Source organism: Petaurus breviceps, unplaced genomic scaffold (assembly GCF_028583685.1).
Source record: "Petaurus breviceps papuanus isolate PSGF00001 unplaced genomic scaffold, PetGlider_PUasm1.0 186, whole genome shotgun sequence".
Classification (NCBI taxonomy): Eukaryota; Metazoa; Chordata; class Mammalia; order Diprotodontia; family Petauridae; genus Petaurus; species Petaurus breviceps.
The window spans coordinates 59,080,807-59,212,588 of record NW_027185798.1 but is presented as its reverse complement, the minus strand read 5'-3'; the positions used below and the strand labels follow the sequence as shown (position 1 = coordinate 59,212,588).

General features: G+C 37.0%; 2 protein-coding genes across 2 annotated transcripts; both read left to right on the top strand.

Annotated features, from left to right (window-relative positions):
- Nucleotides 1-2,592: 2,592 nt before the first annotated feature.
- LOC138162957 (glycogen debranching enzyme) lies at nucleotides 2,593-37,470 on the top strand. Its single transcript, XM_069090540.1, has 17 exons — nucleotides 2,593-2,740; nucleotides 2,832-2,944; nucleotides 3,053-3,187; nucleotides 7,636-7,766; nucleotides 9,580-9,716; nucleotides 9,970-10,103; nucleotides 11,389-11,564; nucleotides 15,371-15,473; nucleotides 17,491-17,716; nucleotides 19,329-19,440; nucleotides 20,023-20,158; nucleotides 21,692-21,804; nucleotides 28,997-29,208; nucleotides 30,767-30,864; nucleotides 32,059-32,146; nucleotides 32,248-32,381; nucleotides 34,150-37,470. Exons 1-17 carry the CDS (start codon nucleotides 2,663-2,665, stop codon nucleotides 34,265-34,267), a joined length of 2,244 nt encoding a protein of 747 aa, XP_068946641.1. The 5' UTR covers nucleotides 2,593-2,662; the 3' UTR covers nucleotides 34,268-37,470.
- Nucleotides 37,471-49,271: 11,801 nt separating this feature from the next.
- On the top strand, nucleotides 49,272-109,092 carry LOC138162216 (putative ferric-chelate reductase 1). Its single transcript, XM_069089252.1, has 16 exons — nucleotides 49,272-49,419; nucleotides 60,085-60,283; nucleotides 61,778-61,914; nucleotides 64,962-65,053; nucleotides 73,490-73,571; nucleotides 81,624-81,818; nucleotides 85,209-85,310; nucleotides 90,868-91,009; nucleotides 92,775-92,891; nucleotides 94,683-94,795; nucleotides 96,667-96,750; nucleotides 100,514-100,611; nucleotides 102,950-103,008; nucleotides 105,211-105,348; nucleotides 105,448-105,473; nucleotides 108,950-109,092. The coding sequence occupies exons 2-16, from the start codon at nucleotides 60,085-60,087 to the stop codon at nucleotides 109,037-109,039; spliced, it is 1,674 nt and encodes a 557-aa protein (XP_068945353.1). The 5' UTR covers nucleotides 49,272-49,419; the 3' UTR covers nucleotides 109,040-109,092.
- The last annotated feature ends 22,690 nt before the right edge of the window (nucleotides 109,093-131,782 follow it).

The following is a 131,782-nucleotide window of genomic DNA, read 5'->3' as shown; positions in this document are numbered from 1 at the left end:
CCCCCCCCCATAGCAATGCTATCTATCTATTCCTTGGATCTCATATTTCTGATAATATAGTTTTAAAAATTAAAAAGCCTTTTTGTTGCATTTAGCTTTTTTCACCACCCTCAACTTATTCTGAGATGTACCACTCTTGACACAAGTCTTACAGATTATACATTATATTTGTGTTCCTGTTTCCTCCTCTTTCTTTCATTCTTCATACTTTTTTAAATCTTTAATTAGTTGCTATAGTCTCTGTGTATCCACATTAGTATCCTTAGACAACTCCAGCTTTTCTTTCTTATCAGAATTGTTTCCTTCTGTGTGCTCAATACTTCATTCTTGAGGATTTCCCATCCCTCATGGACTCACTTTCTCTAAAAATTTTAGTCTATAGGATCTTCCCTATTCATCTGAACTCCTTAAAAGCTATTTTCCAAAAATCTAGGGTACATATCAGACTCCCTGGTTTTCCTCTTCTCTATCAGAAACTGTAATAGGGAGTAATCACTTCCCCACAAGGGTCTCCTCATATCTATCCCAGCAAGTAATTCTTCCCCTGTTGTTGAGAACAAGACCCAGAATGGATTTTTTCCTTCTTCATTCCTCTACTTTTTGAAGGAAGAAATTCTCAGTTAAGCAAGTCAAGAAGTTATTAATTGCACTGCTTTTAGAAGAAAGAGATGTCCAACAAATGCCTGGATAATTGAAGTTCCCCATCACTACTATATAATGTATTGACCTATTTCCCAATCTCGTCTGTTTCCTCTTTTAAGTCTATAATATAATTTGATTAAAAAAGCATTTTTCATCTTTCTGTTGATTTTTACTCAAATTCTCTCCACATTGATTTCCTTCTTCTGGTTCCTGAATTTCCTCCCATAAGTATATCATCTTAATACTCTCTTGACTTTTCTCACATACCTCTTTTATCTGTCCTGTTTCTTTTGAATAAGACTTATCCATCCAGAGTCATTCTTTAGTCATGGATTTCACCCTATCAGTGAGACCTTTGAGGTCAATTTTACTTCTTTACATTATTATTCATATCCTTTAGGGGCAGCTTGGGTGTTTTCATAAGTATGTCATTCTACCATCTTTTTTAAAAAGTACTATTAAGGAAACAACCACAGGGAGGCAATGTAACTTTTCAAATCTCATATATCAAGTTACAATGCTAATATCAGACTTTTCAAATTATCATTTATTTCATAGGTATTTAATAAGGACTTAACTCATATCCAAAATAGTGTTAATTTGGGGATTTAGGAACATTGGAAAAGTGTTCTAATATAAAACAAAGTACCTTCTCTCAAGTAACTTCCAATATAGGTGACATAAATGAAACCATTGAGGAATAACATAAGGCAGTAAATAAAGTGATATACTTATAGTTCTTATAGTAACAATAACTAGCATTTATATAGTATTTTAAGAATTGCAAAGTATTATTAAGTGGATAATTTATGACAGATTAGAGAATTAGATCAGTAGGAATCAGATTAGGTTCACTAAAATCAGGTCTTCCTTGTTTAACAGTTATTATACTAATGAGTTAGGGAAATTCCATACCCAGTTTATCTGGATAACAAGTAGAAGTTTGATCATATATTTTGTGATATCCTTTTGGACAAATATAGAAAAATGTGGTATGGATGAAAGTAAAAATAAGCAGATTCATAGTTAGTTGAAGAATGTTGAATAATACTTTAATGTCAACCTGAAGGAAGGTCTTTAGTAGTAAACCCCTAAAGGGTCTCTCCTCAGTTCTATTCTCTTTGACATTTGTACTTGTGACTACTATTAACACTGAATGGCACTGATAAAAGCACAGTTTAGAGATAAAATGAAACAGTAATCCCCTTTGTACCTGGTACTGATAAGACCCTTTTGAAGTCTTTTAAGATGATGGGGGGGGGGGGGGCAGCTAGGTGGCTCAGTGAATAGAGCACAGGCCTTGGAGTCAGGAAGACCTGAGTGCAAATCCAGCCTGAGACACTTAACACTTACTAGTTGTGTGACCTTGGGCAAGTCACTTAACCCTGATTGCCCTGCTCTCTCCCCTCCAAAAAAAAGATAATCAGGCTATAGTTTACCAAGAGCAGTGTATTTTAAGATAATAAATGGACTCAAAACTATGTCTTGAAAAAGTTAAAGGAACTGCTAATCAATGGCCCAGAGACTCCAAATATACATGAAAAATTTTCAGATATCTCAAGCAGCTATCCTGTGGAAGAGGGATTAGTCTGTATCCCCTGAGAAAATTGGTTAAATAGTTCAGAAATTTTAACAATTGGAGCTGTCTGAAAACAGATTAGATTACTTTTTACAAACTAGTGAGTTCTCTGTTACTGGAAGTATTCAGCCCAAGACTGGATAGCACCTTAAAAGGTATAGAGGAGATCCATTTATTGCATCAGGGATTTGACTTGATTATGTCCAAGTGCTCTTCTGTCCTTACAATTCTGTGATTTTTATTGCATTTTCATCTCCAAATTCTTAGTGCTCCTATTTAACTTGTAATGGAACTAAAATACTTTATGCTTATAATTCAGAAAATTTAAAGGCATTAAAAATGGCTATTTCCAAGTTATATTATAGCTGAAAAATAATGTAATTTTTTTTTTCAGGCAAAATTGAAGAAGTTGTTCTTGAGGCTAGAACTGTTGAAAGAAATATGAGTCCATATAGAAAAGATGAGAATTCAATCAATGGAATGCCAAATATCACAGTAGAGATTAAAGAACATATCCAGGTATATATGACTTTTTTTTCTGTTATTACATGTAATATGTTAATGGCATTAGTATGGATTTACTTGACAGTTTAACTAATTTCTTTCTAAGCTTAATGAAAGTAAAATTGTGAAGCAAGCTGGAGTTGCCAAAAAAGGTCCTAATGAATATGTTCAAGAAATAGAATTTGAAAACTTAACTCCAGGAAGTGTTATTATATTCAGGTATGTGTATTGCCTTAAAATGTCATGTACATGTATATATGATTGAAACATTTTTATCAGTCTTACTGCTTTTTAACAAATTATTCCTTTCTTCACTAACATTTTCAGAGTTAGTCTTGATCCTCATGCACAAGTGGCTGTTGGCATTCTTCGAAATCATTTGACACAGTTTAATCCTCATTTTAAAACTGGAAGCCTTCCTGTGGACAACGCAGATCCTATACTAAAAATTCCTTTTGTTTCGTAAGTATGTCTTATTTGAGAAAATCTGGTCAATTTTTGATAGCTAGTAATTGTTTACCTGATTAATATAATTTTGATTCTCTACTGCTTGAATAATATTATTGCATATCTCAGTTTGTCAATGATACATCCTCGAAGTTTTAAAAAATATAGGCCTAACTGGTCCTAAAATCAGGTGCAATAATTAAGTAAATAGGCAAAAGAAGTCAGTAATTGATAAATAAGATAAATATCTTAAAATTTAAAAACTTTTCTTTAATTGACAACCTTTGTGGTTCATATAGAAAAATCTTTAGCATTAATTTAAAAAATGAGAAATAAAAGGCAAAAGATAATAGGGAATAAATTGGAATAACCAGTGGTATGAGCACTAAAAAGTATTAAATGAATTAGTTTATTCTTAGCTCACACTGCTATTAATCTTCCAAAACTTTCCCTTGAAGCACTTTAGTGAGAAACTGCTTCCCAAACAACTTATTCCGGTGTCCAAATTTTTTTGCTTATATCAGACTGAAATCTTTTTCACCCACACTACTTTATCCATTCTGCCCTCTGGAGCAAAGGAGAGCAAATCTGACCCTTCTTTTGTGTAACAGCTCTCTGCTTTGTCAGCAGTGATTCTAGCCTTATTTATAAGCGTGTCATTATGTAAAAGTGAGCTATGATCTTCAGTGATAAAAGTTCTTATTTTGATTTTAATCATAGGAAATTTGCTAATTCTTTAGAGATTGTTATTAGTTTTTAGTTGAAGATTATTCCAGTACTAGTATACTGCTTGCTGTGCATTAAGCCCCCAACTTCACTTTAAAATAATTTTGTAAGAGTTTAGGTATTATGTCTTTTGTTTAGAACCTAAAGCACATTTTCTCGTAGAAATAATGTTACCGATATTTTTGTGTGGGTTTTTTTTTAAATCATGGACAAACACACAAGTCTATTAAATCCATGCAGATAACATACATTATTGCAGTGCTAACATTGTAAACAAATAGAAATCAGATACTGATAGAAATAATTAAAAACAAAAAAAATTAGTTAAAAAATAGTGTTTATCTTGAATGCTGGCACTAAAGGGCCACTGTACTAAAGGCCAGGGCCTTATCACTTCTCACCTAGCTATTGCAATAGCCTCCTAATTGATCTCCTCAAGTCTCTCCTCTCTCCAATCTTCCACACAATAGTCAAACTGGTACTACTACAGGATCTGACCATGTCAATTAGCCCCCCTATTCAGTAAACTCCGGTGGCTCCCTATTATCTCATAGCAAGTACAGATTTGTCTCTCCATTTAAAGCCCATTATAACTTGATTCTAGTGTGTCCTTCTTACCTTACAGCTTTCTATCACTTCTGGACCTCTATGGGACATCCAAACTAACCTTGCTATTTTTCAAAGTCATTGATCTCCCTTTCTATATGTCTTTGCACAGTTTGTCCTCCATTCTTGGAATGGATTCCTTTGTCACGTATACCTCTTAGAATTTTTAGTTTCCTTCAGAGTTCAGCTCAGTTGCCCACTTTTGCACAAGATATTTTCAGAACTTACCCCCACTATCAAGAAATTACTTTGTATTTATTTGTATATATTTATATATGTACATATTTTCTCCTCTGTTTAAATATAAATTCCTAAAGATCAGGGAGTTTCATGTCTGTCTTTATGCCCCCCAGTACCTAGCCAATGCCCTGCACAGAGTATGTGCTCAGTAAATGTTTGTTGAGTGACTGATTGAGAGAAGAGGGTGAATACTTTTGCAGGGATTTCAGACATGATCATCTTTTGTACACTTTCAGTAATGTTAAGATTTGATGGCACTGGTTCTTTTGTGATATAAAAAAGTGCTATATACAGAGACCAGTCAACCTGGAGGGGTAGAAGGAAGCAATACAGCCCAGTAACTCCCACAAAGGCCTAAGAAGACTGTCAGACCAAGTAGTGATCGGGAAATCTTAGGAGAAGCCAAGTGAGCATCGATCCAGCCCATCACACAAAACCAAGCACAGCGTGCCAAAGTTTTAAGGGACACAGCCAGAGTAGTCCTTAGGGGAACATTTATATCTAAGAACTTTTATCAATAAAAGAGAGAAAGAATAGATTACTGAATTAGGAAACTTTTTTTTTTAACCCCTAAAACCAAATCAAGAAGTGCCGTGTAAATGCTAACTACCATTTTGTAGTGCTGTTCTCTCAGACTTGATTAGTTCTCAGCCTAGCTGTGCTGAGGAGCCAAGCATCCTCTTAGTGGAGAAAATGGAAAAGCAGTATGCAAATAACAATCTGCATGTCAGTTGTTAAATATATGGGACATGCCTTAATTAATTCTTCAATTAATAGCTTGAGGTAATTGGAATAAAAATAGCTGACATTTTTCTGGATATTTACAGTTTATATATTATTTTGCAAAGAATACATTTGCTTATTTGATACAGTTCTGTGAAATAAATAAGCGTTAATCCTATTTAAAGAAGAAACAGATTTATAGAGATCACATGACTTGACCAGGGTCATACAAATGCCAGGTGGCAATTATTACTAATGGCAGAGCCAAGACTCAGGTTCTTGTCTACCAGTCCAAATCCATTGTCATTTTCGCTGGAACACTGTTAGCCAGGTTCTCTGTGCAGAGAACATGGAAAAAGTTTAAAAAAACTCTTTAAAGACAAAACTGGGGGGGATTTGAAAAAAGAAAATAATTGCCCAAATTGAAGAATATGACAACCCAAAGGACTTTTACAATATTTTTGCTAAATAGTTAAATTTGGCAGTTCTTGGCAGAGTGTCAGGAAGGGAGACACAGGGTACTAATAGTCATAGAATTTTTAGACAGTCCATAAACCTTCATAATCTTGATGCTTTAAATGTGAAATCTGTAAAAACTGATGAGTGTACATATGCTGGAGCCCACCACACTTATACTGTAATTTCAAAGTGCTGCTTAAAGAAGTGGCAACAGCACTAAATAATACAAAAATGAGAAAAGCATCTAGACCAGTGCAATATTTTATTACCCAAAAAAGACCAAGAGACCATTAATAACTCCTAATCTTTTTGCCTTCTTGACCTATATGTACAAAATTTATTGGAATAATCTATACATGAATTCATGCATCAGTGCTATCCTTGATGAAAATATTTAAAGGGAACTGCCGCCAGGCTTTCATAAATGATGTTCCACATTAGTCTACATTTTTTTTCAGTCATAAAATTGACTGAAAGATGTATAGAAAATAAAATTCCCCTATGCTATTTTTTGCTAACTACAAAAAATAATTTCACCCAGTAGAGTAAAACTCCACTATAAAGGCTCGCCTCCAGAAAGGTAACTCCCAGGCATGTGTCAGAATCTTACAGGATTTCTTTTAAGAAGTAACAACACTGTTCAAGACTTATTATTTATATCAAGTGAGACCAGAAACAGGGCTATGAATATTCACCCACTGTTGTTTGTCATTGTCATGGAGGAAGTCCAGAACAAAGTACAAGTCAAAAAAAAAGATTCCTTACAGAGTTTTCAGAAGCTCATTTTTGCAGAACTTAGGTTAATTGTATCAAGCTTTGGAGCCTTATAGCAGTGAATGTATTGTGTCCTATGATAAAAAATGTTTGTATGTAATCCCATAGTGCCCTTCCAACAGTACACATATCTGGAAATGAACAGTGATAAGCTGACTTTGAATTGAACTAGAGGAAAGTGGGTTGGATTGCCTTTGGGATGTTTTATAATTCTTTCAGTTACCCTAAGCTTCCTCCCAAACCAAAGGCAGTGATGAATAGTTCCTAATCATAAAATAGTGATTTTCAAATAGTTGAAATTAAAGATTACCCAAAGAGCAGTGGAGCAGCATATGGTAAGTATAAGAAGACTGCAACACGTTACAAATGAGGAATTGTCGGGAAGACGCTCTAAAAGATAAAATTGGAAGAAAGGTATGATCAGAAGAGATATAGTCAGTCAGGTGCCAGAATGAAGGACTACTAGTGGAGTTGGCATCCATTCTCATGTCAAGAGAATACAAAGAGGTCTCCTAGCATGTTAGATGGGTGTTCTGTGGGGAATCTATGGGAGGACATGAATGAGAGTTTCAAAGGGTGCATAGGTTGTTTGAGATGGATTGGAGTCGTTATATTTGGATTTGTTCACTTCTGAACACATATGTAACTGAAATGTTGTTTTAATGGTAGCAGTTCCAGTGTTTTCTGTATTTTTGTTGACAGGTAGTCAAGTTATATTGTAGTTTGCCTTTTTGTACAATTAGTCTTACAGAGGTTTCCACAATCACTTTAAAATAGCATTTAACTTTGGGGAAATGAATTGAATCTTAATGTACTGCAGGACTTATGCTAATGGTATCACGGATCATATAAATAATGAAGCATACTGTAATATTTGAACTTGGAATTTGGTAGATGAAATACTAATTTGTCCTTACTTACTTTCTTATTCTTAGAATAGCATCCAAATTAACTTTGGCTGACCTAAACCAGTTACTCTACCGCTGTGAGTCAGAAGAACAAGAAGATGGTGGAGGATGCTATGATATACCCAACTGGTCGCCCCTTAAATATGGAGGACTTCAAGGTAAGCTAGCTCAGGAACACTTAAGCCTCCTTTTAGCTAGATTGGAAAAATAGAAGTGTCGTGGCTTCTATTTCTATGTTATGTTTCAGTTACTTTTATATGTGTTACATCCTCCTGACTGCAAATTTTAAGGAAAGTTGGAGCCATGTGTTATGTGTTGTGGTGTCTTTCCCAGCTGGCAGTGCTTTTCAGTTAGTAGGTACCTTTAATAACCCTTATTGTATTGTGCCTGTTGGTAAATGGTTTGACTCGGATTTCTTTTATAACAAGAGTCAATCCAGTCGGTAGGTGGCCCAGTGGATTGAGTGCCAGGTCTGTAGTCAGAAAGACTCATTTTTCTGAGTTCAAATCTCACCTCAGACTCTTACAAACTGGATGATTCTGAGCATGTCACTTAACCCTGTTTGCTTCGGTTTTCTCATCTGTAAAATGAGCTGGAGAAGGAAGTGACAAACCACTCCAGTATCTTTGCCAAGAAAACCCCAAATGGGGTCACAAAGAGTCAAAGACAACTGAAACAACTAAACAAGTAACTACTTTGTATATATGTATAATAAAATGTATTTCATTTCATGTATAATGGAATGAAATAATATTTGTAAAGAGTTCTGCCAGCCTTACAGTGTTATTTTAAGAGCAGGGTATCGTGGGCTAAGTAACTGTGCTAAGTGTTAGAGATCCAAAGACAAGGAAAATAACCTTCACCCTCAGACCTTGTAGGAGCTTGCCTATATATGAGTGCTGTTTGAGTGAATGTGTGACACACAGAGAATGAATACAAGGCAGTTTGTGGAAGGAGTATATTAGCATCTGAGAGAATTAGGAACGGCTTCTTGTGGAAGGCATAACTTGAGTTGAGTCTTTGAAGGAAACCAAGGGTTCCAAAAGATGAAGGTGAGGAAGGAGAACTTTCTAGGCATGAGACAGCCTGAAAAGGAAAAAGTAAATAATAAACTCTTGTCTAGGTTAATTTCTGAATCAGTGACAATATCATGTTCCATTACATGTCAGTGTATGCAAGGTAAGACTAATGCTGTTAAGTAAACCTCTCCTGCTGCATTGCTTTGATATGTCATGGAACAGGTTCCAGACACATAGGAGCGCCAAATATGTTTCATTTTGTCTAAGTCCTCCAGGCTTCATGTCACTAGACCTGAAAGTGTTCGTCACTTCACTATTTCGTTGTAACCCTACATACACAATTTACCATAGACATTAATTTTGACTACTGGAAAGATAGGTTCATTACCTTCATGTTTATCCTCCTACCCACACTTACCTCCTTTTGGGGAAGGAGATAGTTTAGTAGTTTAGTCATCTTTAATAGCTGTTGACTACAGCCTAATTTATATAGGAATTTATGGTACTGGCTGTACACACATTAATATTCCTTATCTCATGCCAGAAGCCACAATACCAGCCAGCTCTTTGAACAAGAACATCAAGTAATACAAAGCAGACCCAGTCCTTTCTTGAGGCTTCTAAGACGAACACATCTCATTGATGGGAGATTTGTCTTCCAAGTCCCAGTGATTCTCAGAATTTGCAATACATCTTTCATTTTCATGGTCCATACACAGTATCTTTCACATGTTCATCACTCACATTTTAATTTTAAATGCCAAGGGAGGTCTTACAGTTGCCATCTTCTTTTATATGCAGAAAATGCCCGTTCACTATACTTGAAGAGTATTAGAGGCTAACGACAACCCAGTCCATAACACTAAATTGTCTCTGCCCATAGTAAAATCAAAGATCATAGAATCATAGATTTAGATCTGTAATAGAATATAATGTTTCTCTCTGTTTTCAGGTTTAATGTCTGTGTTAGCAGAAATAAGACCAAAGAATGACCTGGGACATCCTTTTTGCAATAATTTAAGGTCTGGAGATTGGATGATTGACTATGTCAGTAATCGGCTGATTTCACGATCAGGAACTATTGCAGAAGTAAGTGGAACTGTTTTTTAGGGTGGGCAGTGTTATCCCCAGATAGAATACTCATCTGTGAAATTCACATATTTATATTTACATGGTTTTCTAATCTATGGCTAGTTTTCTTTTTCTTATTTTCCTTTATTATCAGTGGGTGGAAATCTTGCCATTCCAATGCTAGATTGTAGAGTTATGTGCTTGGTTTCTCCTTCTAAACTTAGCTACTAGAAACAAACTTAAATTAACTCTTAAATTATTATTCTAACAGGTTGGTAAATGGTTGCAAGCGATGTTCTTCTACTTGAAGCAGATTCCACGTTATCTTATCCCATGTTACTTTGATGCTATATTAATTGGTGCATATACCACTCTTCTGGATGTAGCATGGAATCAGATGTCAAGGTATAACCAACAAAACTAGAATAAATATTAATGTTTATAAAGAAAATGCATGTGAAGTCACTTTATTACACTCTCTTTAGCAAAGGTACCAAAATTGTAATGCCAGATTGGGGCGGGGGGGGGCAATTAGGTGACTTGCCCAAGGTCACACAGCTAGTAAGTGTTAAGTGTCTGAGGCAGGCTTTGAACTCAGGTCCTCCTGACTCCAGGGCTGGTGCTCTATTCACCTGCCCACCCCTGTAATACCAAATTTTAAATAAACAAGTAACAAATGGAAATAAGTTAATGAATGAATATTTGTCTTAAAATCATAGTCTTGGAAAAGATTTTGAGTGGCCAATTAACAGGAGCCTAAAGGCAGGAGCATACCTAAATAATCTCAAATACGAGATTGTCCTTTAAGACTCAGAAAAAGCACCATTGGGAAAATTCACCTAGTTTCAGTTTCTCTTGTTTTTCATTTTATTTTATCATAGAACTTATAAGAAATATTTGTTTTTTAGTGTCTTCATCTATTACTTCAGTTCTATTTGCAACAGTCCTCAAATTTTTTTTTTATATGATGCATTAGACTTGTAAAGATTTTGGCCTTAGAAGTAAATGATGAATTGTATTTCTGTTTTTATAAAAAGACACAAAATTAGTAGGAAAATTCAGAAAATAAAATTCCAAGCCGTAAGTTCCTATTTCAGAAGCTTCGTGTAATAATAAATTATTGCGATCTTTTCATATTAGAAATAAAATAAAGGTATTTTCTACCACTTCTAGCACCTAATCAGTTCAAAATTCTTCGCCAGATAGTTCAGTGTACTGTGTTAGATTTGGAGTCAGGCAAAATTAAGTTCAAATCCTTCCTTAAACACTTATTAGTTATGTGACCCTACAAGGAGTCACATAAATTCTCTCACCTGAAATTTTTTCATATATAAAATGGGGGTGATAATGATAGCATGTACCTTACAGAGTTTATCTTCATTTAAGAGTAAAATAAGATAACATGTAAAGCCCTTTGCAGAACTTAAAAATGATAGCACTTCATGAATGGCTCAACATTTGTAAAACATCTTTCACTGGGTTCAGTTCAAATGTGTGAAATAGGAAAGTTCCCCTTTCTTCCCCTTCAGTCTCCCTCACTTCCTGATGTTCCATACAGACTAAATAAGTTATAGTTATGATTATTCAGCAGAACTCTACCAGAACTTCACATGTGTAATAGTTACTGTGAAGATAGGATATTAGAGTGGAGGAATGCAAATTAAATAATTACTCTTTTTTTTAATTACAGCTTTGTTCAGAATGGCTCAACATTTGTAAAACATCTTTCACTGGGTTCAGTTCAAATGTGTGGAATAGGAAAGTTCCCCTCTCTTCCCCTTCTTTCTCCCTCACTTCCTGATGTTCCATACAGACTAAATGAGGTAACCAGAGAGAAGGAGCAATGTTGTGCTTCTCTAGCTGCTGGTAAGAATTATATGGTGTTAAAATGTATGACTGTACCATATTCTAAGAGAAACTGCAGATTTTTTTTAAAAGGTTATATAATGATTTGTCATTTGTGGTAATATAAAAAAGTTGTGGTTTTGAACATATTCTGTGTTTAGTGTGAAGACTTTTCACTAGTCAAATTCATCTGTGTAATTATTTCCATTTAATCTTCTTCCCCTTACTCCCCTGGTCCTATATACTTTTCTCCAACATTTAATTTTTAGACTTTTCTTGCCATTGTATTTTTAAGTCAGCTAAACTTTGACAGCTGTTTAGTTGCACTCAAGTTCTTTGAAAGATTTATGATAAATTAGCAGTCTAAGTAGCAAGTGAGAATAAAACCTGAATGAAATAATACCTGTAAACAGGAAAAACCAGTTTACTCATGTGTTTAGGCTCTTGAGTTTGTTTTTGTTTTTTTGTTTTTTTTTTCACCAAAGATTTCCCACAATATGGACAAGATGAATTTAACACACTTAGTAAGATGAATGGAAAAACATCAGAAAGTTCTCAAAGAATGTCTAAGACCTTTTTAAAATATTTTTTAATCTCTACCTTTGCCCTACTTAGAAGGAGAAAGAAAGGTTTGACAGCTGACCCCTATACTTATTCCTACAAAGAGTTGATTGGGTCATATTTTGGCTACTGAATTGGTCTCTTCCACTTCTTTCTCTGAAATTTCCTGTAATAGCAAGTTGTACATAATAGATACGCAGTTTCATGTTTCATTTTTTATGATATTATGTTGTGGAAATGCATGTTTTATTCCATAAATTAAAAATAAAATAAATTTTTAAAAAAGACATTTCCTGCCATATGAGTCTCTCAAAAGCTACTTTAAAAGAATGACTTTGTATAATGATTAAGTCCTTTACCCTACATTTCTGTGCTAAAGATTGTTGTGACTAAAAGGCAGAAAGGATATGACATCCTATTTGAAGATATTTCTCATTACCTATCATTGTACAACACTACTCTGTGGAACTTGATTTTATGGAATAAATAAATCAGAAAATAGATAGTACTATTTTAAAGTCCCCTTCACTCATTTCTTCATGTTTTGTTAACAGATCCACTTCATTTTGACCATCTTAGAAAGACTTTTCTTGCCTTTTTAAAAAGAAAAAGGCTGAGGGAGTAATAAGTGTTTTAAAAGCCCTGGGAGTAGCAATTAAGGATTTGGATTGACAACCTGTGAACAGCCCCTCTGAGGAGGGGAAAAGCCACCTTAACTTTCATATTAAACAACCAGACTATAATATGAACTGCTCTAGTTTTTATATTTATTTTATGAGAATCTATGCAGAGAAACAAATGTCAGTGTTGAAGTTGACCTGGCTTCTCTACTTTTCCTTTGTAAGGCATTGCTCTAGGAATATATTATAACTTTTTTTCCAACTCAAGTACAAAAAAAAGGTTTTTTTTTTTTTCCTTCCCAGGAATGCTTTTTTTTTCGTTGTATGGAAATTGTATCCAATTTAAATTCCGCTCTTTCAGTAATGAAATAATGACATTTTTCTACTTTTACGGAAAGTTCTAATTGATCTAATTGAGTTTTATGAAGTGTTTTAAGAGATTCTCTCATCTTTCACTTCTCAAAGCATGTTTTGGACTTAGACTTCTATTTCTGTAAATTTTTTTCTGCGATTCTTTGACATTTGTTCTGCTTTAACTCTAGCATAATTCTTTTATTGTAGTGGTCTCTAATTGAAATGCTGCTTTGTTTTTGCTGTATTGCTTCATGCTTATTCTGTTTGGCCACTATAGAAGCAAATAACATGGTGGTTCATACTCTCAGTATCTTCACATGAAAAGAGAGACACCAAACTTACCCACAGTTTTTACTTCCCTTTTTGTTCTTTAGTCATTTATGTTTCATTCCTTGTATATAGGTGCCTGGAAATGTTCAGGTCACTTGATAAAGGAACCCTTGCTTTCTTCTGTATAGATTGGGATTTCATAGACAAAAATGGCTACAAATGAAGAGGTTCTGCCAGGTGAAGAGTAGTCTTTATTTTTTCCCCCAGTTTATTAAATTATTTATTTTTAGTTTTCAACATTTACTTCCATAAGTTTTAGATTTTTCTCCCTGCCCCTCCCTCCTCCTTTCCCAAGATGACTTGCAGTCTGATATGAGCTCTACACATACATTCTTTTTTTTTTTTTGGAGGGGGGAAGGCAGAGCAATTGGGGTTAAGTGACTTGCCCAAGTAAGTGTTAAGTGTCTGAGGCCGAATTTGAACTCAGGTCCTCCTGACTCCAGGGCTGCTGCTCTATTAACTGTGCCACCTGGCCACCCCTACACATACATTCTTATTAAACACATTTTCAAATTAGTCATGTTGCATAGAAGAATTATAATGAATGGGAAAAACCATATGAAGGAAAAATAAAACAAAACAAAAAAGAAAATAGTCTGCTTCATTCTACATTTCAATGCCATAGTTCTTTCTCTGTATATAGATGGCATTTTCCATCATGTGTCCTTTGGAGTTGTTTTAGGTCCTTGCATTGATGAGAAGGGCTAAGTCTATCAATCAGCCTTCATACAATGATAGTCTTTATTTTTAGTGAGAGGAATTTAGAAAGACATCTGTATATGTTTTCATTAGTCTCTAAAATAAGCAATATAAAATATTCAAGTATGATCTTCAAATCTTTAGACCATAACAATACACATTTCTAAAGAACCATCAAGATAAAGAAAATCAGACCTTAAAATAGAGCCAGGTGGTCCTGAATGCTTTTTTTTTCTAGTAATCCATTTTGATGGATAGTAAAGGAGATGGGTGAGCCTTATTTGTTTTTTTTGCTTTGAAGCATTCTCTTTTAAGTTTATTTTTTCATTTGTTTAGCTTGGTTTTTTTTTTCCACCTTCCTTAACATAGAGAAAAATTGAACATCAAATTAATTACAGTAAGGCCAATGGGCTAATTAATATTTAGAGTTTAAATGTAGAGTATCAAGTAATGTTTGATACTGACTAGTCATAAGTTAGTAGTAGAAACACCCATAATCTCAGACTCAATTCTTCCTGTGCCCTTAAACTTATGAGTAATGCTCTATCAAAGTAATTTTTAATATTAGATTATACGTCTCTTTGGGTTTCCTAAATCTGGTTTCAAAAAATTGTAATCTATTGAAATATTATTTAAATGTACGTATTTATATACATATATTTAACTCAGATAAAAATATCCATTAGTAATAATGCTTCAATTTTGCATTCTTTTCTCTCTGTAGCAATGGTTCTCAAACTCGTTTGTCTCAGGACCCCTGTAAAAATTCTCTTAAAAATTGAGGACTTCCTTCCCAAAGAGCTTTTGTTTATGTGGGTTGTAGCTACTGATATTTATCATAGTAGAAATTAAAATGCCTTAGTAATAATATAAAATGTGTTCTTGACATTGTAGACCCTCTGTAAAGGTCTTGGGTTCCCAGACCACACTTTGAAAAATGTTGTTCTGTAATGAAAGGCAGCTACGTGGACCAGCAGATAGAATGCCAAGTCTGGAGTCAGAAAGACTCTTCTTCCTGAGTTCAAATCTATCTTCAGATTATGACCCCGGGCAAGTCACTGAACCCTGTTTGCTTCAGTTTCCTCATCTATAAAATAAGCTGCAGAAAAATGGCAAATTACTCTAGAATCTTTGCAAAGAAAAACCCAAATAGGTTCATGAAGTCAGACATGACTGAAAAATAACTGGGAAAAAAATGAAGTTATATAGTGATCCTAGATTGTGATTAAGAGAAATTGATATTTTGTTGTGATTTTCTGTTAGGCTTACCTCATTTTTCATCTGGTCTTTTCCGCTGCTGGGGAAGGGATACCTTTATCGCCCTTAGAGGTATCCTACTGATTACTGGACGCTATCTAGAGGCCAGGTAGGATGTCTACTAAGTCACAGTTCAAATATTTATACAAATATTGCTTCTTACCTGTTCATTATGATTTATTTTAATTCATCTTCTCTTGTTAATATTAGAGTGAGATTCTTTTCTAGCACCCATTGGAATATTTCATTTAGGTCCTGTATGATGAGAGTGTTTTTTTTAATGTATTATTAACTAAGACAGATGATTATAGGGTTACTTCTCTTAATATCATAGGCCAGAAAATATGATTTCTATTCTACATTTAAGTATAAAAATAGATATATGATCTACTGCTTATTGCTAAAGCACTATTTTGTGTTTTCTACAAGGAGACAGAGTGAGCATTAGAGAAAGAATTGGAAAATTTCAGATTTCTAATCCCAGTTGTTTTTTATTTGACCTTAAATATGTCTCTGACTTTATGTTGTCTCATAGGATTGATCAGTTTCAGCAATGTGTGTAACTAATCAGCTGTGGTTAAAACAAAAACCAATATGAATTAAAAGCTTATAACTTTAAAAGTTATGCTTAATTTAAAAAACTTCATGACAATTTCATTTATTCAGCATCTTCTGGGAATAAGGTTTTTCTCAGTTATTTTTCAGGTAACTAAAGTTGTCCCTTTAAGTGTCAAAACAATTTGAAAAACAGGCTAAAGGAGTATGTCACACATAATTCAACCTTTTCTTAGTGATGTGGAATTATACACAGTCAGCTACATAGTACAGTGGAGGGGACACTGGACCTGGGGCCAGGAAAACTTGAATTCAAATTCCACCTCAGGCACATTCTAACTGCTTGACCCTTAGCAAGTCACTTAACCTCTCATTGCCTCATTTTTTTCCCCTTCATAAAATGGGGACGATAATAGCACCTACCTTCCAGGATTGTTGTGAGGATAAAATGGTGTATGTAATGGGCTTTGCAGACCTTAAAGCAATACATAAGTACTAGCTATTGTTATATTATGAGCATCTGTTTTTATTTAACTGTTTATTTACTAAAGTGGCCAAAGTATGGGTGTTTAAGGGTCTAAGGCCCTTTATCATTATAGTAAAAGCTTCCCGATTGCTTTGTTGAAGAACTAAAAAATAGGCACCTCTGGGTCACGTTAGCCAGCATCCTCTCTCTACAAACAAGAAACTGTGGTCCTGTGGATTCTGTGACTTTGCCTTGTTTCTTCAGGAATGTAAAGAAAAAAAATAAATTTATATGTATGTATATGTATGCATACATATACATACATATATATACGTACATACATACATATATATATAAAATCAGAGGAACTGAGTTAGATTAAGTGGCACTGCAGCCTAATGCTTGTCTGTCCTGGGCCAGGTCATTTATCCTCTCTGGGCCTCTGCTTCCTCACCTGTGAAACAACTTTGAATGAGGTAACTAACTTCTCAAGTCCCACGTAGCTCTGAATGTATGATCCCGTAATACATTTATTTCATCAGTGTGAGTATTCTCTGTGCAAAAACTCATTACAGATGAATTGCTATGACCGGGAAAAAAAAGAAAAGATTCATCCACTGGTAGGAAGCTATTGAAGAGCTTCTTTGAACTTAGGTAGGCTGATCCTTGAACAAGAAACAGTCAACTTCTGTACCCATACTCAAAACTTTGTCAGCTTAATAGGACTTAACTAGAGCTTTATAATCTGCCCACATAACTTTATAAGAACCTAAGATCATTACCACACTGTGATTAGGTATCAGAGTAAGGCTTAAATGATAACCAAAAAATACCTTGATAATTAAGTTGGCTTTCACTGAAATTTTAGATCTATATCAAGATTCTTCATGAGCAACCTGTTCTCATTTATATAATTATGCTCTCAGATATTTATTTCATTGTCATGACTTTTTTCATATCACTACATTACTTATACACTAATTTGCTATGGGGCAAATTAAAAGAAAAGGGGAAGATAAGAGTGAGTCTAATATAATGTGCCTTTTTAGTCTTTAGTATTTAAAACTGATTTTGTTAAATTATATACTTAAATCTCTGGTTTCAGGAATATAATTTTAGCATTTGCTGGTACCCTGAGACATGGACTCATTCCCAATCTACTTGGTGAAGGAACTTATGCCAGGTTTAATTGCCGAGATGCTGTGTGGTGGTGGTTACAGTGTATTCAGGATTACTGCAAACTTGTTCCAAATGGCACAGACATTCTTAAGTGCCCAGTTTCCAGAATGTATCCTACAGATGACTCTTCCCCTTTGCCAGCAGGCACATTGGTAAATATAATTTCTAATAAACTATTCATAACTCTTAGGTATTTATTTACCCAAAAAATGATTATTCACTAGATGCAAAAGTACTATGATGAATACAGGGGTGACTGAGATAAACTTCTTGCTATCTTAAAGCTTACAATCTTTCTGCTGAAGAGAAAAAACTATTTACATACCTATAAATGTTATTTTGGAAGCTAGTGTTGTGTTAAACAGGAATGATCAGGGGAGTTAAGAGAAGAAACTGTTCTGTTGAGATGCCATAGATATCAAAGGGGGGTAGGGAGCAGTTACAGTGGCAAAATAAATAGAGTACCAGGCCTGGAGTCAGGAAGACTTATCTTCCTAAGTTCAAATCTGGCCTCAGACACTTACTAGCTCTGTGACCCTGGGCAAGTCACTTAACCCTGATCACCTCAGTTTCTTCACCTATAAAATGAGCTGGAGAAGGAAATGACAAATTTCTCTAGTGTCTTTGCCAAGAAAACCCCAAATGGAGTCATAAAGAATCAGAAACAACTGAAGAAAACAATAACAAATCCAAAAAAAGGGACAAAGTTTCAAAGGAGTTATGAAAGGGAAATTTGATTTATATTATGATATAATAAGAATTTCTAAAATTACTATCACTATAATGAGTCAGATCTAGAGTTTCTCCTTGATAGCCATATTCAGTGCCATTTTTGAGGGTAAAGTAGATGACAGAATAGTTGCATCAAGATTTTAATTCTAACTTGATCACATGCAGCTTCCTTATGTGATTTAAATTGTAATTCTAATGATGTAGTTATTGATGAAACATGAACCTTTGCTTTCTCCTGTTTATTAACTTGGTTGGGGTGTTAATATCATAGCTCATTGTTTGCCTTTAGATCATTCTAATTTTCAGAATTCCTTAAAATTTATGACGGATTTCATAACAGTGCTTTTGTCCCTTTCTAAAACAGCAGATAATTAAAATTATTTGTATTATTTTATTTTACCCAGTTTTTACTGTGTGATAAGTAGTGCTATTTAAATTTGGATTTTTATGTTAGTAAGAAACTACTAAAGAACTTAGAAAGTTTACAATATAAGATCCAATAAGGTTATATTTTATAGTAAATACTTAACAAATGATATTGAAATTTAATTTAGGGTATAAATAGATTTCTATGTTTTTGACAGATGTAAACTTTTTAGTCGTGACATAAATTATAAGCCATTGTTTTCAAGAGCCTATTACTGTACCAAACTACTTACTGACTTTACAGCCATTTTATTTAGCTATTCACAGTTAATTATGAAGAATTTTCACAATAATATTAAAAAAAACTTCAGTTTACATAATTATGTTGATTTAATTGTTGCCAAATTTCACAATTTTTGGATGATAGATTTTGTTTTATTACAGCTGTAATAGTATAACAGTATATAAGAACACTAAAAACAATTCTGTTAATTTCTTCACTTTATCTCAAACGCCATTAGATTAGATAATGCCTCATTAAAGAGTTAATATAAGTTCTTGGAAGGCATAACTTATTTTTCTCTCAGTTCAGTTGGGAATTTTTCTGGCATAAAGAAAAACTGTAATTTCTTAATAAAGACTTAATTCTGTGCTCATCTCAATCAGGATCAGCCATTATATGAAGTAATACAAGAAGCTATGCAACGCCACCTGCAGGGTATACAGTTCCGAGAAAGGAATGCTGGCCCACAGATAGATAGAAACATGAAGGATGAAGGTATAGCAGAAATAACATACATTGTTCTTTGGAAATTACAATTTAGACTTTTTGATTAGCTATTTTGGAAGTTTGTTTTGCAATTAGATTTTTTTTTCATTTCTGAGAGGTAAGTAAATTATTTCTTTGCATACTTAATTACAAACATTAAGTCTTATAGATACAGTTTTATAACCTGACAACATAATACCAGATGTTCTGACACCAGCATATGATAATCTTTTGTATTTGTTATTCCATTTACCAAAAATCATAAAACTTTTTTTTAGATATATGCATTAGAATTATCTTACTTTTTGTAATTAGGGGATTTGCCTAGGTTTGCACATTCATTAGCAAACTTGCTGTAAATTAGCAATTTCTTGTTTGTTCTTAAACATTCCATAAAGGTAATTTAATACTCAAATAATCAAATAAAAGTTCCGTAAGTTATAAATAGCATGTACCAGTTGAATTGCATGTTTTCTGTAATCTTGACTAGACCAGGAATTTCTAAAACATGTAGATATATATTTTTTTTACTCAAAGAGCAACTTATGGTAATTCTTGGAGAATTTTAAAAGGCTTTATTTCCTTTTGAAGGATTTAATATAACTGCAGGAGTAGATGATCAAACAGGTTTTGTTTTTGGAGGAAATCGCTTTAATTGTGGTACCTGGATGGATAAAATGGGGGAGAGTGACAGAGCTCGAAACAGAGGAATTCCAGCCACTCCCAGGTATAGTTTGTTTTATAATGCTTATGTAATTGACTGTTCAAAAAGTAGTTTAGCAATATCTAGTTTTTTGTCTTCTTCAAGGAGAACATTCTAATCTTTTTGTATTAGGATGTTATTCACCATCAATTTTCAGCCATAAATAAATACCTACAAAAGACTTTTTAGCGCTTGAAATGTTAATAAATTTAATTGCTTATGAAAAATATATCTCGTCAGGATATTGTCAGGTGCTATTCATAGGAAGCTCTCATTGAAGAAAACCATCATTTTTTGACCTGAAAAAACCTACCATACTTTTTCATGTATGTAAGCTTTAGATTTTATAGAACTTAAAGGAACCCCCTGAAAGATTGCCATTTATATCAGCCCAGAAAGAGTTATCTATTTTCTTAAAGATTTCTGTTATGGAATCATGACAATCTCTTTAGATATGTCAGTACAGTTTTATATTTAATCATCACATTCTTCCTTATATTCAGATCTCTTTTACCTTAACTTTTAGCCCATTAAGAGGTAGGTAGGTGGCATTGTAGATAGAGTGCTGGGCCTGAGGTCAGGAAGACCCGAGTTCAAATCCTGCCACAAACAATATGTGATCCTGGGCAAATCACTTAGCCTCCCTGTGCCTTCGTTTCCTCATCTGTAAAATGGGGATAATAACAGCATCTACCTCCCACAGTGAAGATCAGATGAATTCTTTGAAAAGTCCTTAGCACAATGCCTGAAACATTATAGGCACCTGATAAATGTTTGTTTCCTTCCTTCTTTCCCTTCCTTTCCAATAACTGATTTCCATCCCCTTAATGAAATCCTTTATTTCCTTTGAAAGATGATCGTTTTAAATCTTACTACTTGATAGGTATCTTTAAATATTGTCTCTTATATTACTTTTTAACTAAAATATTTGCCAAACTAGAAGTAGTTCTGTTTTGGATGTTCCAGAAATCTTAATGCCCATCTCAAACCAACTAAACCATTCTTCTTATTACAAATTCTCCATTTTAATTTAAAAAAATATTCTTCAAAGAAGATGTGTCATTAAATATCACAAAAGTAGTGTGTGATCCTGGGCAAGTCACTTACCTGTTCTCAGTCTGTTTCCTTTTCAGTCAAATGGGAATAATAATCACATTGATCTTGGGCTTGTGAGGAATAAATGCGATAGCCTATATAAAGCCTTTGCAAATTTTAACTTGCATACATAAATGCTGTCATCATCATCATCATTATTATCATTACCTCTGCCACTCTCTAACTGTGTGACTTTAGGCAAATCACTTAACCTCTCTGGGTCTTTTTTTTTCTTCATCTGTATAATGAGGATAATAGTATTGTTACCTACCTCGGATAGCATATAAGGATCAAAAAAGATAATACATGGAAAATATTTTCTAAGTATAAGGAACATCTTATATACCAATTATATCTTGAGTAATCAAAACATCATCATTTCTATGAGATGTCCGTTCATATCTTAGATTTTGTTTTTATAATTTTTTGTTAATACATCAAAAATTTTTCATTTAATTTTAGAGATGGTTCTGCTGTGGAAATTGTTGGCCTGAGCAAATCAGCTGTTCGTTGGTTGCTGGAATTATCAAAACGGAATTTGTTTCCTTATCGTGAGGTTACAATAAAAAGAAATGGTAAGCCACTTCTATCGAATCAGTTTGTAAAGATACAAAGGATTGGCTTACTAACTGTTCCTATTAGCATAGGAATTTTTTAAAACATTTTCTAGAATTAAAATTTACACAAACCCCATTGGTACTAGGGTCAGAGACTCATATAAAGAAGACATTTTCCACACTTTAAAATACCATATAAATAAGAAACTAACCAAGATGGTGGAGTAACTGGGAGAAGTACAGATAAGCTCTCCAACAACCTTTCCGTGGACTCTAGAAAATGAACAAACCTAACTAAAATTGTCTCGCATTACCAGGGTATACAAATAGAGGACTATACAAGCAAGAAGGGAGAGGATTGCAGTGGGTGACACTTAAAACTACATTTTCATCTGAACTAGTCAAAGGAACATTTTACTCTACAGGGAAAACAGAAAAGAAAGGTAGAGGAAGATATAAGGAGGATGGTAGATGAGAGGAAGAATTCAATCTAATAAAACAAGCTTTAATTATGGAGGGTGAATTGGGAATTGTAGTTCAGAAAGAAAGAAAGGATAAGAACCTATGATTGGGCTCTGGGTGAGGGAAAGCAAAGAGAGAAAGGGGAGAAGAAATTTGCATCAACCCTAGAACATTGGTGCGGAACATATTCCTTATCTCTTAACACCCTCTTATTTGTAAAAAGAGGGCAAGAAACAAAGAGAAGAAATTATAGAAGAATGGAGAGAAATAACAGAATTAATGATTGTAACTATGAATAGTATGAACTTTCACATAAAATGGAAGAACATAGTCAAATGAATTAGAAGACTCCAACAATGTTATTTACAAGAAACACTTGAATCAGAAAGACTCACACAGTTAAAATAAGGGCAAAAATCTATTATACTTTACCTGAAGTAAAAATGGCAGAGTTAGCAATAAATCTCAGGACAAAGCAACAACAGAAATAGACATAAAAGAAACCACTTTTGTGCTGAAAGGTACCATAGATGATAAATTAATATCAAAATGAAACAGGTATACTGAATAATACAGCATCTAAATACTAAAAAGGAAAGTTAAATTATTATAGATAATAAAACAATAATAGTGTAGGGCCTCAGTGTACCCCATCCTTTAGTTAAATCTAACCAAAAAATAAATAACAGAAGTTTGGGACCTGAATGGAATTTTAAGACGGTTACATAGGGGAGAGACCTCTGGAGAATATTGAATGGAAATTAAAAAGGGTACATTTTTCTCAACTCTATGTAGAACTTTTACAAAAATTGTTCTTTAAAAAATTCACAAAGGGGGGTGGGGTGGAGTCAAGATGGCGGAGTAGAAACAGGACCTCAACGTGGCTCCAGCTTCCACCTTCCCCAATTCATGTAAAAGGGGACTGTTAACAAACTTTGAAGCTGCAGAACCCACAAAATGACACAGAGAAGCTAACCTCCCACTGAGGACAGCCTGGCAGGCCGGCAGGAATCAGCCAGCGTAGCGCTCTAGGAGCCAAGCCCAGGCCTGCTTGAGCCGGAGGTTTTAGCCCCAGGGTGGGCCTGTCCAGCTGCCAGCTGGAGGGACTCCAGATCACCAGCAGCTGTAGCAATCCAGAACTGTCAACACATAGATACTAAGGACAAAGTGAGAGGTCAGTGCAGTGTGGACTTTGGAACCAGTAGTTGGGAGAGCATTGGCTTTTGTCCCCAGTGCAAGAAGCCACTGAGCTGCCTTGGCTCAGCTGGCACCACGTTGCAGCTACAGCTCCTGGCCTGAAGAGTGTAGGGGGACCAAGCACCAGTCTGAGGGGTAATCGCTCTTGCTTTAACCTGCTTGGATCTGGATGGAGGTCTAAGGTGGAGGTCCTGGGGTGTGTGACCAGCTTGCCAGAGCATGTGGAGGCCTCAGAGAGGGCACCCAACTAATACCTCCGGCAGCTGAGAAAACCCCAGTGTTTGGGATGAAAGCTCCCCTGTCTGGAGGCAGTCCTACTGTGGCAAAAAGCCCATGGGGTCAAGTGACTGAGGGGCGACATGACCAGGCAAAGGAAGAAAAAAAACAGAAGACTCCAACATTAGATTCCTATTTTGGGGATAAAAAGTAGCAAAGCATGGAACAGGAGGAAGACAGTGAAGTCAGAACTCCTGCACCAAAAGCTTCAAAGGAAAATTCAAGCTGGTTACAGGCCATAGAGGACCTTAAGAAGCAGATAAGAGAAGTGGAGGAAAATCTGGGAAGAGAAATGAGAATGATGCATGAAAATTACAAAATGAGAGTCAACAGCCTGACTGAGGAATATCACACCTTAAAAAATAGACTAACTCAATTGACAAAAGAGGCTCAAAAAGGCAATGAGGAGAAGAATGCCTTAAAAAGCCGAATTTGCCAGATGGAAAAAGAATCTCAATGAGGAGAATCATTCCCTCAGATTTAGAATGGAGTAAAAGGGAAGCTAGTGACTTTATGAGAAATCAAGATGCTGTTAAAGAGATGCAAACGAAGGAATAGAAGGCAATGTGAAATATCTCATGGGAAAAACCACTGACCTGGAAAATAGATCCAGGAGAGATAATTTAAAAATAATTGGACTACTTGAAAGCCAGGATCAAAGAAAGAACCTAGAAATCATCCTCCAAAAAGTTCTCAAGGAAAATTGCCCTGATATTTTAGAACCAGAAGGCAAAATAGAGGTTGAAAGAATCCACCGATCATCTCCTGAAAGAGATCCCCAAAAGAAAACTCCCAGGAATATTATAGCCAGGTTCCGGAATTCCCAGATAAAGGAGATAATATTACAAGCAGCCAGGAAGAAACAATTTGAATATTGTGGAAACACAATCAGGATAACCCAGGATCTGGGAGCTTCTACACTGAGGGATCGAAGGGCCTGGAATATGATATTCTGGAGGGCAAAGGAGCTGGAATTAAAACCAAGAATCACCTACCCAGCAAAACTGAGTATCATGTTTCAGGGGAAAATATGATCATTCAGTGGAATAGAGGACTTTCAAGCATTCTTAATGAAAATATCAGAGTTGAATAGAAAATTTGACATTCAGATATAAGAAACAAAAGAAGCTTGAGAAGGTAAACAGGGAAAAGAAATCATAAGCCATTTATCAAAGTTGAACTAGTAACATTCCTACATGGAAAAACGATAATTGTAACTGATAAAGCATTTCTCAGTATGAAAATAGTTGAGGGAATAGAAATATATATATATTTATTTATATGTATATATGTCTATAACGGAGGGTATACAGGCATATGAATACATATGTGAATGTGTGTATATATGTTTACAGGTATACATAGATTGAGGGCACAGGACCAATTTGAAAGGAAGGGATGATACTTAGAAGGTGAAATTAAGAGGTGAGAGAGGAATATAATGAGAGGAGATGCAGAGAGACAGAATGGGGTAAACTATCTCATATAGAAGAGTCAAGGGAAAATGGTTACAATGGAGGGGAAGAATAGGAAGGCAAAAAGGAATGGGTCAACCTTATTCTCATTGAATTTGGCTCAGGGAGGGAATGACATACACACTAAATATAGGGTACCTCACCCTACAGGAGAGTAGGGGGGATGATGGAAGGGAGTGAAGGCTGGAGGGGAGGGAAATTGGAAGCACTCACTTTTGAAAAGGGACGAGATCAAAATAGAGAATAGAACAAGTGGGTAGTGGGATAGGGGGGAGGGAAATATAGTCAGTCTTTTACAATATATCTACTATGTTAATGTTTTGCATTAGCTACACATGTACAACCTATACTGAACTGCTTATCTTCCCAGTAAGTGTGGGTGACAATGGAGGAAGGGAATGAATCTGGAATTCAAAGTTTTAAAATCAAATGTTTAAAATTATATATATATATATATACACACACTATTATTAATACTATTTTACTTGTAAGTGGGAAATAAGATATATAGGCACTGGGGCATAGACATCCACCATACCCTAATGGAAAAGTCAAAGGGGGTATGGGAGAAGATATGGGAAAGAGCATATTGGAGGAGGGATATCCTGTAGGATTGCTATTTTGGGGTGGTGGGTAGGGGGAAAACAGGGAGAAAATTTGTAACTCAAAATCTGGCAGAAATTAATGATGTAAATCAGAAGTTAATAAAGCATTTGAAAAATGAAAAAAAAATTGCAAATTCAGGAAAAACAAATACCAAACTCATGTTTAACAAACCACATTACAATAAAACTGCATTCAATAAAGGATTACTGAAGAAATAACTAATCTTAAAGGATGAGTAGGTAAAAGAACAAATCATAGACACAGTAATTTCGTTAAAGATAATGATAACAGTGAAACAACATACCATAATTTTTGGAATGGAGCCAAAGCAGTGCTTAGGAGGAATTTGTAACTCTAAACATTTTCATCATTAAAACAAAGAATAAACCACTGAATTGGACATGCATCCTGACCAACAAATTAAAATCTCCTAATTAAACACCAAACTAGAAATCCTGAGAATCAAAGAAGAGATTAACAAAATTAAAAGAAAAAAAATCACTAAAATTAGGAGCTTTTTTTTTTTAATGAATAAAAGAGACAAGCTATTAGCTACTTTGGTTAAAAAGAAAACCAAAAATGAAAAAGATGAATTCACAACAAATTAAGGAACAAAGGATACTACTTTTCCCAATTATATGCCATAAAACTGTTTTAATGAAAGGGATGAATATGCATAGTAATCAAAATGCCCAGATTAATAGGACAAGAAATAGAAGACTGAATCTCAGAAAAAGGAAATTGAACAAGCAAAACTTTCCAGGGAAAAAAGAAAACAAAGACCAGATGAATTTACATGTGAAGCCTTTCAAACACTTAAAAAGCAATTAATTCAAATATTACAAAATTTGTTTTAAAAAATAGGAAAACGGGGCAGCTAGGTGGCATAGTGAGTAAAGCGCTGGCCCCACAGTCAGGAGGACCCAAGTTTGGTTCCGGCCTCAGACACTTAACACCCATACACACACACACAAAACTAGCTGTGTAACCTTGGGCAAGTTACTCAACCCCAATTGCCCTCCAAAAGGCAAAAAAAAATAGGAAAAGATGGCATCTTACCAAATTTCTCATAAGATAGAAATTGTCTTCATACCTCAGAGAGTCAAAATAGAAAAAAGGAAACTAGAATAAACCAATATTCCTAATGAATATTTATGCAAAAATTTAAATAAAATATTAGCAAGGAGAGGTGGTATCATTGATTATGATTACTTATAATAGCATTATTATCGGTAATATTAGCAAGTAACATCACTAAGATTATACACTAGACTAGGTTGAATTTATACTAGGAATACAGAGTTATTTACTATTAGGAAAACTAGAAATATTAATAACAAGAACAACAGAAATATATTAATAGGTGCAAAAAATGTTTTTGACAAGATATACCTATTTCTGCTTTAAAAAAAAAACACTAGCAAGCACAAGAAAAAACAAATCTTTCTTTAATATGGTATCTATCTAAAGCCAAGAGCCATATGTAATAGAGATAAACGATTGACCTTTCTGATAAGATCAGGTATTAAAGCAAGGATGTCCATTATCACTACTACTGTTCAATATAGTGCTAGAATAAGACTAGCTGTAATGATTAGGGAAAAGCACAGGCAAAGAATAAATAATTACCACTCTGCAGATGATGCAATGGTATACTTAAGAGAAACCTAAAGAGTCAGCTAAAAAAAAATTAAAACAATTTACAACTTCATCAAAGTTATAGAATATAATATAAACCCACACAAATCATCATTATGTTTGATAAACCCAAACATTTCCATTATTGGGATAAGAACACTTTATTCATCAAAAACTAGGAAAACTGAAAAGCAATTTAGTACAAACCAGTATAGACCAACATCTCACACTGTATCCCAAGATAAGCTCCAAATGGGAATTTGATTTAAACATAAAAGGTGACATCATAAATTAGAGGAACAAGAAATGAGTTGCCTGTCACATCTGTAGATTGGGAAAGTTTATGATCAAACAAAGAATAGGAGGATCACAGAAAATAAAATGAACTGTTTTGATTACTTAAAATATGCTTAATTTAAAAACTAATACAGTTAAAATTAGAAGAGAATTGTATAAATGGGGAAAAAACTTTGCACAAAGCAAGTTTTTTCCAATAAAATTCTCATTTCCAAATATGTATATATGGAACTGAGTCAAATAAAAGCTATTCCACAATGATATATTGTCAAAGGATATGTATATGCAGTTTTCATATATAAAAGTCCAGGCTATTAGTAGTCATATGAAAAAATGCTCCAAATCTAATAGAAACAAAATGTAAGGCCCTTCTTATACTCATCAGATTATCAAAGCTAACAAAAAAAGGAAAGTGACAAATGTTGTAGGTGCTATGGGAAAAAAAGTATGTCAATGCATTGTTGGTAAAGCTGGTCTGGAAAACAATTTGGAACTGCCCAAAAAACTATTAAACTGCATACTCTTTGACCCATTGGTACCACTACTAGGTCAAAGAAAGAGGAAAAGGGCCCATGTGTACAAAATATTTTCTTTTTGTGGTGGTAAAGGATTGGAAACTGAGGAGTTACCCATCTATGGAGGAATGGCTGAACAGGCTATAGCATATGAATGTGTTACTATTGGGTAATAGGAAAAGATGAAAGGGATTATTTCGAAGAAACCAGGAAAGAATTGTATGAACTGATGCAGAGTGAAATGAACAGAATTGAGGGAAACAATTTAGGGAATTGATAACAATATCGTAAAGACCTCTGAAAGACTTAAGCAACTCTGATGTAGTAAACAAGCATGATTTCAGAGGATTCATGATGAAATATTATGCCAACCTCCAGATAAAGTGGTGATGGATTTAGAGTGCAAATTTAGACTTTTTTTTGGACATAGAAAAAAGACTATATGAATAGGGGCTTATTTTCCTACTATTAGGGTAGTAATATAATTGATCATTATTAATACCATTTTATAATTATACAGTGTCTTTGAATTGAGAAATGTAAAACATCCCATTACCATGTCACAAAAGGTCAGTATTGTCAAATAAGTTTTTCCCTGTGCCTACGAGTCAATTAATAAGCTAGTGATGAAATATACAATTTTCTTTACTCAGGACCCATGCCTTATTCATTAGATTTTATTAGTATATAAATTTGCATATGGGATGTTTTGAATGTTCTACAATATGTTTTACCATGTTGCAGGAAAAGATGTAAAAATCTCATATGAGGAGTGGAACAGGAAAATACAAGACCACTTTGAAAAGCTGTTCCATGTTTCAGAGGACCCATCAGATCCTAATGAAAAACATCCTGAGCTAGTTCACAAACGTGGAATATACAAAGACAGTTATGGAGCTTCAAGTCCTTGGTGTGACTACCAACTCAGGCCAAATTTCCCTATAGCAATGGTCGTAGTAAGTGTTTTCAGATTTACTAAATAATTTGAAAACCCACATTTTTTTGAAAAACTTTTACTGAAATACTATGTTCAAGTTTATATGTATAAAAGATTTGCTTTTAGTTATTTAACCAAATGATTCATTTATGTTTGTTTATAAATATTTTTAAGAACTAAAAAAAGTTTTACTGTTAATTTGATATATCTTTGATAAAGGCTTTCAACTTGTAACTACTAATAGAATAAAATTAAAATTAAGAAAGCAGATACACAGCATAGGCAGCCTAAAACTTACTAGCAGGAATTGTTTGAAGTCCTTTCTCAGTCCCTATAGTATAGAAAGTGGCTGCTGAGGACATTCATATAAAGAAAGTACTTTCCCTTTTTTGTGTACCCCAGTCACTATATTTTAACTTGTATTGTTTTCTCCAAAAAAAAAACCCAAAAATCTAAACACTTTGCTTTTTAAATAGTACCATAGTGAAAGTGTAACTCATTTTTCAGTTGATTTTATTTAGATAAGTTAGCATTTTGCGAAACAAAACTTAATTATGGATATTTCCTCTGTCATTTCTTTCTCCCTCTCAGGCTGTTATCCCCTAACAAATTAACTACATCCACTAGAACAAGAGCCGTAGGCTCTTCTTTGCTAGTAGAATCAAGAGAATGGTTTCATCTGGCAGCTTCCTCATGTTGTGTCCCTTTGTTTCTTAGAAGTTGTAATAGCTTTAAAGAGCATTTTGATGGTTAAATTAAATAAAGATTAGTACCACCTGAGCTTCTTCACTGCCATGACAGAACTAAGAAATGAGTAGCCCTCTTTACCCTCTTTTGGGATTGGTTTCTTACCCTGAAAGCATCAGTGAGAGCTTTTATTCTTTCTATTACTTTCCAAAGCCTAAGTTAGCACCTCTAGACTTTTAGTTTGTCACGCTTCGGTCTCTGATCCTTGCATTATTTTTAAGAGCCCAAGTCAGTGGAAGATAAATTGTATTTTGAATGTAGCTTTGGGAAACCAATACTGGAATTGGCAGTTAAAAAAACTTAGGTTCATATCCCTCCTGTAACATTTGCTTTTGCACATAGTGCTCAGCATTATGTACTTGACATAAGTACTTAATAAATACTTTTTGACTTGCTAGCTCTTATATAACCCTGTAGGACAATAGAAAGCACAATGGCTCGGGAGTCAGGAGACCAGGTTCAAGCTCCATCTCTGATACTTAGAATCTGTCCTAGGGCACGCCAATTAACATCCATAGCCCCATTTTCCTCATCTATAAAATGAGGTCAGCCTAGACAGCCTTAGAAGGTCCTACAACTCTAAACTTGTGTTCATCTGAGCCTCTCAGAGATTCTGTTTCCACATTTATAAATTGGGGAAAATAATACCTTTTAATGCTTCCCTTACCAGGACTATTATAAGGCTTAAATAAGAGATAGCATGTAAACGACTTTTAAACTCTGTTGTTATTATCGTATCTTTGGAAAATTTTTGATGATCAAGGTGAGGATTAAAGCATTTCAACTGTGATCTTAAGAACCATCAATTCTTATTTTTAAATATGCACCAGGCTCCTGAGCTCTTTACTCCAAAGAAGGCATGGAAAGCTTTGGAAATAGCAGAGAAAAAGTTACTTGGTACCTTGGGAATGAAAACTTTGGACCCAGAGTAAGTTGAAAGATAAATTTGATAGTACTTTCTAAATTTTTCATATTTGTGGAGAAATGGGATGTCATCTATTTATCAAAAACTATAATTCCTCTCATTTGAGAGGCTCTGAAACATAATGGGAAAAACACTTGACTTGGAATCCGATGACCTCAGAGTAAGTGCTATTCCAAGCTACCTGTGCCACCCTAGGAGTTGTGGAACCTCAGGGGTTCCTTTGAACCTAGCCCCCTCCTACTCATGCTTTACGTCCTACATGTACTCTGGAACCCAGCCACACGGGCTGTCCCCCATGCTTTGCATACTCTTTCATCTCCATCTCCTGACTTCCTGGGCTTCCTTCAAGTCCCAGGTGAAATCCCGTGTTCCACAGGAGGCCTTTCTCAATTACCTTTCATTCTAACGGCTTCCCTCTACTGATTATTCCCTGTTCCTCTTTTATATAGCTTATACGCACATAGCTTTTTGTCTCTCCAATTAGATTACGAGCTCCTTGAAAGCAGGTGCTATCTTTTTCTTCCTTTTCTTTGTATTCCTATTGCTCAGCACAGTGCCTGGCATATAGTAAGTGCTTAATAAATGCTTACTGATTGACCTTTGAGCCACTCAGTTTTCTCACCTCTGAAGTAGGAGTAATGATTCTTGGACTTCTTACTGCACAGTGGTATGAAGAAAGACATCTCCATGCATATTTTCATAGTCTGTCCCTTGACCTGAAATTTTCCTTCTCCTCGCCTCTCCCTTGTTGAATCCCTAGCTTCTTTAAAGATTTCAGTTCAAGAGGCACCTACAGTGCCCTTTACTCTAAATGTTCCCCTCCTGGCTTGCCCCATGCCAGTTACTTTATGTTTACATTGTATATATTTTATATTTACTTAGCTGTGTACATGTTTCTTTCTCCCTCACCCCACTTAAAATGTAAACTTCTTAGAGCAGGAATGGTTTTCATTATTATCTCTGTCTCCCAAGTGTGCCTGGCACATAGGCACTTAAATACTTGTTGAATGAATGACTGGATGAATGAATATTGATGCTGATAATACAGTATATGAGAGCATCTTCTTTGACTCAGAAATCACTAAGTTAAATACTTAGAGTTTAACTTGAGCTCTGGCAGTTGATAAATATTTTCTAATGTACTGTGTGTGGTTTATGTTTTGTTTTATAACCTAAATGTGTTTTCTCATTTTGCAGTGACATGGTTTACTGTGGAGTATATGATAATTCCTTAGAAAATGACAACTTCAATCTTGCTAGAGGTTTTAATTATCACCAAGGACCTGTAAGAATATTATTTCTCTTTTCTGAGTTTTCAGTTAAATTGAAATTTTATTTCTCACAAGTTATATTTACATGTTATTAACTCTTTTTTTTTATATTTAGGAATGGCTATGGCCAATTGGATACTTTCTTCGTGCAAAATTATATTTTTCTAAGTTAATGGGCCAGGAAACTTATTCACAGACAGTATTTTTGGTTAAAAATGTTCTTTCCCGTCATTATGTTCATCTTGAGAGGTAGGTTGTGAGGCTATATGTTTAAACTCTTTTACAAGTGTTTAATTAAACATTTTAGATAGCAATTAAATGCATTCCCTGCTTCTAGAAGCACTTCTTTTTAAGCTGGAATTTTCTTTTTTTGTTTGTTTTTTGGAGGGCAGTTGGGGTTAAGCAACTTGCCCAAGGTCATACAGCTAGTAAGTGTTAAGTGGCTGAGACCAGATTTGAACTCAGGTCCTCCTGACTCCAGAGCTGGTGCTCTATTCACTGCGCCATCTAGCTGCCCCTATATGCTTGGATTTTCTAAAGGAAACTGTAAATGGGTACACAGCCTACTCCTACAAAGAGGTTTTTCATTTTGTTTTAACTCTTAAATTAAGTGGTATGCTTTTCATAGGATTGGTTGCTATTTTGAATACTTTATTTCTAAATTGACTATACTGCTCCTTTTTAGTGTGTGTGTTCAGTTAGATTCCTTATATCCTCCACATAAACCTCTAAGATGTTTGTTTTATGTATGTATGCATATATGTGTGTATTTTTTTGAGAGTAGGTCTCCCATATCTGGTACCCCCCCGTACCAGACATAGTGTGGGCACCTGATTGGCGTAGCCCACTGCAGCTTAGGATTCTAGAGCTCAAACATTTCACCAACCTCAGCCTCTCTGAACATCAAAGATTATAGACATGCACCACCACACCTAGATTTTTTTTCCTTCTACCACAAATTACTGTAGGCTATTTTGTTTTTTCCTTGAGAAGAGAGAAAAATCAGTTTTGCTGTACACTAGTATTCTGTCAAAATGCAAGATCCTTTAGTATTCAATAATGTTTTATCAAACATTAAGTCCCCACTTTGTAACAAAGCACAAAGTTAGGCTCTGGGAATACAGAAACACACAGCAGTTCAGTTGAATAGATAGTAGATCTATATGGAGATTGGATCTATACATGTGTATATGTTTCATAGATCATACCCTTAAGAAACTTATATTGGGGAAACATCATATACACAGACACATAAACACAGGGTGAATGTAGTAAGTGCAAAGGAGAATTCTGTGAGAAATTTGAAGATGGAGAGTTACCTTCCAATTCACAAATATAAGCATATGTCAAGGAAGACTTCAAGAAGAAGGTGCCACCTGATTTAAACCCTAAAAGACTCATCAGACAAAGATGAAAGGTAATTCATAGTATGGACAACAGTGTTAACAAAGTACTTTTTGGCTGAAATACATGTTATATGAAGAGGAGTGAAATAAGGCTGGAAAGACAATTAAAACAGATTGTAGAGGGGCTTGAACTCCAAGATTTGGAATTTGTATATTTTTTCAATAGGATATGGGGAGCCACTGAAAGCCTTTAAGTAGGGAAGAAGCATGATTAGAAAAACATATTAAAAGATAGATAGATGGCCATATGGAAGATGGGCTACAGAAAAAATAGACTGGCATTAGAAAGAGCATTTAGAATGCTGTTAACAATAGTCCAGGCAAGAGGAAGAGGTGATCAAGGCCAAAACCAGGGCATTGCAGTGGGAGTATAAGTGACAGGACAGATGAAAGATATATTCTGAAAGCAGACTCTAAATTTGACTTAGTAGCTGATAATAAAATGAGAAGTGTCCAAAAAGAGCTCTGAGTATCTAGCAGAGGTTAACTGGTCAAGGTTTACTTACAGTTCTGAGTATTTAGTCTAGGTATGCTAACTGACAACAGAATGGAGAAGTTGGAGGGATGATCAGGTTTGAGGGAAGCTCACTTACGTATTTTCTTTCTTTCAGATCCCCTTGGAAGGGCCTTCCTGAACTGACAAATGAGAATGGACAATACTGTTCTTTCAGCTGTGAAACACAGGCTTGGTCAATTGCTGCTGTTCTTGAGATTCTTTTTGACTTATAGTTGATTTTTGACAGTTTCATAAATTATATACCCAGTTGTATAACTACACATGGTTTGCACACTCTCGGTTCATTCAAAAATAAAAGTGAATCCCACTAATGCTGTAGTGCCCATTTAGGTGAAGCTTTGAATTCAGTTCAGGTTAACACAACACTTATTAAGCACCTGTTAATGTGCAACGCACTGTGCTATTGTTTAATGAAAGCATAAATTTTGTCAGTGTAGATGAGTTGGTTTATGTTAGAAGGGGAAAATCATTATTACCCATAAAGTATTTATTTTTACTTTAAATTTAGAAAATGTTCTTCAACTTAAGGAATATTAGATGTTTAGAAAAATAATCATGGTCTCCTTTCATTTATGTGCTTGGTAAACTTAAAAAAAAAAACTAGGCAAACATACTTAAAAGAAATTTAAAAGGCATTTTTATAGAGTTATGTTCGGATATAGTAATGCATTCCATAGACTGTGGGCTCATTATTGCCCTCTCCAACTGCATTTTGTTTTTAATAAATAGAGAATATAATTTCACTTCAAACATTTATTAAGTGCTTTCTAGGCAGAAGGCACTATGCTAGGCATTGAGGTTTTTGTTTTTACTAAAAAAATATATTTTGCATTTGATGTAGCTCTAATAAAAATCTTTCTCCCATTCATAATCCTATACAATGTCTGGGATAAAATCTGTAGCCTTTCCAACTTACTTCCTAAGGTAACCTATAAAATTTTCCTTCATCTCCAGACAAGTTAGACTCCTTTATGTTACATTTTAAGTGACATTGCATGGCCCAATAAAAGGTAAGGGAGGGAGTCAAATAAAGGGAAAAATGAAAGACTCTTGATTAGATAGCTCCTCAGTGTAAACAATTGAGTACCAATTAAATATAAAAGTAGTGACCAAATTAAAAAAAATGTTTATCAAATAGTCTCTGTTATAGAGATACATGATATTTTTTCTTGGCATCTAAACTAAAGGTATCGAAATAACTAGCAGTTTAATTCAGGGTCCTAATTTTCAGGGGAGAATTATAAGTTTTAAAACTTTAGCCTCCTATTAAAAGAATAAATACATCCTCAGAGTATAAACCTTTGAAGAAAATAGATTCTTAATATTTTGAAATGTATCAGCTTGCATATTATGTAAAAGATTCTGTTGGTCACTTTTTTTCCATTAAATATATTTCTATATTGACTAGTTTTAGCCTTGTGAACAGTTTTAAAAAGAGAAAGGTTTACAGTCTTGAAGAAACTCATTTGTAACCAACTTTTGCACATAATTTATTTTAATTTTTTAGTCCATAAAATTATGTAGGAAGTATGGAGGGAAAAAAATTGTTTTACCTTACCAGTTTTATACTCTTTTCCCCTAAGTATTTCTTAGTTTGACTTACAATTTCAACATTAATATGAAAGAGTATTCTTACAGAGAATGCATTTATTTTGTTAGGTATATAAAGAATATCAATAATTTTAGTTATTTACACAAATAATATGCAAATTTTTAATGTAAAAAATGATTAATAACAATTAAATTAGCTAGAATTATGCTTTCAGTGGCATTGGCCTCAGAAACCAATATTGTCATTTGCATGCCAAATCTGATTGTCTCACTTAAGGAGAAATAGAAGCTATACTTTTATATGACTGGGAGGATTTTTAGTTTGAGAAATAGCATCAGGAAAAATGTTGCAGCAATACTTTGTGCCAGACTTCATCTCAAAAATAATCTTATAAAATCACATAACGAAATAATCTATAAAATAATTGTCATTTGCAATGTAAGTGTGTTCTTAACCATAACTTTGCTAAAATGTTGTCCCTGTTAATAAAAGTCATTATATTATGGTTGAAGAAATACTACCACAGTGATGCGTCACTTATGCAGGGTTACTTACTTGGGAACCTCAACTATCCATAACAGTGAGAACTAAAAAATAAAGGGAGAAAAAAAGTAGGTAAACACAAAGGCTCATGTATATCATTCATAGAAAAGCCCCTAAGCTATTCAGCACCCAGAGAATTTGTTCCATTTTATACATAATTCTAAAAAGCTTGGTTATCTGACTTCTCAGCCTAGAAGAGATTAAAATTTAATGTGATCGGGGCGGCCAGGTGGTACAGTGAGTAAGCGCCGGCCCCGGCTTCAGGAGACCCGGGATTGGTGCTGGCCTCAGATACTGGCACCCACACAAAAAATAACTGGCCATGTAACCTTGAGCAAGTTACTTAACCCCAGTTGCTTTAAAAAAAAAATTTAATGTGATTAAGTAAACATTTGTTGAAACCCTGTCAGATATAGTCCCTGCCTTCAAAGAGCTTACAGCTTAGTTAACAGCAAATTAGCAAAAGAGAGAAGATAGTTGTCCAAGTAGGATAACAGTTCAAGAGTCAAAAAGGTGACAAGTTGACATAACTCAACAAAGTAGTCTGGGGCTCTTTGTGGTTAGAGCAAGTAGCCCTTCACACCTCACTAGCTCTTATTAACACCATTGTATTAGAGCACAGTATGATAGTTGTTCATAGTGATACTGAGAGGAAAAGATGTAATGTTATAATTGCTCTTAAAGAAAGCAAAAAAAGATTTTATCTATTTTGGAGAAATGTTGATTTAAAGTGGTTAAAATGAAAACTTTGTCACTTTTAAAAGTGTAAGCTTTGGGAGCAGCCAGGTGGCATGGTGAATAGAGCACCAGCCCTGGAATGAGGAGGACCTGAGTTCAAATCCAACCTTAGACACTTGAAAACATTAGCTATGTGACCTTGGGCAAGTCACTTAAATCCCAATTGCCTTACCTTACCCCCTCCAAAAATAAAATAAAACTGTAAGCTATGGTTTTATGGAAAATTCATTTACATAGAATACCTCAGTACCCAGTAATTGTGTGAAGTGTTGCACTTATTTTAAGAAGTTGTAATAATTCTGTGCCTTTTTCTTGTACCAACCCCAGTGATGCTACTCTGCAAGGGACTTTGCCATGTTATAAATATTACAAACATTTTAATGTGCGCTTATCTTTTTAATAACATCAGAAACAGTTGAGTAAACAAAGAAAATTCATTAACTCTGTGTGCTGTAACAAAATTGATTATAGTAAGCATACTGTATGTTTTCACCAATTACTGTATTTTGAAAAACTTTGTCCTTTTAGTTGTGTGTGTGTGTGTGTTTGTGTGGAACAAATAAAACCCTACCTAAAGAACCATATTGTTTTCATGTTATAGATCTAGAACTGAAAGATACCTGAGATTCCATCTAGTCGAGTCCACTTGTTTTCCAAAAATGAAATTGAGTCAGAGGGCTTCAGTGACTTACCCATAATGAGTAGAGTTAGAGGTGGGATCAGACCTCAGGTCTTCCTGAGTCTTCAGTCCAGAATTCTAACCACTGCACACAGCTACCCTTTAAAAGACCACCTTCATCAGCATATTAACTGACATTCTAGGTCAGCCTTTATTCCAAGTCATTGTTTATTAGCCAGGTATTCAAGAACTGAACAGAGAAGTGGACATCTGTACACATACTACCTACTTCAATTATCTACATCAAATTAAGGATTTAGAGAAACTTTAAATTTCTAAAAAGAGACCTTTTAACACCTAGAACATTATACATAACTGCTTCAAAACCTTGACTGTGAACATTTTAAGTCCATATCCTTTATTCAGGTAGAGAATAATAAATACTGAAGACCAGGTTATATAGATGTGTTTCTTTGAGCAGCAAAGGAGTGTTTTTATTTTTCTTTTGATTTGACCACTAGAAAAATCTGTGGCTTTTCTTTACAAAAGAAAAAATCAGTCCTTAATTTTATCTTTCCAGGCTAATTCCATACCACTCCTCTGCTTGAAGCCAAACTGCACTAGACTTGGTCTCGTTCACAGAATGCTGTCCTTCCTTTCTTATGCCTCCCTTCAGAACTCACTAGAAGTGCCACTTCCTCAAGAGGCCTTTCCTGATTTTCCCTCATACTTCAGAACCCCACCCAGTCATTAGGTGTTTTGTATTCTTTTTTCTATCCGTGAACACGCATCACCCTAGAGAATATGAACTCCTGAATGTCAGGGACTGACTGTCTTTAGTGCCTGTATCTCAAGTGCCTGACACATTATAGTAAAAGCTACATTTATGTGACCTTTTAAGGTTTGTAAAGCACCCTACATGTATTATCTCATTTTATCCTCACAATAACTTTGGGAGGCATGTGATGTTATTATCCTCATTTTATAGATAGGGAAATAGGCAGACTGGTTAAGTGACTTTCCTAGGGTCACAACTCCTAAGTATCTGAGATAGAATTTGAATTCAGGTTTGCCCAACAGATCTATCCAACACTCCTACACTGCCAACTAGCTGCTTCTAATTGTAGGCACTTAACGACATGTTGAACATTGATTGCCAAGTTTGCCTTCAAAAATTATGTACAACTTGAAGTATTAATTCCTTTAGGATTTACAACGATGTGATTATTTAGACTGTACTTAGTTAAAGACCCAAAATTCTAGCTGAGAGAAATTTTAAGTGATTTTAACTTTTGTAAAATGTTTTACCTTATAATGAACTAAAATTTTTTTACCAGCACCTAAAAGAGCCTGGCCCCCTGTCAGTTGCCTACTTCTATTTCTAAATTCATAGAAAAAACTGTCTACAATAGGTACCTCCACTTTCTTTCCTCTCACTCTCAACTCTCTGGTCTAGCTTCCAACTTCCTCATTCAATTAAAACTATTCTCTCCAAATTTACCAATAATTTCTTAATTGCCAAATCTAATGACCTTTTCTTGAGGCCTCTCATGCTTGACCTTTCTGTAGCCTTCAACACCTTATCCTTGATACTCTTCTCTGGGTTTCTGTGACATTCTCTCCTGGTACATAAAGGAGCACATTGTAGAAAATAATATGCAAAGAATTTTCTAAAACAGGTATTTTAAAGAGCACACTATGCTCTTTGCCTTTTATATGTATTGATTTAGTTCCTGTATCTTTTAAACATACACAAACTAGTTCAAGGCTTCCATTTGGGCCACCATCATAAATGTTTTAAAAAGTTAACTTCTTACCAATGAATCAGTCATAGGGAATGCTCTTATAAGCCACCCCAGTGGGGCCTGACTGAAAATGTACTTAAAGTTCATGGCAAAATGCACTTTAAAGTTGCAGAATTCCCCAGATGCATTCATTGCCTCAGGAGAAAAGTAGACCTAGGGACGTCTTTAGATCCTGGGAATGCACAGCCCTTTTTCTTAAAATAAGGAGGTCACTAGGAGCCAACCATAGCACATTCTCCATCCTGGACAACCCAAAGGCTTGAAGCTGTGACAGGACACTGGAATTTCAAGGATATGAAAGCATTTTTGTCAGTTGGAAAACACTAGACTTGTGAGAGGTTAATCTCAGGATTAAATATTTACATTCCACCTCTTCCTCATTGGGGGCTTGGAGCAGGCACCAGCCTGTTTTATCCAATCAATTACAATATAGGTTCCAGGTTTCAAGAGTTCTGCAGAAGAAGAAATCCTGAAAGATCTAGTGACACAAGCTATTGACATTTTTCTATAGCAGCTTAAAAATACACCACACCCAGAAATAACTGGCCATGTAACCTTGAGCAATTTACTTAACCCCTATTGCTTTTTAAAAAAAAATAATAACCTAAGTTTCTTAACCTAAAAAACAAGTCCCATCCATGCAGGGAAAACCAAATGGATGATGAATGTTCATTACCCAGATTTCAACATGGATATGGATGTGATGGGGTATTTGTACTTGGACCCCATTTCGAAGATCACATTTCTCCCTAATCTCAAAACACTATCCCTGACAGTTTCCTTCCCAGCCCAAGGACGCTATGCCTAGCAGTAACTCATGAGTGGCACCAGCGAAGAAAAATTATCTCTCCCTGCTAGAACAAGCTGACCTCAGTAGAATTTCCCATAAAACCAGGACTGTCTTGTACCTGCAGAATTATTATATACTAACTTCCCACAGTTATCGTGTACAATCTAGAAGTCAAGCTATAAACATCAACTCTCAAAACTATCTTGCCACAGATATACAGACCAAGAATACACCCCTTAGGAACTCTCTCCCCTGGTTTCTAGTAGTGAATGAAGCCTGTGACCAACCCAATTAGCATATCTGCCAGATAATGCACTACTTTTCCTACATAAACTTTGGCATCATTCCTGTTAAGTTGCAAGTCCCTTAAGGAGTTTTGCCCACCATATTGGCATTATAATAAACATTTGCCAGCTTGATTTAAAGAAAGCTTGAGTCCATGTGTTCATTCCAGATGACCTCTCCTGTACTTCAGTCCTTGAGGGGTCCCTAAACAGAAATCCCAAACCACATCAGATGGACAACATATAGCACTCCCCAGCAGTGTGAATATCTGAGACAGACAACATGGATTAGGACTTTTTATCCTTTTTTGTGGCATAGACCCTGTTGCCAATCTAGTGAAACCAAGGGAAGGGACCCTTTCTCAGAATTCTTCATTATTGAAAAAATTGCTAAATTTCAGCTGGAGAATAGCATAAATAAAAATATACTTTTTTTTTTTGCTTTTTGGAGGGCAATTGGGGTTAAGTAACTTGCCCAAGGTTACACAGCTAGTCTTTTTGTGTGGGTGTTAAGTGTCTGAGGCCAGAACCGAACACAGGTCCTCCTGACTCCAGGGCCAGTGCTTTACTCACTGTGCCACCTAACCACCTCCTAAAAATGTACTTTTTCTCATCCAAGTTCCCAATGTCCCCTTAGAATCTATTCACAGTCCAATTGGGGATCCATGGGTCCCAGGTAAAGAACTCTTGGTATAAATGGGGGTGAGCTGAGCCCCAAATTTTTTTAAATGGACTGTATTGCTTTTGGGAAATTGCAAACTGACCCCAAGCTTTCTGTGAAGCAAAGATCTACCTTTAAAATACAAACATTTTACCCTTGTTTGCTGTGTGACAACAAGACATAGACTATCTTGCCTCCAAATAACTAAAGATGAGTATCATACAGGGCAATGTAGATATGCATTGTGGGTATGAACAAGCTGCAACATGAAATTAATGACCAACTCTGAAGAAAAACGAGTAAAAGATGTCATAAACGAGAACTGTATGATATGAAGAGAAGATGGGTTGGTCTCGTGGCAAGAGTGAGAGGAGAGTGGTAGAGAGCCAAAGCACTCCAATGGTATTCTTGCAGTGTTGAGAGAAAATAAGGAAGGCCTCCACCACATTGGGTAGATTCTCTTTGGTGAACTTTTGGGAGAACATGAACAAGAGTTAAACAAGACAGGAAAACATGGATGGGTTACAATCTAGGTCATTTGAGGTAACTGTCAAATCAATAAGATTATATACTGCTTTTTAAGTAATTCCAAGTTTGGAATCAGTCTCTCTTGCTCATTTCCCAGCCTTTAGCAGCAGAAACTCTCTAATTGGATAATTAATGCTCTCTAAATGGCAAATGTAATTTCTATGCCACTAAAAGATGAAAGAAAAATCTAACACACAACTAATATATATCCCCTTGGGATTTATTAAAGGCTACTTTGGTGACGAGATCTCAGATAAAGAATTCAGGAAATGTGAATGCTGCTGAAGTTGTTCTCAGATACTTCCAGTGACTGATACAATCCTCCAGGTTTGTAGAGTTCTTAGTCCTAGAACAGCAATTTGGCATGCCAGTACAAACAGGAATATCCACTGGGAATCACAGGACAAATCAACAGCAATACGCTTTGAGTCTAGATTGCTAGGTGGTGTAGTGGATAAAGAACTGGACCTGGAATCAGACAAACGAGTTCAAATTTGGCCTCAGTCATTTACTGTGTGACCCTAGGCAAATTGTTTGACCTCTGTCTACCTGTTTTCTCATCTGTAAAATGAGAGTGATAATAATAGTATCCATCTCCCAGGGTTGAGTAGATAAAAAGAGCTAATATTTGTAAAATGCTTTGTAAACCTTGAAGTGCAATATAAATCCTAGCTATTACTATCACCATCATCATCATCAAATACAAAGTCTTCCATTTTGCATTCAAAGCCTTCTATAATCTATTCTCCCCACCATACCATACCACCACCACCACCATCTTTCTAATCTTCCTATACTTTACACTTCTTTAGGTACTCCTCCATTCAGTGACACTGGATTCCTGGCTGTTCCTTGAACAAGACATTCCATCACTCCAGGAATTTTTTCTGACTGTCTACTATTCCTGGAATGCTCCCCCTTCTGATCTCCACCTCCTCACTTCCTGGACTTTCTTCAAAACCCAGTCAAAATCCCACCTTTTATAAGATGCTTTTCCCAATCTTCTGGAAAGAACTTTTTTTATCTTATGTCTCTATTTCAGGGCCTTTTTCTCTTGTCAAGATACATTCTCAGAACAGGTTCTATCAACCATTCCTAACAGTATGAATTGAGATGAATTTGTCATCTCCTGGGAGCAGACATTTTCACTGGCAGCCCCATACATGAAATTATCTTTCTCTTCATTTCCATTTCGTAGATTCTCTGGTTTCCTTCAAGTCCTAGCTAAATTCCTACCTCTAAAGGTAGCCTCCCCCACTCCCTCTTAACTCTAGTACCTTCCTTTTGTTGATTATTCCAATATATCTTAACTTAGAAAGGCCATTGTCACCAACTGCATCATTCTGACTTTTGTCTCGCCACTGGACTTTAATGACTCTGGAGGAAAGAGTGAAGCTGATAACTTCTGCCACACTTAAATTCAATTCACTCCCAAGTGACATCACCCTTATGATCTCATTGGTCTTCTTTGAGAATGAAGGACAAACAACCACAACAATTCTAATGTCTTCTTCTGTTAACCATTTCCTGTTTATCCCATGTATATATCTTGCCTGTACATATTCATCTACTTGTAGTCTCTCCCTTAGATTGTGAGATCCTTGAGAGCAGGGATTGTCTTTTGCATTTTTTTGTATCCCCAGTACCTAGAACAGTGCCTAGCACATAGTAGGCACTGAATAAATGCTTCTTGACTGACTCATTCACATCACTATCAGCAAAGTCAGTATCTGCTTTGAAGATTGTGGCATATTAATTGGTCAGGGCACATATGGTTGAGCTCATGGACAATCTTTTCTGAACTCATGATTGACCTTTTAGGCAATTCAGCTTTGACAATAGCCTAAGATACTAGGAAGTAGACACAAGCCTATAATGGGGAGTTTCTCCTATCAAAGATGTAACTTACTTTTATAATTTTTTTGAGTTGTTTGGGTCTTGAGACTTGCCTAGGATCACCGCCATAGCCAATATGTGTTAGAGAGGATTATTTGAACCCTGTGTTGAACTATCTATGGTGCAACCCTGCCTCTCAGCTAAGGTCCTCCTGTATTTAATTCTGTTAATTAATCTTTATATTTTAGAAATGACTGACAAACAAATTTGGAGCATGTTTAGAGGAAGGCATTGATAATGAGAAGATTAGAGATCATGCTACACAAGATCCATTGGAGGAAGTGAAGATACATGGCATATAGAGAGAAGACTTAGGAGAAAGGCATGGAAGATGTCTTTAAGTATTTGTAGGATTGCTGCATAGAAAAGAAATTAGATTTGTTCTGCTTGGCACCTGAGAATGGAATTGAGAACAGTGTGTAAAAGTTGCAGAGAGGAAAATTTAGGTTTCAAGTAAGAAAAAAAATTTCCTAAGAATTGAAGTTGTCCAAAAGTGAAATGGGCTCTCTATGAAGGCATTAGGCTTCCCTTCCCCACAAGTGGATGACCATTTGTCAGAGTTCTTGTAGAGAAGATACCTACTTAGGTACAGTTTGGAATAAATGATCTTTGAGGTGGCAGTTCTGAGATGCTGTGAAGTCATAACAAATTTACCTTCCTTCCAGAGTATGTACCTTAAGGGTTGAGGGGATTTTTCTTTTCTCTTTCCCCACTCCCCACATTGGCAATGGAATCTTGTAACCAAAGCAGGTACCTATAGGAGATAGCTCATCAGGCCCAGAGGGTTGAGCTGGGAAAGGAGCAAGCCCAAAGAGTCCAGTGGAGCACTGATGCCACACCCAGAGGAAGAAACATAAGGACACCAAGAGAAGGGAAAAAATGTCCAGCAGTGCCAGAGGTGTGAATTCCTTCAACTTGTGTTTCCTACATGCATGTGTGTCTCTACTAATATACTCTATGTGTGTGCCCACTACCCCTACAAATACTATATGTATCCATGGGCAAGTGCATCCCAGATTCATAAGAGAATGTTTTGTTGCTTGTTCATATGATGCCATTTCAGTAGATGCCTTTATTTTGAGCTAACTTTGTCAGTTGCCTGAATAATAACCCCTTCCCCCAGAAGTAAAGGTTTCTGAGCTATAACTTTAGGAGGGTATACCTCATAGTCCTCGAATCTGGAGTAATTATCTCCCAACTGACCCAATCTGCCACTGTGAGTTGAGATGCTAGATCAGAAGAGGTGCAGAAGGATCATTCTTCTTGATAGAAAAGACATACACAAAAAATAGGACTTAAATAGTTCTGCTTTCTCTTTGCCATCTCTCTGTTTTCTCATCTATCTCAAGCCTTTCCCTCCAACCCCTTCCTTATTCTTCTTCTTGCCCCAGTGTAACTTTTTCTGAGGGGCAATTGGGGTTAAGTGACTTGCCCAAAGTCATACAGCTAGTTAAGTGTTAAGTGTCTGAGGTCGGATTTGAACTCAGGTCCTCCTGACTCTGGGGCCAGTGCTCTATTCGCTGTACCACCTAGACATCCCCTAGTGTAACTTTAAAAGTACTTTTTTGTGTACTTGGCACTTAGAGGCATTTAGATGGGCTCATTCTGGACATCAGCCTCCTTGGCATTGTTCTTATAAGGTATATTATTCTTTTGTATTAACTCAAAGTCACCTATCCATTGCGACTTAGAATCCCTCATTGTTTTGCAGAGACAACAAGGACATATACAAATATGTACAGGATAAATATAAAGCGAAGAAATACCAAGTAGCTAAATACATGGTAGTTTGGGGGGGTGGCGCTAACACTTAAAGGAATCAGAAAAGGTTTCACTATAGGAGAAGGTTCTTAATCTCCATCTTGTTGGAGGTGAAGAGATTCTATGAGATGGAGGTAAGGAAAGAATGCATGCCAGATTTGGGGAGTAGCTAATGCAAAGGCATGGAGAAGAGATGGACTGTCATGTATCAGGAACGAAGAAGGCCTTTTTGACTGGATCACAAAGTGAAGGAGAGGCAGTAATGGTCAATAAGTCTGGAAGGATGAGTTAAGGCATCCTACGTGCTACTGTGGAGTTGTATCTTGTCCTAGAGGCAGTAAGGCACCACCGGAATTAATATTGAGTAGGGAAGTGACATGTTAAGCTCTCCTGAAGTAGGAGACTTGAAACAGAGAGATCAATTAGAAGACTGTTTCAGTCATTTAGGTAAAAGGTAATGAGGACCTGAAGATGGGTAACTGGAGAGAAGGGGCCTGACTGAGACATGTTGTACAAGGTAGCATTAAGATTAGGGAACCGATTAGATGGGGGGGGGCGGTGAAGCAGAGTGAGGAGTTGAGGACAACACCAAGGTTACAAATCTGGGGAATTGGAAGAATGGTGGGCCTTGACAGAAACAGGGAAGTTTGGAAGAGGGATGGAGGAAAAGATAGTGAGCACTGTTTTGAACTTGATTGAGTTTGAGATGTCTCCAGGATACCCAGTTTAAAGTGTTCAATAGGCACCTGGTGTTGTAGTATTGAAGTTCAGGTACTGAGTGACCTGAGGGTCTCTGGCACAACGATGATAATTAAACCAACTCATGGGAACTAAGTCACCAAGAGAGTGAAAAGAGAAAATAAGGGGTCCATGACGGAACCTTGGGAAACACCATGTCCAGAGGGTATGATCTGGAACGATGAACCAGCAAAGGAAACCAAAGAGTGGTTAGACACGTAGGAGAACCTAGAGACTTCAATGTCATGAAAACCCGAAGAGAAAGAGTATCCAGGAAAAGAGGTTCCTCAATATCAAATGCAGCAGATTGGTTGAGAAGGATGAGGCCTGCGAGTGCGGGGAACACCATTAGGTTTGGAAATTAAAAGAGATCACAGATAACTTTGGAAAGAGCAGTTTCTTTCAAGCAAAGAGACCAAAAGTCAGATTATAAAGTGAGAGAAGAAGACTATGAGCTTAGGCAGCTTTTTCTAGGAGTCAATGCCTGGTACATAAGTAAGCATTTAGTAAATGCTTGTTGACTGAGTTTGCCTGAGAAAATGAGAGCTATGAGTAGATAGCCTATGGCTCAAGGAAATTAAATTACTTTCTTATCATCACTAGATGTTGAGATTTGAACCGTGGCACACTCTCTATACTATGACTACCGTTGCTCACCTCTCAACCAAACTTGCACAAAATAGAAGCTAGAGAAATAGAGAGGGGGGATAGATCTGAAAGATGTACAGTTGGAAGCAACAAAGGACTCGAGATGAAAAATGCTATTCAGCTCCAGAGAGAGAAGTGATGAACTCTGAGTATAGGTTGAAGTAGAAAGGACCCACTGGCATTCCTAGGAGTTTTCTTACCTAGGAGTTTACCAATGAAACTACAAGTCCATTCTTGATCCCTATAGAAAATGCCATATATATTTTCAACTCATTGAGGTAATTTGAAGGGAATAAAAGGTAATGAGGCATAGAAAATATTCATATGACAATCAACAAATATAGTCAAGAACCCAGGCTCTTTGGCCTATACAATGTCAGACATCTAGGATATTGACTATACCTTTAGGATTTCATCTAAGTCAACTTCAGCAAATCAACTTCACCACACACAACAAGAGTTGTTTAGGTTTTTCTTTGAAAAAAGATCTAAGATTTCAATGAACACAAAATACAATATGAGTCAACAATTCAATATGGCACCCCTCAGAAAGCTAATGTCATCTTAGGAAGTATTAAGAGGATCATTTGTTGTTGTTTAGTTGTGTCTGAACATTTGTGACCCCATTTGGGGTTTCTTTGGCAAAGATACTGGGGTGGTTTGCATTTCCTTCTCCAGCTCATTTTTACATATAGGGAAACTGAGACAAATGGGGTTAAGTTACTTGCTCAAGATCACACAGCTAGTGTCTGAGGCTGGATTTGAACTGAGTTCCTCTTGACTGCATGGCCAACAGTCTACCCACTATGCCACCTAGCTGCCCCAAGAGGAGCAGAGTGTCAAGAATTGGGGAAGAAATATCCTCACTGTATTCTTCCCTATTCAAGCTACATTTGGAGTTTTGTGTTTAGTATAGGAACCACATTTTAAGAAAGACAATGATAAGACTGAGACTGTTCAGAAGAGGACAACTGGGCTTTTGAGGTGATTACATGATCACAGATTTTAAGCTGAAAGGGGCCATGGAAGTGATCTGGTCCAACCTCTCTTTTTTACAGTAAAAGAAGAAACCAAGGCATAGAGAAACTAAATGACTAATCCAAGGTCACTTGGTAGTAAATGGCAGAGCCAGCATTCAAATGCATGTCCTCTGATGCCAAATTCAGGATGCTTTTTAAAAACTTCACCACACCAGGAGTAGAAATCGTATTGTTTGAGGATTCGTTAAAGGAACCAGAGGTGCTTTTACTAGAAGAGAGAAGGCAAGTGTTTGAAAGGCTATTGTGTGGAAAAAGAAATGGTCACTGTCAACAAGCATTTCTTAATCTATGTGCCAGGTATTTTGTTAAGTGCTAAGTATACAAAGAAAGGCAAAAAGAGTTCCTGAACTCAAAGAGTTTACTTTCTAAGGTGAGAGAATATATAAATAAATACGTACATACAAGAGTCACATAGCATAAACGGGAGGCCTGTAGACTTGTTCAGCTTGGTCCTACACTACAGATCTTGGAACAAAAGATGTAATTTGCAGAGTGGCAGAGTAGACTCCACTGTCTTAGTAGATAGAAACTTGACCCTCATTATTAGTGTAACAAAAAAGTTACAAAGACCAAGAATTTGCATATGCAGCAGTTAAAATATAAGGCGTTAACTCAGCAAATATTCTACATAATCTATATGAAATATAGATCATATATGTTGCTATATGGCCAATATCTACATAATACTGTACTAGTTATTGAGTGAAATACCAAGAAGTACAATGCTTGATCTCTACCAAATCTGTAGTCTAAGAGTGTTAGATACACAAATACACCTATTTTAATAACAAAATATCATTAAGGAAAATAACGGGGGGAAAACCAATAAAAGTCAGAATTTGACCCAAGTCTTTTCACGCCAAATCCAGGCTTCCATGGCACTTAAGTACTCACAATGTGCTCCAACACACTGTACACAGCATATAAACTTACGGAAATGATGTTGGGACAATAGGGCCCCAGTAGAAAACTCTTGGCATAAATAAGAAAGATGGGCATCCGCGGTAGGGAAGAAGTACACGTGTGGAATGTTGCCTGTACTTTCAGATGAGGCCGCTGTATTAGTTTTACTTAACTGCTTTATTTTGCTACAGGAAACCTCACACAGCGTGACAGTAATCTGTGTTTATAGCGTTTTAAAAAAAGACATGCGCACATCTAATAAAATACTCTTTTGTTTTGGTTTTTTAAATGAGGAAGACAGATAGACAAACACTCTCTTTGACCTTCACGTACACTGTTGCTATAGTTTCACTGAACATGTCCAGGGGTGGGGGTGGGTCTAAAGGATCTGAGATCTCCGCGTCAACCCTTCCCTGACTAGCTGCAACTCTGAGAGACTCTCAGAGAGTCACCCATCAGCTTTCCGAAGTTTGCTCTTTACCCCGGGGCACAGATGGAGGGAACTCTCGAGTTGGCCTCTAGGTCCAACAGCCAGGCCTCTCTTGGCACGCTTTCATCAGTCCATCCTAAACTCCAAGTGGCAGGTTTAGGTGTCTCTCAGGTGAACCCAGACCTCAACTGATTTGCGGGAACATCCCATCTCTGTTCGCAAGCTGCCCTGGTCACTCCCCATCCCATCCCTCCCGCCCACTTAACCTGCGGAAGCTTCTTAAGCTCCTGCCTCTCCCTCTCTCCTTCATCAGCGGCTCACTCCCCGAGGCTATCGGGACTGGACAGCTCGGCGGTCTACCCGCTGGCAGCCGCTGTCTGTTTATTCTCTAGGCGCGGCCACCTCTCCCCACACCACCCCACCCCAAGGTAAGTGCGAGGAGTCTCCCCCGAGAATGGGCGAGGGGCCGGACCGGCCCTACACCTTCATCTCTATCTCTGCCCCCTCTTGGGCTTCTGCTTTACTTGTCTCTTAGGGGACTGGAATCCTCTCTTCCCCGCTTCATGAGCGGCCTCCAAGGTCCGAGATTCGGGCTTCCCAGAATGCCTAAGCACCTCCAGACTTGCAAACGCATGTTTAGGGCGCATCTGGCAATCCCCACTCTCCCGCGCTAAACTGTTGCTTTCCTTCTGCCCTTGACTTTTGATTCCAAACTGCGCCAGCAACTGCAACGTCTCCCTGTAGAAAGAAGAAAGCAAAGACGTGTGGCCTTAACTTAAACCTATTTTCCATTTTGAGATGTCTGTCTGCCTTTATTAGGCTGCTTGAGCCCCGTGTGCAGAGTTGAGAAGACAGAATTCCCTCAGTGCCACATCGCACTCCTTCAGGGGGCCGTTTCTGTTCTGTGGATTGCTGCGTGCCTCTTCTTGTACTCCCGCGGCTCTTACAGCCCTGATGCCCCTGGGGCGTGTATGCCCCCCTCTAGTAACCACAAGTGATGCTTATCACCTAGTTAGAACTGTCCGAGATACTTAATGGTCACAACAACTTTTCTGGAGTTCAGACATTATGCTTGTGCCAAGGGAAATTCAGGTTGGGGCTAACTACAATTTTGAAGTCATAAATCTGTAACATAAATACCCAGTCAGAGAGTTCGGTAGTTTTTCCTTCCCCGTTTGAAGGCAGGTCAGGTCATCAGGTAGATATGAATACCTAAGTAGGTAAGTCAAAACTCAAAACTACTTATCCATAACTAAGGAAGTTAGAGGTCTCCCCCACCCCTTTGTAGAGCAGAGTCCTGGTTCCCAAGTATTTGGTATTTATAGTTTATGAAGAGACATCGAAGAGTGAATAATACTTTCAAAAATGAGGCTCAAAGCAAAAACTTTATGAAATTTATTTTCCAAAGGATTTTTTTTTAAATAAAAGATAACTTCAGTTGTCTAAGCCTGCTTTCTGCCTACAGTTTTCACTGTGCATTCTTAATTTTCTAGCCCAAACTGCCCTGGGGTGTTAAGGAGAAATCTCAGGTTTTCACATCTGATGGGATTATGCTTCCATGAGAGATGATTCCCTTTTTTTATGCTAGCAAATTTTTCAACCACATACAATATTGTATGTGCCTTTTTGTTTGGCTTCATATTCTAGCTCTTTATATTTTAAAAGATTTTTCATGACTATCACAATACTTTTGTGGTGGCAGTATCAAGTGATAAATTCATCTTGTATGTAAAATTACATTTTAGAGTAGTTGGTATTAGAAGACAGTATTAGAAGAAGTTAGTATTAGAAAATTTAGTTTAGTTATCTTAATGCCCAGTTTCTAAAGCACTTTGTTTTTGTTGCACTAGTAAAAATGTATTTAAGATGTTACAGAGGGGGAAAATCCCACTGCTACAGTGATTTTGCTGTGTCATACCTCTGTTAAAATGACCAAGGCAATTAAAATGTAATAATTAACTTTAACATATATCAGAGAGATAGCATGACATAGGCAGTATGAGGCCACTGTGGTTCCAGAATCAAGAAGACGTAAATTCAAGTTTCTTACTCTGAAGCTTCCTGAATACTGCCTCTATGACCCTGGACAAATTTCTTCTCAAAGAATATGTTGCAAATTCGCATTGGCAGGAGTTTCTTTAGTAGGAATTACCTTGAAAACCTGGATAGATTGGTAGCATGGTGATGTTGTCAATAGTAATAAGGAAGGTTAGAAGACTGAGAAATATGGGGGAGAGGAGAAAATGAGTTTTATTTTGGATGTGTTGAATTTGAGATGCCTGTGGGACATCAAAATGTCTAAAAGGCTGTTGGTGATATGAGCCTGGAGCTCAGAAGAAAAGCTAGGACTGAATATGTGGATCTGGGAGTAACCCCTTGGAATCTGATGAGATCCCCAAAGGAAATAGTAAAGAATCTCCAAGACAAAGCCTTGAGAGACACCCTTCATTATATATGGCATGATATGAATGAGGAACCATAAAAGAAAACTGAGAGGGAATGGTCAGACCAGTAGGAGACATAGTAGAAAACTGTGGCCTGAAAATCAAAAGTGGGACTATCCAGGGGAAGGTGATCAACATTGTTAAATGCTGCAGAGAGATCAAGAAGGGTAAGAATTGAACATAGGCCAGTAGATTTATTCTGATGAAGTCAGGAACCAGATTCTGCCTCCAACATATGACCCATGCCTTTATATGACCATGAAGAAATCATTTAACCTTTAGGTGCCTTTGAGAGCCCTCTGAGACTATGAGTTGTGAAAGAGTTATTGATTTGGAATGGTGGAGGGCATCTCTATACTGAGAGTATCTCATACAGGTAAAATCACAGGCCTATATCAAAAAATAAATTTTAGTAAAAATGCATTTTCTGGTAACTGGAGAAGGGATGGACTCATTTTGTCATTAACCTTGGTTCTGGAAGTGAAATTGATGTAAGACAGGTAAGAGGGGTTCCAACATAGACTATAATGCAGAGCCTTTGAACAAGTCACTTAAACCTCATGGTACAGGGGGAAAAGGATTTAAAAAAATGAAAAGCCAGCTTTTAAGTCCTGCCCTGCTATTTGCTATCTATATGATCTGGGACACACTATCTAATCTCTCTAGGCTTCAGTTTCTTCAATTTCCTTGGAAATTTCAGCTCGAAATCCTATGATCTCTCTGAGTCTTCTCAAAATGTTGTTGTTTGCACACTGGGAATAGCAATAATGAGATGACCAAACCTACAGGGTTTTTGTGGAGAAAGTCTCAGCTTCCTTCAAGGCTCTTCTCAAAGGCTACTTCCTCCAAAAAGATTTTCCACCAATTGGTACTCCCTACAAAATAGCTATATTTATTTTTTTTTATTTTGTACATATTATATATTTCCTCACCTGTGTACGTCCTGTACTTTTTCCCCATTTATCAACAGGAGGTTATAAGTCCCTGAAGGGTAGAAATGATCTCATAAGTGCTTGTGTCATTGAATGGTGTTGTATAAGTGTTATGTGAAGAGTAAGCCGTTTTTAACCCTACATTTGCATGTTTCATGTCTCAGAAAGCAGAGGAGCTGCTATAGCATAAATTATAATTTCAAATCAAATTACTGGCCTCCAGAAGGGAATCAGGACTAACAGCATTGTAACTTCAGACTACCTCTTAGAAAACTTCATTTTACCAGAAAAAGCTAAAGGTAATAATTTGGCAAGATTATATAATTATGCCCCAGGATATCCATGGCACAAAACTTTTGGGTCTTTTTTTTTTTTCATTTTATTGTTGTCATTTGTTTTTATGCTACAGCTCCTACGTATTAATCTGCCTTGTCACAAAGAAAACACCTGAGCACAGTAAGTCAAAACAGCTATCATGTCTGTCTGTGTATGTACTTGTCAGGCCTATAGTACCTACCTACCTGCTGAGAAGGAAAAAGTGGCTGAAATTGATGACTTCAGCTCATTGTTATTTGGTCATTTTTCAGTCTTGACCAACTCTTTGTGACCTCATTTGAGGCTTTCTTGGCAAAGATAATAGAGTGGTTTACCATTTCCTTCTCCAGCTCGTTATACAGATGAAGAGACTGAGGCATACAGTATTAAGTGACTTGCCCAGTGTCACACAGCTAGTGATTGAAGTTAGATTTGAACTCAAGTTCTCCCAACTCCACTATCCACTGAGTCACTTAATTGCACATTATTAAGATTTAGGATTGCTATCATTTACATGATTGTAGTCATTATGTGTATAGTTCTTTTGGTTTGAACTGCACTTGAGATGAATCTTTCCATGTTTCTCTAAATTTCCCTCATTCATAATTTCTTAAGACATGATTTTTTTTATCTTCATATGCTACCACTTGCTGATTTATTACTCAATCAATAGGTGCTCATATTTTGTTTTATTTGACAAAATACTTTCTAAGTTCTCAAATGGTGTAAGACTATATGAACCAAACAGGCAACTTTCTTCCCTAGTTAAATATTTCTTATGTGGTGATTGACTTTTAATCTGAACAATTAGGTCTTCCTATGTCAAAGTACACCTGCATGAGCTCAAGTAATGAGATAACATAAGAACTGTGCATGGCTCTTTCCCACTGTCACAAGTGTATGTTTTCTGTAAGTCTTTAATTAATGTAAAACTAATATTCAAGGGGTAAGTGAAGGTTACTTCCCTTTTCTATAAGTATTATTTTTTCCCTGGCCATTCATTAACCAACCTCTTAATCCTGGTTTCAATTTGATTCAGTTTTCTCCTTCTTTATTTCCGTTATCTTTCTTGAGTTGTTTCCCCCACCTGTGTTCTCACATACCTTGAAATGTTTAGTACTTTGAAACCATCTTAATAGGCTGTCACACTTTATCTTGCCTTGTGTACATACCTTATCTCCTGATAGACTTCAGCATTGTAACCTTGGAATAGAATGTTTTCTGGTCTCCATAGCATCTTTTATGTTATGTGTAGTGGGAGTGCAATATATGATTCTTGAACTGCATAGGAATTTACTACTATCATTCAATACTTTTATTGTTGTTCAGTCATGTCCAATGCTTTATGACCCCATTTGGGGTTTTCTTGGCAAAGATATTGAAGTGCTTTGTCATTTCCTTCTCCAGCTCATTTCACAGATGAGGAAACTGAGGTAAACAGGGTTAAGTGGCTTGCCCAGGGTCACACAGCTAGTGAGTATCTGAGGCTAGATTTGAACTCAGAAAGATGAGTCTTTCTGACTCCAGACCTGGTATTCTATCTATTGAGTCATCCAGCTTCCCCATCATTCAATAATAATAGCATTTATATAGCCCTTTAAGGTTTGCAAAACACTTTACATATATTAACTCAATTGATCCTCACAACAACCATGGGACAGATAGATAATATTATACTCATTTAGAGATACGGAAACTGGGGCAACTAGGTGGCACAGTGAATAGAGCACTGGCCCTGGAGTCAGGAGGACCTGAGTTCAAATCTTACCTCAGTCATTTGACACACTTACTAGCTGTGGGATCTTGGGCAAGTCACTTAACCTCAATTGCCTTGCCTTCTCCCCTCAAAAAATAAAAGACAAAAAAACCCAAACAAAACCAAAAACAGAGATCAGGAAACTGAGGCACAGTGTGGTTAGGTGATGTACCCAGGGTCATACAGCTAGTAAGTGTCAAAGGATTAAAATTCAGTGCTCCCTGGCTCCAAGTCTACCATGCCACCTACCTAGCTAGCAGGAACATTTCATTTTAAAAATTCAGTAATACAAGAATTTGTCTTCCCTTTAAAGCCTAAACATAGAGACATTTTCCTTAGGCTCTTTTAAATCTTCTCTAAGCAGAAGATTGACTTGCGTTTAACTCTGTGTGTGTGTGAGAGAGAGAAAGGGGGGGGGAGAGAGAGAGAGAGAGAGAGAGAGAGAGAGAGAGAGAGAGAGAGAGAGAGAGAGAGAGAGAGAGAGAGAGAGATTTATTCAAGTGATTTATTTTGGTGATATTTACTTATCATAGGAACAACATATTCCATCTGTATTACTGAGCCAGTTCCCCCATGTTGCATAACTCCTAGTGTGGAAGGATTCATGAATGAAACCACAAATATTTGTGTGACTTTCATGAGAATTTCCACTTTGAAAAATAGCAGTGGGAAGCCAGCAGCAGCGAACAGGTAAAGCCAATAAGAAGTGTTTTTTTGGTAACTTCAGGGAAACAATAGAGAGCAGGGAGTGATTTTTTTAGATTATTCCAGTACTTCCAACATTTTTGAGTATGAGAACCTCTTTTATTAAAGTAAAAGAAATATTTTTTTCAGATCCCCAGACGGTAGCATAGCATCCTTTAACTAGGATACATAATGACATTCACTATAAACGCAGATTACTTTTAAATTTGTATTTTAGTCATCACAGCATCTACACAGAGAAATATTAATATATGTTTGGCATTATTCTGTCTAGAGAAGGAATGCTCACTTATCTATAGATTGATCAACCCCCTACAAACACCCCATGATCCACAAATTAATAATCATTTTCCTTTAGTGTCTCGGTATTTACTGATTGTGGAGAACAAATGTTTCCAAGTAATTTCTACCCCATAGTCTCATCATGATGATCCTGGATATAAGTTCCTTGAGGATAGAGACTGCTTTTTGTCTTGACATTTCTAATGTCTAGCACAATGCTTCATATAGAGCAGTCAATGAATTTGTGTTGAATTGGAATAAAAGTTATAACAGCAGAATGACAACTCTGACAGTTTCTAAATATAGTCTTAGTCTGTAAGTTGTTTCCTCTGCATCTGTAAAATGGGAATAATATTAATAGCACCTATATCCCAGGATTGTTGTGAGGATCAAATGAGATAATACCTGTGAAGCCCTTAGCACGATGCCTGGAACATAGGATCACTTTATAAATGTTGGTTGTTGTTATTAATATTATTCCATCAGCAGACTATATCTGCTATCTGATCACTATCCTAAGTCTAGAGAGATTTGACACTACCAGGCTGCTTCTCAGACATAGACACCTTCCCCCTTGTCCCCCTTATGATAGAAACAAAAGTAGTCTTTGAAACATTAATCAGGGAAATTAGTTCAAATCCAGCTTCAGACACTTACGAGGTATGTGACCCTGGAGCAAGATACTTAAAAAAAAATCTCTGTTTGCCTCAGTTTCCTCATATGTCAAATGGTGATAATAGCACCTACCTCCTAGAGTTGTTGTGAGAAGTCAGTGAGATCATAGTTGCAAAGTACTTAATGACATACCTGGCACATAGTAAGTGCTATATAAATGTTAGCTGTTGGACATTGGCCTAAAAGGCGCTCTTCTAGGGGCATCCACCAAAGCTCTGTCTTTGGTCTTATTTGGTTCAATATCTTTACTAGCTGTGTGACCTTGGGTAAGTCACTTAACCCTAACTGCCCTGCCCTTCCTGCTCCAAAAAGCAAAAACAAATAAAAACAAAAAAAAACAAAAAAAAACCCCAATATCTTTATCAAAGACAATGCCTTTTCTACAGATGTGACAATTAAGTTGGAAAAAGAGTAGTAGTCTAGGTATAGAGAGAGTAGAAAGTCCTAGAATTATTTTGAGCTTCAGTTTACTGATGATAATATTTATAGCACATTAAATGGAAAATGCCTTTGAAATCTCTAATATTGTAATTTTAAAAAAGGACTCCACAATAAGGCCTTTTTAAAATATTAGGCAGAAACCTAGATAAATTATATGGAAGCACCATAATGCAAAATTCCTCACATTTCACACCCTACTACAACATGCTTCATCATTCCATTGGTGTGGATATAGGGGAGTGTCAAATTATCCACTCTGACCCCCCACCAAACTGAAAACATTATGAGCCTGAATTAACACCCCTTGCACCAATGTGATGAAAGATTTTCCACTGTAGTATATGTTTCCTTTGCTTGGAGATTTATGACAGATAAACTGGACAACTTCTAAGACACCTTCCAGATCTGAGAAGAAGCTATATGGTAAAGTGATTCTATTGTCAGAAGACAACATCATCTGTGTAACTTGGGGCATGTCACTTGACCTCTCTTGGCCTCAGTTTACTTATCTGTAAAATAAGGGGGTTGGATAAGATGATCTCTGACATCCTTTTCAATTCTAGATCTAGTATCAAATAGGAAATGAGTCTTCTATTGCATATATCATTTCCCTCATAGGAGGGAAAATTAGAAAATTTAGGAGGGGGGAACACCAATCTGGAACTCGGGTTCATCTCGTGTGCTGATATAACCTTTAGAGAACTCCTCAGAGTTTCTCTGCGTTTACATGCCAATGTGAAAAGTGGCACAGGCTGGAGACATATACACCTACAGGCCAGAGAATAGTGGAACCTTGGACAGTCTGAAGACCTGGGTTTGAATCTCAGCAAACACTCTGTGCCTTCATCTTCCTCTTCCTTTTCTAAATGTTCTGCTTCTATATTTGTTTTTGGTCTGGATCTATTCTAGCATCAGTTATTACTCTGGCAGATAAGGAGAATATTGCGATAGATAGAGGGAAAGCACTGGAGTTGGCCACATGCTAGCTGTGGAATCATGGGCAAGCTATGAGGCCTCTAATGCCCCCAGACAAGTCTGTAAGACAATGAGTTACAGAGATGACTAATCTGCGCAGATGGAGGAGTTTCCGCACTGGGAAATCTGGACCAAAAACCAAATTACTTTGATATTTCAATTGACATATGATCTCACTGATAGACACATCTAAATGATTAATTATTACACAAAGGATCTATGGCTGCTCCCTTCATCAAAGAAGATTGTAATCCCTATATAATTAAATAGATATACCTAGGAGATTACCTGTAGCACAAAGCAGTTAATTGACTTGACCAGTCAGACAACTAAGTATCAAAGGAAGCATTTGGACCTGGGTCTTCTTGACCTGAAGGTCCAGCATTCTCTCCACTCTACAACAATATTTCTTCAATTTTTATGATGTAACCTTTATGAATGACAGGAATCTTGGGGAAATCATTGAAACATTGACTAGAATCAGGATCCAAAACATCAATAAACTCTCAATGGTGAGAACTGCCTCAGATCGACAGGATTAAATTGTACAGGTTGTTGTTCAGTCTTGTCTGACTCTTCATGACTCCATGGACATCATGAAAGACCAGTATATCAATAGTGGCCATGGTGTTTTCCTTCCTTCTTCAATTGATTAAGACAAATGGAAATTGGGGCGGCTAGGTGGTGCATTGAATAGAGCACTGGCCCTGGAGTCAGGAGGACCTGAGTTCAAATCCGGTCTCAGACACTTAACACAAAAACTAGCCGTGTGTCCGTGGGCAAGTCACTTAACCCAAATTGCCCTCCAAAAAGCAAAAAAAAAAAAAAAAAGACAAATGGAAACTAAATGATTTGCCCAGGATCTTATGCTACTAAGTGTCTGAAGCCAGATTTGAACTGAGGTCTTCCTGACTCCAGGTTGGTTGTTCTATCCACTGTGGCACCTAGTTGCCCTGATTATAATGTAGCAGATGCCTTTCTAGCTTGGTAGAAACTTTCCAGAGCTTTATTAACATAACCTTCAAGAACCGAGGGTCACCTGGGTATAAGCATTACAGTATATAGGGATCGAGTAAAAGGATCTTCGGTTACTAAGGGATCTTTTATCAAGGAAGAACAACTAGATTAAGAAAGATGATGGCCCCACCATGCTATGCATGGGTCAAAATACATGTGAAATATTGTACCTACTACATTTTGGGAGAGACATTCATAGGATCATAGAGCCAGAATGGGAAAAACCATCTAATCAAATTTTGTAGATGAGAAAATAACAAACTTAAGAACCTTGCCCAAAGTCACAAGTTTTAAGATTCACAAGTGGGCAGTGATTATAACAATGTAAAGTCAAATAATAACCCCCACCAAACAGTTAAAAGTGAATGTTATTAAATTGCAAAGATTAGGCTAGCCCCAAAGAAGAGATGAGAAGACCCTCCTACCTCACTGCTTTGTAGAGATGAGAAGTACTTGGACGTGGTATATTACATGTATTCAGACTTTTTGAATGTACCAACCAGGTTCACTGATTTTTTTCCCTTTTTAAACTCATGTGTGTTGTGTTTGTGTATATAATATACAGTATATTTACACTACATATATATTGTATTTATGTATGTATATACATATAGGATGTCTCTGGGAGAGGGAGAGACATTGAAAGAAATTATAGTGACTAAAAACTCTGGATGTTAAAAGAAAAACTATCAATAAAAAATTACTTTTTAAAAACCATTAGAAGTGGACTTTTGAACCTAAATTGAGCTTTCCACTGTATGTATAATTATACTCCCTTAACTGGTTCTTGTCATGTGATCAACATAGTCAAGGCTCTCAAAACCACATTAATGAAAGAACAAGGGATGTTTAACTTGGAGAAAATTTGGGTTTGGGATTAGGCTGGAGTAAACATGATAATTGTTTTGAAATGTGTATATTGTGTTAGGGGGTAAAACTAAAAACAATGGTTGGAACCTTTAGGTAAGTAACTTTCAACTCAATAAGAGAATTCATAATCTGAAAGCTGAAGGCCAGGAAGGGCCAGGAATATACCTGAATAGGCTGTTTTGCTTTTATTTTTTTAGTTTTATCTAAACATTAAACAATCTGTTAGATTCTTAAAAACCCTAAGATACTTGATGCTTATTTTTCTTAACAGTAGCCCTGAATACATGAATAATTAACTTCATAATTGCAGAAATTTTGCTCTATGCCCTACTTACATGTAGTAGACCCCATGAGAACCCCTCTCCTCCAACACTACCATCCCCTGAAGCCTCCCTTGCAGGCCGCTGCATTAGCCTAAGTTAAACAAGCTTAAAACCTGGGGTGGCTTTAGAATGACTGCATTCATGACTGATTTTACACAATATCCTCACTTTGGTGCCAACCATGCTCACAGTACAGAGCCACAATCAGGTCTATGTCCTTCCTCTATCTTTAACTGCATCATCCTAGGTCTCTGTTGCTTGTGCAGAGTCAATTTGGGATATGAGATGATATATGGGGAAAAAACTTGTAAACCTTAAAGCACTCCATAAATCGTAATAAAAATTTAAACCTTGACAGATGGCAAAGTGGACCTGCTTGGTGCATTTGGTCTTTGCAGTGCTGTTCCGGACAGTTTGGGGTGATCTAAATGGAGCTAACCTTCTGGACTGCAACTCTATGAACTCTTTTGATGAATCTCTTGATCTCCCACACTCCCAGATCCCTTACAACATCTCTGTTTCACAAAGGACTTTTAATCCACATGATGAAATCACAGGTAAACAACAAAGAAATTGTGTTTGTTTCTGAAATGCACCTGGTATGGCAGAGAAAGAGCACTGAGTTTAGACTCACAGGATCTGAGTTAAAATCCCAGATCTGCTTCTTAACTACCTCTGTAATGTCAGGTGAGTAACCTGCCACTTGAGCCTCAACTTTCTCATCTGAAAAGTGAGACGACAGGACTAGATGACCTATAAAATTCCATTCAGCTCTAGACCTCAGTCTATGAATTTTTTTTAAATATAACACTTTAATATAATAACTACTGTTTACACTTGTTATGTTGTTGAGTCATGTCCAACCCTTCATGACCCCATTTGGGGTTTTCTTGGCAGAGATAGGACAGCAGTTTGCCATTTCCTTTTCCAGCTCATTTTACAAATGAGGAAACTGAGGCAAGCAGGGTGAAGTGACTTGCCCAGAGTCACACAGCTAGTAAGACTCTGAGACCATATTTGAACTCAGAAAGATGAGTCTTCCTGACTTCAGGCTCAGAGCTCTATCTACTGTGCTACATAGCTACCCCTAGTTATGTACTTATTATGTAGAGATCTAAAATATGCCTTTTTAAAAAGTGGGGGGCATTTCATTTATGCTAAACAAATATGCTAGACAAGAGTTAGAACTGTTGACATTTACTCTAATCAAAGCTAGGTCCTCATAATTAACTGATTTTTTTTTAGCAGCAAATATTCTAAAACATGTGTCAAAAATGCAGCACAGTGGTGGATGAGGCCACAAACCAAGTTAACATAATTGAGAAATATTTGCCAAAGTAAATAAAAATCCAATAAAACATAATAATATTACATTTTAAATCTAAGTCAACATGTGTCCTGCAGGGATCCTTGTGTATAGGATTTTATTTATTTATTATTTATTTATTTATTTTATTTCTTTGTGGGTTTAATAGCACTACTCTGAAATACTGAAGTGTATGTCTTAAGTTTCTCTACCACTTCCATGAATGTGAAAAGCATTTTTAATTTTGAAGAACATCTCCCTTTGCAAATTTAACTCTGTAAGAAGAATCTACAAATGCTATTGGTTGTTATTTGTAGATACTTATATTATAGTTAGGACAGAGGCAAAGTAAGATAACAAATATTCATTAAGCAATTCGTGCCAGGTCCTGGGGATAAGAACAACCAAAAAGACAGTTCTGCCTCTCAAAGATCTCCTTGGGGTAACACAACAAAATGGAGCTGAAAAATGGGAGAGTGGAGGGTGCATGGTGTTAAATTACAGAACGTCGCAAGCATAGCAGGAGGGAAATAAAAGTTGGCCAACCTGGACCTCTCATAAAATGGAGGCCCTAGGAACTTGCCAGTGGGAGAAAGGAGCAAAACAGAAGAATGTTTCAGGGTAAGACTGCAGATGAGGCCTAAAATCACAGTTGGGAGGGGAAATGGATGAATTTGCTTCTTATAGAAGAGTGAAACCTTTGGGGGAAAGACATGTCAATTGAGTGATGTCGCTGTTTCTTCAGTAACTCTACAAGTTACCAGCGGCACTGGATTCAACAAATTCCTGCTGCAGGCCCAAGGTCCTGATGGAGCTGCTCCTGTTGGCACTTTTCAAATCACAGATAGAAACACGCAAGGCCTCACATGTAGAAATATTGAGGTATGTAATGTTTATTTCTATAAAAATCCTTCATTCCTTAAATTATTCTACTGACTCTATCCAAAAGGAGAAATGATTTTGTTTAAGACATTTGAAAGTTTTTCTTTCATTCAGAGGCTGAATTGGATGTTTGAGAGCATTTTAATCTTTTCTTTTTCAAATCACTTTCCTTATTTTGTAAAACCTCATGTTTTTAGAGGTTTACTTAAGTGAATAAATCTTTAAAGTAATTTCTAATGCTTGCTTTTCACTGGTTTTAACCTTTTCCTGACTAGATGGATTTTTTTTCAGTAGATAGATAACAACTAATTAAATGCTTATTATATGCTAGGACCTATTAGAGATAGTACAGTACCATAGATAAATAGCCAGGTCTCTGAGTTAGGATTGGGTTTGTCCTTCGTTCTTGAAGAGGACCACGACATCAGGGAAATGATGACGTGACTTGCAGTTGACCTTGATTTGAGGAAGAGAGGACTGTACAAGGTCACCAGCCTCACTTTATCCTCCAGAGCCATCTGGGTCCAGTGGCCTGATATTAATCATGATGACTGAAGATGGCCTGGCCCTTTTAGGCTAAGGTCTTTTCAGGTTCTTACTTTGATTGAGATAATGCCCATTCAGTGAATAGGCCTCTTTAAGTGAGACAAGGGATGACCCCTTTAATAAAAAAAAAAATCAAACTGGGAGGGGAAGACCATCAGGGTTGCTGACCCAAAAAGAAGCAGTTACTATATACATTCACTTTGAACCAGGAAAGCCCAAAAAAATAGCCATTAAGTGGTGCTTCGGCAGGGACCTATTGTTGAGTTAGTTGGGTTGAGTTAGGTTGAGTTAGTTGAGTTCATGTCCCAACTCTAGGGAATATTAACTATATTCCCCTGGGTAAAGTCACTAGCTGATCACATCAGGTCCCATAAGCTCAGTTATCTCTGTGTAAATGATTCCTAGATCTATATGTCTAACCCTAGTCTCTCTGCTGAGTGACAGAAATGTGGCTCCAACTGCCTCTTGGACATTAATTAGGTTTTCTGTAAACATTTCAAACACAACACATTGAAAACAGAATTCCTTATCTTTCCTACCCTGAAACCCTCCCCCCTTTCTGAATTTCCCTATTAATGTTAAATGTACCATTATCTTTTGTTACATGCCTTGGAGTGACTTCTCACACATCCACACATGTTGTCATTTCTACCTTCATATCTTTCACATTGGCCCCTCTCTCTACTAACCTGACGTCTACCCTTGTTCAGGCCTGCTGTACCTCTCACCTCAGCTATTACAACAGCCTTGGAATTGGTCTCTCTGCCTCTAGTCTCTTTCCACTCCAATCCATCAACCACTCAGTTGACAAGGTGATTATTTTAAAGTATAGATCCAATTAAGTCAACCCCCTGCTCAATGAGCTCCAATGGCTCCCTGTTTCCTCCAGGATCAATATAAAGATCCCTGTTTTGACATGTATTATACTTCATAACTTGGCCCCTTCCAACTTTTCTAATTAGACCTTACTACTTTCCAATTTTGCTAACCATTCCAATTACACTAACCCTACCTCTGCACTGGCTGCTCCCATGCTTGGGATGTTTTACCTCCCCACCTCTGCTTCTCAGCTTTTCTGGCATCCTTCAATACTCAGTTCAAATCCTGTATTTTGTAGGAGGTTTTTCCCCTGCCCGTCAGTTGCTAATTCCTTCCCCGTTGGGACTGCCTTTATCCAACTCTATACATCTTTTTTTTTTAAGCACTTGGGGTTAAGTAACTTGCTCAAGGTTACACAGCCAGTTATTTCTGTGTGTGGTGCTAAGTATCTGAGCCCAGATTCGATCCCCAACCCTGGGGCCGGTGCTCTTACTCTCTGTGCTACCTGGTCGACCCACAACTCTATACATCTTGAAGCTACCTAGTTATTTACAAGCTGTGATTTACTGTTTTGTCTGTTTCCAAGCCTTAGCACAGTGCCTATTATGTAGTAAGTACTTAATAAATGATTGTTGACTGGCAACCTCTTATTATGTATTATAGAATAATAACTGATCTGTGTTACTCAAGGGATCTTCTTTATCAGGACCAAAAAAAAATTACCATATAGATAGAAGATGCTTTGAGTAAAGTTTTTTAAGATTTGTTCTACTAAGTCACATGTTTTACTATGGCAATATATAGTGAGATCTTATATCCTCTATACCTTTTTCTGTGATGTTACTATAAAGATATTTACTATAGGAAAATTGTCTTAAGGCATAATGCCTTTCTTCAATATTATTATATTCCCTCACAAAATCACTGAAAAGGGGATAAATGCATATGACCAATTCTGACAGTCAACAGAAATAAATCTCCTTAGGGCTTTTGAAGTTGCCTTTTAAAAAAAATCAGGGGTGGCTAGGAGGTGCAGTGAGTAAAGCGCTGGCCCCGGAGTCAGGAGGACCCGAGTTTGGTTCCAGCCTCAGACACTTAACACCCACACAAAAAAACCAGCCATGTAACCTTGGGCAAGTTACTTAATCCCAACTGCCCTCCAAAAAGCAAAAAAAAAAAAATCAAAGTTTTTTTAAAACCCTGTTTAGATGGTCTATCTTGATATTAAACTTAAAAGCTCTGCAATTTGGCATTCTAAATAAGTACAGAATCATTTTGTTATTTTAAGCAATCTCAATTGATCACCAAGTGATCCCAATGCCCCTATAAATCCTTGGAAAAGAAAATAACAGACATTGAACAAAGAGTTTGATTCTAGTACGTTGTTCCATTGATCGATGAACTGAAGTAAATTCTTAAAATTCAACAACTTCATCTAATCCTGTGAATATGGGAAACATCGTTTTTTTTTAAGCAATCAGGGTTAAGTAACTTGCTCAAGTTTACATGGCCAGTTATTTCTGGGTGTGGTGCTAAGTGTCTGAGCCCGGATTTGATCACCAGGTCATCCTGACACTGGGGCCGGTGCTCTTACTCGCTGTGCTACCTGGCCACCCTGGGAAACATCTTTTGAAGACGTGTATTACCTTTCTTTGGTCTATGCTGACTTTATTTCATTACAGAACTCTTCAGTAAGTCACAGGGACAGCAGCAATAAGCAGTCAATCCAAACAGTTTGGATAGCACCTCCTGAAAGTGGAAATGTTCAGTTCAGGTATGTTAAGTTTCTAATGTGGCTGCACAAGTAAATTTGATTTCTTCACTTGAGTCACTTTAAGAACAATTTGCTGGCATTTATGAGTACTAAACAATCACCCCCTCAAAAAATCAAAGAAACTGTTTCTGCCCCTCATGAGACTTCAACCTAAGGAAATATTGCATACATACATACATGAAACAATTAACAGACAATATCTGGTGGTATTTAATTAAGTAGTGTAGATGACAAATACCAAAAGGAGATTAACATATTTGAGGAGTCAAGGGAATCAATTAGAACATTGGACATTGTGACATGACCACCTCCCCTCCCTCCCCACCCCGGACTGCTTATAACTAGGATCTAGGCAACCTGACACCATAATAGCTTGTTATCATGGCATTTTTTGTTTGTTTGCACATTCTTCCAACCTAAGTCTTGACTGTGGACTTTATATTAAAGTTAGGCTCTATATACTTTTGGATAGAATGGCTGGGTTGTGCTTGTCTTGTTTTATGTCATCTTTGCTCCTGCTTTCTTGGACTATTAAGTGTTGTGTTATTCCAGGATCTAAGAGACAGATCAGGCTGGGGACATGCAAGCTTTCAGTGTGCCCAAAGTTGCCTGGACTAAGATAAAGTCTAAGTGTTACCCTCCTGGGCTAAGATCTGTAAGTTTCTGACTTCAGTTTGTGTTTGAGCAACATAACTTTGGACTTGCCTCTGGTTGGAGCCCCAGTAGACCACTATTAGACTCAATAAGCTGGAAAACTCTGCAGGTTGAGTGACAGAATGGCAGGGCTCCCTTTGGTCTGGGTTTATTGCCTTGGTTATTCTGTTGCAGGAAACAGAGTGGGCTTGGAGCTAGATCTGAGACCCCATTTCTTCCTGGGATCAGAGACACAGAGCTGCTGTTTCTTTAGCACTTTTTCACTTACTACACAGAAAAGGGCCTGCAATTACTCCTTGTCCTGGACTGTATAAGTCCATATCCCCTACCAGATGCAAATCTTTTATTCAGTTTTTACTGGATCTAGGACCCAATACATGGTGGTGAATGACAGAACGTCTAGTTGGCACCCGTTTGTGCTCTCTGTAAAAGGTCAGACCCCTCTGTCCTAAATCTGAAACCTCTTCTTGACCTGATACAGATTCGGGCATATCCTTGCTCATTTCCTGTGCTCCAAAGACTCCATGCAGCCACCGCTGCTTAGATCCCAACCCCAGACATCTGTCTCCCTTCACCAACCTGGGCTGGGAAAACAACTAAATTTTTTAAAGACTGATCCACCGGGGTGGCCAGGTAGCACAGCAAGAAAGAGCACCGGCTCTAGTGTTGAGAAGACCTGGAGATCAAATCCCGGGCTCAGACACTTAGAAAAAGAAAATTTAGAACTCAAAATCTTATTAGAAGTGAATGTTGAAAATGAAAAAAAATTTTTTTTTCAAGGATTTCATAGTCAGGATTTGGTCTGGCACATTTTCTAGTTAAGCGCTAAAAAAAAGGACAGAATAGTGACTCTAAGAGATCTGAGGAGGGAAGGTGAAGTCTCAAGAGGAATCCAACAGATTTCATTAAGGAGAGAGTATTTGACAGGTGGAGACTATTTGGGGTGGAGGGTGATTATTCTTTCATCGTATTTTTTAAAATAATATTTTATTTCCCCCTAATTATGTGTATAAATAATTTTTAACATTCTTTTTTAACATCCAAACTCTATTCCATCCTCCTTCCCCTTCTTCTCCCTGAGACAGTAAGCAATCCAATATAGGTTATACATGTATAATCATGTAAAACATATTTTTATATTAGTCATTTTGTGGAAGAAAACTTGAAAAGAAAGTGAGAGATATAATATTCTTCAGTCTGTATTCAAATAACATCAGTTCTTTCTCTAGAAGTGGATAGTATTTTTCATCATTAGTCCTTTGAGATTGTCTTGAATCATTGCACTACTAAAAATAGTTAGAGGCTCAAATATTCGATTGTAATATTTCTTCTAACAATGCAGATTGTTTTCTGCATAATCCTTGCCCATGATCTCCCTTGAGTTCATCATAGGCGAGGCTCGTTCAATATGCTAGAGGCCTTTCTCTTTTCCTCTTTGACATTTGCTGTTTCTTATAGGATATACATGGATCATATAGCTGTCCATTAGTTGTTTCTTGCCAAACGTCTAACCCATTTTTTTTTCAACATATATTTCCTTAACACCTTTTATTCTTTCTTCCTAGTAGGTTCTTATTTGTAACATATCACAGTCTGCTTACACCAACCATGTGCCTCTCCCACTGCCCTTTGTGTGATAGTTTTTTAAAAGTCCTTAATTTAATTTTAAGTGGAAGCTGCAATGTTCATCTAGCAACCATACAACAACAACAAAATATTTGTTTTTAAAAAATGAGACTTTGTTTCGAAGTTCAAAATTTTCTTGAAAAAAATTGAGGGACAGCTAGGTGATGCACTGGAGCAGCTAGGCAGTGCAGTGAATTGAGCACTGACCCCCGAGTCAGGAGGCCCTGAGTTCAAATTTGACCTAAGACACTTGCCACTTACTAGCTGTGTGACCTTGGGCAAGTCACTTAACCCCAATTGCCTTGCCTTCTCCCTCCAAAAAAAAAAATCCAGCCTGCTTTCCCCCTGTTTAATTGAACCCAATTTGTCCATTTGCAGTATCTAAGATAGATCAATAGATTGATAGATCTAGACCTATAATATATATTATAGAGATCTCCACCCCTCATCCACCTGAATTATTTTGGGTCCCATATTGCTTGGTGGGGGGGGGGGATTGATGGCAGTAGCAATGTTAGCAACAGGCTGTCTCAGCAACAGTTTCTTTCTTTTTTGCCTTTTGGAGGGCAACTGGGGTTAAGTAACTTGCCCAAGGTTACACGGCTAGTTTTTTTGGTGTGGGTGTTAAGTGTCTGAGGCTGGAACCAAACTCAGGTCCTCCAGACTCCGGGACCAGCACTGTACTCACTGTGCCACCTAGCCACCCCTTCAGCAACAGTTTCTAAACAATGAGTAACCACCTGTTGGCCTACATAAATATCTTATAACCAATGTACGTATTACCCATATAGGATGTTGGCCACAAAACCATATAAGTGACTTTCCCTAGAGCAACGCCTGTGCACTATTCATCTTGGTTCACCTAAAGGTGAACCTGGCCCATAATAATATCATTACCACAAATTAACACCACCACCTCACCCTACCCCGCCCCCTCCCCTCCCCATGGGTTTTTCTGTTTGCATTATGGTTAGCTGTTCCAAGTTGCCTTCATAACCAGGCAATCGTGCTTTGGACCAGACCAGGATATTTGTTAGTATTTTTTGCTCTATGTAAACGCCATACTTCACTCCAGTGGGGAGTTCCCCTAAGGCATAGGATATGCTGGGTGTATGACCCCAAATAAATATGCTTGCTTGATTTGGAGACAGTATGCCATGACATACCTTTTGCCTTATGCAATATATAAAACATCTATATCTACATATATAAACTTGACAAACAAGGTTCTTTGTACCTTTCAAGAAATCTTGCATAATTTTTGATGTGTGTATTTATGACTTGTTGTGAATATAACCTTTAAGGTAGCATTTTGTTGTACCAAATCAAATTTTTTTCATAGTAAAAAATAAGCCTATTCCTATCTTTTATTCTTTATATCCTTCAGTTTATTATGTGATTATAAAAATAAGATCTAAGCTGGAAAACACTTTTTAAAATCAGACTGTTTTCTATTTTCATCAAAAACATTTTTTTTTTGCTTCTTGGAGGGCAATTGAGGTTAAGTGACTCTCCCAAAGTCACACAACTAGTAAGTGTGTCAAGTGTCTGAGGCCAAATTTGAACTCAGGGCCTCCTGACTCGGGGGCAGGTACTCTATTTGCTGCGCCGCCCCCACATCAAAAACATTCTTGAAGTGTGTACAAGTTATTTTATAAAAATTTCTGTAGATTGAGAAAATATACATATATTCCAATTAATTTGTTATTGACATTCTTTCAGTCACTTTTCTTTGGTATTAATAAGGACAGATTTTTTTTTTCTTGCACCTTTGGTGCTTCCCTATGAATCAAATCTCTCAATGGTATAATCTCTAGCATGGATCTCTTTTATGTGTACTTGGCCTACTCTGGCTGGTTTTCATTCTCTTTACTGTCATTTCTACTTTCTCATAAGCATCTTGCACCCAAACATAGTGGTTCCACTTGCCTTTATGTTGAAAAGTTTTTAATAAAAACTCTTTGCAATTCTTTTTCATCTTTTCATTTGTCCTTTATAAATGTCCTCAGAAGGCTTTGTTTAGTATCTTTCACCAAATTTTATTTAAACTGATTTTTTTCTCCTTTACTTCTTTCTGTTTGGTCAAGCAATGTGCCCAAAATCTTCCACCATCTTCCATAAGAATTTGAAAATGAGCTTATTATCTAAACTCATTTTGCTCTTGACCATTATAACTCTATACTTAGCCAGTAAGTTAAATGATTCCTGATAAAGGCTTTTTGGTAGGAAAAACCACAATTGATATCTGTCCTTCTGTCTGTATCTCCTATTTAAATGATCAATAATTTGTTTAATTCAGATTAAACATATTTTATTTGCATAGCATATCTTTCCATAATTTTAATTTTTCTAGGTTTATACTAATTTTCCTAATAAGCCAGGATCTTATATGCATATGATTCAGGAATGAGCCACTTTCTATTAATCAAAATATCAATTTCCTTTTTTGTTTGGTTATATATTATGCTTTCTCCTTTTGGCTCCTTCAAATTCTTGTCTTGAAGAAAATATTCATGACATGGAGACCTACAATTCTTTGTCCTCTCTCCTTCCTTATTCCTGAAACATCTTTTTACTATCCTTGACTATTCCCAATTTTGTAGGAAACTATGAATCTATACTAACCAAGTTCATCAATTAATTGGGCTTATTGTATAATTGAAATAGAAAGGTAATTTTCTGGTCCTAGACTACAGTAGGATTAGAGAGAAAGGTATAGATGAGAAATTGTAGAGTTAACAAGACTTGACAACCATTTGGATATGGGGAATGAGGAAAAAGGAAAAGTAAAGGGTCACTCCAAGGTTTTGAGCCTGGACAGAGATTGGTAATGCCATTAACAGAAATACAGAGTGTATGTATCGATTAAATTTGTAGGGTTTTGCCAAGTTCTTTGTAGAATCTCCATATGTTAATGACTCCATAAGACTGATGAAGAGACATGATTTCTACCTCTTGGAAAAAAGGTGGTGGACTAAAGGTGAAGAATGAGACATATGTTTTCAGATGCAGCCAATGCATGAATTTGTTTTGGTTGAATATACTTATGTGGTATAAGGAAGGGTTTTTTAGTAGGGGCAAAAGAAAGTGTTAATTAAAAATTTAAAAATATAGAAAGAAGAAATTTCAGAAAGGGACATAAATAAGGTAGTGTTGATACTACTGTGTAAAAATTTAATATTGAAATTTATAATAGTATAATGCATGTATGTGATATGAGATTATATGTAATAATAATTATTTTATTTTTTTAAATCTCTACTTCTTTATTCTCTGAGATAGAGGTTGGTGAATAGGTAACAATTATTTGTATGATGGGTTGTTTTGCAAATACTTATTGCTACCACTGAAATACAAGATGACCCAATAATTGATGTAATGTTTCTTGTTGGAAACAAGGTAAAAAGAAAAATGACATGATACAAAGAAAACTATATTCTGGTTAGCTGGTGGATTCTTTGAGTTTATTTCTTATAGCTACACAGCTAGGGAATTCACTCTTTTCAGACCAATGGACCCCAAAGTTTTGGTGAATAATAGCTTATTCATACAATTACAGATGTGAGGGAACTGTGTTAGGGATAAAAAGCAAGCAAGTTTCATTTAGTGAGGGCAGGATCAGGCAGAGGGGAGGAGGTTTCAAGGACTTGTTTGGCACTTATACCAGGGTCTACAGTCCTGGCATATGGCACTGAGTAAGAGAATTTTGCAATTAAACTACCCAGATGAAATAAAGGGTACCTCAGTGACTGCGGGCATGATGAAGAATAAAGAGAGACGGCTAAAAGACAGAAACCCAAACTTTTTTTTTTTTTGGAGGAGGGAAGGTAGGGCAATTGGGGTTAAGTGATTTGCCCAAGGTCACATGGCTAGTTTTGTTTTTGTGTTAAATATCTGAGGCCGTATTTGAACTCAGGGCCTCCTGACTCCAGGGCCAGTGCTCTATTCACTGTACCACCTAGCCACCCCCCAGACTTTTGAAAGACAACATTTATGAAAACCCAAGGAAAATACAGAGAGTAGTTTTGGTAAATCAGTTGTGCCAACTTTTCAAATTTGCATAAAACAATAGAACTCTTCAGCCCTTCTCATTTCTAATACAGGAAAACATATTTGTGCATTAATGGGTAGGGAGTGGACTTCATTGATACTGATTTCATTGACAATAAGGAACTGCCAGCTAAAAACTCCCTCTAAAAATTCAGGTCAGTAGCATCTCTGCAATGTATCCCCTGAGTTATCTCTGAGCCACTGAGAAGTTAAGTGACTAGGTCACACAACCAATGTGTGTCAGAGACAGGACTCAAACCCAAGTCCTCCTGGTTAACTATTCACAACATCATGCCACCTCTATTGTCAACATGTAAGGGTTAAAGTGAGACAACAAATGGGAGAGCAAGTAAAGTAGATTTTTAGTACAGGTAAAGAATTCTGTTTCCCCACTACAAATACCCTTCTGAAACTAAACCTAAAATAAATACAAAAATGCATGACTAGTCATCTATAAAAGTAACATACTTTAAGAGAGAGTGCATGTATAAATGCTGAGATGGAAAGAGTGTCTCTTGAAGTGTAACTAAGGTAACAGGTAGCCATGGTCTACTCAGCAGTATTTTAACATGTCAGTAAGTCAACACAAGTTTTATCAAGTGTTTACCATGTGCATATCAGAAAGATGGTTACTTGCATGGATTCCGAAATCTGGAGAGCTAAGGAGTCTGAATTGGTTAGTATGTTTTTAGCACTTAGTGGGTCTGTTGTCAATTTGGCTTCCTTTATTGTGATCATAGAGGCAAGATGTGACAAGGCCTGGAGGCTGGAAATAATAGGAATGGAAGGAAGCAAACAGATATGAATGACTTTAAAGAGAGAATCAACCATGAGAAAAAAACACCTTTAAAGCTATTTTGACAACACATTACTAGCAAATTATTTCAAAAGGGTATTAGGTTGCTTTAAATATATTTTTCCCATTTGTCTTTGATTTCAGAATGCCAATACATCTCCTGATGTGTTAAACCAAATCTTTTCCTTGATATTCTTTTGCTGTGTATTTTGCCTGGATAGTGAAGCATTTATAAGTATCAACATAGTCTATTGGCTTAATTTGACCTGGATTTAAACTTGAAGTCTTCAATCTATACCTTTCCATTGAGTATATTAAGGATTTTCTATTTATCCAGTCCAAATAAGATTTTGACATCATTGGAGAAAGATCACATCAACTAATGAAGCTGTTGTGTTTTCCACTGGATCCATGACACATTTTTGGTTCAACCAATCTGGAGACCATATATAGTCCTATTTAGGAGAGATCATAATGAATTTAAGGCTAGGCAGAACCATAATGGATTTAAACATCTCCCTGGAAAATGCCATGTTTTTTATTAGTTTTTAATATGATTATGTGCTAGTATATTTCAAGAAGGAAACAACATTCCATTTAATAGTAAATACTATAGTTTTCTCACTGCTATTACTTTGGCCTTTTTTATACAAGATATTCCAAAGATCTTAGGAAAATTTTAAGCTACTAAAGCTTATTATTTATTATTGTATTTAATCAAACTATTATCACGGCACTAAATTGCACTAAGACTTTTGGGACATCATGTTCATTTACAATACACAAATAGGCAGTGGGTGCAAAACTGAAGCAAAGGTTTGGCAGTGATCATCAAAGGCAGTATAAATATTATTTGCTTTGAGGTGGCTTGCTTGATTGTCACTAATAATAAATTAACCTTTGCACTCCTGGGGAAAAAAAATTTGGTATATCTTTTTTTTTTGTTCCTCAGTCTATGTGTCATGGGGGGGGGCTTTGTTTATAATTTTTTGTGAGAAAAATCTATAAATGCTTTGGATAAAGTTTGTTAAGAGCTTTAACAAGTCTATAAAAAATATATGACAATACATTCCATATGTTGGGGAAGGGGGAGATGAGGAAGAAGGAAGAATAAAGGATGACTGAGGTTTTGAAAGTGAATGGTGGATGGTTATGCCAGTTTTAACAGAAACAGGGAAATTGTGTGTGTGTGTGTCTATTTGGTTGGCAGAGGGAAGAAAAGTTTACTTTTGACATGTTTAACTGTGACACAAAACAATTTACACAAATTTCTTACCTCATGTGTAATCTGGTTTTTATTTCCTTGACAGAGCAACTGTGTTTCAAGATCTAGATGGCCCTGGAGTTAGTATTAAAAGCCAGACTCTCCAAACTTTGACAGGATCAACTAAGGTAAACACATACATCTTCAAGTTGCAGGTACAATCTAGAACTATGAGAAAAAGAAAGGAAGAGATTAAGTTGAATCAAGGTTTTCTCTCTTTCTTAGCACACATTTATCTGGAGCACCTTCACCTCTTCAGATTTGGACAGTTAAACTGGTAGCCCACCTGTAGGAAGGAGGTCCTAAGGCATAGTGAGACCTAACATACAGGGAATAAATGCACCAGGGTTTTTTGCCCAATTCTATATCTGTTGAAAGCACCATCATACTTCCAATAGCCCATATTCACAACCTCAGTGTCGTAGTAAACTGTCCCTCTCCCACTTCATGACCAATCAGTTGTCAAGTCTTGTCTATTCTGTTTCCATAATATAGTTCACATCTATTCCCTTCTCTATGTTCTCATGGTCCCAGTCCTAGTTCTGGCCCATGTTGCATCTCACCCAGATAATTGGGCTTAGTTTCCATGTCTCCAGTCTCTTTCCACTATGTAGTGGCTCAGTGGTTTCCCCTTGCCTCCATAATAAGGTAACAAACTTTTGTACTTCTTAAAAGCCCTTCAGAACCTGCCTCCAGCCTTCGTTTTCCAGCTTCTTGTTACCTTTCATGCTCTGTATGTCAAACTAGCCTAGCTACTCTTCCCTTGAAACATTTCCTTTCCTATCACTGTGCCTTTTTCAATTCAATTTTCAATTCAAGTTGTCTCTTTAACCTTAAATACGTTCCCTTCTTCCATTGGCCACAGAAAATCCCTACCTTCTTCAAAGCTCAGTCCAAACCAGTGCCATGAGTGAAGCCTTTCCTGATATCCCCAGTTGCTAATTCCCTCCCTCCAAAAATAGATTTTTATGTATTTTGTGTTTAAGTTTCTCTATACATATTTTCTCAAGCTCTTTTTTTTTTTGAGGAGCAATTGGGGTTAAGTAACTTGCCCAAGGTTACATGGCTAGTTTTTTGGTGTGTGTGTTAAGTGTCTGAGGCCAAATTTGAACTCAGGTTCTCCTGACTCCAGGGCTGGTGCTTTATTTGCTGCACCCCCTAGCTTCCCCCTTTCCTCAAGCCCCTTAAAAACAGTAACTATTCTTTGTTTTTTCATGATATCCCTAGCATTGTCCAACATATAGTAGATATCTAATAAATAAATGCTTATTGAATTGAGCTGATTTGAACTGAATTCTGTAACTAACTATATAACCTTGGGGACAAGTCAGTCAGTCAGTAAACATTCTTAAAGTGCTGGCTATGTGCCAGGCAGTGTACTAGGTACTAGAGATATAAAGGCAAAAGATATTCCCTGCTTTTAAGAAGTTTACCATCAGGGCAGCTAGGTGGCACAATTAAATAGAGCACCAGCCAGGGAGTCAGGAGTACCTGAGTTCAAATCCGGCCTCAGAAACTTAACACAAAAACCAGCCATGTGACCTTGGGCAAATCATTTAACCCCAACTGCCCTCCAAAAAGAAAAAAAAAGTTCACCATCTACTGGGGAAGATAACATGCAAATGGACTGTGTTCAAACAAGTTACACGCAGGATAAACTGGAAATAATCAAGTCACCTAGCTTTTCTAAATGCATTTTCCTCATCTGTAAAAGAAGGAGCTTGACTAGATTATCTATTAGGTCTAACAATCTATTCTAATACAATTTCCCAACAGCCTTCTCACCTTGGGAAATCCCTCTTCCCCTGAAACCCCTTTCTCAGGTCAATTACTAACAGGAATCTCAATTTTAAGAAAGTTTCCAGCCTACTCATGTTCACTCTTTCATTTTTCTCAGGGCTCCACTCCAGACTTTCCCCACCATGATGCCATACCTTCTTCTTCTACCCCTTTCAGATGCCTTTTATGTGTTATCCCTTACCCCCCCACCCCTTAGAATATAAGCACATCGAGGGCAGGGACTCTTTCTTTTGCTTGTACTTGTATTACCAGCACTTGGCACAGTGCCTGGTGGCTTAATAAATGCTTGCTAACTGATTGAGGAGGGGATTTACACACACTCAAAATGCATAATTTCAGTCATTTTATTATTGGAGTTGAATCTCTGGGAAATCAATACTAGAAAATATCTTTCTAGGAATTCTATGAATAAAATAATCCACAAACACATATCTGACACAGCTAAGAAAAAGGCTCTAGGGAACAAATTAAAAGTTGTTAACAGTAGAGATTAAAACCTATTGAAAATTCAATTCAACAAATGATTAAGCTACTATCTATATACTAAGGTAGAGAAGACAGAATTCCTGCCTTCATGGAATGTAGTATAGTACTATATCTGAGAGGCAAATAGCTATAATACGAAATAATAACTTTACCTATGTAGGAGAATCAGAGAAGATTGCCTTGTAATTTATCTGATATACCGTGTCCTGTCACCTCTCTCCTTTCAAAGATCCCCTGTTGTCTACTGAATAAAGTATAAATTCCTGATGTTTATACACCCAAAGCCTTCTACAATCTAGTTCCAACATGACTATCTACTCTTATCCCATACTCTTTGTCACATGTTCTCTGCAACAGTCAAACTGGACCTACCTTTGTTTACCATTCTTGTCTTTTCCCCTTTCATCTCTGGGTCTTTGCCTTCACCATCCATCCCATCTAGAATGTTCCCTCCCTTCCCAATCTCTCTCTTTGCAGAACCTCCCTTCTTTCAGGACTCAGCAGATTGCTCAATGAAACCACTAAGCATTCTCCCTCCCCACCAGTGGTTGAAGCTGAGCTCTCTGATCTTTTAGCCCTTTGTCTGGACCTTTTCTTTTCCCTTCTTGCTCTCTCTTGTATCCCAGTTATCTTGTGTACTTGTTCTCCTCTCATATCTAGCCTTGTTAGTTGATTTCCCACAGCAAATTTTGAGAATCTTTTCTTCTTTCCACTTGACCCTCCCAAATCTTTTCATGGCTCTGAGAGCAGTTTCAGGAAATAGGCCCCCTTTTTTTAAAGCTTCTTCTGGGGAGCTTTATAATAATGAATTAGAAGGGAAGTCTTTGTTTTGAAGCAATCCCTGCCGTGATCCTGTTGTTTGCATTGTCTGTGTGAGTCTTTTCCAGCAGCAAGTTGTCTTAGGCTAGAAGTCTGTATTGATTGATGTCACTGCCCCAGCTGACTTAAATTAACTATTCAAAATGAAACTGATTTATTAAAGGACCAGAGTGTCACATTTGATGCAATAGCATGAGGTTACTCATGTCATATTTTGGGGGGGCTTGTATCTCCTGTGATTTCTGTATAGGAAGTATCCCCAGAAGAAACTCCTTCCACAAGTGCAGTTCTTCAGCTATTCAATAAAGTTTCTAAAGTTTAAACTTAAAGTTTTAGAGAATTGCTTAAGGCATTGAAAAGTTAACTGACTTGGTAAGGTTAACAAAGCCTTAATGTTTCATAGGTAAGACTTGAACCCAGTTCCGTTGGAGCCTTGTCTTCAATCCACTATATTATGCTGCTTCTTCTTGTTTGGTCATTTCAGTTGTGTTTGACTCTTTGAGACCCCATTTGGGGTTTTCTTGGTAAAGATACTGGAGTGGTTTGACATTTCCTTCTCCAGCTCATTTTATAGATAAGGAAACTGAGACAAATAGGGTTAAGTGACTTGCCTGTGATCACACAACCAGTAAATGTCAGTGAACTCAGATGTCTTCCTGACTTCAGGTCTGGTGCTCCCTAGCTGCACCATGCTATGCTACCTGTATATATTACATATATCTCAAATTCTCTGTTTTATATCCTGCTAATCAATTGTCTTCTCAGCCTTCTTCAGGAAAATTTTATAAAATTTAATTTTTTAATTTTATAAAATTTAAAGCTTACAGTACACATGATAAAAAGGATAATTAATTTAAATATGTATCTTTTTATTTCAATTACTGAAATATTAATTTTAGATATTCATTGAAAGATGTTCATGTAAAATATCTTCATACAACTTTTCCAAAGTAAATCTTTTGTGCAGAATATGGCACAACTCCATCAAGTATGTATGGAATATTTATTATATATCAAATTCTATACTAATATTATAGGAGAAAGAAAAGAAATGCAAGAAGTTTTCTTGCTTTCTAGATGGGGCTGGGGAGGAGAAAGGGAGAGAATGTGAATCTAAAAATAAAATAAAACTGAATTTAAAAAATATAAAAGAAATACAGGTGACCCAACCTATCTTCAAGAAGTTCATGGTCAGGGAAGCTAGGTGGCACAGCAAATAGAGCACAAGCCCTGGAATCAGGAGGACCTGAGTTCAAATCTGGCCTTAGTCACAAAAAAAAACTAGCCATGTGACCTTGGGCAAGTCACTTAACCCCAACCGCCCCTCCAAAAAAAAGGCAAAAAAAGAAGGGGGCAGAGTCAAGATGGCGGAGTAGAAATAGGACCTCCACGGGCTCCAGCTTCCACCTTCCCCAATTCATGTAAAAGAGGACACTGAACAAACTTTGGAGCTGCAGAACCCACAAAATGACACAGAGAAGCTAACCTCCCACTGAGGACAGCTCGGCAAGCCAGCAGGAATTGGCCAGTGCAATGCTGTGGGAGCCGAACCCAGGCCTGCGTGAGCTGGAGATTTTAGCTCCCGGGCAGGCCTGACCAGCTGCTGGCCAGAGGAACTCCAAATCATCAGCAGCTGTGGCTGTTTCCAGGTTTATCAACACATAGATGCGAAGGACAAAGAGATCAGTGCAGTGTGGACTTTGGAACCAGTAGTTGGGAGTGCATCAGCTTCTGCCCCCGGGGCAAGAAGCCGCTGAGATGCCTGGAACAGCCAGCTCCATGCTGCAGCTTCAGTTCCTGGCCTGCATAGTGTAGGGGGATCAAGCGACCAGTCTGAGGGGTAGTTGCTCTTACTTTAACCTGCTTGGATCTGGATGGAGGTCTAAGGTGGAGGTCCTAGGGTGTGTGACCAGCTTGCCAGAGCATGTGGAGGCTTCAGAGAGGGAACCCAACTAATACCTCAGGCAGCTAAGAAACCCCCAGTGTTTGGAACGGAATCTCCTCTGTCTGGTGGCAGAGTCCTACTGTGGCAATAAGCCCAAAAGTCAAGTAATTGAGTGGCAGCATGACCAGGCAAAGGAAGCAAAGCAAACAGAAGACTCCAACATTAGACTCCTATTTTGGGGGACAAAAAGGATCAAAGCATGGAACAGGAGGAAGACAGTGAAGTCACAACTCCTGCACCAAAGCTTTAAAGGAAAATTCAAGCTGGTTACAGGTCATAGATGACCTTAAGAAGCAGATAAGAAAAGTGAAGGAAAAAGAGGGAAGAGAAATGAGAACGATGCAAGAAAATTACGAAATGAGAATCAACAGCCTGACTGAGGAAAATCACACCGTAAACAGAGCAACTCAATTGGCAGAAGAAGCTCAAAAAGGCAATGAGGAGAGGAATGCTTTAAAAAGCCGAATTTGCCAGATGGAAAAAGAATCTCAAAAGCTCACTGAGGAGAATCATTATCTTAGATTTAGAATGGACCAAAGGGAAGCTAGTGCCATTAAGAGAAATCAAGATGCTATTAAATAGATCCAAACCATTGAAAGAATAGAAGGCAATGTGAAATATCTCATGGGAAAAACCACTGACCTGGAAAATAGATCCAGGAGAGATAATTTAAAAATTATTGGACTACCTGAAAGCCAGGATCAAAGAAAGAACCTAGAAATCATCCTCCAAGAAATTCTCAAGAAAAAATGCCCTGATGTTTTAGAACCAGAAGGCAAAATAGAGGTTGAAAGAATACACCGATCACCTCCTGAAAAAGATCCCCAAAAGAAAACTCCTAGGAATATTATAGCCAGGTTCTGGAATTCCCAGATCAAGGAGAGAATATTACAAGCAGTCAGGAAGAAACAATTTGAATATTGTGGAAAAAACAATCAGGATAACCTAGGATCTGGCAGCTTCTACACTGAAGGATCAAAAGGCTTGGAATATGATATTCCAGAGGGCAAAAGAGCTGGGATTAAAACCAAGAATCACCTACCCAGCAAAACTGAGTATCATGTTTCAGGGGAAAATATTGTCATTCAGTGAAATAGAGGACTTTCAAGCATTCTTGATGAAAAAACCAGAGTTGAATAGAAAATTTGACATTCAGATATAAGAAGCAAAAGAAGCTTGAGAAGGTAAACAGGGAAAAGAAATCAGGAGCCACATATCAAAGTTGAACTATTAACATTCCTACATGGAAAAACAATAATTGTAACTGATGAAACTTTTCTCAGTATGAAAATACTTGAAGGGAATAGAAATATATATATATGGCTCTATCGGAGGGTATATGGGCTTATGAATACATATGTGAATGTTTGTATATATGTTTACAGATATAAATAGATAGAGGGAACAGATCAAATTTAATAGGAAGGGATGATACTTAGAAAGTGAAATTAAGAGGTGAGAGAAATATAATGAGAGGAGATGGAGAGAGACAGAATGGGGTAAATTATCTCATTTAGAAGAGGCAAGGGAAAATGGTTACAATGGAGGGGAAGAATAGGAAGGCAAAAGGGAATGGGTCAGTCTTATTCTCATTGAATTTGGCTCAGGGAGGGAATGAAATACACACTAAACAGGGTATCTCACCATACAGGAGAGTAGAGGGGAAGAAGGGATGATGGAAGGGAGTCCCGGCCTGGGGGGAGGGAAGTTGAAAGCACCCATTTTTGAAAAGGGACGGCATCAAAGTAGGGAATAGAACAAGTGGGAGGTGGGATAGGAGGGAGAGAAATATAGTCAGTCTTTTACAACATATATATTAATGTTTTTCATTAGCTGCACATGTACCACCTATACTGAACTGCTTATCTTCCCAGTAAGTGTGGGTGACAAGGGAGGAAGGGAATGAATCTGGAATTCAAAGTTTTAAAATCAAATATTTAAAATTATATACATACATACATATATATATATATACACACACACACTATTTTACATGTAATTGGGAAGTAACATATACAGGCACTGGGTCACAGAGATCCACCATTCCCTACTGGAAAAGTTGAAGGGGGTATGGGAGAAGATATGGGAGAGAGCAGATTGGAGGAGGAGATATCCTGTGAGATTGTTATTTTGGGGTGGTGGGTAGGGGAAAAACGGGGAGAAATTTTGTAACTCAAAATCTGGCAGAAATGAATGATATAAATCAGAAGTTAATAAAGCATTTGAAAAAATAAAAAAATTTCAACAACAACAAAAAAGAAGTTCATGGTCTAGAGCTTGAAAGATGATACCTAAAGTAGAATCTAGGTAAATATTATATGAACTAATAGTAATGTCAAAAGATCTGTTACAACTTGTCAGATCAATAGACTAAACTCCTTCTGTTAAAACCATGAATAACTTAGTGGAGAAATCCTAGGCAGTTGCTTAAGGCATATAGAGGTTAAATGACTTGCCCAGGGCATTAAGTTTGAGATATAAGTATTGAACTCAGGTCTTACTGACTCTAAACCCAGCCACTAACTTGCACTAGAAAAAATAGCAGTGTCTGCAACCTCCTAGACAATAAAAGCAAAGTTTAAAAAAAAGAGCAAAATAAATAGAGATATATTTAAGCCCACCTAAATCACATTCACTTTAACTTTTCTTAGATCCAGATTTACACATACATATATTTAGGTATTACATTAACATTCAACCCCCACCTAACTGTTAACAGACACTTGAGAACAGGGACTATTTTTCACCTTTCCCTGACTCATAGTAGGCATTTAACAAATTCTAGTTGACTTTATTTGACTTGCTCAAAACTGGTTTAGGTAAAATGTCATTATAGATACATTTGGTTCTAAAAAGAGTGGATAGTCAACTTAATGTTGTTATAGTGGGAGTTTGTATCTACTCTGGCATTCAATCATGTTGCATTAATGTTATTTTGAAACATCATTGTTCAGGGCGACCATTAGCAAAGAATAGCTATACACTTCTAAATCCTGAAGTGAGATCCAAGCATGTTTATTTGGGGAGCATTTTTCAGTTTTGTTTACTCTGTATTTAACAATGTTTTCAGATTTAATTTGATTTGGAAAATGAAAGAAGTTTTTTTTTTTTTTTTGCATTTTGCTTACAGACTCTACAATCAATGAATTCCAGCGACTGTGGTAAAACCAAATTTTGTTTCAGAGCTCCAGAAAACTGTGATCCCACAGACGCAAATTGTTTGTTCATGTCTTCTGAGTTGGTGGATGTTCAAAGTTTCAGATTTGAAATGAGCAGCCTTTCTGAGGGTTATGTTGCCATTGGGTTTTCCAGTGATACTTCAATGGTAAGTTCTATGTCTTGCAAGGAAGACACTTTCCAACAAAAGGAAGGAATCTAACACCAAACTGGGAGGCAGATACTGTGCTTTGAAAGTCCTTTGAAACATAAATTTAGGGATCAAGCTAATAACTGACATTAATATAGCTCTTTCAAACTTACAAAATGCTTTATGTGCATAATAATTTCATTTAAGCCTTATAACTACTATATGTGGAGGATAGTATTATCCCTAGTTTTCAGATAAGGAAACTGAAGCTCAGGGATGTTACAGGACTTGGACAGCTAATAATGGTCATTTGTAACCAAGTCTTCATGATTCTAGGTCCAAAACTGTATCTACTATGCATAGAAAGTGCTTTATTTTCTAAGGTTGTTTTAATTCTGTACTCCTATGAAAGGAAGTTATTGGGCAGATTTTGAGCAGAGGCTCTTAATCTGAGGTCCACAGATACCCCCCCAAGGGGTCCATGGATTGATTTAAGGAATTCCATGAATTTGAATAGGGAAAAATAAAACTTTATTTCAATATATTTGTTGTCTTTTGTAATCCTATATATTTTATTTTCTGTGATTAAAAACACAATTGTGAGAAGGTCCATTTTTGTTGTTGTTCAGACATTTTTCAGTAATGTCTAACTTTTTGTGACCCCATTTGGGGTTTTCTTGGCAAAGATACTGGAATGGTTTCCATTTTCTTCTCTAGCTCATTTTACAGATGAAGAAACCAAAGTAAACAGGGTTAAGTGACTTACCCAGGGTCACACAGCTAGTAAGTGTCTGAATCCAGATTTCAACTAGGGAAGATGTCTTCCTGATTCCAGGCCCAGCACTCTATCCACCATGCCACATAGGTACCCCTAAAGAGGTCCATAGTCTTTGCCATAGGGGTCCATGATACAAAATAAGTTAAGAACCCTTCGTTTGGAAGGTTTGTTCAATCTTGATTATTCTTAGGTTATTTATTATCTTTTTATTCCTTAAGAGTCAAATGTTCATATTTTTACTGCCCTTTTTGGGAAATGTTTAATACATGCACACATGCGCAAAGTTAATTACAAAAATACAGAGGGAGGTGGGGAATAAGAGTGTGTGAAGATTAAGGCCAGGGATTAGTCCTAAGAAAAACAAACCCGAAGGATGGAGCTCTTTTTTGATGGCAAAGGATTAGAAACTGAAGGGGTGCCCATAAGTTGGTGAATAGCTAGCTGAACAAGTTATAGTGTATGGAGGCAACTATGGGGCACAGTGGATAGAGCACTGGCCCTGGAGTCAGGAGGACCTGAGTTAAAATCCAGCCTTAGACACTTAACATAAAAACTAGCCATGTGACCTTGGGCAAGTCACTTAACCCCAATTGCCCTCCAAAAAAGCAAAAAAAAAAAAGTTATAGTGTATGGATATAATAGAATACTATTGTGCTATAAGAAATTAGGAAGAGGCTAGTTTCAGAGAAACCTGAAAAGACTTGTATGAACTGATGCAGAGGGAAGAGAGTAGAACTAGGAAAGTAATTTATAGAGTAATGACATTATTGTAAAGACAAACAATTTTGAAAGACTTAGGAACTCTGACCAGCAGAATTATAAGCTATAATTCTAGAGTACTTGTGATGAAACATGCTACCAGCCTCCTGATAGAGAGGTTCTTTTCCAATACAGCCAATGCAGGAACTTGTTTTTCTTGACTCTGCATGTTTGTAATACAGTTTTTCCTTTTGTTTCTTTCTCACTGGGGCAAAGTGATATTGGAGGGAGGGAAGGAAGATTTTTTTCTGATTAAGAAAATAATTTTAAAAGTGTGTAAAAAAAATTTCTATTTTTAAAAGGAAAGAATGAATCATCTTCATGTAAGAACTTGATGCCAGGGACTTCAACTTTTTTCTTAAGGATTAGATACTTTTCATTTTCCTTATGATTTGGAGGAGGGGGAGAGTAAGTACAAGGTTAGAAAGAGATTGCTACAGTCCTTTCCCATTCAAAATTCAATCAAACTAAAAAAAAAAAGTAGAGCAAGACAGTAGTAATGTCTTGAAGATCAATAATTTGATCACAATCAATTAATATGAAAGCCCTGTTTTAGTAGATATGATTTTCAAGTATGTTGCATAATGGATCAACAACTGATCTTAAAGCCAGGAAGATCTGTGTTCAAGTCCTGCTTTTAATAAATGACAGCTGAATGACCCTGGACAAGTCACTTAAACTCTCACTGCTCTAAGGCAGCTCTCTAAGTCTATTAGTTTTGGGGACTGTACAAACCTGGTTTGGTAGAAGGAGTTTCCTCACCTGGGAATTCCATATATCACAGTCAACAAGCATTTCTCAAGTGCTAACTGTGGACCAGGCACTGGGCTAAGCACTGAGAGATTCAAAGAAAGTCAAAGAGCTCATGTTCTTAATAGCAGTCCTGTCTGTATTCCTATCCCTAACTATCTATCAGTAGCTGCATAAAAATAGAGCAAATAAACTAAACTAGGATTCTAAGAGGAGAATCTGGTTGAGGATATGGTCTGTTTTCTTGATATAAAATAACTAGATTTTTGTTTGTTTTATGGGATTCCCTTTTTTCCCCATATTAGTCATTTTGTGCAAGAAAATGAAAGAAGGAAGAAAAGGAGGGAGGGAAGAAAAAATAGTGTGCTTCAGTCCATATTCAAACAACATCTCTCTGGAGGTGGATGGCATTTTTCATCATGAGTCCTTTTAGTGTGTACAGTGTTCTCCTGGTTCTGTTCAATTTGTATTAGTTTGTGTAGGACTCTTCTTTTTTCTCTAAAATCATCTTGCTTGTCATTTCTTATAATATTCCATTACAATAATATACCATAATTTGTTTAGCCATTTCCCAGTTGATGGCCATCACCTCAAATTTCCAATTCTTAAGCACCACAAAAAGAACTGTTATAAATATTTTTGTACATATAGGTTCTCCCCTCCCCTTTTTTATCTCTTTGGAATACAGATGTAAAAGTGTTATTACTTTATCAGAGGGCAAATACTGTTTGATAATTCATAATTTAGTTCCAAATTGCTGTCCAAAATAGTTGGATCACCTCACCACTTATGGGATTCCTTTTAAGAAACAAATTTCATAGATAGTTCTATAGAAACATTAAGCCATATGTAGTGTCTTTCCTTCAACTGGCCATTAGTTTTTAGTATTTAGGTTTTATATTTTGTGCTAATTGTGAAATTTCTTTGAGTGTTGAGGTCTTTTTTTTTTGCTTTTTAGAGGGGGAGAAGGTAAGGCAATTGGGGTTAAGTGACTTGCCCTAGGTCACACAGCTAGTAAGTGTTAAGTCTCTGAGGTGGTATTTGAACTCAGGTCCTCCTGATGGCGGGGTTGATGTTCTATTCACTGCACCACCTAGCCGCTCCTGATGTTTCTTTTCTAGGGGAATGATGATGTTTATAGCTGCTTGCTGAATGGGACTGAACAAGTAGTGGTACAATATGCCTCAACGACTGATCGAAAATCTCTAACTGTTAAAGCCCTGGTAATGTTGTTACTCTACACTCCTTAACTCTTCTTATACTTCTTGTTAGATAAGGATAGCAGATGGATCACTGACTTCTGCAGTGCCTATGTTAAAAATAATGGCAAAAGTCATTACTTTGTTCTCCTGAATAAAAAAAAAAATGAAACAGTAATTTTTTGTATAAAGAAGAAAATTTAAAATGCTAGATACATCTTCTTTTAGTCATCACTGTCTATCAAATCTGTCTCAATCAAATTACCTTTGATTTGAATGATAAGAATGATTGCATGACGTTTATTTGGAGATCTATAAAGCCAAGCACAAGCAGCTTTCCAGATGACTGCTGCTGTGAACAGCTTCAAGGTTCTGATTACACAGTATAGTGAACTCTCTATTTATTCAGTAACAAATCAGAGCAAAACATTCACAGAAAACAAAATACAGCATTCAGAATATTATAACTTCACAACTTATCACTAAAATGGCTACATAGTTTTCACCAAAGTGGTCACATAGTTTTAAGCAAAAGATAACATTCATTTAGTAAGTCCTTCATTTAGTAAATCCTTAATTAAATCACCCTTAAGGAGACAAGCCTCCTTTATTGACACAAAGTACAAAGGTCAAAGTCCTCCACTCATGGAGTGCTATCAAGTTATAATATCATCAGTCACTACTCAGTACCCTCTTAAGGGGTAGTGGAAAGTACAAAGGCCATCCACCCCTAGGTCAAAATTAACTTACAATCTCATCTGTCAGCATTAAATACCCAAGGAGAGGTCTTTTCATCTTGACTCAAGGCAGGCTCTCGGCTTCCATGGTTCCTCTTCCATGGTCCCAGCTCCTACCTGAATCTAACCAACTGCCACCTGAGTTCAAAGGCCAACAGCTCCCAGTTCCTTCTCCAGCTCTCTGTGCAGTTCCTGTTCCATACTGAAGCTTATAGTGTCTAGTCTACCTCAAGTCCTTATCCAAATACCAGGAAACTGAGTCCCAGAACCAGAAAGCCAAAGTCATTACAGTAACCACAAAGTTGATACACATGGTTAATGTAGTGAACACACACATTTCCAAGGCTTCACAACAGAACAGGTCCCCTCAAGCAGGGATCCTCCTCTCTCACTCATAGTAAGTCCTCAGCCTGGTTCTTGGAAACTCTTAGCAGAAGTTCCCAGGAGAAAAGTCTCAAAATCAGAATTGCTTTCTGGCCTCTCCTCCTCAGCCTCCACATGACTTGCTCCAAGAAGTTCTGACTCTCCAGCTTGTGTTTTTCCTTATATAAGGTATTATCTCCTCCCTGTCCCGCCCCTTACTGTTATGTCAGCAACAGGGTTTCTTAGGGGGCAGAGCCAAGATGGCAGAGTAGAAGCACAAACTTGGTGTGGGCTTACCTCCAATCACTTCCAATACATGTAAAAAAATAACTCTAAACAAACTTTAGAGCTACAGAACGCACAAAAAACAAAAAGGAACAAAGCTCCTACTGAAAAAAGCCCAGCAGGCCAACAGGAAGGATCTATCACAGCAGGCAGGGAGCTGTGTGCAACCCCACATGAGCCATGTGGTTCCCAGCCCCGGAGTGGCCCCAACCAGCGGCGGACCCAGAGCAGACTTCAGGAGAGAGAATCACTAGCAGCTGTGGCAGTTTCCAGAATTATCAACCCATAAATGCCAAAAAGAAAGTAAAAGGTCAGTATGGAACTCTGTAGAAAAAGGGGGACCAAGAGTGCAGTCCAGACCCTGTCCCTGGGGCAAGAAGTGGGTGGAGGCATGGCAGCTGTGCAGCCACCATTGCCTAGCAGTCTCAGGAGCTCCTGGCTTGCAGATTTCAGGGGGACCAAGCAACCATTGATAGGGTAATCACTCTTGCCTTAACCTGCTTGGATATGGATTGTGGTCTTGGTTGGTGGTCCTGTGGTGTGTGACCAGTAAGCCAGAGCTTGTGGTGTCTGTAAAGAAGGTGCCCAATTAATAGCTCCAGCAGCTATGAAAACTCCAGAGATTTGGGACGAAGCTCTCTCCATTCTGGAAGAAGAGTTCTACTGTGGCAAAGTGCTCAAAAGTCAAGTAATTGACTGGCAAGATGAGCAAGCCCAGGAAACGTAATCAAACCATAGATTCCTTTTTTGGAGACAAAAAGGATCAAGGCATGGAGTGGGAAGAAGACAGCAAAGTCAGAACTCCTGCATCAAAAGCATCAAAAAAAATATGAATTGGTTACGGGCCATGGAAAAGCTCAAGAAGGACTGTGAAAATCAAGTAAGAGAATTGGAGGAAAAATTGGGAAGAGAAATAAGAATGATGCAAGAAAATCATGAAAAGTGAGTCAATAGCCTGCTAAAGGAGAACCAAAAATACACTGAAGAAATAACAGCTTAAAAAATAAACTAACTCAAATGTCAAAAGAGATTCAAAAAGCCAGTGAGGAGAAGAATGCTTTAAAAAGCTGAATTTTACAGATGGAAAAGGAGTTTCAAAAGCTCACTGAAGAGAATAACTCCTTCAAAATTAGATTGGAGCAAATGGAAGCTAATGACCTTATGAGAAATCAAGATACTATAAAACAGATCCAAACAAATGAAAAAATAGCAGGCAATGTGAAATATCTCATTGGAAAAACCACTGACCTGGAAAATAGATCCAGGAGAGATCATTTAAAAATTACTGGACTACCTGAAAACCATGATCACAAAAAGAGCCTTGACACCATCTTCCAAGAAATTATCAAGCAAAATTGTCCTGATATTCTAGAACCAGAGGGCAAAATACAGATTGAAAAAATTCACTGATTGCCTCTTGAAAAAGATCCCCCGCCCCCCAAAAAAAACTGCTAGGAATATTATAGCCAAATTCCAGAGTTCCCAGGTCAAGGAGAAAATACTGCAGGCAGTCAGGAAGAAACAATTTGAGTATTGTGGAAACACAATCAGGATAACACAAGACCTAGCAGCTTCTATGTTACGGGTTTGAAGGGCTTGGAATATGATATTCCAGAGGTCAAAGGCACTAGGACTAAAACCAAGAATCACCTACCTAGCAAAACTGAGTACAGTGCTTCAGGGGAAAATATGATCATTCAATGAAATAGAGGATTTTCAAGCATTCTTGATGAAAAAACTAGAGCTGAACAGAAAATTTGACTTTTAGATACAAGAAGTAAGAGAAGCATGAGAAGGTAAACAGGAAAAAGAAATCATAAGGAACTTATTAAGGTTGAACTATTTACATTCCTACATGGAAAAATAATAGTAGCTCATAAAGCTGTTCTCCATATGAGGATAGTTGAAGGGAATATATATGTGTGTGTGTATATGTATGTATACATATATATGTGTGTATAGGAGCGTGTATGTGTATATAAATATATATATGAGTGTGGGCATATGTATGTTCATGTATACATAGAGAGCAAAGGATGAGTTTAATATGAAGGGATGATATCTAAAACATCAAATTAAGAGGTGAGAGAGGAATTTATTGGGGGAAGGAAGAAAGAGGAGATAGATTAGGGTAAATTATCTCATATAAAAAGAGGCAAAAGAAAACTGTTGGAGGGGAAGAACAGGAAGGTGAAAGGGAATGGAACAAACTTATTCTCATTGAATTTGGCTTAAGGTAGGAATAACATACACACTCAATTGGGTATCTTACCCTACAGGAAAATAGTGGGTAGGTGATAGGGGGAGATGATAGAAGGAAGGGCAGATTGGGGGAGAGGATAATTAGAAGCAAACATTTTTGAAAAGGGATAGGGTCAAAGGAGAAAATGGAATAAGTGGGATGCAGGATAGGATGGAGGGAAATATAGTTGGTCTTTCACAATATGACAACTATGGAAATGATTTGGTAACTGCACATGTTCAATCTATATTGAATTGCTTGTCTTCCCAGTGGGGGCAGGTGAGGAGGAAGGAAGGGAAAAAAATCTGGAACTCAAATATTTAAAATCAATTTTTTTAATGTGTTTTTTACATGCAACTGGGAAATAAGATGTACAGGCACTGGGGTATAGAGGTCCATCTTGTCCTGCTAGAAAGTTAGGGAGTTGATGAGTGAGAATATAGGGAAGAACAGATAGGGGGAAGAGGTATTCAGTGGGCTTGCTATTTTGGGGAGGAAGGTAGGGGAAAGATTGGGAGAAAAAACTATAACTCAAAATCTTGTGGAAATGAATGTTGAGAACTAAAAATAAATAAATAAATTTAAATCTTAAAAAAAAACCCACAGGTTCCTACCTTCTGTTTTTTAACAAAGGCTTGATATAATTAACTTGAAATTAAGTGCTAAGTACCTGTTTACTTGCTAATACAAGGGAGTCTTCAAATTCCATTACTATTACAAGATCAAACACTGATGGCTATATAAAGCGCTTTGCAAAACTTGAAGCAACATATAAATGTTAAAAATTAATAATAACATTTATATAGTGCTTGAAATGTTATCTCTTTTGACCCTTACAACAGCTCTGTGTTACTACTAATGAATAACTATGAAGATTTTTATGATAGTCACCATAGATTTAGAGCTAGGATAGACTTCAAAGATCATTTAATCCAACCCCCCTCATTGTCCAAATGAGCAAAGTAAGTCTTTGAGAAGTTCGGTGATTTGCTCAAGGTCAGAGGTGGAATTTGAACCCTAGTACTCTGACTACAAAAATAGTGCTGATTAATTTGTACTTACCCAGGTCTGCTATAATTAGAAGTCCTGTATATACTCACAGAATGCAGCAGAACAAGGTTACACTGTCCAACAAAGAAATAATTTAAATAGCCCATTTATGTAGTTTTGGAAGATGTATAAAATGATGTTTTTTTTTTCCCATGGTATTGAAAGTAAAGCTATAAAAACTCTCAGCCTCATGAGATGGTCCTAAAATGGAGTTAAATAGCTACAGACAAGGTGTGCCTCACTTTAAAACTATGCTTTTGAGAAGTTGCATATAAACTGGCTTTTTGCTATTTGAAACCTATTTCAAGTGGAAAAAAAATTAAGGATTAAATAAGATAACATTTCAAGTACCATATAAATGTTATTATTAATATTTAACATCAAATATGCTGCTTTAAATTTGCAAAGTGCTTTATATAGTGATCCGTATATCCAAATAAACATGATGCAAGCATTCCTATCATTCAAATTAAACTGGAATAGGTTCTAGCCCTGGTTTTGACACCCTGGCTTTCTAGCCCTGACACCGTGGACAAATCATTTTTGCTCTTTGGTCTTCCTTTTCCTCATCCATAAAATGGATATCTCTCCTACCTATCTGATCCAATGAGATAATGTAGGGTAGCTCAGTGTTTTGTAGAATAAAACACATACACACAGACACACACAAGCATTATTTGCTTTTGTCAATCAGTATTTGCTTGCTTAAAATGAGGTATTCCTGTAATGCCAAAAACATTTTTTTGATTGTGCTTTATAATGTTTTCACTGGAGAGATGATAAGTGAAACTTGAAAAAATAAAGGTGAAACTTAAAAAAAAATTAAGTACAGTATTTCAGAGAGTTTTCTAATGGAAATAAAGCAGCTGGCAAATACAGTAATCATCTGTCTACCTTGTTATAGGGTGAAGTGAAGAACATAGAAACATCTTTCGACAATGGTGTCATCAAATGCAGTTTCATCACTAGCAATCCCATATCAATTGAACAAAATGATTCTGATGGCCTCTATTATGTTTTTCTGACTTTGGGACCAGTTCGGGATGGTGAGTGACATTCATCCAAATTTATATAAGCTTCCATGGGACATGCCACCATGCTTCCCTTATAACAACAATGGTAAGATGGGATGTTCCCGCTTTAGGTAAAGGGGGAAAAAAAGGATCCTTTGCAAACCTTAAAATGGCCCTTTTAAATATTCTGCCCTTTATTCCTTTCCCGTATTTTACTATTTCTTCTGTTTATATCTTTGATTATCTTTTGCATTTTTAGTTTGTTTTTAACATAGAAAGTTATCCTGTGATTTTATCAAAAAGCAAAACAAACTATGTTTTTCAGAGCTTTAGAAAGATCTCAAAGAGTCCACACAACTGAAGGGTTTGGGTTTTTTTTAGAATTATTAAAGATACTTCTTTTTTTTTATTGGTATTATTGTCACCCCTGTCATTTTCTGTTTTATAGACCCACTGGTTGTAGACTTCAGTGATGAATGGGAAAAATACAAAAATAAGAAAAATTGTTTTTCCCAATCTTCCCACCTCTCCCATCTTTTTAAGGAGACCTAATACAAGAATGAATAAATTGATGCAATGATTGCTCAGCTGTGTTTCATGGATCCCAGCAATTCTGCAGGGCTGTCCAAGAGACTCCATGAGGAAATAAATAGTCTGATTTGTAGCATTTGCTGATTGTCAAATTGTAAATATACTAAAAAAATTAACAATTGAAGCTGGGAAGAGCTGACCTCAGCACATTCCTGCATGAATCGCTTTGGTTGTCTAGTGAAGCCTGTGACCCCTTCTTAAAATAATATCATTAATTGCAGAAAATAAAATACAGAGGATTATAACAAAGGAAACTAATTATATTGAAATAAAGACTAATTCTTTTCTCATCCGTGTTTGTGGTCCCCTAAAACTAAAGGATCTTTAAGCTTCCTCCCCACTCAGAAAATCTATGTCCCTAATGTCATATACAAACTACAGCAAACCTAAGACTTTAGATAAAGTCATGTACATGTAATTTGTGTAATTCCCCACAGTTCCCTACATTAGGGAACCGAATTAAATAGAACTATAACTCCAAATCCAAGAAAATATAATACATTCTATGGCTTATAAGGCCTTAAATCTATCTTTATATCAATGAAATATTAGTGTTCTAAATTAGTAGATATTCCTGAACATGATGCTTTTTTCTTTTTGGAGGGCAATTGGGGCTAAGTGATTTGCCCAAGGTCACACAGCTAGTTTTTGTGTTGTGTCTGAGGTCAGATTTGAACTCAGGTCCTCCTGACTCCAGGGACGGTACTCTATTCACTGTGCCACCTAGCCGCCCCCTGAACATAATGGTACATCTATCTTGGTGAAATTCATTCTCAATGTCACATTCTCTTAAAACATAAATCAGGGGTGGCCAGGTAGCACAGCAAGTAAGAGCACCGGCTCCAGCGTCAGACTGACTTGGAGATCGAATCCCGGGTTCAGACACTTAGCACCCACCCAGAAACACCTGGCTGTGTAACCTTGAGCAAGTTACTTAACCCCAATTGCTTAGGGGCAGCCAGGTGGCTCAGCGAGTAAGAGTACCGGCTCCAGTGTTGGGACGACCTGGAGATCGAATCCCGGGCTCAGACACTCAGCACCACACCCAGAAATAACTGGCCGTGTAACCTTGAGCAAGTTACTTAACCCCGATTGCTTAAAAAAAAAACAAAACATAAATCAAAGATTTTCCTGATGGTCAGAGCTTTACACACCTACATGCATTCACTACTCTTCATACTGACTATTTCAATGTTAATATTTGCAGGATCTGTAGGGAAACATCCTAACACTCCTTTAATAACATCTCAGAAAGTAAACATTTCTGAACCAACAGAAGCAGAAGGTTCCTTCCCATCTACACCAATTCTTATTAAAGTTCATGGTAGGTATATTTTTTATAGTCTTTCCCTAACTGATGAATAAAGAAATGGAATTGCTTGAACTTTTTGTTACTAAACCCGTCTTAACTGGTTTAATTGCATTAAGTCAAAGCTTAAAGAAGAAACTAAAGAGTATCTTAAAGTTGATATATTTGGCCAGGAGAGCAAAGGGAAAAGGCAATGAGAGAGATGCCCTTAGTAGTTCGGTGAATAGTGGTATCTAGCTTTTTTGAGTTTGGGTTTTGTTTAGTGGTTTACTTTCATTCATGTTTATTAAGCATTCACATAAGGGTATGACATAAATAAGAGATTGTTAGAAGAAAACTGTCAACAGATGAGAAAAGCAACCTTGGAATTACAAAAGCCTGTATTCAAGTCCTAGCTTTAACATATATTGACTGTGTAACTCTAAGGCTAGATATTTAACCCCTCAAAGCATATATACCATCACCACAACCACTACCAAAATCCCACTCTCCCCAAAAGCATTCTCTAAAACCATTATTTACAAAATACTTGCAGATTGGTATTTTTAGCAGAAGTTTCCCTGTAGAGATCTCCCTAAACAATAATATCAACACTTTGTATTAAAAAATCAGAGAAGAATCTATGCTATATGTTCTGTTAACATCTTTATTAAATACTCAGAACAGAAAGAATTTTAGTACTGTGGAAGGATGTTGATCTGTCTACTTTGATGTCTACCTTGATAAGAGCTCTTTTCCAACCCTAATTTTATTTGCTTAGTAGCAAACATATATTTGTTCAGTAATATTAATAGCATTTAAGCTTTAAATAGCATTTTAAGTTGCAAAGAATTATGCATGTGTGTCTGTGTATAAGTACACACATTTGTGTGTGAACATGGTATGTGTGTGTCATCTCACTTGATCCTTGATATAACCCTGGAAGATAAGAGTTGTTATTATCCCCATTTTACAGATAAGAAAACTGGGGCAGAGAGAAGTTGTACCTTGCCCAGCTAATAATTGCCTAAAGCAAGATATGGGTTGCTAATTCCAGGTCCAGCTCTATCCAACATACCACCTAACTGCCTCTAGCAGAATAGAAAGTTGAAGTTATATATATTTTTTTCACATTGAAGAAAAGAGTAAATAATGGAGAGTAAAGTGTCAGGGAGATACCTTTAGGATTATTGTGTAAAAACTGGAATCAGTTCACACTCTTTATGGGCATAAGCCCTTTAAATTACTGTTCATCCAATAATATAACACAACTTGTTAGGTTATAAGGTTTTCTCCCCTCCTAAATAGTTAAATTAATCAAAAAGCACCTATTAAGTGTCTACTGTATACCAAAAACCATGCTTGGTACTGGAGATACAAAGGCAGTAAATGAAACAATCCCTATTTGCAAGGAATTTACATTCTAATAAGGGACTATATTAAAAGCATATTCCTTTATTACACAAAAATGAGGGAAGAGTGGCAAATCTCATCACAGGAGTCAGAATTAAATCATTAATACCAATTTTTACTGTATTAATCAGTTCTCTTATTTAACGTCATGATTATCCCATCTTAGTGATAACTGGAAGACTTGTGGGCATCTAAAGAGAGAAGGGCCTAGGTAGGGTTCAGTGGAGGAAAGGACTTTACTGTTCTATAGGCAGGAGATTTCATAAGCATAAACTGGGCTTTATAAGCATAAACACCGAATGAGCAGGAGGAGATTTAAATAACAGCATAACACAACTATAGCAGGAAAACTGATCAGAACATAAGACCTACTTAAATAAAAATGTATTATTGTTTCTGTCCTTTTAAAAACAGGTTCTATGATGCTTATTGCCTGGATGACGTCAGGAAGCATAGGCATGGTCTTTGCTCATTACTGGAAAGGTGTGATGGTAAAACAAGTCCTCGGCAAAGAGCTCTGGTTTCAGGTTTGTGATTGAATGTGAATGTGGAGCATATGAAAATGTATCCAGTATTCTGTCATAATTTGTCATAGTAATGAACCTATCCCACTTTTACAACAGCACCTAAAGCTTTTTTATTTTCCTTCACTGTGGATTTTTCTTGTAAATTATTATCTTGCCTTTATTACAGGTTATCAAACTTTACATTTGTTCAGTTTATAATATCAGTGACCTCCTTCTAAGCTGTAAATACAGTTATACTACAAAACCAAAAGAGAGAAGTCAGATTAAGAAACTGAAGTTGCTACATATCACAAACTCAGGCGAATCATTTTTTTTTTAGTTAACAGATTGTGTTTTGAAGTCATATGTTATCTCCCCACATTAGAATGTAAGCTCCTTAAGGACAGACACTGTCTTCCTTTTTGTTTGCATTTCTGTCCCCAAAACTAAGCAGTGTCTAGAACATAATAAGTGACTAATTAATGTTGCTGACTTACCTTGACTTGAAACAGACAGACATATGATAGACTAATGAGAATCTATAATCAAGTAGTCAACAATCATTTACTGGGCACTTACTATGTGTCAGTCTGCAGCACTGTAAATACAAAAAAGGTAAAGCATGATTTCTGTCCTCAAAGAGCTCACCTTGTAATAGGGGAGAAAACACATAAATAACTATGTAGATACAAGATAGGCTGTTAAGTCGTTTTCCAGTTGTGTCTGATTCTTCATGATTCTATTTGGGGTTTTCTTGACAAAGATACTGTAGTGGTTCACCATTTCCTTTTCCAGCTCATTTGACAGATGAGGAAACTGAGGCAAAGAGGCTTAAGTTACTTGCCCAGGGTCACACAGCTACTAAGTGTCTGAGGCTAGATTTGAACTCAGAAAGATGAGTCTTCCTGATTTCAGGCCCACTGCTCTATCAACTGCCCACATTCACAATATATGCAGTGTAAATGAAAGGTGATCTCAAAGGAAAGACCTTAGCAATGGAGAAAGAGGTTATCAGTCTCTTGAAAGAAATGGGATTTGAATTGACTTGAGGCAAACCAAGAACTGAAAGGGAGGAGGGCGAGCTTCCATATACACAGGTGGCAGTGTACAATGAGTACTGGAAAGAGGGCTGGGCTTGGAGGCGAGACTTGGCTTATATTACTAACTAGTAATTATGTGTGACCCTGGGAACATCATGTGATCTCTTTGACTCCCAGTTTCCCTGTTTATGAAATGAGGATAGGGTCTGAACTAACTGCTTCCACAGGGCTGTTTTGAGTATAACACTCAGTAAACCTTAAAAGCACTAGAGAAATGTGAGTTTTAAAAATATCAGTACATACTAAAGCGCCTTTGGATATTTTAAAAACAGCTTTCTAAAATTGTCAATTGATTAACTGGCCACATGGCACAGTGGATAGAAAATTGAAACCAAGAAAGTTTGGGTTCAGTTCCTTCCTCAGACACTCTGGCTACGTATCAAGGACACATTGGCAAATGTTTAACAACCAGCTCTCCAAAAAAAAGTATACATAGCACACTTTTACGTTTACCTGCTTTATCGACATTTTCTCTGTTACTTTCTTAAGTCTAGAGAATCAACAAAACAAATAAGCAAGTCCTGATTTGTTTCATTTGCCAATTTCCAATGTGTAAATGTTCACACACCAGTGGGAGCCAGTAAACAAACCCCTGGTGATATATCCCTGAACAAGTCATAGTGCCCTAGGCAACTCTCTAAGACTACAATCTACTGAGAAAGTACCAGCCTTCCTTAGTGGAGGGAATTTCCTTACCTGGGAATTGCCTATACTAATGAAATTAGAATGTGAGTTCCCTGAAAGCAAGAGCCAAGTTTTTTGTTTATTTTGTGTTGTTGCATTTTTTTTTAGGTCCACAGATCTCTGATGACATTCACAGTGATATTTGCATTGATAGCTTTTATACTGCCCTTTGTACATGTCCAAGGATGGAGTGTAAGTTTATCTTATATTTTATTGTTGTTGAGTAATTATTAATTTTGTGGTGTTGAGCAAAACTGTAAATATGTTCTGATTATTTACATCTTGATTTCATTAATAGTTGATGATTCATAGATGAATATGGGATTGTATTTAAAAGATTATATAAAAAACATGAGTCACTTGCGCTAAATGCCATCTAATAGATAGCAGGACCAAAGTTTCTACTTTCCTCCCCAGCTCTAGTTCCAAGTTCTTTTAAGAAGTAGGTCCAGGGATCTACAATGACACATAGGTGCGATATAGGTTGGAGTATATCAGTATTTCTAGCTGAGGTCAGTACTTCTCAATTTTTTCCATGTATAAATTTCTAAATTTGTCACAGTAAATCTAAAAGAGCAGTGAGAGGAAGATGAATAAATTGAAGGGAGCAATGGACACCTTAGACTCCTGACCAAAATTGGTGAGGGGTATATGATGGTGAGGTGATGCCATATTTTTTTCTTTGCTACAAGGCACTTGAAAATGTGGCACTAAAGGAGGGAAAGAGATATTAATTTCAATTTAATTAATTGTAATATTAATTTCAATTTCTCAATTAATTATTAAGCATTTACTTTGTGATAGCCCTCTTTCTCCTCTTCAGAGTAGTGGGGAAGGGGAGGATGTTGGGGGTGGAAAATCCATTGGCTATGGTCCAGGAACGTAGATGAACTCTTTGAGGAATAGGTCAACTCTCCCCCATTGGGACTCTGTTTGCTGGGGTAAGGAATGAAAAGAGAGGGTACTCTCCTCAATGTGTCTTCAGGATTGGAAATGTCTGCTACACTTGCTAAAATAGTGATGTGTAGTGATGTTGGCCAATAACTGGCTAAGTTATACATTTTTCTGCTGCAAGAGGTCTTTAAGAACACCCAGTATGGCCCAAAAAAAATGGGGGTTGAAATCTGGATTTGTTGTGGGTATTTCCTCCAAATTGTAAATCCTTAATCTATTAAAATCAATCATTCTAACTCGCTGGATGAGCTGTATGATAAATGCATACCTCAGTAAATCTGTGATCTCCACAGTAGGGTATTGCTTCCAATGATACAAGTCATTGTAACTTGTCAATGCCTGCCCATGCATGGGCTTTTTATCCATGCCCTCCCATAAATACTCCACAGGGGATCCACCCATTATACTGGGTCGGGAGACCTTCCTCATGTTTTCCTGATATCATAGTTACTCCTTGCTTTCACTAAATTCACCAATGTCTCTTTTTTTCATCAAACATTTCTCTGACATCATTTTCTGATGTGATTTCTGAGCATTTCCTTATTATGCAGTGTGTTATAGCCCACTCATGCCCACTCACTGGGTACCTCTCCATTGCCTGTTAAATGTTCCTTTATTTTAATTCTTCAGAGATTCTTGTATGATTTATAGCCATACATGGTAACACCAGAGGAATAGTGGTATGTGTGTGTGTGTGTGTGTGTTTAAAGTAGGGAAGGGGAAGGTCTTGTGGAAAAACTTGATGATACCAAAAGAACCGTACAATTCCTCAAAGGCAATCCAGCCCATTCTCCTCCCATTCAATTCTGGACCCAGATCTGTTTTTGTTCCTGATGGTGAAAACATGAGAAATTGAAATGACAGAATCTTAAAGTCTTAGAGGGTACCTAGTTCAATCCATACCTAAACTAGAATCTCCTCTACCAAATTCCTAGCTAATGTTCACCCAATCTCTAGATCTACAGTGGTAGACTCTCTGCTTACTCACTTTTTGATGAAAGAGTACAAAGTTGGAAGCAATCGTTCTAACTCACTGGATGATCTTACTAGGTCATAATTATGAGTAACCCTGAATGAGGTGAAATTTAATATGGGCAAATAAAAAAGTTCCCCATTTGGGTTTAGAAGTATTAAATTCATAAGTATGGGATCTTAGAGATGCTACTAGACCACAATTTGTCTGAAAAGATACACGGTTTTAGGGGCATACAGGTTCAACATGAAACAATAGTGTATATCACAGGTAGGCCAAATAAATGCTGTCTTAGATGGAATTGAGGAACATAATGCTCATAAAAAGAAAGGTGTTGGTTCCATTGTACTCTGCCTTGGTCAGACTATATCTGCTTAGTTTGGAGCACCACAATTTAGAGAAGGATGAGCATGCCCAGAAGAGAGAAATCAAACTAGTGAGAAGAGATTTAAAAATAATAATAAGGCCATTTAATACACTACTAACCAATAGCCTAGTTCTAGACATCCTTGAAATTCATTAGTTTGTCAGTTGAACATCTTTGAAGAAACATTTGGCTTGCAGAAGAGACATGCTAGCTGGCTTCAAGGATATAAGGGACTGTCATGTGGAAGAAAGAGTTCACTTACTTTTTCTTGGCCTCAGAGGGCAGAACTGGGGTGGCTAGGTGGCACAGCGAATAGAGCACTGGTCCTGGAGTCAGGAGGACCTGAGTTCAAATCTGGCCTCAGACACTTAACACTTACTAGCCGTGTGACCTTGGGCAAGTCACTTAACCCAAATGCCCTGCATTTCCCCCTCCAAAAAAAAAAGAGGGCAGAACTAAGCTCAAGCAATGGAAGGTCATAGAATACCTGGAGGGAAGACTTGTTTACTTGTTTTTGTCTTTGTATCTCCATTGCTTGCTATTATGTTTTTAACAGATTCTTAATAAGTAGTGTGATGGATGTTGCAAAGAGGTTGATGTAGGCTTAATGTAGGAAAAGGTTTTCTAACAATTCGAACTATACACAATTGGAATTGTCTACCTCATGAGAGGTAGTTGGGTTCCTTTTACTGGAGGTCTTTAGGAAGAGACCAGAGGAGCACTTTGGAAATGTATTACAGAGGGTGTTGTTGTTTTTTTTTCTATTTTGTCATTCTGGGATAGATTCTGAAATCCCTTGCAACTATAGGATTCTATGATTCCTTTGAATTCTAGGAACTCAATAACCATCCTAATCACTTACCTCTTGTAGGTTCTATTTCTCTGCCTCATGGTGTTTAGGTGTCTTTCACTGGCCACTTAATCAGAAAAAAGAAAGAGAACAGTTTAAAAATGTTATATGATTGCAAGTGAAATTTCTTCAGGTGATAAAATTGAGGCACATGATTCCTCTCCTTTTGAATAGGGATAAGGACTAGCCTATTGGTCTAATTCCCTCTCCCAATGCAGGTCAGCACCTTCTGTACTCCTCAGAATCTTAGTTATCTGGGATATTGACAGGTCAAGTGATTTGGCAAGAGTTAGCCAGTTCTCAAACAATAGAACCGGTATATTGAGATCATCCTCAAATTTCATTCTTTTCTTACCAAAACATGTATGTTAAGAAAATGTTTTTCATTAAAAGCCTCATATTACTGTTACTTACAAACTGCTTTTGTAATTTCAGACAGGGAAATGGACTACTTTAGCATTTGGACAAAATCATGCATTTATGTAGACAATAACAGATGTTAATTCTAAGTGCTATCTGCCAATTCTTTCCTTCTGTGTGTGAATAAGCAAAGTAAAATTAAAGCATTAAGAAAGTGACAATTCCTCTTAAAACTAATTTCTTTTTTTTTTAAGCAATGGGGTTAAGTAACTTGCTCAAGGTTACATGGCCAGTTATTTCTGGGTGTGGTGCTGAGTGTCTGAGCCTGGGATTCGATCTTCAGGTCATTCCAACACTGGAGCCCGTGCTCTTATTCGCTAAGCCACCTGGCTGCCCCTTAAAACTAATGTCTTAAAAGATTATCAAAATAAGCAATTTATTTCTTGTACAGGGCAATTGGCCTCATCCTATTATTGGTTGTATTGTAATGGTGCTGGCTTTCCTTCAACCAGTGATTGCTCTCTTTCGACCTCCACCTCATCATAAAAGGTAAATACCCTTTAAAATGGGGAATTTCAAAATAAGAGTTATTTAATTCCTGACTAGCCAATGGTCCAATTGTAGATACCCTTGAAATACACTAACATTAATTATAAGGCTGAGAGTTAGGACTTCAGGGAATAATGTGAGAAATAAAAAAAAAATGTAGACCTAGAATGATTAGGGATAGTGGAGCAGAGTGGACAATTTTTGAATCACATTAATTGCTTTTGGAATTTTGCATGACCTAATATAATCATAAAATATAAAAGTTTAAAAGTACTGCAGATGCCTAGACTTACCCAGACCTAAGCAAAATTCCCTTCTGTAATATGTCTGAAAGGTTTTTACCAAGCCTTCCCTTGCCTCCAGTGAAAGGAGAAACACTAGGCAGCCTATTCCACTTTTAGATATGTCCAATTGTTGCAAATTTTTTCTAGATTAAGTCTAAATCTGTCTCCCTGGCTTCCACATACTACGGTTCCTAGTTCTGCTCTGTATATTTAAGCCAGATCGTTCCACATGATGGTTCTTCAAATGCTCAAAATGGCTTATCACAGTTTTCCCTTTGGAAAATTTTCTCTTCTCTATACTACATATTTTCATTTCCTTCAGCTAATCTTCATTTAGATTAGATTCTAGTACTTTTCTCCATCCTGGTCACCTTCCTCTAGATACATTTCAGTTTGTCAATATCCTTCTTAAATATGGTTTCCAACTTCAGGATTCCAGATATGGCCTAATCAAGGCACAGTAGAATATACTAAACAGGACTTCTCTTGTTTCAGACACAATTACTTTTTTCTAAGGTCCCATCTCTTAACATATGAATCTATCAATGAAGCCTAAGCTTACAATAACTTATTTGGATAACAACCTTTATCTGTGTATTTTTTTAACTTAAGTATAAGTAGCTATTAAATTTGTTCTTGCCCATTTTCACCACCTTAGATTAAGCTCATTGTTCTAGTCTATAGAGATATTTTTTTATTCTAATTCTGTCTTCCAACATCAACTAATCAGTAACATTTATTAAGTGCCTACTATGTTCCAGGTGCTATGCTAAGTGCCCTGGATTCCAAAAAAGAGGCAAAAGATAGTCCCTTCCCTCGAGGAGTTTACAATCTAATAGGGAAAACAACATGTGAATGAATACATATAAAGCAACTATATACAGGATAAATAGGAAATGATGAGGAAAGGCACTAGAGTTAAGAGGAGTTCGGAAAGGTTTCCTATAGAAGGTGATATTTTAGTTGGGACTTAAAGGAAGCCAAAGAGGTCAGTAGTGAGAGCAGAAGAGTCATCATTCCCAGTTTCGTATTATCTTGAAATTTTGTCTTTGCTTAAGTCATCAGTCAAAATATTGAACACATCAGTGCCCAAGAAGTAAACCTTATGACACTCTACTAGAAACTTTTCCCAAGTTAGTATCAGTCTATCAGTCAACCCTCTAACATCCTTGATCCTCATTTTCTACATCAGTAAAATGGAGACAATAATGCCTGTAATACCTATATCACAGGGTGTTGTGAAGCTCAAATGAGATCACAGGGTGTTGTGAAGCTCAAATGAGATCATGTAGGTAAAATGTTTCACAAACTTTAAAATACTAGAATGATAAATTTTAAGACCATGATTACATGAAGCTTATGACAAACCAGACCATTACCCACCCTCTGCCAGACCATACCACATCAAATCCTACCATCTCACTGACCAAACAAGCCAAATTATCACACTCTACCCCCTCACCCCTATCCCAGTCAAGACAGCACTGCTTTTAATTCCACTGCTTCCTTCTTGGCTCTATTTTTTCTCCATCCTACCTAGGAATTCTTCATTCTTTCTAAGACATCACTCAAGTATTTTTCCTTGTATTATAGGAAGGAAAAGAAACTTCCATTTAATGTATGGCTTACTCCAATAGAAAGAGGGACATAGCGCAAACCCTGTAAATCTTTTTTTTTTCTATTTTCTTTTCCCCCTTTTGTTTCCTTTCCCATGTCAATTTTTTCTCTACCTATCTAAGTCTTATGTCCTGCCAGTAATCCTTACAAGCATTTCTTAGTCCCATTGGACTAAAGGACTTATGTATATAGAATTCAGGTCATACTGATCCAAAAACTTCTCTAATTGGAGGAATAAGAATAAAGATTTCCATGAAGGAGAAAAAAAAAGAACCAATAAAAAACAAAGCACAGATTTAATTCTGTGTCTTTTTGCAAAAATAAAAATAGCCCCAGATAATTTCATTAATTTCCTTGTATATATAGCATAAAGTAAAATTCAAAAATGTTATTAAAAGTAAAATACAAACCTTATATTATTTTTATTGTTTCTATAGGAGAGTTTTCTTTAATTGGTTCCATGGTCTAAATGGTTTTGTATTAAGGATTTTGTCAGGTAACTACTTCAACTTTGTATATGTAAATCTTTTTTTGAGTTCCTGGATATTCTGAAGCTATTAACCTGAAATGATTTTTGATATTTAGATATTAAATTAACATGTCATTATACAACATAAGTTTTCATTTGAGTGTCATTGGAAAAGTTTCCAAGTCACAGATACACACATTTTATCATAAAGCACAGTTTTCCCCATAAGTAGTCAATTAATTCCTCACAATCTTTTTGTTAGCTAGCACAACAGAAAAATATTAAGTGTACCTGAAGAGTTTTTTCACTGCCAGTGGCTTGATACTTTAAAGCACCTCTTCAACAAGCATTGAACCAGTTAAGAAAGCAAAGTTTCCCATAGAATGAACTTCAAAAGAAAAAGTGGGATCTGTTTTAGAGCCAGATCTTATTTTAAAAGAACTTCATTTAACATGGAAAATCTATAACCTATGAAAAAAATGAATTTTTAATATTAAGAAAATCAAAAGAAGCAAGGAATCTTAATTTCAAATCCATAGAAGTTTAGAAAATTATTTGTTGGTTATTAATGTCACTTTGTGGGTTCTGTAGCTCTAGAGATTGTCTAGTCTTTTTTTTTTTGCCTTTTTTTTTTTGGAGGGGGAAGGTAAGACAATTGGGGTTAAGTGACTTGCCCAAGGTCACACAGCTATTATGTGTGTCAAGTATCTGAGGCCGGATTTGAATTCAGGTCCTTCTGACTTCAGGGCCAGTGCTCTATTCACTGCACCACCTAGCTGCCCCTAGAGTCATTTTTTACATGTATTTATTGGAAGTATTGGAGCAGGAGCCCATGCCAAGTTTGTCCTTCTACTCCACCATCTTGGCTCTGACTCCGGTTATTCATTTTTGACATAGAAATTGTCACCCCAAAGTGAAGGGTCAGTTTGTTCCTATTAACTTGTACGCCATCTTAGAAAATGGAAATATAAAGAATACTCTTGGGGTGGCCAGGTAGCACAGCGAGTAAGAGCACTGGCCTCAGAGTCGGGATGACCTGGGATCTAATCCAGGCTCAGACACTTAGTACCCACCCAGAAACACCTGGCCGTGTAATCTTGAGCAAGTTACTTAATCCAAATTGCTTAAGGGTGGCCAGGTGGTACAGTGAGTAAGAGTACCACCCCCAGAGTTGGGATGACCTAGGATCGAATCCGGACTCTGATACTTAGCACCACACCCAGAAATAACTGGCCATGTAACCTTGAGCAAGTTACTTAACCCCAATTGCTTTTAAAAAAAAAAAAGAATACTCTTACCTTTTTCACTCAAGGGTTGGAGAAGGAAGAAAAGACTCTCAGAATTGTTTATTTCTATATAGATTTCTTCACAGCTGATAGATTAACTTATATTTAATCTACTTAATTCATATCAGTAGATATTTATTAAGCATCTATTAAATGTCAGACTATGTGCAAGGTAGTTTACCACAGAAAAAGACAATAAATAATGACTAGCATTTTTATAATAGATGGCATTTATATAGTACTTTAAGGCTTACAAAGCACTTTACAAATATGATTTCATTTTTTTTAAGCAATTGGGGTTAAGTAACTTGCTCAAGGTTACACAGCCAGTTATTTCTGGGTGTGGTACCAAGTATCAGAGCCAGGATTCGATCCTAGGTCATCCCAGCTCTGGGGCCGGTGCTCTTACTGTGCCACCTGGCCACCCCTAAGCAATTGGGGTTAAATAACTCGCTCAAGGTTAAACGGCCAGGTGTTTCTGGGTGGGTGCTAAGTGTGTGAGCTCGTATTCCATCCCAGGTCATCCCGACTCTGGGGCCAGTGCTCTTACTCGCTGTGCTACCTGGCCACCCCAATATGATTTCATTTTATCCTCACAACAATCCTGGGAAATAGGTGGTATTACTATAACCCATTTTATAGAAGAAGAAATTGAGACACAGAGAAATTAATTGTATTATTGCCCAGGATCATACAGCTAGCAGGTGTCTGAAGACAGATTTGTACTCAGGCCTTCCTGAAAGTAGAACTCTATACATGTTCCCCATGTTCATGTCAACAGTGAGTAAATCAAAATGTAGTTTAACACATCTAGTGGTTTTCATTTTCAATATTTTGTAACTAGACTGCAAAAAAAAACCCCACCTAACTTTGCCTGAATAATTTTGTGTAAAGTCAAAAGAGATCATTATTTACCTTAACCATGATTTCCCTTTCTTTTTAGTTGCTGTTATATTTCTAGGATTGCAGAGTGTTGATGCATCTGCCAATGGATGGATGGAAAAAGTGATGGGAGGATTATTTGGCTGGGAAATACTAAGAGATGTGCTATTCTATGCACATGTTTATTTTTGGAGGAAAAGTAAGGACAACTTAAACTACTTGAGAGGCAACAAAATTCACTTGCTTGGCAAAATTATTCATCTTTATTTCCATTAATTTTGATGGTTCTCTTTTTCAGATGGTGATGAAAACCCAAAAAGAAAGGTAAAGTCTTTGCTTTTACAGCAACACTGATTTTTCTTACTGGACTACAAAATCTCCTCTGGGGTTATCCAGTCCAACTTTAAAATATCTGATCAATAAACATATCCCTGCTCCAGTAATTTGAAATTTATGTCACTTAGATAAGGCTAGAATTTATTGTTTGGTTGCAGGTGTAATACAGAATAGAAGGAAGAAAAGAGGCCTCTGAGAAATTATATTATAAATAAGAAAACAAACTAGTTTAAAGAAACTGTTCGTAGTATCAATCAGTAAATATTTATAAAGTACCTACTATGTGTCAGACAGTATGCTGAAGTGCAGGTACAAAGGCAAAAGTCAAATAATTCCTGCCTTCAAAAAACTTCTGTTCTAACTGGGGCAGACATGCATGTGCACAGGGATATACAGAACAAAGAACCAAATAACCATGGGGGTGAGGGGAAAGCACTAGTAGTTGGTGGCAATTGTAGGAAGGGTATCAGGTAGGACAGAGGTGTCAGACATGTAGCCCAAAACATTTGTGAGTACAGCCAGAACCAAATGTAATTTGGAAAAAGTGCAATTGGTAGATACTTAACAAAATTAATTAAAATTTATTTTTATTACAAGATAACATTACATCTTAAAACTATCACACACACACACAAAAAACAACCAAGTCACTATATGGCCCACAAAGATCCTTATGTACAGAATAGTGGCCCCCATTTCTATTTGAGTTTAATGCCAGTGATATAGAAGATTGAGGTCAGGGTGAGTCTTACAGGAAACCAAGAATTCTAAGAGGGCAACTAGGTGGCATGGTAGATAGAGCAGAGGCCCTGGACTCTGGAAGACCCAAGTTCAGATATTCCCTCTGACACTCATTAGGGTGACCTGGGCAAGTGACTTAGCTGTTTGCCTCAGTTTCTTCATCTATAAAATAAGTTAGAGAAGGAAATGGCAAATGTCTCCAGTATCTTTGCCAAGGAAAACCCTAAATGGGGTCACAGAGAGTTGAATACTACTGAAAATGACCTAACAGAAACTACCCCTATCAATATAGGTCAACTCCTTATAGTTTTATAACTCAGAGTCTTTGAGAATTTACTGGAGTATTGGGAAGTTAAATGACTTTTCCAGAGTCACACTGGACAAGTATGTCACAAGCATGTGTCACAAGCATGAACTGAACTCAGGTCTTCTTCAATCTCATTAGAATGTGAGTTTCTTGAGGGCAGGGACTGTATTTTTGTCTTTGTATTCCAAGCACTGTACCTAATACGAGGTAAGAGCTTAATAAATACTTGTTGACTGACTCCAACCTCATTTCTCTATCCAATATGTCAGTTACCTCTCATTTAAAAATAAATTTCTAAAATCATTAGAATTATCTCTATTATTGTTAGTATATGATTGGTATGAGTAGTGTATGCTACATTAAGTGATCTCACCTGTGATTCATCTCTTTAGAAGAAAACCGTTTGAAAGGGTCCCTAAATAACAGTGGTTCTGTCTTTCAGTTATTTGACCATACTCACTGACAATATACCTATAAAGTTCATGCTTTTCAAATTTGCTCAGTGCCTGAGAAGTCCATGATATGGGAAAGGATTAAAGTTCTTATCTAGAACCAAAGATTCTGTCATTTATTTTAAATCACTCTGACACCAGCAATTGCCAAATGTATGTGTAACATTAAAAGGCTCTAAGGTTTTACACCTAAAAAAAAAAAAAAGAAAAAGAAAATGACCTAACAACAAGAAGAATCCTTAAAGGGAGAGTGCTTTTTAAGTATGGGAAAGAGTGAATGAGAGGAACATTAAGTAGGCCCATTTAGCCAGATATAGTCCAGTCTTCACCTGAATGAGGATCCCTTCCACAACATATCTACCAAATGGTGCCATCCAGTCCTTTCTGAAAGTGTTCCAAAGAGAGAGGAGGCACTAATTCCAATTAAGTCCAGTCTACATTGGTACATCTCTAATTATTAGGAAAGTTGACTTTACATAGAGGCTAATTCTGCTTCTTCATTTTCTATCCATTGTTTCTAGTTGTATTTCATCAAAGAGAGAGATTAATCCTTCTTACATATGACAATTCTTCCCAACTTTGAAAAAGTTAGCAAGGGGAAATTTACCCTCCCCAAATCATAAAATCTATAAAGCTTAGACCTCAAAAGGAGTGGGAGGGAGGAAGGCATCAAACTCAGCTGCCTCTTTTTTTGTATTTTCTTTTTTAAAAAAATATTTTATTAAATTTTTAAAAAGAAATATTTTATTGATGCTCTTAATTTAAATACCATTACTAACCCATTCCTTATATAGTTTGTTGTGAATTCCTTGAGGGCAGGGACTACCTTTTTTTCTTCTTTCTGTATCCCTAGTGCTTAGCACAATGCCTGACACTTAGTAGGTGCTTAATAAATGTTTGTTGACCAACTTCCTTAATTCAAAAAAAACAAAAGGGACCATTCAGCAAAACATAGGCCATATCCGAAAATATCTCATTTTGTACCTGCCTCTAATAAGAGATGTAGGAATAACATTTCACCATCCAGCCTCAGAAATCATGATAGTGCTGTCTTTCCATTGGCCAAGCTGCTCATTTTACAGATATGAAAAGTGAGTCCCTGGGAAACTGTGACTAGCATAAGTCATTAGTAGTAACCTCAAATTCTGCTGTGGAGGTGGGAGGATTTTGGTGGGGATGATCCTAAGTATGGGGGTGGGGGAGTATACAGGTCTGCACATACATGCTTGGTCCAAGTGCTGACCCCCCCTACTCCACCCTTCATCCCCCAGGTGTCTGCAGAGTGTTAGGGTTAAACACTGAAACATCTGGTAGCATGGTCCTAATAAGAAAGAACAATTACCCAATTTATGATTTGTATCCTTGTAAAATACTCCACTTCCTTAAAATAAATTGTCTAGAGGTGAATTCGAGATCTGAACTGGGATCCTCTGAATTTAAATCTTTGTCATGTGGGACAAGTTCATAGTCTATAAATTTTAGTCATTAGCAGTTATTTTAGGCATCTTGGTTTCTTTTCATCATATGACTGAAAAAAATGATAGGTCTGGGTTCAAATTATACCTCTGACACTTAAGCCTCAGGTAAATGAAAGAGGTTAAAACCCACAGAGGCGGTTCTCATGTTGAGGCCACCTTACTCATTGACTATTCCATTATTTGGGTATCACTGAAAATGAAATGCATTTTGTTTTATTCAAAGTCCTAAAACTTTGAATATAAAACTAAAACTGTCCAATCTTTCTCCATTTAGTTAAGTGGCTGCCAAAGTAGAACTATACCTTTATCTACTAGATGTAAAAATGCTATGACATCTTCTACCAGATGTCTATTCTAGTAGAATTTCTAGCAGAGTTTTCATAGTATTGTAGAATTTGCAGCTAGAAGAAACATTAGAAATAATATATCATCTTAGAAACAGATTTGCAAAGGGAATGTTTAACTGACTTTTTCTTCCTTTCTCAGATAAAAAATGAAAAAATGCTGGTATTAGTTTACCTGTGTGGAAACCTCATATTTGTAATAACCCTGATTGTTGGAATTGGACAATCCTAGAGAAAGGACCTTCACCCATTTTTTTTATTAAACGAAGATTCTGAGAATCATTATCATGTTGTCTAATTTTTCCACCTAATGAAAACTAGAGAAATAAACAATTTGAAAAGAGTTTCTAAGTATTTCAAGTTGGTTTTTTTTGTCTTCATAATATTGTTATTATATAAGTCTTCTCCTGGTTCTCCTGCCATTTCTTTTTCTTGAATTTTGTCTTTGCCATTTTTATCATATGTATTTCTATATATAATTGGACATTCATTTTTATGATTCAATCAGTCATCAAGCATTTATTAAGTGCCAAGCATGGTGCTGAGTGGTGGGGTTACAAAGATAAAAGGTAAATAGCTCTACCCTTGAGGAATTTGCCTTCTTTCAGGGGAGACAATGTGGACACATGAAAGTAGATACAAAAGAAAAGGTAAGAGAAGGGCAGAATAACAGCAATGGCTGTTATTGGCCAGAAAAGGTCTCACATAGGAGAAGGTCCTTGAGTATGGAACTATCAGAATTATTAAACTGCTTACCTATTTCCTCCACAATATGATTACTTGGTCTATATACCAAAGAGGTTAAAGAAAGAGGAAAAGGAACCCTATGAACACAAACAGTGAAATATTGTTGGAGCTCTAAAAATGATGAAGGGGATGGTTTCCGAGAAACTTGGGAAGACTTGTATGAATTGATGAAGAGGGAAGCAAGTAGAACCAGGAGAACAATTTGTATAATAACAACAATATTCTAAAGACAAATTTGAAAACCTTAGAAACTCTGTTCAAGGCAATGACCAAACATGATTCCAGAGGACTAATAATAAAGCATGCTACCTACCTTCTGACTGAGAGAGTGGATTGAAATATATTGTGTGTGTGCACACATATAGTTGTGTACATATGTGTGTGTGTGCATATGCATACATATATGTGTATTGCATGTGTATTTAGCACACCTTATGTGGGAATTTGTCTTGCTTGATTATAAATGTTTGTAACAGGAGTTTTTTTTTTCCCTTAATGGGAGGGGAGAGAAGGTGGATTTTCACTGATTTTAAAAACCAGTCAAAAAATTTAGAGACAAACAAGGAAATACTTGATCTGAGTCTTGAAAGAGACTAAGTATTCTAAGAGACAGAGGTGAGGAAACAGTACATTTCAGGCATGGGAGTAAGGGTAGCCAGTGCTAAGGAAAGGAGAATAAGGATAGGGGAATTATGTGTAAGGAATAGTAATGAGACCATTTTGGCTGTGACCATAGAGGTCATGGAGGAGAGTAACAAATAATAAGGCAGAAAAAAGATAAAATGGGAAAAAATTTTGAAGAGCTTTATATATCGGAGTTGTTTGTTTAATCCTAGGAGCAATAGGGGTCACTGGAGTTTGATAAGACCTACACCTTAGAAAAATGACTTTGGGTGCTAAGTGAAAAATGGATTTAAATGAGGACAGACTTTAGGAAAGCAGACCAAGTCAGATGCCACAATATTCCAGAGTAGAGATGATGAGGTTGAGGCTCTGCTGTGTGGGGAGAAAGCTATGATGATAAGAGGTGTGCTATAAAGACAGAACAAGATCTGACAACATAATGGAGGTGGTTGAGAATAGTGGTAGGGATGACAAAGAAGGTGCAAAGCTAAAAAGACAGTGCCCTCAACAAAAATAAGAAAGTTCAAGGAGAGCTGGTTTTGGGGAAAACATGATTCCCTTTTGGACACATCAAATTTAAAGTGCCTATCAGAGAGAGGTTTTCACAAAGTGGCAGATTTTATGTAGTCCATGAAGTTTACATTTCTTTTCCCAGGAAACTGTGTGGTATAGTGGGAAGCATCTTGGATCTGAAAGGCAGAGGACTTTGAGTTCAAATCCCAGGCTTGCCCCCTACTTTCTGTGTGACCTTCGGTAAGATACTCCACAGCTCTGGCCCTTAGTTTCTTAATCTGTAAAATGAGGTAGTTGGACTAGAGGTGCCTCAGAGGCTCTTTCTAGCTTTAAATCCATCACCTTACTCCAATGCCTCATTTTGGTGGGAAAAAAACTCTAGTTTCTTGAAGGTTGTGTATCATTAGAGACAAGCTCAGTCAGATCCCACAAAGCTAGAAAGGTTTGGAGTGTGGTTCTGGTAAAGAATTCTGTGTACATGGTCCAAGGATCAGCTGCCACTAAACTAAGAGAATTGTGAGTGAGTGAGTGAGTGACTTGACTTGTGACAAATTTTTTATTACAGCAACTCCCTAAGATCATCTGCTAAATTATAACAGAATTACAGCCAAAGTTAGTGAAGGGAGTGTACACACTGACTAAATCATGTATCCTTCAATAGTTTTAGTAAGAATGAATGAGGATAAGTATACATAGCAAAGCAGCGCTGATGAGTATTCATTTGCAATTAACAAAGCCTATCACATCATGAAAACCTGCTGTAATTTATATCATACAATTGTTCCTTTTCGACCATATCCATGGAGTTAATGAACTCTATAATTCTGCTTGACCTAACACCATTGAGTAGCTATCATTGAGTTTTCATTGAGTGGCTATTAACTCCATTTTGTTAAGTACAATAAATCTTCCAAGAACTCCAGTTGGCTGCAATGCTTGTAAATTCTTTATGAAAGATGAGAATGATTTGGATGGTTGAACATATATATATATATATATATATATATATATACATATATATACACATACACACACAGAGGTGTGTAAATGCATGCATGTGCATATATGTATACACAGAGACTTATTACAATGACAACACTGTAAAGACAAGGGAGTGTGAAAGCTATAAAATCATCAACTAGTGATCATCCAGAGGACCAGTGATGTATCATGCTAGCATCTCCTGACATCTTTTTTATAGGGTACAGAGTCACACACACACACACACAGAGTTTTTATAATTTCCAAAGCTGTTTTTATGGGATTTGTTTTTATTTTTGTATAAATCATTCTTTTGGTTCTGTTCATTTATTTTTTCATCAGTTTATAAAACTCAGAATTGTTCATTTTTATAATGTAGATATTACAAAAAATGTTTTCTTCTGACTCTGCTTACCACACTCTACTTCAGTTTATAAGTTTTTTGGTGTCTCTTTGAAATCATCTATTCCCTCATTTCTTTCATAGAGACAGTAATGAATTAGCTAACCAGGCCCCCTAGAGGGAAAAGGTAGAGCCCCACTGATCTTCAGTAATAGTAGCATAATGTTTTTTAAAAGTTTTATTGTGGGGGTGGCTAGGTGGCACAGTGAATAGAGCACTGGCCCTGGAGTCAGGAGGACCTGAATTCAAATTCGACCTCAGACACTTACACACACACACACACACACACACACACACACACAAACTAGCTGCGTGACCTTGGGCAAGTCACTTAACCCCAACTGCCCTTTCTTACCCCCTCCAAAAAAAAGCAAAAAACAAACAAAAAAAGTTTTATTGCTATATTTAAAAAAAACACATTACTATCCCTTCTGCATGTACAGCTTTCACCCTGAAATTGTACCTTGACAAAGAAAAACTATTAAGCAAAAACAACGTGAACAGTAACCACCTTCAATGATGTGCAACATTCTGCTCTTGTAGTACTCTGTCTCTACTGAGAGGAACATGAAAGGAGAAATGTTGCATTATCTGTTTCTAAGGACCATTATTAGGGTTTCAATTACTCAGAGTTCAGTGTCTTTAGTGATCTTTTCACTTATATTAGTATAGACACTGTGTCTATTATTCTTCTCTCTGCATAAGTTCATATAATATGTCTTTCCATGAACAATGGCATAAATCCTACTATTTCATTTTTTGCTCTAGAGCAAACATGAATTGAAATGCTAAGTAAAATCTTTCAATAAAGGGTGTGTAACAGTTTGGGTACAATACTATCTAGGTAAAGTTCATTAAAATCCAGTGCACAATTATTCCTTTTGGTCTTTACCTGGCCCTTTAAAAAATAAACAAAAACTTGGAAGAAGCCATTGAGCTGCCCCTCTTCAAAGAAAAGTGTATTTTGAATACCACCCTGATATCCAATGACCTGAATAGCAACCAAAGTTTTATCTCTGGAAGCTATTCAAGGTGATAACTTGTAGGATTGGCCTGATATGAGTAACTGTCTATGGTGAACTGAAAAGGGCAATGGACATGGAGTCCAAAAAAGCCTCCAATACTAGCCACACAACCCTAGGCAATTGACTTAATTTCTCTGAACCTTAGTTTCCTCTCCTGTAAAATGGGAATAATAATATCAGCTTCACAGGCTTGAAAAGTTTAAATGAGATAATGCATATAAAGTACTTTGCAAACCTTGAAGCATTATATTAATGGATGCTGTTGTTATTGTTATATATAGATATAGTTGTTATTGTTATATATAGATATAGATATTGTTATAGTTGAGAACAATCTAGTAATTATCCCTTATGTACAGCCATATCTCCCCCACTGGCCTTCCATGCCTAAATGCTCACCAGTGTCATTGGGTAAAGGTATGACACCTGTTAATATGTAAGCCATTTCAGAAAAACACATGAGATTTGTATTAATTTAGCATCAATGATTTTATCTGAGTCTTTCCCATCTATATCTGCTGGTTGAGAGTAGGTTGTGAGTAGTTCTGGAGAATGGAGTATTCCTCAGAGACAACAGGTACAGGTACCTGAGCACAGAGAATTAAATTTTGCAGAGAAGTTGGGGAAGAGGAGGTACCCGGGAGTCAAAGGCTAACTTTGCTCTTTGCCTATTTTTAAATTTTACTTCAAGTCAACCCTGAATTCCATAGGAAGAGCCAATGCCACCAGGTGGCACTCTCCGCTCAATTTAAACCAGTTTTATCTGGCTTGTGTTGGACACCAGTGGTGTCAAACTCCAATAAAAACAGGGGCCACTAAACTGTCCATAAAGGTCCCTATCGGCTGCATGGTGACTTACTTTTAAAATGTAATACTATCTGTTTTATGTTATTTTTATTTTGTTAAATGTTTCCCAATTTGGACCACACTGGAGAGTGTTGTGGCTGCATGTAGCCCACTGGCCTTGTGTTTGACACTTCTGAATGCACACAATTCTTTCATTTCAAAGTACTTTATATGTTCCTTAACATATGTGGTAAGTCATGTTATACCAAGATACTACATTATTTTCAGTGGAAGTAGATGTTAGTACAGTAGGAATGGTCTAACACTTCCAGAAAACAATTAGAGGACTGAGGATGAAACACATCACCTACCTCCATGAAAGACTGATGTTGCAATGTGTAAAGCCAAGCACGAGCAGCTTTCCAGAGGACTGCAGCTGTGAACAGCTTTCAAGGTTCTGATTACCAGTGTAGTGAACTCTCTATTCAGTAACAATTTAAGGCAAAACATTCACAAAAAATCAAAGTACAGCATTCACAATGTAATAACAACTTAATCACTAAAATGGCCACATAGTTTTCACCAAAGCGGTTACATAGTTTTAAGCAGAAGATAACATTAATTTAGTAACACAATCATTTAGTAAGTCCTTAATTCAATCATTCTTAAGGAGGCAAGCCTCCTTAATTAACACAAAGTACAAAGGTCAAAGTCCTCCACCCCTAGGTTACATTGTCTTAATTTCTTCATTCAAAAAGTCCTCTTTCTTCTTAATTGGAGAAGTCCTTAACTCAATCATCTAAATACAAAGGTCAGAGTTCTCCACCCCTAGGCCACAGTAAGTCATGATTTTCTCAGTTTGCATTAAATAGCCAGGAGAGGTCTTTGCATCTTGACTAGAGGCAGGCTCTCAGCTTCCAGGGTTCCTCTTCCATGGTCCCAGCTCCTGCCCAAATCTATCCAATTGCCACCTCGGTTCAAAGGCAGAAAGTTCTTAGTTCTTTGTCCAGCTTCTTATACAGTTACTGTTCCGTATTGAAGCTCACAGTGTCTGGTTCACCTCAAGTCCTTCACAGTTCCTGTTCCTGGGAAGACAAAACTTAACAAAGCCATAATAACATCCATACATATTGCCAGCACCCTCATCAATTCACTTTCTGCCTGTGAAATCAACATAGACGCAACAACGAGGTCTGAGGAATCAACACAAATCATCAGTATAGTCCCAGGACCTCTGAAATCATCAGCAAGACCCTCCCTCCTCCAGGATTTCTGTAAACATACAACAAGAAAATCCTTTTTCAGTGCTTCTGAACCAGCAGCAAGGTCCCAGGGCTATTGTAACAACAGCACAGTCCTTTATTGCAGATAGAGGACATCTGACACAGCAACATCAAAGCAGACAGACAAAGTACCAACACCACAGCCATGCCTCCTCCCAGTTCTCCTCCCTTCTCATTTCTCAATTCTTCTCAATTCTCAGTTCAGTCCTTAGTTCTCATTTCTCTTCTCAGTTCTCAGTTCAGCTCTCAGTTCTCTCTTCTCTCTCTCCAGAAGTAGCAGCCCAGCCTCCAGATGCTCACTTCCAGAAATTCTGGCCTCTCTCAGCTTGGGCTTTTCCTTATATATTAGCTCCTCCCTGTTCCACCCCCTTCCTATTACATCAAGTCCATCCCACTGTGGGGTTCCCAAGTTCTGGGTCTTAATACTTGACACAATCATTAACTTGGAACAAGGTGAACAAGGTACTTAAGTACCTGTTTGATGGAAAATACAAGGTGCAGGGAAGATCTCCAAATTCCCATTACCATTACACAGTGTGGGGCATATATCTCTGGAAGTGATTATTGTGGAGATGTGTTTTGTTATGCTGTGTCAAATAAACTTCCAAAATTCAAAATGGATCTTCTTTGATTTCCTTGAAGTATAATGCCTAGCAATGGAATCCTGGGATCAAAGGGTCTGAACAATTTAGTAGTTTTCTTATTATTTCTCCCTCATATTCCCCCCACACACACACACACACTGAATAATGAAAAATAAAAATAAAACACTTAACAAATATGCACAGGCAAGCAAAATACATCCCCATATGACCCATATCCAAAAATATTTGTTCCACACTGCAACATATGTCCTTCACTTCTCTAGTAGAAGGTGGGTAGTCTGTTCATATAGTTGGGGGGGGAGTTTGTTTTGTTTTGAAATAGCTTACCTCCCAAAAAAAGGAAACAAAATGAGTACCCATTGAAAAATGTCTGAACAAATTGTGGCATATGGATGCAAGAGAATATTATTATGCTCTCAGAAATGACAGACATGAGGAATTTAGAGATTTATGGGGAGACTTATATGACCTATGGTAGAAAGAAAAAAGTAGAATTGGAAGACTATGGCTATAATAACATAAATGAGAACAACATGAAAAGACAACTACACTCATTAATTACAATAACCAATTTTGGTCCTAGAGAACAGATGATGAGATATATCCCTCTCCTCCTAGAAAAGAGGCTGGGGACTCTTTGGGGTAGAATATTACATATGCTGTCAGTTTACTTAGCTATTATTTATTGTTACAAAGGAAGATTCTATGGTGGCAGGCATATGGCAGATGATGAAGGTATATAGAAAGCAAAAGACATCAAAAAACTTTTTAAAAATTGAAATGGAATTAGCATCAGAGAATGAGAGGAAGTCACTTCTCATTGGGCCTCAGTTTCCCCATATGCAAAATAAGAGGAGGTTGGCTTACATGACCTGTGATGTCCCTTGCAACTCTGGATTCGTGATTTATGATCCTATAGAGTAGTGGAGTTGCTCATTAGTGGCAGCATTGGAGCTGGTACCAGCTCTCCTTACCATCTATCAACTACTTTTTCAGCCACCTGTCCTTGAGTTTCAGTATTATGAATGTTTCACAATACTTTTGTGTTTTATGATTTAAAATCTCATGATTGATACAAATGGAAATTCCCTATTGAATAGAGAATTATCTATTAACGAGATTAGCCAGAATCTCTGCATTCCTTAACTCTGCTAGTTAATAAAGAATATACTTTACCCAAAATGTAGCTGTTTGGGATCTGCATGACCTTCTGGAGTTCCTGTATCCAATCTGACACTGAACTGACCTGATTATGATATCAAGGTTTTGGACTTAGGGTGTCTGACTGTAGAGTAATTGATGTTCTTTCTCCCATATCACCTTGGGACCTCAGTTTTCCCATCTACAAAATAAAGGAATTGGACTAAATGATTTCACCTGTCTCTTCCAGCTCTAAAATTTCAAATGGTGGGATATTCACCATGGCAATTGTTTCTAAGCATGATCTGTTTAAAAAAAATTTAGACCTAGGTCTTATGTGTACATTGATATTGAATGAAAATATTCAGATGCTTTTTTCCTCAGATGGCACAATTGTTTCCATCTCCCTCTAACTTATGGGTAAAATACCATAGCCTTCAGCCAGAACCTAGAGGCTACCCACTGAAAAGTCTAGCCTGAATTTTTATAAATTTGTGTTTCTGGTCATACTTCTGAAGGATTGTCATTTTGTACATAGGACGATAGATTTAGAGCTGGAAAGAACATTGGAAGTCATTTAGTCTACCCTCCTATTCTACATATGAAGAAACTGAGGCTTAGTGACACAAAATAACTTGCCCGAGGTCTGACAGATAATAAGTAGTAGAGCCAGTTCTGAACCTCAGTAATCTGACTCCAAATCCCCCACCCCATTCTTTCCACTCTACCATTTTGCTTCACTTGAGAGTCTTCATGGGCACTGGAGACCAGTAGTGGGGAAGAACATCAGGACCCTTAGCCCATCCTGCCTAAACCATGGCCAGAGAAGGAAGAATCATCCTGATACAGTCACTTAAAAGACAGGGCTATTTACCTCAAGATAGATCCCATAGGATAGAATGGCAGAAAAAAAAGACTGCCCCCTGCCCCCAGGGAGGATGTCACCTTGGGTTCTTCTATGGCCTGTCTAGAGATGATTGTCCTTTTTTTCACCCAGTCTCCATGCTGTCTTCAATGAGCACATATCCTGCCCACATATGCTTGTGCCCATCATCTTACATGCCTTTGTTTCTTTTTATTCTTTACGATTTATAGATGAATAAGTACTCCAAGATGGATGCGTTCAGGTTTGGAAGCAACCTTGTAAAGTATGAGAGGTCAGAAGGCATTAAGTTCCATTGGGTTGGAGATGACTGTCAGCAGAGGAAATTTCTTCATAACAGAGGTTGGCCAATGACAAGAGATTACCCTAAACTTGGCTTATTTTACCAGCAGAAGTGTAAAAGACAGTGCTGAACTGAGGTAAAATGTAATATCCCTAAATAGCAGTACTGAAAACTGCTTTGTACTTTGATGAGTTTTAAATATTAGTTTCCCAGCACTGTAAGAGTAGTTATAAGTTGGTACTAAATCCTATTAATGTACATTTCTGAGTGTTCTTGTGTTTATCAGTAATTCCTTTTGCGTGCAATGTCAACCAGACCAAACCAACCTCTAACCCAAGGATGGTTGAAGTTGAACAGAGCAGATTAGGGACAGTAGAGTCAGGAATCAAACAGGAGTTTAATTTCAAAGTAAGAGAAATGGCTTGCAAGCAAAGAGGGAATCTGGACACATGTGCTGGGGCCCCACCCCTAATGGGGGGGGGGGGCCCAAAGCAGTGTGGGGAGATCTCAATACCTATACCAATGGTTGCACAGTGAGTTCTAGCCCTGACAATGAGGGATAACAGCAACAATATGACAAGTTTGATTCTTAGCTGGGGTTCCTGTACAAAACTTCTACAAGCTTGTCTGAGCTCAGAGAACACCTGGTGCTGACCAAACTCATACCGTAATTATGGTATTTTGTCAGACGAAGAAATCATCCAGAGGGTGAGTGCAAAGGATTGCTTGTTATGCCAAGCTCAGGGCACAACTTGCTGGCTAGGCCTTAGCTCCAGAAAACAGGGTGTCTCCTAATATCTTGACAACAACGACCTCTTGACCCTAGACTTGTGATTTGTTTCTAGAAAACTAATTTTGTTACAGTTAGTCTGGAAAAGGAAACTTTTTTCTCTTGTACATTGATTCAGACTTTCCAATAAAAGATACGCACTCCATACGTTGGTTTATATTCCTCACCACATTCATCACGGATCTCTCGAAATGGTGCTTTTCAGCAGGATTGATGGGTATTGTCAACAGAGAATAGAGTCTTCCACAGACTTTGAATTATAATATCATTTAAAAGGGCACAAAGAGTCTATCCCATGACTCAGTAGGCAGCATATTACCACATGAAAGCGGGGAAGTGAGAAGAATGCTAGACCTTAAATTAGGTCTTTGTAACAGAGTTGCTGAAGTAAAAATTATTTTTCTCCAGATGCACTTTAGACTGTGCACATACATATGTGAAAAGCTGAATTCATAGAATAATAACAATAGTTTGAAATTATATGAGGCTTGATTATTACAAAGCACTTTAGATTCATGAAATATATCTCATTTGAGCCTCCAACAATCTTGGGAAATATGTACTGTTACGTTTTATATCCCTGCTCAACAGAGTAGGAAACTGAAACTTAGAAAGGTTAAAAGTCTTGTCCATGACATGTCAAAAGAACAGTAAGTAGGGCCCCTTTTCTCCCCTTCCTTGTCCCCTTCCTCCTTCCCCTCCCCTTTCCCTTCCCTCCTCCTTCCCCATCCTTCCCTCCATCCTTTCTCCTTCCTCCCTTCCCTGGCCTAGATGATACCATGGTGGAGATGGCCTAGTAGGCCACAGAGCCCACCGAGGTGGACATCATGGGGCTGTGCCAGGACACATTCTCCAAAATGGCCACGTACCTGCTGGGCAAGCTGACAGCCAGCAGTGAAGATTACAAACCTCTGGAAAATATGAACAAACTGACTAGCTTGAAGTATCTAGATATGAAAGATATTGCAGTAAACATAAGTAGAAAACTAAAGGACTTAACCCAGAAATTTGCAGCCCTTCAGCCTTACCTGGATCAGATCACTTTAATTTAGGAGCAAGTAATCGCTTTTGTGCAGGAAGCTTACAAGTTGTATGCATATTCAAAGAAACTAGAAGCAAAGTACAAGAAGTTAGAGAGGCCATGAAAGGATTCTTTAGCACAAAGACTTTAACTGCAAGAATGTTTCATAAGAAATATGTGGAATGAAACTTATCACTAAGCTTCAGTTCCCAAAAGGAAGTGGTACTGCAGATCCAAGGAGAATCCCAGCCCCCACCTCGGCTGGATGTGTAACTCTGGCCACCCCAGGTGTTTTCCTCAACCTGTACCCCTGGAACCTCATCTTAGTGTGTGCTTCCTTGTATGCCCTGGACCAAGGCTCAGAAATCAGGATCAACCCCATCTAGAGCAGACAGATGAGAAGCTCTCATCTCCCTGTCTCTTCCCTCCTTCCCTCTCTCCTAGACCCTTCCTCAACCCCCTTCATAACCTGTTCTTCACTTAAATAATAAATGCCAATGTATGAAAAAAAAAAAAGACCAGTAAGTGGGAGAGCTGAGATCTAATCCCAGATCTTCTTATTTCAAGCTTTTGTATATTTTCCAGCATAGAATGGTGCAAATCTTCTTGGTTTATGGAAAATGACTAGCAAAAAAGATTCTTTTGTTTTCCAAAATGATTCATCAAGAAATAGGTCATAGGATCAACTAACTAGTCCAGTGATTATCAAAGTGTGCTCCACCTCTCTCTTTTTGCTTGTATTTCTTTCTCTAGCACATAGCAAAGTCCCAAGCATCTAGTTATAACTTAATAAATGCTTTTTACCTACCTGTTTAAAAGATGAAATATTTTTGTGTGTGTCTGTGCTTTTTGGAGGGGGGAAGGCAGGGCAATTGAGGTTAAGTGACTTGCCCAAGGTCACACGGCTGGTGTTAAGTGTCTGAGGCCAAATTTGAACTCAGGTCCTCCTGACTTCAGGGCCAGTGCTCTATTCACTGTGTCACCTAGCTACCCCAAAAGATGAAATCTTTTAAATAAAATCCATCAAAGTCATGAAAGGCCTTGAGTCTGACGAGGGGGAGATAGGTGTTACAGGGGCTCTGCTGACCAGAGTCAGTCTGGAAGGAATTCACAAGGCCCAAGCAATCTTTTAAGTCAGGATTGTAAAAGTTTATCGTTATGCTTTACAGTGGGCAAGAGTTCTTAGGGAACCTGCAAACTTAAAGAAGTCATAGGTATAGTTTTTAAGGAGTTACAACAGTAAATCAGATGTCAACTATTCTAACTAGGTGAGTAAGGGTGGGATTAGGGAGGAGTTAAGGAGTGGTCAGTGCTTAAAGGAACAGTGCACTTTTATTATCTACTGCTAAGGTAGGTGTATTGCCCATAATTCACTGGGAAATAGCCCGAGGGGAGGCTGCATGGAGGTGTGGTTTTAGGCTTGAAATGTTGGGAACCAAGGCTAATGGAGATTCAGTATGTATATAATTCGCTAAGGAGTTAACCTACAGATAGTGCATTGAAGGATTCATAGGTGCAGGTGGCCAATATACTAGGGGGGAGATAACATTTGCCTAAGCTAAAAGGTTTATAGATGGTTTAGTGGAGCTTGTGTAGGTGTAGGTGTAGCTTGTTATTGTTCCAAGCAGAAATAAATAATCCATGAATTGTTGCTGAGCAGAGTGCTGGCAGGGGGAAGGGGTAGAGTTAATGCTCTGAGGCTGGGGGGGGGGGGGGGCTGGAATGTGATTTTACAGACTGGTTTTACAAACTGATATTACAAAATGATATTAGAAACATAGATCCCAAGCACCCCATCAAGTCCATGCCATAGAAAGATTTGTTGAATGGAGTAAAGATATTTAGCCTGGAGAAGAGAAGAACCTAAAACTGGTATTTGAAGGTCCATCATTAAATGTATTTTGTTTGATCCCAGAGGGCAGACCTAGAAACAATGAGTAGGAGTTGTAGGGGCAAATTTAGGCTTTATACAAGGAAAAACTTCCTAAAAATTAGACCTCCCTCCAAAAGTGAAATGGCAGTGCATTTCCCATTATTGGAGGTCTTCAGGGAAAGATTGGACAATGGCTTGCCAGGAATATTGTACTAGAGATTCTTTTTGTTGTTTGGGTTAGAATAGATGACTGCTGAGATCCCTCACCAACTTGAAATTCTCTAATTATAATTCTATAAAGGGCCACTAAGCCATCCTATCTAATACCACTGTGTTCTGCTGTTGGGGGTCCTTAATATTTTTCTTCTTTAAGGTTTGGTGGCATTAAAAAAAAAGTCACCCAGGGCATAGATTAGCATATTCTAACATTCAAGTAAATCATATTTTAGGTAACTTTTGTTCCAATTCCAAATGGATAGCATTAATTTTAAGGGGGTAGGAGTGATCTCTGGAAAATACCATTTACAAAAGGCTGCCCTTCCTAAATACCTCATAATATTCTCTGAAGAGCACTGCCTGAATCATTTTTTTGGTGTGTTTTTCCTCTCCTCCAAAAAGACTAAGTATGTTCCTTTATACTACAGAAGAATTCTGTTAGTAGCAGAACTCATGTTATCTCATCTTCCCAAAACAGTATATAACAGCTCAGTTGCAGTGATATAATGCAGTATATCCCATATTATCAATAGTGCTCCAATACCTCTTATATAGGCAGGACAGGCTCAGAGTTTCACAAGGTACTCTTATATGATCACCCAAAAAGGGGGAAGAACCACAGTATGTATATACCTAGCAGTGATGTTGGATGATGGTGGTGCTGCTTTGCTGAGCAAGGGAGTAGGAATTGTCAAGCCTCCTCTTTGCTCCTGCTCTTATTTATAGGGGCTGGATCTGTCTTTCTGAGCCTTGCCCAGCCTTCTCCTGGCTGTCATGGCTTTTTCTCTAGCCTCTCTTAAGAAATGGAGATTCAGAAATCAAACACATTTCTCCCCAAAGAGAGAAGGAGCATGAGGAATTACCAGTGTTGGTCTCAGTAATAATTTGTGCAATTTCAACAAATCCAGAATATGCTTCATGTCTATGGTTAATAGCTTAACCATATAGTCTCTTTGCTGAATCCCAGAGCATCAGCCATTAGTGGTGGATGTCCAGCCTCCCAATCTAGCCTGCCTCAGGTGCTGATATGTGTGTCTCTCAGTCTATTTCTCTTTCTCTCAGTCCTTCCCTTCCCTTTCCCCAGTGATGGGAGGGACTGGCTTGTCAGTCAAATTTTGGCTAGGTCAGTGCAGGGTCAGAACTAATTCTCTAAGGGTCAAAGAAAAGAACTCTGGGGGATTTCTATCCTAACCAGCAAGTGTCCAATTCCAGCATCCTTATTTCCTCAGCAGCCCCAAAAGGTACTACACATAGAGTTCAGAGAAAGGAACACATGAGAAGTAAATAAGGCAAAATTGCAAAAGGGTAATGACAGAGTCCTATATTGTAGACACTTATTCTTGCATTTATTACAAAGAAAATTAATATCTTTTATTTTTCCATCATCTTTAAATGTCTTCACTCCTTGTTCCCCGGTCCAGAGAACCATTCCTTTTAATAAGGAAGGAAAGAAAGATAAAAAGTGTCACTTCAGCAAAACCAAAGAACATTTCAGCTATGTCCAACAGTATGTGGGACATTCATCATGCTTTCAAGTCTGCAAAGAAGGGAGGGAAGCTCATTTTCATTCTTTTCTTATTCAGGAACAAGTTTCTTGGTCATTGTAATTACATAGTATTCTTTTGTTCTTTACATATACATTGTTGTAATCATTAAATACATTGTTTCCCTGGGCCTGCTCACTTTACTCTGCATTATGTCAAAAGTCTTCCAATGCTTCTTTGTCTTCATTTTCATTGTTTCTTAAGTTTCAGTAATGTTCCATTTAGCCATTCCCCAGGCCACGAGCATCTACTTTGTTTCCAATTCTTTGCAAACACAAAAAATATTGCTTTGAATATTTCAGCTTATATGATTCCTTTCTTTCTGCCTTTGACTTCTTTGGAATTTATGCATAGTAGTGGAATATCTGGGTCGAAGGATATTGACATCTTTGTCACTTTTTTTTAAAGCATAATTAAAAATTGTTTTTCAGAGTGACTAGACAACTTCATAGCTCCACGAACAGTAGTGGGTCTGTCTTTTTGCAGCCCCTCCAATATTGACTATTTACATTAGTCGTTACTCTACTGGGCTTATTAAATTCAAAAGAGAGCTTGTTGCATCTTCAAAAGTCTGTTATTTTCTGTTTTCTCTTTCTCAATGTAAAATTAGGACAAGCAGTACAAAAGCTAATACAAAATATTGCTTCCTGTTGATACTTCAAACACTCAGGCAATTCAACATTGAACAGTATTCTTCTATTTCCCCCTACCAAAAATGTAGCTATAAATCAAACCCTATCTTTATTTTTATTTTTAATATCTCTACCAGTCTCATAAGGGAATTAAAAACTAAGACATGCAAAATTAGCTAGCAAGTGTTTGACCAAGACAAGTTATAACATGTCTGCTGAAAAATGAAACACTATTATTTCATTGTTAGAACCAAAAATAACTTTTTCATGAATGTTTTACTGATGCAAATTCATATTAAGCATGGTGACATTAATATAAATGGCACAAAAAATAAAACAAATGAATGACAAGAGATGCAAAGAATATTGGGTAGTAAATAATGTAAGATGTCAAAACAAACAAAACTTATTGGATAATTATTTTATCCATTGGACATGGAATTGATATTTTTTTTCCAACTCTTGAACTGTTTAATATCCTGAACAGAAGTTTAATTTAAAAACTTTTAAGAAAAATTTAGTATCTGCCTTCTGCATACTACTAATACTCAAGGAAGACTACCTTTCCAGAGTTTAAGTTATTCCTTGGTTGAAAATTGGGTTGTTTAGGGGCGGCTAGGTGGCACAGTGAGTAGAGCATCAGCCCTAGAGTCAGGAGGACCTGAATTCAAATGTGGCCTCAGACACTTAACACAAAAACTAGCCTGTGACCTTGGGCAAGTCACTTAACCCCAATGCCCTCCAAAAAGCAAAAAAAAAGAAAGAGAGAGAGAGAGAGAGAGAGAGAGAGAGAGAGAGAGAGAGAAAGAAAGAAAGAAAGAAAGAAAGAAAGAAAGAAAGAAAGAAAGAAAGAAAGAAAGAAAGAAAGAAAGAAAGAAAGAAAGAAAGAAAGAAAAAGAAAATCAGGCTGTTTTAGGTGTCTTTTTTACTTTGTCTGGTGGATAGGCTATTACTTAACTATATTATCTTTGTAAATTAGATAAAAGCATTAAATTTCTGGAGGAGCACTGCCAAACAGCCTAGCAAATGAATACTAATGTGAATCTAGTGGGAAATATTTGGATTCCTTGCCATCCCAAAATAAAGATACTGTCAACAATACAACTTCAGGAAATGAAACTATTTCCTCTATCCTCACCCTGTTTTCAAATATGATTAAAATGTCAGAGATGAAGACTTTCAGAAGTTTAATGTAATCAGAATTAATTAGTTTTGAGCAGGCTAAAGAACTACTTAGTAAACTTCAAATATAAGGTGGTGATAGAAGGTGATAACTACATTTTCTTTGTCTATTAAGAACAGAAAAAGCGAAAGCTTGAACTTCAACATGAAGGATTTGGGTTCATGATAAACTAAATTTGCTCAATGCTTTTCACAGACATTCTTCTGCTGTTGTGCCTGTAATATTAAAATATTTAAATTGACAAATGGGAAAATCTCATTCAAGCATACCTTTTCCCAACCTACTTCCCCCTATGTTTGATTGGCCTTTCCCAATCTGATACCATTCTATTTTCCAGCCTTACTCAGACTATTTTTTAAAATATAATTTATACTTTAGCCATGGATATTAAAGGCACCAAGAATGATACTGCTTCTTTTTCTCCTTCCCCCGTCCTGCCCTCCCTCCAAACTACTAGGAAAACATGGGAAAATGTTTTAATTCAAATAAAGTAGTACATACCCATTGGATTTTAAGGAGGGAATCTATTGAATTGGATCACATTAAAACTCAAGTTTGAGCCAAAGCAAAGCAGAAGATTAAATAAAAATTATAGCTAGCACTTTAGGTTTTACAAAGTAAAATATTTTACAATTTTTATATAAAATATTTATCAAACATATCCTGGATGGTAGGTGCTTTTATTATCCCCATTTTATAGTTGAGGAACCTGAGGCAGACAGAGGTTAAGTGAGTTGCCTAGGGTCTGTTGATCTCTATTAAAGATTTGGTTAAAGGAGACAAGTAAATAGCCAAATACAGTTACAGAATTTATTCCCCAAAGCTGGCAGACTTGTACAAGGAGTGCAGGAGTTGACTGATGAACAAAAAGATGAGATAGCTTAAGTACATTTTAGGACCATCCCAGTTCAGGGTGGCTGTGTCCCCCAAATTTATGATCCCCATAAATGTTTAATCATAGTATGAAAAAGGAATTTTCTTAATTGAATAAATGGTAAATACAATAAAACAAGAGAGTTGACAAAGTGTCAATTGAAATTATGATCCAGGATATCTGTTTTCTTTACCATTAACATTCCATAACATGGTATATGTTCAGAAAATATTAAGATAAGAAAAAGTCCCATTACTCAAGTCAATGCCTCCAGTTGAAGGTTTCATCCTTAAGGGCCATAAAGTAGGACTCTTCTGGTTTGTTGACATAAGAGGTGTTCTCTGAGAGCAAGACAAAGACAAATAAAAAATTCTGTTTGGAATTTATGATCTCAGCGTGCCTGTTTTAAATCCTATTTCCAACCTTATCTTGTCTCTGGGTTTGCTGACACAGAAAAAGAGCCTTTTTAAAATGAGGCAAAACTATGTTTGATTAATTCAGACTTTGGCCAAAATATGATTTTTAATGATTATCAGGACATGCAATTAGGAAGTATCTGAGTCTGGATTTGAATTCAAATCTTCTTGACTCCCGATCCAGCCTTCTATCTCCCGTACCATATAGCTGCCTTAATTTTTTTAATGGTAGATTTAGACAGGGTAGACATGTAATTTGGATAATTCAGGAAATCATGGCCCCATTTTAAGGCAGAGGACCTTGTATGGGGGAAAAGGAGGTTATTCCTTCTGAATAAAAGTCAAGTTGCTAAACAAGATGCAGGTGCTTACAAGGCACCTGGAAATTATAAAGAAAATGAGGGGAAGGGGGCAGGGTAATGGGAGATGTAACTGAGGCTGGAGAATCTTGTGGAGAGTTTGGGCATTCCTAATAGGCTGTAAACCCTGCATTAACCAGCCAATGGGGAAACAGGGGAGGGAAATCCAAATCAGGAATAGAGAATTAAAAAGCCATGTATTTATCTTTCCATGTGAGTCTGCTTGTTTGGCATCTGTTCTTGCAAGAATCTTAAATGAAAGTCCTTCCTAACTTGCCAGCGGCTTCCAGGACTTCTTGGTAAGATGCTTGTTTCTTACACTAGGAAATTTTGTTATTGTTTTACAGTTGGGTCAGATTCTTTGTGACCCCATTTGGGGTTTCTTAGCAAAGGCACTAGAGTGGTTTACCATTTCCTTCTCTAGCTCATTTTACAGAGGAGGAAACCAAGGCAAATTTGCCTAGGGTCATATGCTCTATCCACTACCTAGTGGCCTCTAGGAAATTTAAGGTTAATTTAATTACCAGAATTATCTACTAACACTTAGCCACCCAAATTCACCAAATAATTGCTAAACAATTCAGGGGTGGGAAATACACTTATCTGGCAAGATTCAAAAACATTGGGAAATAACTTTCAATACAAGGGTTTTTGTTTTTGTTTTTGTTTTGCTTTTTGGAGGGGCAATTGGGGTTAAGTGACTTGTGCAAGGTCACAGGCTAGGAAGTATCAAGTGTCTGATGTCAGATTTGAATTCAGGTCCTCCTGATGCCAAGGCCGGTGTTCTATTCACTGTGCCACTTAGCCACCCCTACTGCATTCTTTCTATGGAAGGGTGGACATGCTCACTGGCACTGGCTGACCCATTCATAACTCATTCAGGATGAACAGAGTTGATCAGTAAACAGAGATGATCGATGATGACTGGGCATATAAAAAGGAGACTTCATTACCACTACAGGAAATTTTGTCCTTTCTGTCTTCTTTTTGGAGAAAACCACTTAAAAGAGCAGTTAGGATCAGTCATTAAAAGAACACTTAGAGATTAAGGGGAGACTGTGGTCATGACAATCTCCCCAAGAGCTACCAATGGGTACCTTGGGGAAGAGGTACAGTGTAATTACACACCCAAAAAGAGAATTCCTAGACTCCAAGTTCTAGAGGGGTAAGAGGAGTTCCTGGGCAATTCTTTCTTTGGGAGAAGAGGTTTGAGTACATGACACTATAACTGAAGGAGAAAAATAAGCCAGAGCCATGACAGGGTAGCAAAAGGTCTGAACCTCACTGTCTACTATCACAATGAGCTATTTGAACAGGGAAGGTCATATGGGAAGGGGATTCCCCAGTGGCAAGCCCAGAGGCATTTCCCCCAATAGCTTTGACATCACTTCATCACTTTAGAAAGCATTTCTCTTATGACTAGCAATTTGAATGCTTTCATATAGTTGTTGATCTCTGGCATTTACTCTTTTGAAAACTGTCTTTTTATATCCTTTGATCATTTATTCATTGGGGTGGTTATTATTCTATATTTGTATCAATTCTCATCATAATTTATCAGAGAGATTTGCAGAGACTTTCCCCAATTATTTACTTCTCTTTAAATTCTAGTTGTATTGATTTTGTGTGTCTGAAAGGCATTCAATTTTATGCACTCAAAATTGTCCATTTTATACACTGTGATTCAATGTCTTTCCATGAATTCTCCAGAAAGCATGTGGCCAATGAGCTGTGTGTTTTCCTCTTGCTGTTTTAATATATCTTGATTACTAAGGAAGCACTCAAGTATCTTATCCACTCTTGCTACAAGACTGCCCAACCTAATTTCCAGTCATACATGTCTTTTATGAAGGTTTTTATGCCATTTAAGAATAAAAATGAGGGGCAGAGTCAAGATGGCAGAGTAAAAGCAGGAACTTGGCTGAGCTCCTGCTCCAACCACCTCCAATACCTGTAAAATATGACTCTAAATAAATTTTAGAGCTACATAACCCACAAAGTGACAGAGAGAAATGAATCTCCTGCTGAAGGCAGCCTGGCAGGCCAACAGGAAGGGTTTATCACACCCAGGCCTGGGGCACCCAAGCAGTGGCCCAGAATGGCCAGAACAGACTTCACCAGCAGCTGTGGCAGTTTCCAGACTTCTCAACCCATAAATGCCAAAGAAAAAGTAAAAGGTCAGTGGGGAACTCTGTTGGACTGGGTGACAGAAGAACATGGTCCAGCCCCTACCCCCAGGGCAAGAGGTGGCAGAGGCTCGGCGGGTGCAGCTGCTGCTTCATGGCTTCCTCCAGAGCTCCTGGCCTGCAGATCATAGGGGGGGTCAAGTGACCATTCATAGGGTATTTGCTCTTGCTTTGACCTGCTTGGATCTGGGTCACAGTCTTGGATGATGGTCCTGTGGTGTGCAGCCAGTGTGCCAGAGCTTATGATAGCTTCAGAGAGGGCACTCTCCTCAAACCTCTGAAAACTGCAAAAACCCCAGTAATTTGGGACATAGCTCTCTCCACTCTGGAAGCAGATTTCTACCATGGCAAAAAGCTCAAATGTCAAGTAATTGGCTGGCAAGATAAGCAAGCAGAGGAATAGCAATCAGACCACAGAATCTTTTGGGGGGGACAAAATGGATTAAAAAATAGAACCAGAAGAAGACAACAAAGTCAAAACTCCTGCATCAAAAGCTTCAAAGAAAAATATGAACTGGCTACAGGCCATGGAGGAGCTCAAGAAGGATTTTGAAAATCAAGTAAGAGATAATCTCCCCCCCTCTGAACTTGATAAATATAACCTCAAAATAAACAAGAAAGAAGTTAAGGAGGTGAATAGAATTTTAAAGAGGCTATATGTGATAGATCTATGGAGAAAAATGAATGGGGATAAAAAGGAATATACCTTCTTGCCAGCAGTACATGTCACATACACAAAAATTGTCATGTACTAGGGCATAAAAACCTCACAATTCAGTGCAGAAAGGCAGAAATATTAAATGCATCCTTCTCAGATCATGATGCAATAAAATCATATGCAACAAAGGGCCATGGAAAGATAGACTAAAAACTAGTTGGAAACTAAACAATTTAATCCTAAAGAATGAGTGGGTCAAACAAGAAATTATAGAAACAATCAGTAACTTCATTCAAGAGAGTGACAATAATGAGACAACATACCAAAACTTGTGGGATGCAGCAAAGGCAGTTCTTAGGGGAAGTTTTATATCCTGGAGTGCATACATGAATAAATTAGAGAAAATGGAGGTCAATGAACTGGGCATGCAATTGAAAAAGCTAGAAAAAGAACAAACTGAAAATCCCCAATTAAATACTACATTAGAAATAATGAAAACCAGAGGAGAGATTAGTAAAATTGAATTTAAGAAAACTACTGAATTAATAAATAAAATTAAGAGCTGGTTTTATGAAAAAAAAAAACAGTAAAATTGATAGACCCTTAGTCAATATGATAAAAAAAAAAAGAAAGAAGAAAACCAAATTAAGAATATGAAAAATGAAAAGGGTGAATCTACCTCCAATGAAGAGGAAATTAAAACAATAATTAGGGATTATTTTTGCCAAATTGTATGCACATAAATTTGACAATCTTAGTGAAATGGATGAATATTTACAAAAATATAAGTTGCTCAGATTAACTGAAGAGAAAATAAATTACTTAACCCCATCTCAGAAAAAAGAAATCAAACAAGCCATCAGTGAACTCCCTAGGAAAAAATCTCTAGGGCTAGATGGATTTACTAGCAAATTCTATCAAACATTTAAAGAACAATTGATTCCAATACTCTACAAACTATATGAGAAAATTAGTGAAGTCCTACCAGATTCTTTTTATGACACACAAATATGGTACTGATACCTAAATCAGGAAGAGATAAAACAGAGAAAGAAAATTATAGACCAATTTCCCTCATGAATATAGAGGCAAAAATTTTAAATAAAATATTAGCAAAAAGACTACAGCAACTTATCACAAGAATAATACACTTTGATAAGGTAGGATTTATTCCAGGAATACAAGGATGGTTTAATATTAGGAAAACCATCAGTATAATTGATCATATCAACAATAAAACTAGCAGAAACCATATGATTATCTCAATAGATGCACAAAAGGCTTTTGACAAAATACAACATTCATTCCTATTAAAAACACTAGAAGGTAGATAGAGGGAACAGGACCAATTTAACAGGAAGGGATGATACTTAAAAGGTGAAATTAAGAGGTGAGAGGAATATAATGAGAGGAGATGGGGAGAGACAGATTGGGGTAAACTATCCCATACAGAAGAGGCAAGGGAAAATGGTTACAATGGAGGAGAAGAATAGGAAAGCAAAAGGGAATGAATGGGTCAACCTTATTCCCATTGAATCTGGCTTGAGGAGGGAGTGAAATACACACTAAATAGGGTATTTCACCCTCTAGGAGAATAGGGGGGGAAGGGGATGAGAGGGGGATGATGGAAGGGAGGGCAGGCTTAGGGGGAGGGAAGTTGGAAGCACCCACTTTTGAAAAGGGATGGGATCAGGGTGGAGAGTGGAGAGGGTGGGAAGTGGGATGGGAGGGAGGGAAGTGTAGTCAGTCTTTTACAATATATCTACTATATTGTTGTTTCGCATTAGCCACACATGTACAACCTATACTGAACTGCTTGTCTTCCCAGTGGGGGTGGGTGACGGGGAAGGAAGGGAATGAATCTGGAATTAAAAGTTTTAAAATCAAATATTCAAATATATATATGTGTGTGTGTGTGTGTGTGTGTGTGTGTGTGTGTGTGTGTGTGTGT

Bases quoted from the DNA above. Each gene is read 5' to 3' on its own strand.
- LOC138162957 (XM_069090540.1), top strand. From the start codon at position 2,663: ATGAGTCCATATAGAAAAGATGAGAATTCAATCAATGGAATGCCAAAT. The intron at 3,188-7,635 runs GTAAGTATGTCT...TCTTATTCTTAG, and splicing joins CTAAAAATTCCTTTTGTTTC to AATAGCATCCAAATTAACTT. The intron at 7,767-9,579 runs GTAAGCTAGCTC...CTCTGTTTTCAG, and splicing joins TAAATATGGAGGACTTCAAG to GTTTAATGTCTGTGTTAGCA.
- LOC138162216 (XM_069089252.1), top strand. From the start codon at position 60,085: ATGGCAAAGTGGACCTGCTTGGTGCATTTGGTCTTTGCAGTGCTGTTC. The intron at 91,010-92,774 runs GTGAGTGACATT...TAATATTTGCAG, and splicing joins TTTGGGACCAGTTCGGGATG to GATCTGTAGGGAAACATCCT. The intron at 103,009-105,210 runs GTAACTACTTCA...CTTTCTTTTTAG, and splicing joins TGTATTAAGGATTTTGTCAG to TTGCTGTTATATTTCTAGGA.